Source organism: Bombus huntii, chromosome 5 (genome assembly GCF_024542735.1).
Source record: "Bombus huntii isolate Logan2020A chromosome 5, iyBomHunt1.1, whole genome shotgun sequence".
Classification (NCBI taxonomy): Eukaryota; Metazoa; Arthropoda; class Insecta; order Hymenoptera; family Apidae; genus Bombus; species Bombus huntii.
In genome coordinates, this window is record NC_066242.1 from 3,906,048 (window position 1) to 4,050,226 (window position 144,179).

Consider the following 144,179-nt stretch of genomic DNA (forward strand, 5'->3'; position numbering starts at 1 on the left):
TAACGTTATACCATATAACGTAATACGTTATAACGTTATACCATATAACGTAATACGTTATAACGTTATACCATATAAAGTAATACGTTATAACGTTATACCATATAACGTGATACGTTATAACGTTATACCATATAACGTGATACGTTATAACGTTATACCATATAACGTGATACGTTATAACGTTATACCATATAACGTGATACGTTATAACGTTATACCATATAACGTGATACGTTATAACGTTATAGCATATAACGTAATACGTTATAACGTTATACCATATAAAATAATACGTTATAACGTTATACCATATAACGGCATACCATATAACGTTATACCATATAACGTAATACGATATAACGTTATACCATATAACGTAATACGTTATAACGTTATACCATATAACGTAATACGTTATAACGGCATACCTTATAACGTTATACCATATAACGTAATACGTTATAACGTTATACCAGATAACGTAATACGATATAACGTTATACCATATAACGTAATACGTTATAACGTTATACCATATAACGTTATACGTTATAACGTTATACCATATAACGTAATACGCTATAACGGCATACCATATAACGTTATACCATATAACGTAATACGTTATAACGATATACCATATAAAGTAATACGTTATAACGTTATACCATATAACCTGATACGTTATAACGTTATACCATATAACGTTATACCATATAAAGTAATACGTTATAACGTTATACCATATAACGTAATACGTTATAACGTTATACCATATAACGTAATACGTTATAACGGCATACCTTATAACGTTATACCATATAACGTAATACGTTATGACGTTATACCATATAACGTAATACGATATAACGTTATACCATATAACGTAATACGTTATAACGTTATACCACATAACGTAATACGTTATAACGTTATACCATATAACGTAATACGTTATAACGTTATACCATATAACGTAATATGTTATAACGTTATACCATATAACGTAATACGTTATAACGTTATACCATATAACGTTATACGTTATAACGTTATACCATATAACGTAATACGTTATAACGTTATACCATATAACGTAATACCATATAACGTAATACGTTATATCGTTATACCATATAACGTAATACGTTATAACGTTATAACCTTATACCATATAACGTGATACGTTATAACGTTATACTATATTACGTAATACGTTATAACGATATACCATATAAAGTAATACGTTATAACGTTATACCATATAACGTGATACGTTATAACGTTATACCATATAAAGTAATACGTTATAACGTTATACCATATAACGTGATACGTTATAACGTTATACCATATAACGTGATAGGTTATAACGTTATACCATATAACGTGATACGTTATAACGTTATACCATATAACGTAATACGCTATAACGTTATACCATATAACGTGATACGTTATAACGTTATACCATATAACGTGATACGTTATAACGTTATACCATATAACGTGATACGTTATAACGTTATACCATATAACGTGATACGTTATAACGTTATACTATATTACGTAATACGTTATAACGATATACCATATAAAGTAATACGTTATAACGTTATACCATATAACGTGATACGTTATAACGTTATACCATATAAAGTAATACGTTATAACGTTATACCATATAACGTGATACGTTATAACGTTATACCATATAACGTGATACGTTATAACGTTATACCATATAACGTGATACGTTATAACGTTATACTATATTACGTAATACGTTATAACGATACACCATATAAAGTAATACGTTATAACGTTATACCATATAACGTGATACGTTATAACGTTATACCATATAACGTGATACGTTATAACGTTATACCATATAACGTAATACGTTATAGCGTTATACCATAAAAAGTAATACGTTATAACGGTATACCATATAACGTTATACCATATAACGTCATACGTTATAACGTTATACCATGTAACGTGATACGTTATGGCGTTATACCATATAACGTAATTCGTTATAACGTTATACCATATAACGTAATACGTTATAACGTTATACCATATAACGTAATATGTTATAACGTTATACCATATAACGTAATACGTTATAACGTTATACCATATAACGTAATACGTTATAACGTTATACCATATAACGTAATACGTTATAACGGCATATCATATAACGTTATACCATATAATGTTATACGTTATAACGTTATACCATATAACGTAATACGTTATAACGGCATACCATATAACGTAATACGATATAACGTTATACCATATAACGTAATACTTCATAACGTTATACCATATAACGTAATACGTCATAACGTTATACCATATAACGTGATACGTTATAACGTTATACTATTTTACGTAATACGTTATAACGATATACCATATAAAGTAATACGTTCTAACGTTATACCATATAACGTGATACGTTATAACGTTATACCATATAACGTGATACGTTATAACGTTATACCATATAACGTAATACGTTATAACGTTATACCATATAACGTAATACGTTATAACGTTATACCATATAACGTAATACGTTATAACGGCATACCTTATAACGTTATACCATATAACGTAATACGTTGTGACGTTATACCATATAACGTAATACGATATCACGTTATACCATATAACGTAATACGTTATAACGTTATACCATATAACGTAATATGTTATAACGTTATACCATATAACGTAATACGTTATAACGTTATACTATATTACGTAATACGTTATAACGTTATACCATATAACGTAATACGTCATAACCTAATATCATATAACGTAATACGTTTTAACGTAATACGTTATAACGTTATACCATATAACGTAATACGTCATAACGTTATACCATATAACGTGATACGTTATAACGTTATACTATATTACGTAATACGTTATAACGATACACCATATAAAGTAATACGTTATAACGTTATACCATATAACGTGATACGTTATAACGTTATACCATATAACGTGATACGTTATAACGTTATACCATATAACGTAATACGTTATAGCGTTATACCATAAAAAGTAATACGTTATAACGGTATACCATATAACGTTATACCATATAACGTCATACGTTATAACGTTATACCATGTAACGTGATACGTTATGGCGTTATACCATATAACGTAATACGTTATAACGTTATACCATATAACGTAATACGTTATAACGTTATACCATATAACGTAATATGTTATAACGTTATACCATATAACGTAATACGTTATAACGGCATACCATATAACGTAATACGATATAACGTTATACCATATAACGTAATACTTCATAACGTTATACCATATAACGTAATACGCCATAACGTTATACCATATAACGTGATACGTTATAACGTTATACTATTTTACGTAATACGTTATAACGATATACCATATAAAGTAATACGTTCTAACGTTATACCATATAACGTGATACGTTATAACGTTATACCATATAACGTGATACGTTATAACGTTATACCATATAACGTAATACGTTATAACGTTATACCATATAACGTAATACGTTATAACGTTATACCATATAACGTAATACGTTATAACGGCATACCTTATAACGTTATACCATATAACGTAATACGTTGTGACGTTATACCATATAACGTAATACGATATCACGTTATACCATATAACGTAATACGTTATAACGTTATACCATATAACGTAATATGTTATAACGTTATACCATATAACGTAATACGTTATAACGTTATACTATATTACGTAATACGTTATAACGTTATACCATATAACGTAATACGTCATAACCTAATATCATATAACGTAATACGTTTTAACGTAATACGTTATAACGTTATACCATATAACGTAATACGTCATAACGTTATACCATATAACGTAATATGTTATAACGTTATACCATATAACGTAATACGTTATATCGTTATACCATATAAAGAAATACGTTATAACGTTATACCATATAACGTAATACGTTATAACGGCATACCATATAACGTTATACCATATAACGTAATACGTTATATCGTTATACCATATAACGTGATACGTTATAACGTTATACCATATAACGTGATACGTTATAACGTTATAGCATATAACGTAATACGTTATAACGTTATACCATATAACGTTATACGTTATAACGTTATACCATATAACGTAATACGTTATAACGGCATACCATATAACGTTATACCATATAACGTAATACGTTATATCGTTATACCATATAACGTAATACGTTATAACGTTATACCATATAACGTGATACGTTATAACGTTATACCATATAACGTGATACGTTATAACGTTATACCATATAACGTGATACGTTATAACGTTATACCATATAACGTGATACGTTATAACGTTATACCATATAACGTGATACGTTATAACGTTATACCATATAACGTTATACCATATAAAGTAATACGTTATAACGTTATACCATATAACGTAATACGTTATAACGTTATACCATATAACGTAATACGTTATAACGGCATACCTTATAACGTTATACCATATAACGTAATACGTTATGACGTTATACCATATAACGTAATACGATATAACGTTATACCATATAACGTAATACGTTATAACGTTATACCACATAACGTAATACGTTATAACGTTATACCATATAACGTAATACGTTATAACGTTATACCATATAACGTAATATGTTATAACGTTATACCATATAACGTAATACGTTATAACGTTATACCATATAACGTTATACGTTATAACGTTATACCATATAACGTAATACGTTATAACGTTATACCATATAACGTAATACCATATAACGTAATACGTTATATCGTTATACCATATAACGTAATACGTTATAACGTTATACCATATAACGTAATACGCTATAACGTTATACCATATAACGTGATACGTTATAACGTTATACCATATAACGTGATACGTTATAACGTTATACCATATAACGTGATACGTTATAACGTTATACCATATAACGTGATACGTTATAACGTTATACTATATTACGTAATACGTTATAACGATATACCATATAAAGTAATACGTTATAACGTTATACCATATAACGTGATACGTTATAACGTTATACCATATAAAGTAATACGTTATAACGTTATACCATATAACGTGATACGTTATAACGTTATACCATATAACGTGATAGGTTATAACGTTATACCATATAACGTGATACGTTATAACGTTATACCATATAACGTAATACGTTATAACGTTATACCATATAACGTGATACGTTATAACGTTATACCATATAACGTGATACGTTATAACGTTATACCATATAACGTGATACGTTATAACGTTATACCATATAACGTGATACGTTATAACGTTATACTATATTACGTAATACGTTATAACGATATACCATATAAAGTAATACGTTATAACGTTATACCATATAACGTGATACGTTATAACGTTATACCATATAAAGTAATACGTTATAACGTTATACCATATAACGTGATACGTTATAACGTTATACCATATAACGTGATACGTTATAACGTTATACCATATAACGTGATACGTTATAACGTTATACTATATTACGTAATACGTTATAACGATACACCATATAAAGTAATACGTTATAACGTTATACCATATAACGTGATACGTTAAAACGTTATACCATATAACGTGATACGTTATAACGTTATACCATATAACGTAATACGTTATAGCGTTATACCATAAAAAGTAATACGTTATAACGGTATACCATATAACGTTATACCATATAACGTCATACGTTATAACGTTATACCATGTAACGTGATACGTTATGGCGTTATACCATATAACGTAATACGTTATAACGTTATACCATATAACGTAATACGTTATAACGTTATACCATATAACGTAATATGTTATAACGTTATACCATATAACGTAATACGTTATAACGTTATACCATATAACGTAATACGTTATAACGTTATACCATATAACGTAATACGTTATAACGGCATACCATATAATGTTATACGTTATAACGTTATACCATATAACGTAATACGATATAACGGCATACCATATAACGTAATACGATATAACGTTATACCATATAACGTGATACGTTATAACGTTATACCATATAACGTAATACGTTGTAACGTTATACCATATAACGTAATACGTTATAACGTTATACCATATAACGTAATACGATATAACGTTATACCATATAACGTAATACGTTATAACGTTATACCATATAACGTAATATGTTATAACGTTATACCATATAACGTAATACGTTATAACGTTATACTATATTACGTAATACGTTATAACGTTATACCATATAACGTAATACGTCATAACCTAATATCATATAACGTAATACGTTTTAACGTAATACGTTATAACGTTATACCATATAACGTAATACGTCATAACGTTATACCATATAACGTAATACGTTATAACGTTATACCATATAACGTAATACGTTATAACGTTATACCATATAACGTAATACGCTATAACGTTATACCATATAACGTAATACGTTATAACGGCATACCTTATAACGTTATACCATATAACGGAATACGTTATGACGTTATACCATATAACGTAATACGATATAACGTTATACCATATAACGTAATACGTTATAACGCTATACCATATAACGTAATATGTTATAACGTTATACAATATAACGTAATATGTTATAACGTTATACCATATAACGTAATACGTTATAACGTTATACTATATTACGTAATACGTTATAACGTTATACCATATAACGTAATACGTTATAACGGCATACCATATAACGTTATACCATATAACGTAATACGTTATATCGTTATACCATATAACGTAATACGTTATAACGTTATACCATATAACGTTATACGTTATAACGTTATACCATATAACGTAATACGTTATAACGGCATACCATATAACGTTATACCATATAACGTAATACGTTATATCGTTATACCATATAACGTAATACGTTATAACGTTATACCATACAACGTAATACGTTATAACGTTATACCATATAACGTAATACGTTATAACGTTATACCATATAACGTAATACGTTATAACGTTATACCATATAACGTAATACGTTATAACGTTATACCATATAACGTAATACGTTATAACGTTATACCAGATAACGTAATACGTTATAACGTTATACCATATAACGTAATACGTTATAACGGCATACCTTATAACGTTATACCATATAACGTAATACGTTATGACGTTATACCATATAACGTAATACGATATAACGTTATACCATATAACGTAATACGTTATAACGGCATACCTTATAACGTTATACCATATAACGTAATACGTTATAACGTTATACCATATAACGTAATACGTTATAACGTTATACCATATAAAGTAATACGTTATAACGTTATACCATGTAACGTGATACGTTATGACGTTATACCATATAACGTAATACGTTATAACGTTATACCATATAACGTGATACGTTATAACGTTATACCATATAACGTGATACGTTATAACGTTATGCCATATAACGTGATACGTTATAACGTTATACCATATAACGTGATACGTTATAACGTTATAGCATATAACGTAATACGTTATAACGTTATACCATATAAAGTAATACGTTATAACGTTATACCATATAACGTAATACGTTATAACGGCATACCATATAACGTTATACCATATAACGTAATACCTTATATCGTTATACCATATAACGTAATACGTTATAACGTTATACCATATAACGTAATACGTTATAACGTTATACCATATAACGTAATACGTTATAACGTTATACCATATAAAGTAATACGTTATAACGTTATACCATATAACGTGATACGTTATAACGTTATACCATATAACGTGATACGTTATAACGTTATACCATATAACGTGATACGTTATAACGTTATACCATATAACGTGATACGTTATAACGTTATACCATATAACGTGATACGTTATAACGTTATACCATATAACGTGATACGTTATAACGTTATACCATATAACGTGATACGTTATAACGTTATACCATATAACGTGATACGTTATAACGTTATACCATATAACGTGATACGTTATAACGTTATACTATATTACGTAATACGTTATAACGATATACCATATAAAGTAATACGTTACAACGTTATACCATATAACCTGATACGTTATAACGTTATACCATATAACGTTATACCATATAACGTAATACGTTATAACGTTATACCATATAACGTAATACGTTATAACGTTATACCATATAACGTAATACGTTATAACGGCATACCTTATAACGTTATACCATATAACGTAATACGTTATGACGTTATACCATATAACGTAATACGTTATAACGTTATACCATATAACGTAATACGTCATAACGTTATACCATATAACGTAATATGTTATAACGTTATACCATATAACGTAATACGTTATAACGTTATACCATATGACGTAATACGTTATAACGTTATACCATATAACGTAATACGTTATAACGTTATACCATATAACGTAATACGTTATAACGTTATACCATATAACGTGATACGTTATAACGTTATTCCATATAACGTGATACGTTATAACGTTATACCATATAACGTGATACGTTATAACGTTATACTATATTACGTAATACGTTATAACGATATACCATATAAAGTAATACGTTATAACGTTATACCATATAACGTGATACGTTATAACGTTATACCATATAAAGTAATACGTTATAACGTTATACCATATAACGTGATACGTTATAACGTTATACCATATAACGTGATAGGTTATAACGTTATACCATATAACGTGATACGTTATAACGTTATACCATATAACGTGATACGTTATAACGTTATACCATATAACGTGATACGTTATAACGTTATACCATATAACGTGATACGTTATAACGTTATACCATATAACGTGATACGTTATAACGTTATACCATATAACGTGATACGTTATAACGTTATACTATATTACGTAATACGTTATAACGATATACCATATAAAGTAATACGTTATAACGTTATACCATATAACGTGATACGTTATAACGTTATACCATATAAAGTATTACGTTATAACGTTATACCATATAACGTGATACGTTATAACGTTATACCATATAACGTGATACGTTATAACGTTATACCATATAACGTGATACGTTATAACGTTATACCATATTACGTAATACGTTATAACGATACACCATATAAAGTAATACGTTATAACGTTATACCATATAACGTGATACGTTATAACGTTATACCATATAACGTGATACGTTATAACGTTATACCATATAACGTAATACGTTATAGCGTTATACCATAAAAAGTAATACGTTATAACGGTATACCATATAACGTTATACCATATAACGTCATACGTTATAACGTTATACCATGTAACGTGATACGTTATGGCGTTATACCATATAACGTAATACGATATAACGTTATACCATATAACGTAATACTTCATAACGTTATACCATATAACGTAATACGTCATAACGTTATACCATATAACGTGATACGTTATAACGTTATACTATTTTACGTAATACGTTATAACGATATACCATATAAAGTAATACGTTCTAACGTTATACCATATAACGTGATACGTTATAACGTTATACCATATAACGTGATACGTTATAACGTTATACCATATAACGTAATACGTTATAACGTTATACCATATAACGTAATACGTTATAACGTTATACCATATAACGTAATACGTTATAACGGCATACCTTATAACGTTATACCATATAACGTAATACGTTGTGACGTTATACCATATAACGTAATACGATATAACGTTATACCATATAACGTAATACGTTATAACGTTATACCATATAACGTAATATGTTATAACGTTATACCATATAACGTAATACGTTATAACGTTATACTATATTACGTAATACGTTATAACGTTATACCATATAACGTAATACGTCATAACCTAATATCATATAACGTAATACGTTTTAACGTAATACGTTATAACGTTATACCATATAACGTAATACGTCATAACGTTATACCATATAACGTAATATGTTATAACGTTATACCATATAACGTAATACGTTATAACGTTATACCATATAACGTAATACGTTATAACGGCATACCATATAACGTAATACGTTATAACGGCATACCTTATAACGTTATACCATATAACGTTATACCATATAACGTAATACGTTATATCGTTATACCATATAACGAAATACGTTATAACGTTATACCATATAACGTAATACGTTTTAACGTAATACGTTATAACGTTATACCATATAACGTGATACGTTATAACGTTATACCATATAACGTGATACGTTATAACGTTATACCATATAACGTGATACGTTATAACGTTATACCATATAACGTGATACGTTATAACGTTATACCATATAACGTGATACGTTATAACGTTATACCATATAACGTGATACGTTATAACGTTATACTATATTACGTAATACGTTATAACGATATACCATATAAAGTAATACGTTATAACGTTATACCATATAACGTGATACGCTATAACGTTATACCATATAAAGTAATACGTTATAACGTTATACCATATAACGTGATACGTTATAACGTTATACCATATAACGTGATACGTTATAACGTTATACCATATAACGTGATACGTTATAACGTTATACTATATTACGTAATACGTTATAACGATACACCATATAAAGTAATACGTTATAACGTTATACCATATAACGTGATACGTTATAACGTTATACCATATAACGTGATACGTTATAACGTTATTCCATATAACGTAATACGTTATAGCGTTATACCATAAAAAGTAATACGTTATAACGGTATACCATATAACGTTATACCATATAACGTCATACGTTATAACGTTATACCATGTAACGTGATACGTTATGGCGTTATACCATATAACGTAATAGGTTATAACGTTATACCATATAACGTAATACGTTATAACGTTATACCATATAACGTAATACGTTTTAACGTAATACGTTATAACGTTATACCATATAACGTAATACGTTATAACGTTATACCATATAACGTAATACGTTATAACGTTATACCATATAAAGTAATACGTTATAACGTTATACCATATAACGTAATACGTTATAACGTTATACCATATAACGTAATACGTTATAACGTTATACCATATAACGTAATACGTTATAACGTTATACCATATAACGTAATACGTTATAACGGCATACCTTATAACGTTATACCATATAACGTAATACGTTGTGACGTTATACCATATAACGTAATACGATATAACGTTATACCATATAACGTAATACGTTATAACGTTATACCATATAACGTAATATGTTATAACGTTATACCATATAACGTAATACGTTATAACGTTATACTATATTACGTAATACGTTATAACGTTATACCATATAACGTAATACGTCATAACCTAATATCATATAACGTAATACGTTTTAACGTAATACGTTATAACGTTATACCATATAACGTAATACGTCATAACGTTATACCATATAACGTAATATGTTATAACGTTATACCATATAACGTAATACGTTATAACGTTATACCATATAACGTAATACGTTATAACGTTATACCATATAAAGTAATACGTTATAACGTTATACCATATAACGTGATACGTTATAACGTTATACCATATAACGTGATACGTTATAACGTTATACCATATAACGTGATACGTTATAACGTTATACCATATAACGTGATACGTTATAACGTTATACCATATAACGTGATACGTTATAACATTATAGCATATAACGTAATACGTTATAACGATATACCATATAAAGTAATACGTTCTAACCTTATACCATATAACGTGATACGTTATAACGTTATACCATATAACGTGATACGTTATAACGTTATACCATATAACGTAATACGTTATAACGTTATACCATATAACGTAATACGTTATAACGTTATACCATATAACGTAATACGTTATAACGGCATACCTTATAACGTTATACCATATAACGTAATACGTTGTGACGTTATACCATATAACGTAATACGATATAACGTTATACCATATAACGTAATACGTTATAACGTTATACCATATAACGTAATATGTTATAACGTTATACCATATAACGTAATACGTTATAACGTTATACTATATTACGTAATACGTTATAACGTTATACCATATAACGTAATACGTCATAACCTAATATCATATAACGTAATACGTTTTAACGTAATACGTTATAACGTTATACCATATAACGTAATACGTCATAACGTTATACCATATAACGTAATATGTTATAACGTTATACCATATAACGTAATACGTTATAACGTTATACCATATAACGTAATACGTTATAACGGCATACCATATAACGTAATACGTTATAACGGCATACCTTATAACGTTATACCATATAACGTTATACCATATAACGTAATACGTTATATCGTTATACCATATAACGAAATACGTTATAACGTTATACCATATAACGTAATACGTTTTAACGTAATACGTTATAACGTTATACCATATAACGTGATACGTTATAACGTTATACCATATAACGTGATACGTTATAACGTTATACCATATAACGTGATACGTTATAACGTTATACCATATAACGTGATACGTTATAACGTTATACCATATAACGTAATACGTTATAACGTTATACTATATTACGTAATACGTTATAACGTTATACCATATAACGTAATACGTCATAACCTAATATCATATAACGTAATACGTTTTAACGTAATACGTTATAACGTTATACCATATAACGTAATACGTCATAACGTTATACCATATAACGTAATATGTTATAACGTTATACCATATAACGTAATACGTTATAACGTTATACCATATAACGTAATACGTTATAACGTTATACCATATAAAGTAATACGTTATAACGTTATACCATATAACGTGATACGTTATAACGTTATACCATATAACGTGATACGTTATAACGTTATACCATATAACGTGATACGTTATAACGTTATACCATATAACGTGATACGTTATAACGTTATACCATATAACGTGATACGTTATAACGTTATAGCATATAACGTAATACGTTATAACGTTATACCATATAAAATAATACGTTATAACGTTATACCATATAACGGCATACCTTATAACGTTATACCATATAACGTAATACGATATAACGTTATACCATATAACGTAATACGTTATAACGTTATACCATATAACGTAATACGTTATAACGGCATACCTTATAACGTTATACCATATAACGTAATACGTTATAACGTTATACCAGATAACGTAATACGATATAACGTTATACCATATAACGTAATACGTTATAACGTTATACCATATAACGTTATACGTTATAACGTTATACCATATAACGTAATACGTTATAACGGCATACCATATAACGTTATACCATATAACGTAATACGTTATATCGTTATACCATATAACGTAATACGTTATAACGTTATACCATATAACGTAATACGTTATAACGTTATACCATATAACGTAATACGTTATAACGTTATACCATATAACGTAATACGTTATAACGTTATACCATATAAAGTAATACGCTATAACGTTATACCATATAACGTGATACGTTATAACGTTATACCATATAACGTGATACGTTATAACGTTATACCATATAACGTGATACGTTATAACGTTATACCATATAACGTGATACGTTATAACGTTATACCATATAACGTGATACGTTATAACGTTATACCATATAACGTGATACGTTATAACGTTATACCTTATAACGTGATACGTTATAACGTTATACTATATTACGTAATACGTTATAACGATATACCATATAAAGTAATACGTTATAACGGCATACCTTATAACGTTATACCATATAACGGAATACGTTATGACGTTATACCATATAACGTAATACGATATAACGTTATACCATATAACGTAATACGTTATAACGCTATACCATATAACGTAATATGTTATAACGTTATACAATATAACGTAATATGTTATAACGTTATACCATATAACGTAATACGTTATAACGTTATACTATATTACGTAATACGTTATAACGTTATACCATATAACTTAATACGTTATAACGGCATACCATATAACGTTATACCATATAACGTAATACGTTATATCGTTATACCATATAACGTAATACGTTATAACGTTATACCATATAACGTTATACGTTATAACGTTATACCATATAACGTAATACGTTATAACGGCATACCATATAACGTTATACCATATAACGTAATATGTTATATCGTTATACCATATAACGTAATACGTTATAACGTTATACCATATAACGTGATACGTTATAACGTTATACCATATAACGTGATACGTTATAACGTTATACCATGTAACGTGATACGTTATAACGTTATACCATATAACGTGATACGTTATAACGTTATACCATATAACGTGATACGTTATAACGTTATACCATATAACGTGATACGTTATAACGTTATACCATATAAAGTTATACGTTATAACGTTATACCATATAACGTGATACGTTATAACGTTATACCATATAAAGTAATACGTTATAACGTTATACCATATAACGTGATACGTTATAACGTTATACCATATAACGTGATACGTTATAACGTTATACCATATAACGTGATACGTTATAACGTTATACTATATTACGTAATACGTTATAACGATACACCATATAAAGTAATACGTTATAACGTTATACCATATAACGTGATACGTTATAACGTTATACCATATAACGTGATACGTTATAACGTTATACCATATAACGTAATACGTTATAGCGTTATACCATAAAAAGTAATACGTTATAACGGTATACCATATAACGTTATACCATATAACGTCATACGTTATAACGTTATACCATGTAACGTGATACGTTATGGCGTTATACCATATAACGTAATACGTTATAACGTTATACCATATAACGTAATACGTTATAACGTTATACCATATAACGTAATACGTTTTAACGTAATACGTTATAACGTTATACCATATAACGTAATACGTTATAACGTTATACCATATAACGTAATACGTTATAACGTTATACCATATAAAGTAATACGTTATAACGTTATACCATATAACGTAATACGTTATAACGTTATACCATATAACGTAATACGTTATAACGTTATACCATATAACGTAATACGTTATAACGGCATATCATATAACGTTATACCATATAATGTTATACGTTATAACGTTATACCATATAACGTAATACGTTATAACGGCATACCATATAACGTAATACGATATAACGTTATACCATATAACGTAATACTTCATAACGTTATACCATATAACGTAATACGTCATAACGTTATACCATATAACGTGATACGTTATAACGTTATACTATTTTACGTAATACGTTATAACGATATACCATATAAAGTAATACGTTCTAACGTTATACCATATAACGTGATACGTTATAACGTTATACCATATAACGTGATACGTTATAACGTTATACCATATAACGTAATACGTTATAACGTTATACCATATAACGTAATACGTTATAACGTTATACCATATAACGTAATACGTTATAACGGCATACCTTATAACGTTATACCATATAACGTAATACGTTGTGACGTTATACCATATAACGTAATACGATATAACGTTATACCATATAACGTAATACGTTATAACGTTATACCATATAACGTAATATGTTATAACGTTATACCATATAACGTAATACGTTATAACGTTATACTATATTACGTAATACGTTATAACGTTATACCATATAACGTAATACGTCATAACCTAATATCATATAACGTAATACGTTTTAACGTAATACGTTATAACGTTATACCATATAACGTTATACGTCATAACGTTATACCATATAACGTAATATGTTATAACGTTATACCATATAACGTAATACGTTATAACGTTATACCATATAACGTAATACGTTATAACGTTATACCATATAAAGTAATACGTTATAACGTTATACCATATAACGTGATACGTTATAACGTTATACCATATAACGTGATACGTTATAACGTTATACCATATAACGTGATACGTTATAACGTTATACCATATAACGTGATACGTTATAACGTTATACCATATAACGTGATACGTTATAACGTTATAGCATATAACGTAATACGTTATAACGTTATACCATATAAAATAATACGTTATAACGTTATACCATATAACGGCATACCTTATAACGTTATACCATATAACGTAATACGATATAACGTTATACCATATAACGTAATACGTTATAACGTTATACCATATAACGTAATACGTTATAACGGCATACCTTATAACGTTATACCATATAACGTAATACGTTATAACGTTATACCAGATAACGTAATACGATATAACGTTATACCATATAACGTAATACGTTATAACGTTATACCATATAACGTTATACGTTATAACGTTATACCATATAACGTAATACGTTATAACGGCATACCATATAACGTTATACCATATAACGTAATACGTTATATCGTTATACCATATAACGTAATACGTTATAACGTTATACCATATAACGTAATACGTTATAACGTTATACCATATAACGTAATACGTTATAACGTTATACCATATAACGTAATACGTTATAACGTTATACCATATAACGTGATACGTTATAACGTTATACCATATAACGTGATACGTTATAACGTTATACCATATAACGTGATACGTTATAACGTTATACCATATAACGTGATACGTTATAACGTTATACCATATAACGTGATACGTTATAACGTTATACCATATAACGTGATACGTTATAACGTTATACCATATAACGTGATACGTTATAACGTTATACCATATAACGTGATACGTTATAACGTTATACCATATAACGTGATACGTTATAACGTTATACCATATAACGTGATACGTTATAACGTTATACTATATTACGTAATACGTTATAACGATATACCATATAAAGTAATACGTTATAACGTTATACCATATAACCTGATACGTTATAACGTTATACCATATAACGTTATACCATATAACGTAATACGTTATAACGTTATACCATATAACGTAATACGTTATAACGTTATACCATATAACGTAATACGTTATAACGTTATACCATATAACGTAATACGTTATAACGGCATACCTTATAACGTTATACCATATAACGTAATACGTTATGACGTTATACCATATAACGTAATACGATATAACGTTATACCATATAACGTAATACGTTATAACGTTATACCACATAACGTAATACGTTATAACGTTATACCATATAACGTAATACGTTATAAGGTTATACCATATAACGTAATACGTCATAACCTAATATCATATAACGTAATACGTTATAACGTTATACCATATAACGTGATACGTTATAACGTTATACCATATAACGTGATACGTTATAACGTTATACCATATAACGTGATACGTTATAACGTTATACCATATAACGTGATACGTTATAACGTTATACCATATAACGTGATATGTTATAACGTTATACCATATAACGTGATACGTTATAACGTTATACTATATTACGTAATACGTTATAACGATATACCATATAAAGTAATACGTTATAACGTTATACCATATAACCTGATACGTTATAACGTTATACCATATAACGTTATACCATATAACGTAATACGTTATAACGTTATACCATATAACGTAATACGTTATAACGTTATACCATATAACGTAATACGTTATAACGGCATACCTTATAACGTTATACCATATAACGTAATACGTTATGACGTTATACCATATAACGTAATACGTTATAACGTTATACCATATAACGTAATACGTCATAACGTTATACCATATAACGTAATATGTTATAACGTTATACCATATAACGTAATACGTTATAACGTTATACCATATGACGTAATACGTTATAACGTTATACCATATAACGTAATACGTTATAACGTTATACCATATAACGTAATACGTTATAACGTTATACCATATAACGTAATACGTTATAACGTTATACCATATAACGTAATACGTTTTAACGTAATACGTTATAACGTTATACCATATAACGTAATACGTTATAACGTTATACCATATAACGTAATACCTTATAACGTTATACCATATAATGTAATACGTTATAACGTTATACCATATAACGTAATACGTTATAACGTTATACCATATAACGTAATACGTTATAACGTTATACCATATAACGTGATACGTTATAACGTTATTCCATATAACGTGATACGTTATAACGTTATACCATATAACGTGATACGTTATAACGTTATACTATATTACGTAATACGTTATAACGATATACCATATAAAGTAATACGTTATAACGTTATACCATATAACGTGATACGTTATAACGTTATACCATATAAAGTAATACGTTATAACGTTATACCATATAACGTGATACGTTATAACGTTATACCATATAACGTGATAGGTTATAACGTTATACCATATAACGTGATACGTTATAACGTTATACCATATAACGTGATACGTTATAACGTTATACCATATAACGTGATACGTTATAACGTTATACCATATAACGTGATACGTTATAACGTTATACCATATAACGTGATACGTTATAACGTTATACCATATAACGTGATACGTTATAACGTTATACTATATTACGTAATACGTTATAACGATATACCATATAAAGTAATACGTTATAACGTTATACCATATAACGTGATACGTTATAACGTTATACCATATAAAGTATTACGTTATAACGTTATACCATATAACGTGATACGTTATAACGTTATACCATATAACGTGATACGTTATAACGTTATACCATATAACGTGATACGTTATAACGTTATACCATATTACGTAATACGTTATAACGATACACCATATAAAGTAATACGTTATAACGTTATACCATATAACGTGATACGTTACAACGTTATACCATATAACGTGATACGTTATAACGTTATACCATATAACGTAATACGTTATAGCGTTATACCATAAAAAGTAATACGTTATAACGGTATACCATATAACGTTATACCATATAACGTCATACGTTATAACGTTATACCATGTAACGTGATACGTTATGGCGTTATACCATATAACGTAATACGTTATAACGTTATACCATATAACGTAATACGTTATAACGTTATACCATATAACGTAATACGTTTTAACGTAATACGTTATAACGTTATACCATATAACGTAATACGTTATAACGTTATACCATATAACGTAATACGTTATAACGTTATACCATATAAAGTAATACGTTATAACGTTATACCATATAACGTAATACGTTATAACGTTATACCATATAACGTAATACGTTATAACGTTTTACCATATAACGTAATACGTTATAACGGCATATCATATAACGTTATACCATATAATGTTATACGTTATAACGTTATACCATATAACGTAATACGTTATAACGGCATACCATATAACGTAATACGATATAACGTTATACCATATAACGTAATACTTCATAACGTTATACCATATAACGTAATACGTCATAACGTTATACCATATAACGTGATACGTTATAACGTTATACTATTTTACGTAATACGTTATAACGATATACCATATAAAGTAATACGTTCTAACGTTATACCATATAACGTGATACGTTATAACGTTATACCATATAACGTGATACGTTATAACGTTATACCATATAACGTAATACGTTATAACGTTATACCATATAACGTAATACGTTATAACGTTATACCATATAACGTAATACGTTATAACGGCATACCTTATAACGTTATACCATATAACGTAATACGTTGTGACGTTATACCATATAACGTAATACGATATAACGTTATACCATATAACGTAATACGTTATAACGTTATACCATATAACGTAATATGTCATAACGTTATACCATATAACGTAATACGTTATAACGTTATACTATATTACGTAATACGTTATAACGTTATACCATATAACGTAATACGTCATAACCTAATATCATATAACGTAATACGTTTTAACGTAATACGTTATAACGTTATACCATATAACGTAATACGTCATAACGTTATACCATATAACGTAATACGTTATAACGTTATACCATATAACGTAATACGTTATAACGTTATACCATATAACGTAATACGTTATAACGGCATACCATATAACGTAATACGTTATAACGGCATACCTTATAACGTTATACCATATAACGTTATACCATATAACGTAATACGTTATATCGTTATACCATATAACGAAATACGTTATAACGTTATACCATATAACGTAATACGTTTTAACGTAATACGTTATAACGTTATACCATATAACGTGATACGTTATAACGTTATACCATATAACGTGATACGTTATAACGTTATACCATATAACGTGATACGTTATAACGTTATACCATATAACGTGATACGTTATAACGTTATACCATATAACGTGATACGTTATAACGTTATACCATATAACGTGATACGTTATAACGTTATACTATATTACGTAATACGTTATAACGATATACCATATAAAGTAATACGTTATAACGTTATACCATATAACGTGATACGTTATAACGTTATACCATATAAAGTAATACGTTATAACGTTATACCATATAACGTGATACGTTATAACGTTATACCATATAACGTGATACGTTATAACGTTATACCATATAACGTGATACGTTATAACGTTATACTATATTACGTAATACGTTATAACGATACACCATATAAAGTAATACGTTATAACGTTATACCATATAACGTGATACGTTATAACGTTATACCATATAACGTGATACGTTATAACGTTATACCATATAACGTAATACGTTATAGCGTTATACCATAAAAAGTAATACGTTATAACGGTATACCATATAACGTTATACCATATAACGTCATACGTTATAACGTTATACCATGTAACGTGATACGTTATGGCGTTATACCATATAACGTAATACGTTATAACGTTATACCATATAACGTAATACGTTATAACGTTATACCATATAACGTAATACGTTTTAACGTAATACGTTATAACGTTATACCATATAACGTAATACGTTATAACGTTATACCATATAACGTAATACGTTATAACGTTATACCATATAAAGTAATACGTTATAACGTTATACCATATAACGTAATACGTTATAACGTTATACCATATAACGTAATACGTTATAACGTTATACCATATAACGTAATACGTTATAACGGCATATCATATAACGTTATACCATATAATGTTATACGTTATAACGTTATACCATATAACGTAATACGTTATAACGGCATACCATATAACGTAATACGATATAACGTTATACCATATAACGTAATACTTCATAACGTTATACCATATAACGTAATACGTCATAACGTTATACCATATAACGTGATACGTTATAACGTTATACTATTTTACGTAATACGTTATAACGATATACCATATAAAGTAATACGTTCTAACGTTATACCATATAACGTGATACGTTATAACGTTATACCATATAACGTGATACGTTATAACGTTATACCATATAACGTAATACGTTATAACGTTATACCATATAACGTAATACGTTATAACGTTATACCATATAACGTAATACGTTATAACGGCATACCTTATAACGTTATACCATATAACGTAATACGTTGTGACGTTATACCATATAACGTAATACGATATAACGTTATACCATATAACGTAATACGTTATAACGTTATACCATATAACGTAATATGTTATAACGTTATACCATATAACGTAATACGTTATAACGTTATACTATATTACGTAATACGTTATAACGTTATACCATATAACGTAATACGTCATAACCTAATATCATATAACGTAATACGTTTTAACGTAATACGTTATAACGTTATACCATATAACGTAATACGTCATAACGTTATACCATATAACGTAATATGTTATAACGTTATACCATATAACGTAATACGTTATAACGTTATACCATATAACGTAATACGTTATAACGTTATACCATATAAAGTAATACGTTATAACGTTATACCATATAACGTGATACGTTATAACGTTATACCATATAACGTGATACGTTATAACGTTATACCATATAACGTGATACGTTATAACGTTATACCATATAACGTGATACGTTATAACGTTATACCATATAACGTGATACGTTATAACGTTATACCATATAACGTGATACGTTATAACGTTATACCATATAACGTGATACGTTATAACGTTATACCATATAACGTGATACGTTATAACGTTATACCATATAACGTGATACGTTATAACGTTATACCATATAACGTGATACGTTATAACGTTATACCATATAACGTGATACGTTATAACGTTATACTATATTACGTAATACGTTATAACGATATACCATATAAAGTAATACGTTATAACGTTATACCATATAACCTGATACGTTATAACGTTATACCATATAACGTTATACCATATAACGTAATACGTTATAACGTTATACCATATAACGTAATACGTTATAACGTTATACCATATAACGTAATACGTTATAACGTTATACCATATAACGTAATACGTTATAACGGCATACCTTATAACGTTATACCATATAACGTAATACGTTATGACGTTATACCATATAACGTAATACGATATAACGTTATACCATATAACGTAATACGTTATAACGTTATACCACATAACGTAATACGTTATAACGTTATACCATATAACGTAATACGTTATAAGGTTATACCATATAACGTAATACGTCATAACCTAATATCATATAACGTAATACGTTATAACGTTATACCATATAACGTGATACGTTATAACGTTATACCATATAACGTGATACGTTATAACGTTATACCATATAACGTGATACGTTATAACGTTATACCATATAACGTGATACGTTATAACGTTATACCATATAACGTGATACGTTATAACGTTATACCATATAACGTGATACGTTATAACGTTATACTATATTACGTAATACGTTATAACGATATACCATATAAAGTAATACGTTATAACGTTATACCATATAACCTGATACGTTATAACGTTATACCATATAACGTTATACCATATAACGTAATACGTTATAACGTTATACCATATAACGTAATACGTTATAACGTTATACCATATAACGTAATACGTTATAACGGCATACCTTATAACGTTATACCATATAACGTAATACGTTATGACGTTATACCATATAACGTAATACGTTATAACGTTATACCATATAACGTAATACGTCATAACGTTATACCATATAACGTAATATGTTATAACGTTATACCATATAACGTAATACGTTATAACGTTATACCATATGACGTAATACGTTATAACGTTATACCATATAACGTAATACGTTATAACGTTATACCATATAACGTAATACGTTATAACGTTATACCATATAACGTAATACGTTATAACGTTATACCATATAACGTAATACGTTTTAACGTAATACGTTATAACGTTATACCATATAACGTAATACGTTATAACGTTATACCATATAACGTAATACCTTATAACGTTATACCATATAACGTAATACGTTATAACGTTATACCATATAACGTAATACGTTATAACGTTATACCATATAACGTAATACGTTATAACGTTATACCATATAACGTGATACGTTATAACGTTATTCCATATAACGTGATACGTTATAACGTTATACCATATAACGTGATACGTTATAACGTTATACTATATTACGTAATACGTTATAACGATATACCATATAAAGTAATACGTTATAACGTTATACCATATAACGTGATACGTTATAACGTTATACCATATAAAGTAATACGTTATAACGTTATACCATATAACGTGATACGTTATAACGTTATACCATATAACGTGATAGGTTATAACGTTATACCATATAACGTGATACGTTATAACGTTATACCATATAACGTGATACGTTATAACGTTATACCATATAACGTGATACGTTATAACGTTATACCATATAACGTGATACGTTATAACGTTATACCATATAACGTGATACGTTATAACGTTATACCATATAACGTGATACGTTATAACGTTATACTATATTACGTAATACGTTATAACGATATACCATATAAAGTAATACGTTATAACGTTATACCATATAACGTGATACGTTATAACGTTATACCATATAAAGTATTACGTTATAACGTTATACCATATAACGTGATACGTTATAACGTTATACCATATAACGTGATACGTTATAACGTTATACCATATAACGTGATACGTTATAACGTTATACCATATTACGTAATACGTTATAACGATACACCATATAAAGTAATACGTTATAACGTTATACCATATAACGTGATACGTTACAACGTTATACCATATAACGTGATACGTTATAACGTTATACCATATAACGTAATACGTTATAGCGTTATACCATAAAAAGTAATACGTTATAACGGTATACCATATAACGTTATACCATATAACGTCATACGTTATAACGTTATACCATGTAACGTGATACGTTATGGCGTTATACCATATAACGTAATACGTTATAACGTTATACCATATAACGTAATACGTTATAACGTTATACCATATAACGTAATACGTTTTAACGTAATACGTTATAACGTTATACCATATAACGTAATACGTTATAACGTTATACCATATAACGTAATACGTTATAACGTTATACCATATAAAGTAATACGTTATAACGTTATACCATATAACGTAATACGTTATAACGTTATACCATATAACGTAATACGTTATAACGTTTTACCATATAACGTAATACGTTATAACGGCATATCATATAACGTTATACCATATAATGTTATACGTTATAACGTTATACCATATAACGTAATACGTTATAACGGCATACCATATAACGTAATACGATATAACGTTATACCATATAACGTAATACTTCATAACGTTATACCATATAACGTAATACGTCATAACGTTATACCATATAACGTGATACGTTATAACGTTATACTATTTTACGTAATACGTTATAACGATATACCATATAAAGTAATACGTTCTAACGTTATACCATATAACGTGATACGTTATAACGTTATACCATATAACGTGATACGTTATAACGTTATACCATATAACGTAATACGTTATAACGTTATACCATATAACGTAATACGTTATAACGTTATACCATATAACGTAATACGTTATAACGGCATACCTTATAACGTTATACCATATAACGTAATACGTTGTGACGTTATACCATATAACGTAATACGATATAACGTTATACCATATAACGTAATACGTTATAACGTTATACCATATAACGTAATATGTCATAACGTTATACCATATAACGTAATACGTTATAACGTTATACTATATTACGTAATACGTTATAACGTTATACCATATAACGTAATACGTCATAACCTAATATCATATAACGTAATACGTTTTAACGTAATACGTTATAACGTTATACCATATAACGTAATACGTCATAACGTTATACCATATAACGTAATACGTTATAACGTTATACCATATAACGTAATACGTTATAACGTTATACCATATAACGTAATACGTTATAACGGCATACCATATAACGTAATACGTTATAACGGCATACCTTATAACGTTATACCATATAACGTTATACCATATAACGTAATACGTTATATCGTTATACCATATAACGAAATACGTTATAACGTTATACCATATAACGTAATACGTTTTAACGTAATACGTTATAACGTTATACCATATAACGTGATACGTTATAACGTTATACCATATAACGTGATACGTTATAACGTTATACCATATAACGTGATACGTTATAACGTTATACCATATAACGTGATACGTTATAACGTTATACCATATAACGTGATACGTTATAACGTTATACCATATAACGTGATACGTTATAACGTTATACTATATTACGTAATACGTTATAACGATATACCATATAAAGTAATACGTTATAACGTTATACCATATAACGTGATACGTTATAACGTTATACCATATAAAGTAATACGTTATAACGTTATACCATATAACGTGATACGTTATAACGTTATACCATATAACGTGATACGTTATAACGTTATACCATATAACGTGATACGTTATAACGTTATACTATATTACGTAATACGTTATAACGATACACCATATAAAGTAATACGTTATAACGTTATACCATATAACGTGATACGTTATAACGTTATACCATATAACGTGATACGTTATAACGTTATACCATATAACGTAATACGTTATAGCGTTATACCATAAAAAGTAATACGTTATAACGGTATACCATATAACGTTATACCATATAACGTCATACGTTATAACGTTATACCATGTAACGTGATACGTTATGGCGTTATACCATATAACGTAATACGTTATAACGTTATACCATATAACGTAATACGTTATAACGTTATACCATATAACGTAATACGTTTTAACGTAATACGTTATAACGTTATACCATATAACGTAATACGTTATAACGTTATACCATATAACGTAATACGTTATAACGTTATACCATATAAAGTAATACGTTATAACGTTATACCATATAACGTAATACGTTATAACGTTATACCATATAACGTAATACGTTATAACGTTATACCATATAACGTAATACGTTATAACGGCATATCATATAACGTTATACCATATAATGTTATACGTTATAACGTTATACCATATAACGTAATACGTTATAACGGCATACCATATAACGTAATACGATATAACGTTATACCATATAACGTAATACTTCATAACGTTATACCATATAACGTAATACGTCATAACGTTATACCATATAACGTGATACGTTATAACGTTATACTATTTTACGTAATACGTTATAACGATATACCATATAAAGTAATACGTTCTAACGTTATACCATATAACGTGATACGTTATAACGTTATACCATATAACGTGATACGTTATAACGTTATACCATATAACGTAATACGTTATAACGTTATACCATATAACGTAATACGTTATAACGTTATACCATATAACGTAATACGTTATAACGGCATACCTTATAACGTTATACCATATAACGTAATACGTTGTGACGTTATACCATATAACGTAATACGATATAACGTTATACCATATAACGTAATACGTTATAACGTTATACCATATAACGTAATATGTTATAACGTTATACCATATAACGTAATACGTTATAACGTTATACTATATTACGTAATACGTTATAACGTTATACCATATAACGTAATACGTCATAACCTAATATCATATAACGTAATACGTTTTAACGTAATACGTTATAACGTTATACCATATAACGTAATACGTCATAACGTTATACCATATAACGTAATATGTTATAACGTTATACCATATAACGTAATACGTTATAACGTTATACCATATAACGTAATACGTTATAACGTTATACCATATAAAGTAATACGTTATAACGTTATACCATATAACGTGATACGTTATAACGTTATACCATATAACGTGATACGTTATAACGTTATACCATATAACGTGATACGTTATAACGTTATACCATATAACGTGATACGTTATAACGTTATACCATATAACGTGATACGTTATAACGTTATAGCATATAACGTAATACGTTATAACGTTATACCATATAAAATAATACGTTATAACGTTATACCATATAACGGCATACCTTATAACGTTATACCATATAACGTAATACGATATAACGTTATACCATATAACGTAATACGTTATAACGTTATACCATATAACGTAATACGTTATAACGGCATACCTTATAACGTTATACCATATAACGTAATACGTTATAACGTTATACCAGATAACGTAATACGATATAACGTTATACCATATAACGTAATACGTTATAACGTTATACCATATAACGTTATACGTTATAACGTTATACCATATAACGTAATACGTTATAACGGCATACCATATAACGTTATACCATATAACGTAATACGTTATATCGTTATACCATATAACGTAATACGTTATAACGTTATACCATATAACGTAATACGTTATAACGTTATACCATATAACGTAATACGTTATAACGTTATACCATATAACGTAATACGTTATAACGTTATACCATATAAAGTAATACGTTATAACGTTATACCATATAACGTGATACGTTATAACGTTATACCATATAACGTGATACGTTATAACGTTATACCATATAACGTGATACGTTATAACGTTATACCATATAACGTGATACGTTATAACGTTATACCATATAACGTGATACGTTATAACGTTATACCATATAACGTGATACGTTATAACGTTATACCATATAACGTGATACGTTATAACGTTATACTATATTACGTAATACGTTATAACGATATACCATATAAAGTAATACGTTATAACGGCATACCTTATAACGTTATACCATATAACGGAATACGTTATGACGTTATACCATATAACGTAATACGATATAACGTTATACCATATAACGTAATACGTTATAACGCTATACCATATAACGTAATATGTTATAACGTTATACAATATAACGTAATATGTTATAACGTTATACCATATAACGTAATACGTTATAACGTTATACTATATTACGTAATACGTTATAACGTTATACCATATAACTTAATACGTTATAACGGCATACCATATAACGTTATACCATATAACGTAATACGTTATATCGTTATACCATATAACGTAATACGTTATAACGTTATACCATATAACGTTATACGTTATAACTTTATACCATATAACGTAATACGTTATAACGGCATACCATATAACGTTATACCATATAACGTAATACGTTATATCGTTATACCATATAACGTAATACGTTATAACGTTATACCATATAACGTGATACGTTATAACGTTATACCATATAACGTGATACGTTATAACGTTATACCATGTAACGTGATACGTTATAACGTTATACCATATAACGTGATACGTTATAACGTTATACCATATAACGTGATACGTTATAACGTTATACCATATAACGTGATACGTTATAACGTTATACCATATAAAGTTATACGTTATAACGTTATACCATATAACGTGATACGTTATAACGTTATACCATATAAAGTAATACGTTATAACGTTATACCATATAACGTGATACGTTATAACGTTATACCATATAACGTGATACGTTATAACGTTATACCATATAACGTGATACGTTATAACGTTATACTATATTACGTAATACGTTATAACGATACACCATATAAAGTAATACGTTATAACGTTATACCATATAACGTGATACGTTATAACGTTATACCATATAACGTGATACGTTATAACGTTATACCATATAACGTAATACGTTATAGCGTTATACCATAAAAAGTAATACGTTATAACGGTATACCATATAACGTTATACCATATAACGTCATACGTTATAACGTTATACCATGTAACGTGATACGTTATGGCGTTATACCATATAACGTAATACGTTATAACGTTATACCATATAACGTAATACGTTATAACGTTATACCATATAACGTAATACGTTTTAACGTAATACGTTATAACGTTATACCATATAACGTAATACGTTATAACGTTATACCATATAACGTAATACGTTATAACGTTATACCATATAAAGTAATACGTTATAACGTTATACCATATAACGTAATACGTTATAACGTTATACCATATAACGTAATACGTTATAACGTTATACCATATAACGTAATACGTTATAACGGCATATCATATAACGTTATACCATATAATGTTATACGTTATAACGTTATACCATATAACGTAATACGTTATAACTGCATACCATATAACGTAATACGATATAACGTTATACCATATAACGTAATACTTCATAACGTTATACCATATAACGTAATACGTCATAACGTTATACCATATAACGTGATACGTTATAACGTTATACTATTTTACGTAATACGTTATAACGATATACCATATAAAGTAATACGTTCTAACGTTATACCATATAACGTGATACGTTATAACGTTATACCATATAACGTGATACGTTATAACGTTATACCATATAACGTAATACGTTATAACGTTATACCATATAACGTAATACGTTATAACGTTATACCATATAACGTAATACGTTATAACGGCATACCTTATAACGTTATACCATATAACGTAATACGTTGTGACGTTATACCATATAACGTAATACGATATAACGTTATACCATATAACGTAATACGTTATAACGTTATACCATATAACGTAATATGTTATAACGTTATACCATATAACGTAATACGTTATAACGTTATACTATATTACGTAATACGTTATAACGTTATACCATATAACGTAATACGTCATAACCTAATATCATATAACGTAATACGTTTTAACGTAATACGTTATAACGTTATACCATATAACGTAATACGTCATAACGTTATACCATATAACGTAATATGTTATAACGTTATACCATATAACGTAATACGTTATAACGTTATACCATATAACGTAATACGTTATAACGTTATACCATATAAAGTAATACGTTATAACGTTATACCATATAACGTGATACGTTATAACGTTATACCATATAACGTGATACGTTATAACGTTATACCATATAACGTGATACGTTATAACGTTATACCATATAACGTGATACGTTATAACGTTATACCATATAACGTGATACGTTATAACGTTATAGCATATAACGTAATACGTTATAACGTTATACCATATAAAATAATACGTTATAACGTTATACCATATAACGGCATACCTTATAACGTTATACCATATAACGTAATACGATATAACGTTATACCATATAACGTAATACGTTATAACGTTATACCATATAACGTAATACGTTATAACGGCATACCTTATAACGTTATACCATATAACGTAATACGTTATAACGTTATACCAGATAACGTAATACGATATAACGTTATACCATATAACGTAATACGTTATAACGTTATACCATATAACGTTATACGTTATAACGTTATACCATATAACGTAATACGTTATAACGGCATACCATATAACGTTATACCATATAACGTAATACGTTATATCGTTATACCATATAACGTAATACGTTATAACGTTATACCATATAACGTAATACGTTATAACGTTATACCATATAACGTAATACGTTATAACGTTATACCATATAACGTAATACGTTATAACGTTATACCATATAAAGTGATACGTTATAACGTTATACCATATAACGTGATACGTTATAACGTTATACCATATAACGTGATACGTTATAACGTTATACCATATAACGTGATACGTTATAACGTTATACCATATAACGTGATACGTTATAACGTTATACCATATAACGTGATACGTTATAACGTTATACCATATAACGTGATACGTTATAACGTTATACCATATAACGTGATACGTTATAACGTTATACTATATTACGTAATACGTTATAACGATATACCATATAAAGTAATACGTTATAACGGCATACCTTATAACGTTATACCATATAACGGAATACGTTATGACGTTATACCATATAACGTAATACGATATAACGTTATACCATATAACGTAATACGTTATAACGCTATACCATATAACGTAATATGTTATAACGTTATACAATATAACGTAATATGTTATAACGTTATACCATATAACGTAATACGTTATAACGTTATACTATATTACGTAATACGTTATAACGTTATACCATATAACTTAATACGTTATAACGGCATACCATATAACGTTATACCATATAACGTAATACGTTATATCGTTATACCATATAACGTAATACGTTATAACGTTATACCATATAACGTTATACGTTATAACGTTATACCATATAACGTAATACGTTATAACGGCATACCATATAACGTTATACCATATAACGTAATACGTTATATCGTTATACCATATAACGTAATACGTTATAACGTTATACCATATAACGTGATACGTTATAACGTTATACCATATAACGTGATACGTTATAACGTTATACCATGTAACGTGATACGTTATAACGTTATACCATATAACGTGATACGTTATAACGTTATACCATATAACGTGATACGTTATAACGTTATACCATATAACGTGATACGTTATAACGTTATACCATATAAAGTTATACGTTATAACGTTATACCATATAACGTGATACGTTATAACGATATACCATATAACGTGATACGTTATAACGTTATACCATATAACGTAATACGTTATAACGTTATACCATATAACGTAATACGTCAGAACCTAATATCATATAACGTAATACGTTTTAACGTAATACGTTATAACGTTATACCATATAACGTAATACGTCATAACGTTATACCATATAACGTAATACGTTATAACGTTATACCATATAACGTAATACGTTTTAACGTAATACGTTATAACGTTATACCATATAACGTAATACGTTATAACGTTATACCATATAACGTAATACGTTATAACGTTATACCATATAACGTGATACGTTATAACGTTATACCATATAACGTGATACGTTATAACGTTATACCATATAACGTGATACGTTATAACGTTATACCATATAACGTGATACGTTATAACGTTATACCATATAACGTGATACGTTATAACGTTATACCATATAACGTGATACGTTATAACGTTATAGCATATAACGTAATACGTTATAACGTTATACCATATAAAATAATACGTTATAACGTTATACCATATAACGGCATACCTTATAACGTTATACCATATAAAGTAATACGATATAACGTTATACCATATAACGTAATACGTTATAACGTTATACCATATAACGTAATACGTTATAACGGCATACCTTATAACGTTATACCATATAACGTAATACGTTATAACGTTATACCAGATAACGTAATACGATATAACGTTATACCATATAACGTAATACGTTATAACGTTATACCATATAACGTTATACGTTATAACGTTATACCATATAACGTAATACGTTATAACGGCATACCATATAACGTTATACCATATAACGTAATACGTTATATCGTTATACCATATAACGTAATACGTTATAACGTTATACCATATAACGTAATACGTTATAACGTTATACCATATAACGTAATACGTTATAACGTTATACCATATAACGTAATACGTTATAACGTTATACCATATAAAGTAATACGTTATAACGTTATACCATATAACGTGATACGTTATAACGTTATACCATATAACGTGATACGTTATAACGTTATACCATATAACGTGATACGTTATAACGTTATACCATATAACGTGATACGTTATAACGTTATACCATATAACGTGATACGTTATAACGTTATACCATATAACGTGATACGTTATAACGTTATACCATATAACGTGATACGTTATAACGTTATACTATATTACGTAATACGTTATAACGATATACCATATAAAGTAATACGTTATAACGGCATACCTTATAACGTTATACCATATAACGGAATACGTTATGACGTTATACCATATAACGTAATACGATATAACGTTATACCATATAACGTAATACGTTATAACGCTATACCATATAACGTAATATGTTATAACGTTATACAATATAACGTAATATGTTATAACGTTATACCATATAACGTAATACGTTATAACGTTATACTATATTACGTAATACGTTATAACGTTATACCATATAACTTAATACGTTATAACGGCATACCATATAACGTTATACCATATAACGTAATACGTTATATCGTTATACCATATAACGTAATACGTTATAACGTTATACCATATAACGTTATACGTTATAACGTTATACCATATAACGTAATACGTTATAACGGCATACCATATAACGTTATACCATATAACGTAATACGTTATATCGTTATACCATATAACGTAATACGTTATAACGTTATACCATATAACGTGATACGTTATAACGTTATACCATATAACGTGATACGTTATAACGTTATACCATGTAACGTGATACGTTATAACGTTATACCATATAACGTGATACGTTATAACGTTATACCATATAACGTGATACGTTATAACGTTATACCATATAACGTGATACGTTATAACGTTATACCATATAAAGTTATACGTTATAACGTTATACCATATAACGTGATACGTTATAACGATATACCATATAACGTGATACGTTATAACGTTATACCATATAACGTAATACGTTATAACGTTATACCATATAACGTAATACGTCAGAACCTAATATCATATAACGTAATACGTTTTAACGTAATACGTTATAACGTTATACCATATAACGTAATACGTCATAACGTTATACCATATAACGTAATACGTTATAACGTTATACCATATAACGTAATACGTAATAACGGTATACCATATAACGTTATACCATATAACGTAATACGTTATAACGTTATACCATATAACGTAATACGTTATAACGTTATACCATATAACGTAATACGTTATAACGGCATAACATATAACGTTATACCATATAACGTAATACGTTATATCGTTATACCATATAACGTAATACGTTATAACGTTATACCATATAACGTAATACGTTATAACGTTATACCATATAACGTAATACGTTATAACGTTATACCATATAACGTAATACGTTATAACGTTATACCATATAACGTAATACGTTATAACGTTATACCAGATAACGTAATACGTTATAACGTTATACCATATAACGTAATACGTTATAACGTTATACCATATAACGTAATACGTTATAACGTTATACCATGTAACGTGATACGTTATGACGTTATACCATATAACGTAATACGTTATAACGTTATACCATATAACGTGATACGTTATAACGTTATACCATATAACGTGATACGTTATAACGTTATGCCATATAACGTGATACGTTATAACGTTATACCATATAACGTGATACGTTATAACGTTATAGCATATAACGTAATATGTTATAACGTTATACCATATAACGTTATACGTTATAACGTTATACCATATAACGTAATACGTTATAACGGCATACCATATAACGTTATACCATATAACGTAATACGTTATATCGTTATACCATATAACGTAATACGTTATAACGTTATACCATATAACGTAATACGTTATAACGTTATACCATATAACGTAATACGTTATAACGTTATACCATATAACGTAATACGTTATAACGGCATACCTTATAACGTTATACCATATAACGTAATACGTTATAACGTTATACCATATAACGTAATACGTTATAACGATATACCATATAAAGTAATACGTTATAACGTTATACCATATAACGTGATACGTTATAACGTTATACCATATAACGTGATACGATATAACGTTATACCATATAACGTGATACGTTATAACGTTATACCATATAACGTAATACGTTATAACGATATACCATATAAAGTAATACGTTATAACGTTATACCATATAACGTGATACGTTATAACGTTATACCATATAACGTGTTACGATATAACGTTATACCATATAACGTAATACGTTATAACGTTATACCATATAACGTAATACGTTATAACGTTATACCATATAACGTAATACGTTATAACGGCATACCTTATAACGTTATACCATATAACGTAATACGTTATGACGTTATACCATATAACGTAATACGATATAACGTTATACCATATAACGTAATACGTTATAACGGCATACCTTATAACGTTGTACCATATAACGTAATACGTTATAACGTTATACCATATAACGTAATACGTTATAACGTTATACCATATAAAGTAATACGTTATAACGTTATACCATGTAACGTGATACGTTATGACGTTATACCATATAACGTAATACGTTATAACTTTATACCATATAACGTAATACGTTATAACGTTATACCATATAACGTAATACGTTATAACGTTATACCATATAAAGTAATACGTTATAACGTTGTACCATATAACGTAATACGTTATAACGGCATACCATATAACGTTATACCATATAACGTAATACGTTATATCGTTATACCATATAACGTAATACGTTATAACGTTATACCATATAACGTAATACGTTATAACGTTATACCATATAAAGTGATACGTTATAACGTTATACCATATAACGTGATACGTTATAACGTTATACCATATAACGTGATACGTTATAACGTTATACCATATAACGTGATACGTTATAACGTTATACCATATAACGTGATACGTTATAACGTTATACCATATAACGTGATACGTTATAACGTTATACCATATAACGTGATACGTTATAACGTTATACCATATAACGTGATACGTTATAACGTTATACCATATAACGTGATACGTTATAACGTTATACTATATTACGTAATACGTTATAACGATATACCATATAAAGTAATACGTTATAACGTTATACCATATAACCTGATACGTTATAACGTTATACCATATAACGTTATACCATATAACGTAATACGTTATAACGTTATACCATATAACGTAATACGTTATAACGTTATACCATATAACGTAATACGTTATAACGTTATACCATATAACGTAATACGTTATAACGGCATACCTTATAACGTTATACCATATAACGTAATACGTTATGACGTTATACCATATAACGTAATACGATATAACGTTATACCATATAACGTAATACGTTATAACGTTATACCACATAACGTAATACGTTATAACGTTATACCATATAACGTAATACGTTATAACGTTATACCATATAACGTAATACGTTATAACGTTATACCATATAACGTAATACGTTATAACGTTATACCATATAACGTTATACGTTATAACGTTATACCATATAACGTAATACGTTATAACGTTATACCATATAACGTAATACGTTATAACGTTATACTATATTACGTAATACGTCATAACGTTATACCATATAACGTAATACGTTATATCGTTATACCATATAACGTAATACGTTATAACGTTATACCATATAACGTAATACGTTATAACGTTATACCATATAACGTAATACGTCAGAACCTAATATCATATAACGTAATACGTTATAACGTTATACCATATAACGTAATACGTCATAACGTTATACCATATAACGTAATACGTTATAACGTTATACCATATAACGTAATACGTAATAACGGTATACCATATAACGTTATACCATATAACGTAATACGTTATAACGTTATACCATATAACGCAATACGTTATAACGTTATACCATATAACGTAATACGTTATAACGGCATACCATATAACGTTATACCATATAACGTAATACGCTATATGGTTATACCATATAACGTAATACGTTATAACGTTATACCATATAACGTAATACGTTATAACGTTATACCATATAACGTAATACGTTATAACGTTATACCATATAACGTAATACGTTATAACGTTATACCATATAACGTAATACGTTATAACGTTATACCAGATAACGTAATACGATATAACGTTATACCATATAACGTAATACGTTATAACGTTATACCATATAACGTAATACGTTATAACGGCATACCTTATAACGTTATACCATATAACGTAATACGTTATAACGTTATACCAGATAACGTAATACGATATAACGTTATACCATATAACGTAATACGTTATAACGTTATACCATATAACGTTATACGTTATAACGTTATACCATATAACGTAATACGTTATAACGGCATACCATATAACGTTATACCATATAACGTAATACGTTATATCGTTATACCATATAACGTAATACGTTATAACGTTATACCATATAACGTAATACGTTATAACGTTATACCATATAACGTAATACGTTATAACGTTATACCATATAAAGTGATACGTTATAACGTTATACCATATAAAGTGATACGTTATAACGTTATACCATATAACGTGATACGTTATAACGTTATACCATATAACGTGATACGTTATAACGTTATACCATATAACGTGATACGTTATAACGTTATACCATATAACGTGATACGTTATAACGTTATACCATATAACGTGATACGTTATAACGTTATACCATATAACGTGATACGTTATAACGTTATACTATATTACGTAATACGTTATAACGATATACCATATAAAGTAATACGTTATAACGGCATACCTTATAACGTTATACCATATAACGGAATACGTTATGACGTTATACCATATAACGTAATACGATATAACGTTATACCATATAACGTAATACGTTATAACGCTATACCATATAACGTAATATGTTATAACGTTATACAATATAACGTAATATGTTATAACGTTATACCATATAACGTAATACGTTATAACGTTATACTATATTACGTAATACGTTATAACGTTATACCATATAACTTAATACGTTATAACGGCATACCATATAACGTTATACCATATAACGTAATACGTTATATCGTTATACCATATAACGTAATACGTTATAACGTTATACCATATAACGTTATACGTTATAACGTTATACCATATAACGTAATACGTTATAACGGCATACCATATAACGTTATACCATATAACGTAATACGTTATATCGTTATACCATATAACGTAATACGTTATAACGTTATACCATATAACGTGATACGTTATAACGTTATACCATATAACGTGATACGTTATAACGTTATACCATGTAACGTGATACGTTATAACGTTATACCATATAACGTGATACGTTATAACGTTATACCATATAACGTGATACGTTATAACGTTATACCATATAACGTGATACGTTATAACGTTATACCATATAAAGTTATACGTTATAACGTTATACCATATAACGTGATACGTTATAACGATATACCATATAACGTGATACGTTATAACGTTATACCATATAACGTAATACGTTATAACGTTATACCATATAACGTAATACGTCAGAACCTAATATCATATAACGTAATACGTTTTAACGTAATACGTTATAACGTTATACCATATAACGTAATACGTCATAACGTTATACCATATAACGTAATACGTTATAACGTTATACCATATAACGTAATACGTAATAACGGTATACCATATAACGTTATACCATATAACGTAATACGTTATAACGTTATACCATATAACGTAATACGTTATAACGTTATACCATATAACGTAATACGTTATAACGGCATACCATATAACGTTATACCATATAACGTAATACGTTATATCGTTATACCATATAACGTAATACGTTATAACGTTATACCATATAACGTAATACGTTATAACGTTATACCATATAACGTAATACGTTATAACGTTATACCATATAACGTAATACGTTATAACGTTATACCATATAACGTAATACGATATAACGTTATACCAGATAACGTAATACGTTATAACGTTATACCATATAACGTAATACGTTATAACGTTATACCATATAACGTAATACGTTATAACGGCATACCTTATAACGTTATACCATATAACGTAATACGTTATGACGTTATACCATATAACGTAATACGATATAACGTTATACCATATAACGTAATACGTTATAACGGCATACCTTATAACGTTATACCATATAACGTAATACGTTATAACGTTATACCATATAACGTAATACGTTATAACGTTATACCATATAAAGTAATACGTTATAACGTTATACCATGTAACGTGATACGTTATGACGTTATACCATATAACGTAATACGTTATAACGTTATACCATATAACGTGATACGTTATAACGTTATACCATATAACGTGATACGTTATAACGTTATGCCATATAACGTGATACGTTATAACGTTATACCATATAACGTGATACGTTATAACGTTATAGCATATAACGTAATATGTTATAACGTTATACCATATAACGTTATACGTTATAACGTTATACCATATAACGTAATACGTTATAACGGCATACCATATAACGTTATACCATATAACGTAATACGTTATATCGTTATACCATATAACGTAATACGTTATAACGTTATACCATATAACGTAATACGTTATAACGTTATACCATATAACGTAATACGTTATAACGTTATACCATATAACGTAATACGTTATAACGGCATACCTTATAACGTTATACCATATAACGTAATACGTTATAACGTTATACCATATAACGTAATACGTTATAACGATATACCATATAAAGTAATACGTTATAACGTTATACCATATAACGTGATACGTTATAACGTTATACCATATAACGTGATACGATATAACGTTATACCATATAACGTAATACGTTATAACGTTATACCATATAACGTAATACGTTATAACGTTATACCATATAACGTAATACGTTATAACGGCATACCTTATAACGTTATACCATATAACGTAATACGTTATGACGTTATACCATATAACGTAATACGATATAACGTTATACCATATAACGTAATACGTTATAACGTTATACTATATTACGTAATACGTTATAACGATATACCATATAAAGTAATACGTTATAACGTTATACCATATAACGTGATACGTTATAACGTTATACCATATAACGTGTTACGATATAACGTTATACCATATAACGTAATACGTTATAACGTTATACCATATAACGTAATACGTTATAACGTTATACCATATAACGTAATACGTTATAACGGCATACCTTATAACGTTATACCATATAACGTAATACGTTATGACGTTATACCATATAACGTAATACGATATAACGTTATACCATATAACGTAATACGTTATAACGGCATACCTTATAACGTTGTACCATATAACGTAATACGTTATAACGTTATACCATATAACGTAATACGTTATAACGTTATACCATATAAAGTAATACGTTATAACGTTATACCATGTAACGTGATACGTTATGACGTTATACCATATAACGTAATACGTTATAACTTTATACCATATAACGTAATACGTTATAACGTTATACCATATAACGTAATACGTTATAACGTTATACCATATAAAGTAATACGTTATAACGTTGTACCATATAACGTAATACGTTATAACGGCATACCATATAACGTTATACCATATAACGTAATACGTTATATCGTTATACCATATAACGTAATACGTTATAACGTTATACCATATAACGTAATACGTTATAACGTTATACCATATAACGTAATACGTTATAACGTTATACCATATAACGTAATACGTTATAACGTTATACCATATAACGTGATACGTTATAACGTTATACCATATAACGTGATACGTTATAACGTTATACCATATAACGTGATACGTTATAACGTTATACCATATAACGTGATACGTTATAACGTTATACCATATAACGTGATACGTTATAACGTTATACCATATAACGTGATACGTTATAACGTTATACCATATAACGTGATACGTTATAACGTTATACCATATAACGTGATACGTTATAACGTTATACCATATAACGTGATACGTTATAACGTTATACTATATTACGTAATACGTTATAACGATATACCATATAAAGTAATACGTTATAACGTTATACCATATAACCTGATACGTTATAACGTTATACCATATAACGTTATACCATATAACGTAATACGTTATAACGTTATACCATATAACGTAATACGTTATAACGTTATACCATATAACGTAATACGTTATAACGTTATACCATATAACGTAATACGTTATAACGGCATACCTTATAACGTTATACCATATAACGTAATACGTTATGACGTTATACCATATAACGTAATACGATATAACGTTATACCATATAACGTAATACGTTATAACGTTATACCACATAACGTAATACGTTATAACGTTATACCATATAACGTAATACGTTATAACGTTATACCATATAACGTAATACGTTATAACGTTATACCATATAACGTAATACGTTATAACGTTATACCATATAACGTTATACGTTATAACGTTATACCATATAACGTAATACGTTATAACGTTATACCATATAACGTAATACGTTATAACGTTATACCATATTACGTAATACGTCATAACGTTATACCATATAACGTAATACGTTATATCGTTATACCATATAACGTAATACGTTATAACGTTATACCATATAACGTAATACGTTATAACGTTATACCATATAACGTAATACGTCAGAACCTAATATCATATAACGTAATACGTTATAACGTTATACCATATAACGTAATACGTCATAACGTTATACCATATAACGTAATACGTTATAACGTTATACCATATAACGTAATACGTAATAACGGTATACCATATAACGTTATACCATATAACGTAATACGTTATAACGTTATACCATATAACGCAATACGTTATAACGTTATACCATATAACGTAATACGTTATAACGGCATACCATATAACGTTATACCATATAACGTAATACGTTATATGGTTATACCATATAACGTAATACGTTATAACGTTATACCATATAACGTAATACGTTATAACGTTATACCATATAACGTAATACGTTATAACGTTATACCATATAACGTAATACGTTATAACGTTATACCATATAACGTAATACGTTATAACGTTATACCAGATAACGTAATACGATATAACGTTATACCATATAACGTAATACGTTATAACGTTATACCATATAACGTAATACGTTATAACGGCATACCTTATAACGTTATACCATATAAAGTAATACAATATAACGTTATACCATATAACGTAATACGTTATAACGTTATACCATATAACGTAATACGTTATAACGGCATACCTTATAACGTTATACCATATAACGTAATACGTTATAACGTTATAATAGATAACGTAATACGATATAACGTTATACCATATAACGTAATACGTTATAACGTTATACCATATAACGTTATACGTTATAACGTTATACCATATAACGTAATACGTTATAACGGCATACCATATAACGTTATACCATATAACGTAATACGTTATATCGTTATACCATATAACGTAATACGTTATAACGTTATACCATATAACGTAATACGTTATAACGTTATACCATATAACGTGATACGTTATAACGTTATACCATATAACGTGATACGTTATAACGTTATACCATATAACGTGATACGTTATAACGTTATACCATATAACGTGATACGTTATAACGTTATACCATATAACGTGATACGTTATAACGTTATACCATATAACGTGATACGTTATAACGTTATACCATATAACGTGATACGTTATAACGTTATACCATATAACGTGATACGTTATAACGTTATACTATATTACGTAATACGTTATAACGATATACCATATAAAGTAATACGTTATAACGTTATACCATATAACGTAATACGTTATAACGTTATACCATATAACGTAATACGTTATAACGTTATACCATATAACGTAATACGTTATAACGTTATACCATATAACGTAATACGTTATAACGGCATACCTTATAACGTTATACCATATAACGTAATACGTTATGACGTTATACCATATAACGTAATACGATATAACGTTATACCATATAACGTAATACGTTATAACGTTATACCACATAACGTAATACGTTATAACGTTATACCATATAACGTAATACGTTATAACGTTATACCATATAACGTAATACGTTATAACGTTATACCATATAACGTAATACGTTATAACGTTATACCATATAACGTAATACCATATAACGTAATACGTTATATCGTTATACCATATAACGTAATACGTTATAACGTTATACCATATAACGTAATACGTTATAACGTTATACCATATAACGTAATACGTCAGAACCTAATATCATATAACGTAATACGTTTTAACGTAATACGTTATAACGTTATACCATATAACGTAATACGTCATAACGTTATACCATATAACGTAATACGTTATAACGTTATACCATATAACGTAATACGTAATAACGGTATACCATATAACGTTATACCATATAACGTAATACGTTATAACGTTATACCATATAACGCAATACGTTATAACGTTATACCATATAACGTAATACGTTATAACGGCATACCATATAACGTTATACCATATAACGTAATACGTTATATCGTTATACCATATAACGTAATACGTTATAACGTTATACCATATAACGTAATACGTTATAACGTTATACCATATAACGTAATACGTTATAACGTTATACCATATAACGTAATACGTTATAACGTTATACCATATAACGTAATACGTTATAACGTTATACCAGATAACGTAATACGATATAACGTTATACCATATAACGTAATACGTTATAACGTTATACCATATAACGTAATACGTTATAACGGCATACCTTATAACGTTATACCATATAACGTAATACGATATAACGTTATACCATATAACGTAATACGTTATAACGTTATAACATATAACGTAATACGTCATAACGGCATACCTTATAACGTTATACCATATAACGTAATACGTTATAACGTTATACCAGATAACGTAATACGATATAACGTTATACCATATAACGTAATACGTTATAACGTTATACCATATAACGTTATACGTTATAACGTTATACCATATAACGTAATACGTTATAACGGCATACCATATAACGTAATACGATATAACGTTATACCATATAACGTAATACTTTAAAAGGGCATACCTTATAACGTTATACCATATAACGTAATACGTTATAACGTTATACCATATAACGTAATACGTTATAACGTTATACCATATAAACTGATACGTTATAACGTTGTACCATATAAACTGATACGTTATAACGTTATACCATATAACGTGATACGTTATAACGTTATACCATATAACGTAATACGTTATAACTTTATACCATATAACGTAATACGTTATAACGTTATACCATATAACGTAATACGTCATAACGTTATACCATATAACGTAATACGTTATAACGTTATACCATGTAACGTGATACGTTATGACGTTATACCATATAACGTAATACTTTAAAAGGGCATACCTTATAACGTTATACCATATAACGTAATACGTTATAACGTTATACCATATAACGTAATACGTTATAACTTTATACCATATAAACTGATACGTTATAACGTTATACCATATAAACTGATACGTTATAACGTTATACCATATAACGTGATACGTTATAACGTTATACCATATAACGTAATACGTTATAACGTTATACCATATAACGTAATACGTTATAACGGCATACCATATAACGTAATACGATATAACGTTATACCATATAACGTAATACGTTATAACGTTATACCATATAACGTAATACGTCATAACGTTATACCATATAACGTAATACGTTATAACGTTATACCATGTAACGTGATACGTTATGACGTTATACCATATAACGTAATACTTTAAAAGGGCATACCTTATAACGTTATACCATATAACGTAATACGTTATAACGTTATACCATATAACGTAATACGTTATAACGTTATACCATATAAACTGATACGTTATAACGTTGTACCATATAAACTGATACGTTATAACGTTATACCATATAACGTGATACGTTATAACGTTATACCATATAACGTAATACGTTATAACGTTATACCATATAACGTAATACGTTATAACGGCATACCATATAACGTAATACGATATAACGTTATACCATATAACGTAATACGTCATAACGTTATACCATATAACGTAATACGTCATAACGTTATACCATATAACGTAATACGTTATAACGTTATACCATGTAACGTGATACGTTATGACGTTATACCATATAACGTAATACTTTAAAAGGGCATACCTTATAACGTTATATCATATAACGTAATACGTTATAACGTTATACCATATAACGTAATACGTTATAACGTTATACCATATAAAGTGATACGTTATAACGTTATACCATATAACGTGATACGTTATAACGTTATACCATATAACGAGATACGTTATAACGTTATACCATATAACGTGATACGTTATAACGTTATACCATATAACGTGATACGTTATAACGTTATACTATTTTACGTAATACGTTATAACGATATACCATATAAAGTAATACGTTCTAACGTTATACCATATAACGTGATACGTTATAACGTTATACCATATAACGTGATACGTTATAACGTTATACCATATAACGTAATACGTTATAACGTTATACCATATAACGTAATATGTTATAACGTTATACCATATAACGTTATACGTTATAACGTTATACCATATAACGTAATACGTTATAACGGCATACCATATAACGTTATACCATATAACGTAATACGTTATATCGTTATACCATATAACGTAATACGTTATAACGTTATACCATATAACGTAATACGTTATAACGTTATACCATATAACGTAATACGTTATAACGTCATACCATATAACGTAATACGTTATAACGGCATACCTTATAACGTTATACCATATAACGTGATACGTTATAACGTTATACCATGTAACGTGATACGTTATAACGTTATACCATATAACGTGATACGTTATAACGTTATACCATATAACGTGATACGTTATAACGTTATACCATATAACGTGATACGTTATAACGTTATACCATATAACGTGATACGTTATAACGTTATACCATATAACGTGATACGTTATAACGTTATAGCATATAACGTAATACGTTATAACGTTATACCATATAACGTTATACGTTAAAACGTTATACCATATAACGTAATACGTTATAACGGCATACCATATAACGTTATACCATATAACGTAATACGTTATATCGTTATACCATATAACGTAATACGTTATAACGTTATACCATATAACGTAATACGTTATAACGTTATACCATATAACGTAATACGTTATAACGTTATACCATATAACGTAATACGTTATAACGTTATACCATATAACGTAATACGTTATAACGTTATACCATATAACGTAATACGTTATAACGGCATACCTTATAACGTTATACCATATAACGTAATACGTTATAACGTTATACCATATAACGTGATACGTTATAACGTTATACCATATAACGTGATACGTTATAACGTTATACCATATAACGTGATACGTTATAACGTTATACCATATAACGTGATACGTTATAACGTTATACCATATAACGTGATACGTTATAACGTTATACTATATTACGTAATACGTTATAACGATATACCATATAAAGTAATACGTTATAACGTTATACCATATAACGTGATACGTTATAACGTTATACCATATAAAGTAATACGTTATAACGTTATACCATATAACGTGATACGTTATAACGTTATACCATATAACGTGATAGGTTATAACGTTATACCATATAACGTGATACGTTATAACGTTATACCATATAACGTGATACGTTATAACGTTATACCATATAACGTGATACGTTATAACGTTATACTATATTACGTAATACGTTATAACGATATACCATATAAAGTAATACGTTATAACGTTATACCATATAACCTGATACGTTATAACGTTATACCATATAACGTAATACGTTATAACGTTATACCATATAACGTAATACGTTATAACGTTATACCATATAACGTAATACGTTATAACGGCATACCTTATAACGTTATACCATATAACGTAATACGTTATGACGTTATACCATATAACGTAATACGATATAACGTTATACCATATAACGTAATACGTTATAACGTTATACCACATAACGTAATACGTTATAACGTTATACCATATAACGTAATAAGTTATAACGTTATACCATATAACGTAATACGTTATAACGTTATACCATATAACGTAATACGTTATAACGTTATACCATATAACGTAATACCATATAACGTAATACGTTATATCGTTATACCATATAACGTAATACGTTATAACGTTATACCATATAACGTAATACGTTATAACGTTATACCATATAACGTAATACGTCAGAACCTAATATCATATAACGTAATACGTTTTAACGTAATACGTTATAACGTTATACCATATAACGTAATACGTCATAACGTTATACCATATAACGTAATACGTTATAACGTTATACCATATAACGTAATACGTAATAACGGTATACCATATAACGTTATACCATATAACGTAATACGTTATAACGTTATACCATATAACGCAATACGTTATAACGTTATACCATATAACGTAATACGTTATAACGGCATACCATATAACGTTATACCATATAACGTAATACGTTATATCGTTATACCATATAACGTAATACGTTATAACGTTATACCATATAACGTAATACGTTATAACGTTATACCATATAACGTAATACGTTATAACGTTATACCATATAACGTAATACGTTATAACGTTATACCATATAACGTAATACGTTATAACGTTATACCAGATAACGTAATACGATATAACGTTATACCATATAACGTAATACGTTATAACGTTATACCATATAACGTAATACGTTATAACGGCATACCTTATAACGTTATACCATATAACGTAATACGATATAACGTTATACCATATAACGTAATACGTTATAACGTTATAACATATAACGTAATACGTCATAACGGCATACCTTATAACGTTATACCATATAACGTAATACGTTATAACGTTATACCAGATAACGTAATACGATATAACGTTATACCATATAACGTAATACGTTATAACGTTATACCATATAACGTTATACGTTATAACGTTATACCATATAACGTAATACGTTATAACGGCATACCATATAACGTAATACGATATAACGTTATACCATATAACGTAATACTTTAAAAGGGCATACCTTATAACGTTATACCATATAACGTAATACGTTATAACGTTATACCATATAACGTAATACGTTATAACGTTATACCATATAAACTGATACGTTATAACGTTGTACCATATAAACTGATACGTTATAACGTTATACCATATAACGTGATACGTTATAACGTTATACCATATAACGTAATACGTTATAACGTTATACCATATAACGTAATACGTTATAACGTTATACCATATAACGTAATACGTTATAACGGCATACCATATAACGTAATACGATATAACGTTATACCATATAACGTAATACGTTATAACGTTATACCATATAACGTAATACGTCATAACGTTATACCATATAACGTAATACGTTATAACGTTATACCATGTAACGTGATACGTTATGACGTTATACCATATAACGTAATACTTTAAAAGGGCATACCTTATAACGTTATACCATATAACGTAATACGTTATAACGTTATACCATATAACGTAATACGTTATAACGTTATACCATATAAACTGATACGTTATAACGTTGTACCATATAAACTGATACGTTATAACGTTATACCATATAACGTGATACGTTATAACGTTATACCATATAACGTAATACGTTATAACGTTATACCATATAACGTAATACGTTATAACGGCATACCATATAACGTAATACGATATAACGTTATACCATATAACGTAATACGTCATAACGTTATACCATATAACGTAATACGTCATAACGTTATACCATATAACGTAATACGTTATAACGTTATACCATGTAACGTGATACGTTATGACGTTATACCATATAACGTAATACTTTAAAAGGGCATACCTTATAACGTTATATCATATAACGTAATACGTTATAACGTTATACCATATAACGTAATACGTTATAACGTTATACCATATAAAGTGATACGTTATAACGTTATACCATATAACGTGATACGTTATAACGTTATACCATATAACGTGATACGTTATAACGTTATACCATATAACGTGATACGTTATAACGTTATACCATATAACGTGATACGTTATAACGTTATACTATTTTACGTAATACGTTATAACGATATACCATATAAAGTAATACGTTCTAACGTTATACCATATAACGTGATACGTTATAACGTTATACCATATAACGTGATACGTTATAACGTTATACCATATAACGTAATACGTTATAACGTTATACCATATAACGTAATATGTTATAACGTTATACCATATAACGTTATACGTTATAACGTTATACCATATAACGTAATACGTTATAACGGCATACCATATAACGTTATACCATATAACGTAATACGTTATATCGTTATACCATATAACGTAATACGTTATAACGTTATACCATATAACGTAATACGTTATAACGTTATACCATATAACGTAATACGTTATAACGTCATACCATATAACGTAATACGTTATAACGGCATACCTTATAACGTTATACCATATAACGTGATACGTTATAACGTTATACCATGTAACGTGATACGTTATAACGTTATACCATATAACGTGATACGTTATAACGTTATACCATATAACGTGATACGTTATAACGTTATACCATATAACGTGATACGTTATAACGTTATACCATATAACGTGATACGTTATAACGTTATACCATATAACGTGATACGTTATAACGTTATAGCATATAACGTAATACGTTATAACGTTATACCATATAACGTTATACGTTAAAACGTTATACCATATAACGTAATACGTTATAACGGCATACCATATAACGTTATACCATATAACGTAATACGTTATATCGTTATACCATATAACGTAATACGTTATAACGTTATACCATATAACGTAATACGTTATAACGTTATACCATATAACGTAATACGTTATAACGTTATACCATATAACGTAATACGTTATAACGGCATACCTTATAACGTTATACCATATAACGTAATACGTTATAACGTTATACCATATAACGTGATACGTTATAACGTTATACCATATAACGTGATACGTTATAACGTTATACCATATAACGTGATACGTTATAACGTTATACCATATAACGTGATACGTTATAACGTTATACCATATAACGTGATACGTTATAACGTTATACTATATTACGTAATACGTTATAACGATATACCATATAAAGTAATACGTTATAACGTTATACCATATAACGTGATACGTTATAACGTTATACCATATAAAGTAATACGTTATAACGTTATACCATATAACGTGATACGTTATAACGTTATACCATATAACGTGATAGGTTATAACGTTATACCATATAACGTGATACGTTATAACGTTATACCATATAACGTGATACGTTATAACGTTATACCATATAACGTGATACGTTATAACGTTATACCATATACCGTGATACGTTATAACGTTATACCATATAAAGTAATACGTTATAACGTTATACCATATAACGTGATACGTTATAACGTTATACCATATAACGTGATACGTTATAACGTTATACTATATTACGTAATACGTTATAACGATATACCATATAAAGTAATACGTTATAACGTTATACCATATAACCTGATACGTTATAACGTTATACCATATAACGTTATACCATATAACGTAATACGTTATAACGTTATACCATATAACGTAATACGTTATAACGTTATACCATATAACGTAATACGTTATAACGGCATACCTTATAACGTTATACCATATAACGTAATACGTTATGACGTTATACCATATAACGTAATACCATATAACGTTATACCATATAACGTAATACGTTATATCGTTATACCATATAACGTAATACGTCATAACGTTATACCATATAACGTAATACGTTATAACGTTATACCATATAACGTAATACGTAATAACGGTATACCATATAACGTTATACCATATAACGTAATACGTCATAACGTTATACCATATAACGCAATACGTTATAACGTTATACCATATAACGTAATACGTTATAACGGCATACCATATAACGTTATACCATATAACGTAATACGTTATATCGTTATACCATATAACGTAATACGTTATAACGTTATACCATATAACGTAATACGTTATAACGTTATACCATATAACGTAATACGTTATAACGTTATACCATATAACGTAATACGTTATAACGTTATACCATATAACGTAATACGTTATAACGTTATACCAGATAACGTAATACGATATAACGTTTTACCATATAACGTAATACGTTATAACGTTATACCATATAACGTAATACGTTATAACGGCATAGCTTATAACGTTATACCATATAACGTAATACGATATAACGTTATACCATATAACGTAATACGTTATAACGTTATACCATATAACGTAATACGTTATAACGGCATACCTTATAACGTTATACCATATAACGTAATACGTTATAACGTTATACCAGATAACGTAATACGATATAACGTTATACCATATAACGTAATACGTTATAACGTTATACCATATAACGTTATACGTTATAACGTTATACCATATAACGTAATACGTTATAACGGCATACCATATAACGTTATACCATATAACGTAATACGATATATCGTTATACCATATATCGTAATACGTTATAACGTTATACCATATAACGTAATACGTTATAACGTTATACCATATAACGTAATACGTTATAACGTTATACCATATAACGTAATACGTTATAACGGCATACCTTATAACGTTATACCATATAACGTAATACGATATAACGTTATACCATATAACGTAATACGTTATAACGTTATACCATATAACGTAATACGTTATAACGGCATACCTTATAACGTTATACCATATAACGTAATACGTTATAACGTTATACCAGATAACGTAATACGATATAACGTTATACCATATAACGTAATACGTTATAACGATATACCATATAAAGTAATACGTTCTAACGTTATACCATATAACGTGATACGTTATAACGTTATACCATATAACGTGATACGTTATAACGTTATACCATATAACGTAATACGTTATAACGTTATACCATATAACGTAATACGTTATAACGTTATACCATATAACGTAATACGTTATAACGTTATACCATATAACGTAATACGTTATAACGTTATACCATATAACGTAATTCGTTATAACGGCATACCTTATAACGTTATACCATATAACGTAATACGATATAACGTTATACCATATAACGTAATACGTTATAACGTTATATCATATAACGTAATACGTTTTAACGTAATACGTTATAACGTTATACCATATAACGTAATACGTTATAACGTTATACCATATAACGTAATACGTTATAACGTTATACCATATAACGTAATAGGTTATAACGTTATACCATATAACGTAATACGCTATAACGTTATACCATATAACGTAAAACGTTATAACGGCATACCTTATAACGTTATACCATATAACGGAATACGTTATGACGTTATACCATATAACGTAATATGTTATAACGTTATACAATATAACGTAATATGTTATAACGTTATACCATATAACGTAATACGTTATAACGTTATACTATATTACGTAATACGTTATAACGTTATACCATATAACGTAATACGTTATAACGGCATACCATATAACGTTATACCATATAACGTAATACGTTATATCGTTATACCATATAACGTAATACGTTATAACGTTATACCATATAACGTTATACGTTATAACGTTATACCATATAACGTAATACGTTATAACGGCATACCATATAACGTTATACCATATAACGTAATACGTTATATCGTTATACCATATAACGTAATACGTTATAACGTTATACCATATAACGTAATACGTTATAACGTTATACCATATAACGTAATACGTTATAACGTTATACCATATAACGTAATACGTTATAACGGCATACCATATAACGTTATACCATATAACGTAATACGTTATATCGTTATACCATATAACGTAATACGTTATAACGTTATACCATATAACGTGATACGTTATAACGTTATACCATATAACGTAATACGTTATAACGTTATACCATATAACGTAATACGTTATAACGGCATACCATATAACGTAATACGATATAACGTTATACCATATAACGTAATACGTCATAACGTTATACCATATAACGTAATACGTCATAACGTTATACCATATAACGTAATACGTTATAACGTTATACCATGTAACGTGATACGTTATGACGTTATACCATATAACGTAATACTTTAAAAGGGCATACCTTATAACGTTATATCATATAACGTAATACGTTATAACGTTATACCATATAACGTAATACGTTATAACGTTATACCATATAAAGTGATACGTTATAACGTTATACCATATAACGTGATACGTTATAACGTTATACCATATAACGTGATACGTTATAACGTTATACCATATAACGTGATACGTTATAACGTTATACCATATAACGTGATACGTTATAACGTTATACTATTTTACGTAATACGTTATAACGATATACCATATAAAGTAATACGTTCTAACGTTATACCATATAACGTGATACGTTATAACGTTATACCATATAACGTGATACGTTATAACGTTATACCATATAACGTAATACGTTATAACGTTATACCATATAACGTAATATGTTATAACGTTATACCATATAACGTTATACGTTATAACGTTATACCATATAACGTAATACGTTATAACGGCATACCATATAACGTTATACCATATAACGTAATACGTTATATCGTTATACCATATAACGTAATACGTTATAACGTTATACCATATAACGTAATACGTTATAACGTTATACCATATAACGTAATACGTTATAACGTCATACCATATAACGTAATACGTTATAACGGCATACCTTATAACGTTATACCATATAACGTGATACGTTATAACGTTATACCATGTAACGTGATACGTTATAACGTTATACCATATAACGTGATACGTTATAACGTTATACCATATAACGTGATACGTTATAACGTTATACCATATAACGTGATACGTTATAACGTTATACCATATAACGTGATACGTTATAACGTTATACCATATAACGTGATACGTTATAACGTTATAGCATATAACGTAATACGTTATAACGTTATACCATATAACGTTATACGTTAAAACGTTATACCATATAACGTAATACGTTATAACGGCATACCATATAACGTTATACCATATAACGTAATACGTTATATCGTTATACCATATAACGTAATACGTTATAACGTTATACCATATAACGTAATACGTTATAACGTTATACCATATAACGTAATACGTTATAACGTTATACCATATAACGTAATACGTTATAACGGCATACCTTATAACGTTATACCATATAACGTAATACGTTATAACGTTATACCATATAACGTGATACGTTATAACGTTATACCATATAACGTGATACGTTATAACGTTATACCATATAACGTGATACGTTATAACGTTATACCATATAACGTGATACGTTATAACGTTATACCATATAACGTGATACGTTATAACGTTATACTATATTACGTAATACGTTATAACGATATACCATATAAAGTAATACGTTATAACGTTATACCATATAACGTGATACGTTATAACGTTATACCATATAAAGTAATACGTTATAACGTTATACCATATAACGTGATACGTTATAACGTTATACCATATAACGTGATAGGTTATAACGTTATACCATATAACGTGATACGTTATAACGTTATACCATATAACGTGATACGTTATAACGTTATACCATATAACGTGATACGTTATAACGTTATACCATATAACGTGATACGTTATAACGTTATACCATATACCGTGATACGTTATAACGTTATACCATATAAAGTAATACGTTATAACGTTATACCATATAACGTGATACGTTATAACGTTATACCATATAACGTGATACGTTATAACGTTATACTATATTACGTAATACGTTATAACGATATACCATATAAAGTAATACGTTATAACGTTATACCATATAACCTGATACGTTATAACGTTATACCATATAACGTTATACCATATAACGTAATACGTTATAACGTTATACCATATAACGTAATACGTTATAACGTTATACCATATAACGTAATACGTTATAACGGCATACCTTATAACGTTATACCATATAACGTAATACGTTATGACGTTATACCATATAACGTAATACCATATAACGTTATACCATATAACGTAATACGTTATATCGTTATACCATATAACGTAATACGTCATAACGTTATACCATATAACGTAATACGTTATAACGTTATACCATATAACGTAATACGTAATAACGGTATACCATATAACGTTATACCATATAACGTAATACGTCATAACGTTATACCATATAACGCAATACGTTATAACGTTATACCATATAACGTAATACGTTATAACGGCATACCATATAACGTTATACCATATAACGTAATACGTTATATCGTTATACCATATAACGTAATACGTTATAACGTTATACCATATAACGTAATACGTTATAACGTTATACCATATAACGTAATACGTTATAACGTTATACCATATAACGTAATACGTTATAACGTTATACCATATAACGTAATACGTTATAACGTTATACCAGATAACGTAATACGATATAACGTTTTACCATATAACGTAATACGTTATAACGTTATACCATATAACGTAATACGTTATAACGGCATAGCTTATAACGTTATACCATATAACGTAATACGATATAACGTTATACCATATAACGTAATACGTTATAACGTTATACCATATAACGTAATACGTTATAACGGCATACCTTATAACGTTATACCATATAACGTAATACGTTATAACGTTATACCAGATAACGTAATACGATATAACGTTATACCATATAACGTAATACGTTATAACGTTATACCATATAACGTTATACGTTATAACGTTATACCATATAACGTAATACGTTATAACGGCATACCATATAACGTTATACCATATAACGTAATACGATATATCGTTATACCATATATCGTAATACGTTATAACGTTATACCATATAACGTAATACGTTATAACGTTATACCATATAACGTAATACGTTATAACGTTATACCATATAACGTAATACGTTATAACGGCATACCTTATAACGTTATACCATATAACGTAATACGATATAACGTTATACCATATAACGTAATACGTTATAACGTTATACCATATAACGTAATACGTTATAACGGCATACCTTATAACGTTATACCATATAACGTAATACGTTATAACGTTATACCAGATAACGTAATACGATATAACGTTATACCATATAACGTAATACGTTATAACGATATACCATATAAAGTAATACGTTCTAACGTTATACCATATAACGTGATACGTTATAACGTTATACCATATAACGTGATACGTTATAACGTTATACCATATAACGTAATACGTTATAACGTTATACCATATAACGTAATACGTTATAACGTTATACCATATAACGTAATACGTTATAACGTTATACCATATAACGTAATACGTTATAACGTTATACCATATAACGTAATTCGTTATAACGGCATACCTTATAACGTTATACCATATAACGTAATACGATATAACGTTATACCATATAACGTAATACGTTATAACGTTATATCATATAACGTAATACGTTTTAACGTAATACGTTATAACGTTATACCATATAACGTAATACGTTATAACGTTATACCATATAACGTAATACGTTATAACGTTATACCATATAACGTAATAGGTTATAACGTTATACCATATAACGTAATACGCTATAACGTTATACCATATAACGTAATACGTTATAACGGCATACCTTATAACGTTATACCATATAACGGAATACGTTATGACGTTATACCATATAACGTAATATGTTATAACGTTATACAATATAACGTAATATGTTATAACGTTATACCATATAACGTAATACGTTATAACGTTATACTATATTACGTAATACGTTATAACGTTATACCATATAACGTAATACGTTATAACGGCATACCATATAACGTTATACCATATAACGTAATACGTTATATCGTTATACCATATAACGTAATACGTTATAACGTTATACCATATAACGTTATACGTTATAACGTTATACCATATAACGTAATACGTTATAACGGCATACCATATAACGTTATACCATATAACGTAATACGTTATATCGTTATACCATATAACGTAATACGTTATAACGTTATACCATATAACGTAATACGTTATAACGTTATACCATATAACGTAATACGTTATAACGTTATACCATATAACGTAATACGTTATAACGGCATACCTTATAACGTTATACCATATAACGTAATACGTTATAACGTTATACCATATAAAGTAATACGTTATAACGTTATACCATATAACGTGATACGTTATAACGTTATACCATATAACGTGATACGTTATAACGTTATACCATGTAACGTGATACGTTATAACGTTATACCATGTAACGTGATACGTTATAACGTTATACCATATAACGTGATACGTTATAACGTTATACCATATAACGTGATACGTTATAACGTTATACCATATAACGTGATACGTTATAACGTTATACCATATAACGTGATACGTTATAACGTTATACCATATAACGTGATACGTTATAACGTTATACCATATAACGTTATACGTTATAACGTTATACCATATAACGTAATACGTTATAACGGCATACCATATAACGTTATACCATATAACGTAATACGTTATATCGTTATACCATATAACGTAATACGTTATAACGTTATACCATATAACGTAATACGTTATAACGTTATACCATATAACGTAATACGTTATAACGTTATACCATATAACGTAATACGTTATAACGGCATACCTTATAACGTTATACCATATAACGTAATACGTTATAACGTTATACCATATAACGTAATACGTTATAACGTTATACCATATAACGTGATACGTTATAACGTTATACCATATAACGTGATACGTTATAACGTTATACCATATAACGTGATACGTTATAACGTTATACCATATAACGTGATACGTTATAACGTTATACTATATTACGTAATACGTTATAACGATATACCATATAAAGTAATACGTTATAACGTTATACCATATAACGTGATACGTTATAACGTTATACCATATAAAGTAATACGTTATAACGTTATACCATATAACGTGATACGTTATAACGTTATACCATATAACGTGATAGGTTATAACGTTATACCATATAACGTGATACGTTATAACGTTATACCATATAACGTACGTTATAACGTTATACCATATAACGTGATACGTTATAACGTTATACCATATAACGTGATACGTTATAACGTTATACCATATAACGTGATTCGTTATAACGTTATACCATATAACGTGATACGTTATAACGTTATAGCATATAACGTAATACGTTATAACGTTATACCATATAACGTTATACGTTATGACGTTATACCATATAACGTAATACGTTATAACGGCATACCATATAACGTTATACCATATAACGTAATACGTTATATCGTTATACCATATAACGTAATACGTTATAACGTTATACCATATAACGTAATACGTTATAACGTTATACCATATAACGTAATACGTTATAACGTTATACCATATAACGTAATACGTTATAACGGCATACCTTATAACGTTATACCATATAACGTAATACGTTATAACGTTATACCATATAACGTGATACGTTATAACGTTATACCATATAACGTGATACGTTATAACGTTATACCATATAACGTGATACGTTATAACGTTATACCATATAACGTGATACGTTATAACGTTATACTATATTACGTAATACGTTATAACGTTATACCATATAACGTAATACGTAATAACGGTATACCATATAACGTTATACCATATAACGTAATACGTTATAACGTTATACCATATAACGCAATACGTTATAACGTTATACCATATAACGTAATACGTTATAACGGCATACCATATAACGTTATACCATATAACGTAATACGTTATAACGTTATACCATATAACGTAATACGTAATAACGGTATACCATATAACGTTATACCATATAACGTAATACGTTATAACGTTATACCATATAACGCAATACGTTATAACGTTATACCATATAACGTAATACGTTATAACGGCATACCATATAACGTTATACCATATAACGTAATACGTTATATCGTTATACCATATAACGTAATACGTTATAACGTTATACCATATAACGTAATACGTCATAACGTTATACCATATAACGTAATACGTTATAACGTTATACCATATAACGTAATACGTTATAACGTTATACCATATAACGTAATACGTTATAACGTTATACCAGATAACGTAATACGATATAACGTTATACCATATAACGTAATACGTTATAACGTTATACCATATAACGTAATACGTTATAACGGCATACCTTATAACGTTATACCATATAACGTAATACGATATAACGTTATACCATATAACGTAATACGTTATAACGTTATACCATATAACGTAATACGTTATAACGGCATACCTTATAACGTTATACCATATAACGTAATACGTTATAACGTTATACCAGATAACGTAATACGATATAACGTTATACCATATAACGTAATACGTTATAACGTTATACCATATAACGTTATACGTTATAACGTTATACCATATAACGTAATACGTTATAACGGCATACCATATAACGTTATACCATATAACGTAATACGTTATATCGTTATACCATATAACGTAATACGTTATAACGTTATACCATATAACGTAATACGTTATAACGTTATACCATATAACGTAATACGTTATAACGTTATACCATATAACGTAATACGTTATAACGTTATACCATATAAAGTAATACGTTATAACGTTATACCATATAACGTGATACGTTATAACGTTATACCATATAACGTGATACGTTATAACGTTATACCATATAACGTGATACGTTATAACGTTATACCATATAACGTGATACGTTATAACGTTATACCATATAACGTAATACGTTATAACGTTATACCATATAACGTAATACGTTATAACGGCATACCTTATAACGTTATACCATATAACGTAATACGTTATGACGTTATACCATATAACGTAATACGATATAACGTTATACCATATAACGTGATACGTTATAACGTTATACTATATTACGTAATACGTTATAACGATATACCATATAAAGTAATACGTTATAACGTTATACCATATAACCTGATACGTTATAACGTTATACCATATAACGTTATACCATATAACGTAATACGTTATAACGTTATACCATATAACGTAATACGTTATAACGTTATAACATATAACGTAATACGTTATAACGGCATACCTTATAACGTTATACCATATAACGTAATACGTTATGACGTTATACCATATAACGTAATACGATATAACGTTATACCATATAACGTAATACGTTATAACGTTATACCACATAACGTAATACGTTATAACGTTATACCATATAACGTAATACGTTATAACGTTATACCATATAACGTAATACGTTATAACGTTATACCATATAACGTAATACGTTATAACGTTATACCATATAACGTTATACGTTATAACGTTATACCATATAACGTAATACGTTATAACGTTATACCATATAACGTAATACCATATAACGTAATACGTTATATCGTTATACCATATAACGTAATACGTTTTAACGTAATACGTTATAACGTTATACCATATAACGTAATACGTCATAACGTTATACCATATAACGTAATACGTTATAACGTTATACCATATAACGTAATATGTAATAACGGTATACCATATAACGTTATACCATATAACGTAATACGTTATAACGTTATACCATATAACGCAATACGTTATAACGTTATACCATATAACGTAATACGTTATAACGGCATACCATATAACGTTATACCATATAACGTAATACGTTATATCGTTATACCATATAACGTAATACGTTATAACGTTATACCATATAACGTAATACGTTATAACGTTATACCATATAACGTAATACGTTATAACGTTATACCATATAACGTAATACGTTATAACGTTATACCATATAACGTAATACGTTATAACGTTATACCAGATAACGTAATACGATATAACGTTATACCATATAACGTAATACGTTATAACGTTATACCATATAACGTAATACGTTATAACGGCATACCTTATAACGTTATACCATATAACGTAATACGATATAACGTTATACCATATAACGTAATACGTTATAACGTTATACCATATAACGTAATACGTTATAACGGCATACCTTATAACGTTATACCATATAACGTAATACGTTATAACGTTATACCAGATAACGTAATACGATATAACGTTATACCATATAACGTAATACGTTATAACGTTATACCATATAACGTTATACGTTATAACGTTATACCATATAACGTAATACGTTATAACGTTATACCAGATAACGTAATACGATATAACGTTATACCATATAACGTAATACGTTATAACGTTATACCATATAACGTTATACGTTATAACGTTATACCATATAACGTAATACGTTATAACGGCATACCATATAACGTAATACGATATAACGTTATACCATATAACGTGATACGTTATAACGTTATACTATTTTACGTAATACGTTATAACGATATACCATATAAAGTAATACGTTCTAACGTTATACCATATAACGTGATAGGTTATAACGTTATACCATATAACGTGATACGTTATAACGTTATACCATATAACGTAATACGTTATAACGTTATACCATATAACGTAATACGTTATAACGTTATACCATATAACGTAATACGATATAACGTTATACCATATAACGTAATACGTTATAACGTTATACCATATAACGTAATATGTTATAACGTTATACCATATAACGTAATACGTTATAACGTTATACTATATTACGTAATACGTTATAACGTTATACCATATAACGTAATACGTCATAACCTAATATCATATAACGTAATACGTTTTAACGTAATACGTTATAACGTTATACCATATAACGTAATACGTCATAACGTTATACCATATAACGTAATACGTTATAACGTTATACCATATAACGTAATACGTTATAACGTTATACCATATAACGTAATACGTTATAACGTTATACCATATAAAGTAATACGTTATAACGTTATACCATATAACGTGATACGTTATAACGTTATACCATATAACGTGATACTTTATAACGTTATACCATATAACGTGATACGTTATAACGTTATACCATATAACGTGATACGTTATAACGTTATACCATATAACGTAATACGTTATAACGTTATACCATATAACGTAATACGTTATAACGGCATACCTTATAACGTTATACCATATAACGTAATACGTTATGACGTTATACCATATAACGTAATACGATATAACGTTATACCATATAACGTGATACGTTATAACGTTATACTATATTACGTAATACGTTATAACGATATACCATATAAAGTAATACGTTATAACGTTATACCATATAACCTGATACGTTATAACGTTATACCATATAACGTTATACCATATAACGTAATACGTTATAACGTTATACCATATAACGTAATACGTTATAACGTTATAACATATAACGTAATACGTTATAACGGCATACCTTATAACGTTATACCATATAACGTAATACGTTATGACGTTATACCATATAACGTAATACGATATAACGTTATACCATATAACGTAATACGTTATAACGTTATACCACATAACGTAATACGTTATAACGTTATACCATATAACGTAATACGTTATAACGTTATACCATATAACGTAATACGTTATAACGTTATACCATATAACGTAATACGTTATAACGTTATACCATATAACGTTATACGTTATAACGTTATACCATATAACGTAATACGTTATAACGTTATACCATATAACGTAATACGTTATAACGTTATACTATATTACGTAATACGTTATAACGTTATACCATATAACGTAATACGTCATAACCTAATATCATATAACGTAATACGTTTTAACGTAATACGTTATAACGTTATACCATATAACGTAATACGTCATAACGTTATACCATATAACGTAATACGTTATAACGTTATACCATATAACGTAATACGTTATAACGTTATACCATATAACGTAATACGTTATAACGTTATACCATATAAAGTAATACGTTATAACGTTATACCATATAACGTGATACGTTATAACGTTATACCATATAACGTGATACTTTATAACGTTATACCATATAACGTGATACGTTATAACGTTATACCATATAACGTGATACGTTATAACGTTATACCATATAACGTAATACGTTATAACGTTATACCATATAACGTAATACGTTATAACGGCATACCTTATAACGTTATACCATATAACGTAATACGTTATGACGTTATACCATATAACGTAATACGATATAACGTTATACCATATAACGTGATACGTTATAACGTTATACTATATTACGTAATACGTTATAACGATATACCATATAAAGTAATACGTTATAACGTTATACCATATAACCTGATACGTTATAACGTTATACCATATAACGTTATACCATATAACGTAATACGTTATAACGTTATACCATATAACGTAATACGTTATAACGTTATAACATATAACGTAATACGTTATAACGGCATACCTTATAACGTTATACCATATAACGTAATACGTTATGACGTTATACCATATAACGTAATACGATATAACGTTATACCATATAACGTAATACGTTATAACGTTATACCACATAACGTAATACGTTATAACGTTATACCATATAACGTAATACGTTATAACGTTATACCATATAACGTAATACGTTATAACGTTATACCATATAACGTAATACGTTATAACGTTATACCATATAACGTTATACGTTATAACGTTATACCATATAACGTAATACGTTATAACGTTATACCATATAACGTAATACCATATAATGTAATACGTTATATCGTTATACCATATAACGTAATACGTTTTAACGTAATACGTTATAACGTTATACCATATAACGTAATACGTCATAACGTTATACCATATAACGTAATACGTAATAACGTTATACCATATAACGTAATACGTAATAACGGTATACCATATAACGTTATACCATATAACGTAATACGTTATAACGTTATACCATATAACGCAATACGTTATAACGTTATACCATATAACGTAATACGTTATAACGGCATACCATATAACGTTATACCATATAACGTAATACGTTATATCGTTATACCATATAACGTAATACGTTATAACGTTATACCATATAACGTAATACGTTATAACGTTATACCATATAACGTAATACGTTATAACGGCATACCATATAACGTTATACCATATAACGTAATACGTTATATCGTTATACCATATAACGTAATACGTTATAACGTTATACCATATAACGTAATACGTTATAACGTTATACCATATAACGTAATACGTTATAACGTTATACCATATAACGTAATAAGTTATAACGTTATACCATATAACGTAATACGTTATAACGGCATACCTTATAACGTTATACCATATAACGTAATACGTTATAACGTTATACCATATAACGTAATACGTTATAACGTTATACCATATAACGTGATACGTTATAACGTTATACCATATAACGTGATACGTTATAACGTTATACCATATAACGTGATACGTTATAACGTTATACCATATAACGTGATACGTTATAACGTTATACCATATAACGTGATACGTTATAACGTTATACCATATAACGTGATACGTTATAACGTTATAGCATATAACGTAATACGTTATAACGTTATACCATATAACGTTATACGTTATAACGTTATACCATATAACGTAATACGTTATAACGGCATACCATATAACGTTATACCATATAACGTAATACGTTATATCGTTATACCATATAACGTAATACGTTATAACGTTATACCATATAACGTAATACGTTATAACGTTATACCATATAACGTAATAAGTTATAACGTTATACCATATAACGTAATACGTTATAACGGCATACCTTATAACGTTATACCATATAACGTAATACGTTATAACGTTATACCATATAACGTAATACGTTATAACGTTATACCATATAACGTGATACGTTATAACGTTATACCATATAACGTGATACGTTATAACGTTATACCATATAACGTGATACGTTATAACGTTATACTATATTACGTAATACGTTATAACGTTATACCATATAACGTGATACGTTATAACGTTATACCATATAACGTGATACGTTATAACGTTATACCATATAACGTGATACGTTATAACGTTATACCATATAACGTGATAGGTTATAACGTTATACCATATAACGTGATACGTTATAACGTTATACCATATAACGTAATACGTTATAACGTTATACCATATAACGTGATACGTTATAACGTTATACCATATAACGTAATACGTTATAACGGCATACCTTATAACGTTATACCATATAACGTAATACGTTATAACGTTATACCATATAACGTAATACGTTATAACGTTATACCATATAACGTGATACGTTATAACGTTATACCATATAACGTGATAGGTTATAACGTTATACCATATAACGTGATACGTTATAACGTTATACCATATAACGTAATACGTTATAACGTTATACCATATAACGTGATACGTTATAACGTTATACCATATAACGTGATACGTTATAACGTTATACCATATAACGTGATACGTTATAACGTTATACCATATAACGTGATACGTTCTAACGTTATACTATATTACGTAATACGTTATAACGATATACCATATAAAGTAATACGTTATAACGTTATACCATATACCGTGATACGTTATAACGTTATACCATATAAAGTAATACGTTATAACGTTATACCATATAACGTGATACGTTATATCGTTATACCATATAACGTGATACGTTATAACGTTATACCATATAACGTGATACGTTATAACGTTATACTATATTACGTAATACGTTATAACGATACACCATATAAGGTAATACGTTATAACGTTATACCATATAACGTGATACGTTATAACGTTATACCATATAACGTGATACGTTATAACGTTATACCATATATATAACGTTATAACGTAATACGTTATAGCGTTATACCATAAAAAGTAATACGTTATAACGGTATACCATATAACGTTATACCATATAACGTCATACGTTATAACGTTATACCATGTAACGTGATACGTTATAACGTTATACCATATAACGTGATACGTTATAACGTTATACTATATTACGTAATACGTTATAACGATACACCATATAAAGTAATACGTTATAACGTTATACCATATAACGTGATACGTTATAACGTTATACCATATAACGTGATACGTTATAACGTTATACTATATTACGTAATACGTTATAACGATACACCATATAACGTAATACGTTATAACGTTATACCATATAACGTAATACGTTATAACGGCATACCATATAACGTTATACCATATAATGTTATACGTTATAACGTTATACCATATAACGTAATACGTTATAACGGCATACCATATAACGTAATACGATATAACGTTATACCATATAACGTAATACGATATAACGTTATACCATATAACGTAATACGTTATAACGTTATACCATATAACGTAATATGTTATAACGTTATACCATATAACGTAATACGTTATAACGTTATACCATATAACGTAAATCGTTATAACGTTATACCATATAACGTAATACGTTATAACGTTATACCATATAACGTAATACGTTATAACGTTATACTATATTACGTAATACGTTATAACGTTATACCATATAACGTAATACGTCATAACCTAATATCATATAACGTAATACGTTTTAACGTAATACGTTATAACGTTATACCATATAACGTAATACGTCATAACGTTATACCATATAACGTAATACGTTATAACGTTATACCATATAACGTAATACGTTATAACGTTATACCATATAACGTAATACGCTATAACGTTATACCATATAACGTAATACGTTATAACGGCATACCTTATAACGTTATACCATATAACGGAATACGTTATGACGTTATACCATATAACGTAATACGATATAACGTTATACCATATAACGTAATACGTTATAACGCTATACCATATAACGTAATATGTTATAACGTTATACAATATAACGTAATATGTTATAACGTTATACCATATAACGTAATACGTTATAACGTTATACTATATTACGTAATACGTTATAACGTTATACCATATAACGTAATACGTTATAACGGCATACCATATAACGTTATACCATATAACGTTATACCATATAACGTAATACGTTATATCGTTATACCATATAACGTAATACGTTATAACGTTATACCATATAACGTTATACGTTATAACGTTATACCATATAACGTAATACGTTATAACGGCATACCATATAACGTTATACCATATAACGTAATACGCTATAACGTTATACCATATAACGTAATACGTTATAACGGCATACCTTATAACGTTATACCATATAACGGAATACGTTATGACGTTATACCATATAACGTAATACGATATAACGTTATACCATATAACGTAATACGTTATAACGCTATACCATATAACGTAATATGTTATAACGTTATACAATATAACGTAATATGTTATAACGTTATACCATATAACGTAATACGTTATAACGTTATACTATATTACGTAATACGTTATAACGTTATACCATATAACGTAATACGTTATAACGGCATACCATATAACGTTATACCATATAACGTTATACCATATAACGTAATACGTTATATCGTTATACCATATAACGTAATACGTTATAACGTTATACCATATAACGTTATACGTTATAACGTTATACCATATAACGTAATACGTTATAACGGCATACCATATAACGTTATACCATATAACGTAATACGTTATATCGTTATACCATATAACGTAATACGTTATAACGTTATACCATATAACGTAATACGTTATAACGTTATACCATATAACGTAATACGTTATAACGTTATACCATATAACGTAATACGTTATAACGGCATACCTTATAACGTTATACCATATAACGTAATACGTTATAACGTTATACCATATAAAGTAATACGTTATAACATTATACCATATAACGTGATACGTTATAACGTTATACCATATAACGTGATACGTTATAACGTTATACCACATAACGTGATACGTTATAACGTTATACCATATAACGTGATACGTTATAACGTTATACCATATAACGTGATACGTTATAACGTTATACCATATAACGTGATACGTTATAACGTTATACCATATAACGTGATACGTTATAACGTTATACCATATAAAGTAATACGTTATAACGTTATACCATATAACGTGATACGTTATAACGTTATACCATATAACGTGATACGTTATAACGTTATACCATATAACGTGATACGTTATAACGTTATACCATATAACGTGATACGTTATAACGTTATACCATATAACGTGATACGTTATAACGTTATAGCATATAACGTAATACGTTATAACGTTATACCATATAACGTTATACGTTATAACGTTATACCATATAACGTAATACGTTATAACGGCATACCATATAACGTTATACCATATAACGTAATACGTTATATCGTTATACCATATAACGTAATACGTTATAACGTTATACCATATAACGTAATACGTTATAACGTTATACCATATAACGTAATACGTTATAACGTTATACCATATAACGTAATACGTTATAACGGCATACCTTATAACGTTATACCATATAACGTAATACGTTATAACGTTATAACATATAACGTAATACGTTATAACGTTATACCATATAACGTGATACGTTATAACGTTATACCATATAACGTGACACGTTATAACGTTATACCATATAACGTGATACGTTATAACGTTATACCATATAACGTGATACGTTATAACGTTATAGCATATAACGTAATACGTTATAACGTTATACCATATAACGTTATACGTTATAACGTTATACCATATAACGTAATACGTTATAACAGCATACCATATAACGTTATACCATATAACGTAATACGTTATATCGTTATACCATATAACGTAATACGTTATAACGTTATACCATATAACGTAATACGTTATAACGTTATACCATATAACGTAATACGTTATAACGTTATACCATATAACGTAATACGTTATAACGGCATACCTTATAACGTTATACCATATAACGTAATACGTTATAACGTTATACCATATAACGTAATACGTTATAACGTTATACCATATAACGTGATACGTTATAACGTTATACCATATAACGTGATACGTTATAACGTTATACCATATAACGTAATACGTCATAACCTAATATCATATAACGTAATACGTTTTAACGTAATACGTTATAACGTTATACCATATAACGTAATACGTCATAACGTTATACCATATAACGTAATACGTTATAACGTTATACCATATAACGTAATACGTTATATCGTTATACCATATAACGTAATACGTTATAACGTTATACCATATAACGTAATACGTTATAACGTTATACCATATAACGTAATACGTTATAACGTTATACCATATAACGTAATACGTTATAACGCTATACCATATAACGTAATATGTTATAACGTTATACAATATAACGTAATATGTTATAACGTTATACCATATAACGTAATACGTTATAACGGCATACCATATAACGTTATACCATATAATGTTATACGTTATAACGTTATACCATATAACGTAATACGTTATAACGGCATACCATATAACGTAATACGATATAACGTTATACCATATAACGTAATACGATATAACGTTATACCATATAACGTAATACGTTATAACGTTATACCATATAACGTAATATGTTATAACGTTATACCATATAACGTAATACGTTATAACGTTATACCATATAACGTAATACGTTATAACGTTATACCATATAACGTAATATGTTATAACGTTATACCATATAACGTAATACGTTATAACGTTATACTATATTACGTAATACGTTATAACGTTATACCATATAACGTAATACGTCATAACCTAATATCATATAACGTAATACGTTTTAACGTAATACGTTATAACGTTATACCATATAACGTAATACGTCATAACGTTATACCATATAACGTAATACGTTATAACGTTATACCATATAACGTAATACGTTATAACGTTATACCATATAACGTAATACGCTATAACGTTATACCATATAACGTAATACGTTATAACGGCATACCTTATAACGTTATACCATATAACGGAATACGTTATGACGTTATACCATATAACGTAATACGATATAACGTTATACCATATAACGTAATACGTTATAACGCTATACCATATAACGTAATATGTTATAACGTTATACAATATAACGTAATATGTTATAACGTTATACCATATAACGTAATACGTTATAACGTTATACTATATTACGTAATACGTTATAACGTTATACCATATAACGTAATACGTTATAACGGCATACCATATAACGTTATACCATATAACGTAATACGTTATATCGTTATACCATATAACGTAATACGTTATAACGTTATACCATATAACGTTATACGTTATAACGTTATACCATATAACGTAATACGTTATAACGGCATACCATATAACGTTATACCATATAACGTAATACGCTATAACGTTATACCATATAACGTAATACGTTATAACGGCATACCTTATAACGTTATACCATATAACGGAATACGTTATGACGTTATACCATATAACGTAATACGATATAACGTTATACCATATAACGTAATACGTTATAACGCTATACCATATAACGTAATATGTTATAACGTTATACAATATAACGTAATATGTTATAACGTTATACCATATAACGTAATACGTTATAACGTTATACTATATTACGTAATACGTTATAACGTTATACCATATAACGTAATACGTTATAACGGCATACCATATAACGTTATACCATATAACGTTATACCATATAACGTAATACGTTATATCGTTATACCATATAACGTAATACGTTATAACGTTATACCATATAACGTTATACGTTATAACGTTATACCATATAACGTAATACGTTATAACGGCATACCATATAACGTTATACCATATAACGTAATACGTTATATCGTTATACCATATAACGTAATACGTTATAACGTTATACCATATAACGTAATACGTTATAACGTTATACCATATAACGTAATACGTTATAACGTTATACCATATAACGTAATACGTTATAACGGCATACCTTATAACGTTATACCATATAACGTAATACGTTATAACGTTATACCATATAAAGTAATACGTTATAACATTATACCATATAACGTGATACGTTATAACGTTATACCATATAACGTGACACGTTATAACGTTATACCATATAACGTGATACGTTATAACGTTATACCATATAACGTGATACGTTATAACGTTATACCATATAACGTGATACGTTATAACGTTATACCATATTACGTGATACGTTATAACGTTATACCATATAACGTGATACGTTATAACGTTATACCATATAAAGTAATACGTTATAACGTTATACCATATAACGTGATACGTTATAACGTTATACCATATAACGTGATACGTTATAACGTTATACCATATAACGTGATACGTTATAACGTTATACCATATAACGTGATACGTTATAACGTTATACCATATAACGTGATACGTTATAACGTTATAGCATATAACGTAATACGTTATAACGTTATACCATGTAACGTTATACGTTATAACGTTATACCATATAACGTAATACGTTATAACGGCATACCTTATAACGTTATACCATATAACGTAATACGTTATAACGTTATACCATATAACGTAATACGTTATAACGTTATACCATATAACGTGATACGTTATAACGTTATACCATATAACGTGATACGTTATAACGTTATACCATATAACGTGATACGTTATAACGTTATAGCATATAACGTAATACGTTATAACGTTATACCATAAAACGTTATACGTTATAACGTTATACCATATAACGTAATACGTTACAACGGCATACCATATAACGTTATACCATATAACGTAATACGTTATATCGTTATACCATATAACGTAATACGTTATAACGTTATACCATATAACGTAATACGTTATAACGTTATACCATATAACGTAATACGTTATAACGTTATACCATATAACGTAATACGTTATAACGGCATACCTTATAACGTTATACCATATAACGTAATACGTTATAACGTTATACCATATAACGTAATACGTTATAACGTTATACCATATAACGTGATACGTTATATCGTTATACCATATAACGTAATACGTTATAACGTTATACCATATAACGTAATACGTTATAACGTTATACCATATAACGTAATACGTTATAACGTTATACCATATAACGTAATACGTTATAACGTTATACTATATTACGTAATACGTTATAACGTTATACCATATAACGTAATACGTTATAACGGCATACCATATAACGTTATACCATATAACGTTATACCATATAACGTAATACGTTATATCGTTATACCATATAACGTAATACGTTATAACGTTATACCATATAACGTTATACGTTATAACGTTATACCATATAACGTAATACGTTATAACGGCATACCATATAACGTTATACCATATAACGTAATACGCTATAACGTTATACCATATAACGTAATACGTTATAACGGCATACCTTATAACGTTATACCATATAACGGAATACGTTATGACGTTATACCATATAACGTAATACGATATAACGTTATACCATATAACGTAATACGTTATAACGCTATACCATATAACGTAATATGTTATAACGTTATACAATATAACGTAATATGTTATAACTTTATACCATATAACGTAATACGTTATAACGTTATACTATATTACGTAATACGTTATAACGTTATACCATATAACGTAATACGTTATAACGGCATACCATATAACGTTATACCATATAACGTTATACCATATAACGTAATACGTTATATCGTTATACCATATAACGTAATACGTTATAACGTTATACCATATAACGTTATACGTTATAACGTTATACCATATAACGTAATACGTTATAACGGCATACCATATAACGTTATACCATATAACGTAATACGTTATATCGTTATACCATATAACGTAATACGTTATAACGTTATACCATATAACGTAATACGTTATAACGTTATACCATATAACGTAATACGTTATAACGTTATACCATATAACGTAATACGTTATAACGGCATACCTTATAACGTTATACCATATAACGTAATACGTTATAACGTTATACCATATAAAGTAATACGTTATAACGTTATACCATATAACGTGATACGTTATAACGTTATACCATATAACGTGATACGTTATAACGTTATACCATATAACGTGATACGTTATAACGTTATACCATATAACGTGATGCGTTATAACGTTATACCATATAACGTGATACGTTATAACGTTATACCATATAACGTGATACGTTATAACGTTATACCATATAAAGTAATACGTTATAACGTTATACCATATAACGTGATACGTTATAACGTTATACCATATAACGTGATACGTTATAACGTTATACCATATAACGTGATACGTTATAACGTTATACCATATAACGTGATACGTTATAACGTTATACCATATAACGTGATACGTTATAACGTTATAGCATATAACGTAATACGTTATAACGTTATACCATATAACGTTAGACGTTATAACGTTATACCATATAACGTAATACGTTATAACGGCATACCATATAACGTTATACCATATAACGTAATACGTTATATCGTTATACCATATAACGTAATACGTTATAACGTTATACCATATAACGTAATAAGTTATAACGTTATACCATATAACGTAATACGTTATAACGTTATACCATATAACGTAATACGTTATAACGTTATACCATATAACGTAATACGTTATAACGTTATACCATATAACGTAATACGTTATAACGGCATACCTTATAACGTTATACCATATAACGTAATACGTCATAACGTTATACCATATAACGTAATACGTTATAACGTTATACCATATAACGTGATACGTTATAACGTTATACCATATAACGTGATACGTTATAACGTTATAGCATATAACGTAATACGTTATAACGTTATACCATATAACGTGATACGTTATAACGTTATACCATATAACGTGATACGTTATAACGTTATACCATATAACGTGATACGTTATAACGTTATACCATATAACGTGATACGTTATAACGTTATAGCATATAACGTAATACGTTATAACGTTATACCATATAACGTTATACGTTATAACGTTATACCATATAACGTAATACGTTATAACGGCATACCATATAACGTTATACCATATAACGTAATACGTTATATCGTTATACCATATAACGTAATACGTTATAACGTTATACCATATAACGTAATACGTTATAACGTTATACCATATAACGTAATACGTTATAACGTTATACCATATAACGTAATACGTTATAACGGCATACCTTATAACGTTATACCATATAACGTAATACGTCATAACGTTATACCATATAACGTAATACGTTATAACGTTATACCATATAACGTGATACGTTATAACGTTATACCATATAACGTGATACGTTATAACGTTATACCATATAACGTGATACGTTATAACGTTATACCATATAACGTGATACGTTATAACGTTATACCATATAACGTAATACGTTATAACGGCATACCATATAACGTTATACCATATAACGTAATACGTTATATCGTTATACCATATAACGTAATACGTTATAACGTTATACCATATAACATAATACGTTATAACGTTATACCATATAACGTAATACGTTATAACGTTATACCATATAACGTAATACGCTATAACGGCATACCTTATAACGTTATACCATATAACGTAATACGTTATAACGTTATACCATATAACGTAATACGTTATAACGTTATACCATATAACGTGATACGTTATAACGTTATACCATATAACGTGATACGTTATAACGTTATACCATATAACGTGATACGTTATAACGTTATACCATATAACGTAATACGTCATAACCTAATATCATATAACGTAATACGTTTTAACGTAATACGTTATAACGTTATACCATATAACGTAATACGTCATAACGTTATACCATATAACGTAATACGTTATAACGTTATACCATATAACGTAATACGTTATATCGTTATACCATATAACGTAATACGTTATAACGTTATACCATATAACGTAATACGTTATAACGTTATACCATATAACGTAATACGTTATAACGTTATACCATATAACGTAATACGTTATAACGCTATACCATATAACGTAATATGTTATAACGTTATACAATATAACGTAATATGTTATAACGTTATACCATATAACGTAATACGTTATAACGGCATACCATATAACGTTATACCATATAATGTTATACGTTATAACGTTATACCATATAACGTAATACGTTATAACGGCATACCATATAACGTAATACGATATAACGTTATACCATATAACGTAATACGATATAACGTTATACCATATAACGTAATACGTTATAACGTTATACCATATAACGTAATATGTTATAACGTTATACCATATAACGTAATACGTTATAACGTTATACCATATAACGTAATACGTTATAACGTTATACCATATAACGTAATATGTTATAACGTTATACCATATAACGTAATACGTTATAACGTTATACTATATTACGTAATACGTTATAACGTTATACCATATAACGTAATACGTCATAACCTAATATCATATAACGTAATACGTTTTAACGTAATACGTTATAACGTTATACCATATAACGTAATACGTCATAACGTTATACCATATAACGTAATACGTTATAACGTTATACCATATAACGTAATACGTTATAACGTTATACCATATAACGTAATACGCTATAACGTTATACCATATAACGTAATACGTTATAACGGCATACCTTATAACGTTATACCATATAACGGAATACGTTATGACGTTATACCATATAACGTAATACGATATAACGTTATACCATATAACGTAATACGTTATAACGCTATACCATATAACGTAATATGTTATAACGTTATACAATATAACGTAATATGTTATAACGTTATACCATATAACGTAATACGTTATAACGTTATACTATATTACGTAATACGTTATAACGTTATACCATATAACGTAATACGTTATAACGGCATACCATATAACGTTATACCATATAACGTAATACGTTATATCGTTATACCATATAACGTAATACGTTATAACGTTATACCATATAACGTTATACGTTATAACGTTATACCATATAACGTAATACGTTATAACGGCATACCATATAACGTTATACCATATAACGTAATACGCTATAACGTTATACCATATAACGTAATACGTTATAACGGCATACCTTATAACGTTATACCATATAACGGAATACGTTATGACGTTATACCATATAACGTAATACGATATAACGTTATACCATATAACGTAATACGTTATAACGCTATACCATATAACGTAATATGTTATAACGTTATACAATATAACGTAATATGTTATAACGTTATACCATATAACGTAATACGTTATAACGTTATACTATATTACGTAATACGTTATAACGTTATACCATATAACGTAATACGTTATAACGGCATACCATATAACGTTATACCATATAACGTTATACCATATAACGTAATACGTTATATCGTTATACCATATAACGTAATACGTTATAACGTTATACCATATAACGTTATACGTTATAACGTTATACCATATAACGTAATACGTTATAACGGCATACCATATAACGTTATACCATATAACGTAATACGTTATATCGTTATACCATATAACGTAATACGTTATAACGTTATACCATATAACGTAATACGTTATAACGTTATACCATATAACGTAATACGTTATAACGTTATACCATATAACGTAATACGTTATAACGGCATACCTTATAACGTTATACCATATAACGTAATACGTTATAACGTTATACCATATAAAGTAATACGTTATAACATTATACCATATAACGTGATACGTTATAACGTTATACCATATAACGTGATACGTTATAACGTTATACCATATAACGTGATACGTTATAACGTTATACCATATAACGTGATACGTTATAACGTTATACCATATAACGTGATACGTTATAACGTTATACCATATTACGTGATACGTTATAACGTTATACCATATAACGTGATACGTTATAACGTTATACCATATAAAGTAATACGTTATAACGTTATACCATATAACGTGATACGTTATAACGTTATACCATATAACGTGATACGTTATAACGTTATACCATATAACGTGATACGTTATAACGTTATACCATATAACGTGATACGTTATAACGTTATACCATATAACGTGATACGTTATAACGTTATAGCATATAACGTAATACGTTATAACGTTATACCATGTAACGTTATACGTTATAACGTTATACCATATAACGTAATACGTTATAACGGCATACCTTATAACGTTATACCATATAACGTAATACGTTATAACGTTATACCATATAACGTAATACGTTATAACGTTATACCATATAACGTGATACGTTATAACGTTATACCATATAACGTGATACGTTATAACGTTATACCATATAACGTGATACGTTATAACGTTATAGCATATAACGTAATACGTTATAACGTTATACCATAAAACGTTATACGTTATAACGTTATACCATATAACGTAATACGTTACAACGGCATACCATATAACGTTATACCATATAACGTAATACGTTATATCGTTATACCATATAACGTAATACGTTATAACGTTATACCATATAACGTAATACGTTATAACGTTATACCATATAACGTAATACGTTATAACGTTATACCATATAACGTAATACGTTATAACGGCATACCTTATAACGTTATACCATATAACGTAATACGTTATAACGTTATACCATATAACGTAATACGTTATAACGTTATACCATATAACGTGATACGTTATATCGTTATACCATATAACGTAATACGTTATAACGTTATACCATATAACGTAATACGTTATAACGTTATACCATATAACGTAATACGTTATAACGTTATACCATATAACGTAATACGTTATAACGTTATACTATATTACGTAATACGTTATAACGTTATACCATATAACGTAATACGTTATAACGGCATACCATATAACGTTATACCATATAACGTTATACCATATAACGTAATACGTTATATCGTTATACCATATAACGTAATACGTTATAACGTTATACCATATAACGTTATACGTTATAACGTTATACCATATAACGTAATACGTTATAACGGCATACCATATAACGTTATACCATATAACGTAATACGCTATAACGTTATACCATATAACGTAATACGTTATAACGGCATACCTTATAACGTTATACCATATAACGGAATACGTTATGACGTTATACCATATAACGTAATACGATATAACGTTATACCATATAACGTAATACGTTATAACGCTATACCATATAACGTAATATGTTATAACGTTATACAATATAACGTAATATGTTATAACTTTATACCATATAACGTAATACGTTATAACGTTATACTATATTACGTAATACGTTATAACGTTATACCATATAACGTAATACGTTATAACGGCATACCATATAACGTTATACCATATAACGTTATACCATATAACGTAATACGTTATATCGTTATACCATATAACGTAATACGTTATAACGTTATACCATATAACGTTATACGTTATAACGTTATACCATATAACGTAATACGTTATAACGGCATACCATATAACGTTATACCATATAACGTAATACGTTATATCGTTATACCATATAACGTAATACGTTATAACGTTATACCATATAACGTAATACGTTATAACGTTATACCATATAACGTAATACGTTATAACGTTATACCATATAACGTAATACGTTATAACGGCATACCTTATAACGTTATACCATATAACGTAATACGTTATAACGTTATACCATATAAAGTAATACGTTATAACGTTATACCATATAACGTGATACGTTATAACGTTATACCATATAACGTGATACGTTATAACGTTATACCATATAACGTGATACGTTATAACGTTATACCATATAACGTGATGCGTTATAACGTTATACCATATAACGTGATACGTTATAACGTTATACCATATAACGTGATACGTTATAACGTTATACCATATAAAGTAATACGTTATAACGTTATACCATATAACGTGATACGTTATAACGTTATACCATATAACGTGATACGTTATAACGTTATACCATATAACGTGATACGTTATAACGTTATACCATATAACGTGATACGTTATAACGTTATACCATATAACGTGATACGTTATAACGTTATAGCATATAACGTAATACGTTATAACGTTATACCATATAACGTTAGACGTTATAACGTTATACCATATAACGTAATACGTTATAACGGCATACCATATAACGTTATACCATATAACGTAATACGTTATATCGTTATACCATATAACGTAATACGTTATAACGTTATACCATATAACGTAATAAGTTATAACGTTATACCATATAACGTAATACGTTATAACGTTATACCATATAACGTAATACGTTATAACGTTATACCATATAACGTAATACGTTATAACGTTATACCATATAACGTAATACGTTATAACGGCATACCTTATAACGTTATACCATATAACGTAATACGTCATAACGTTATACCATATAACGTAATACGTTATAACGTTATACCATATAACGTGATACGTTATAACGTTATACCATATAACGTGATACGTTATAACGTTATAGCATATAACGTAATACGTTATAACGTTATACCATATAACGTGATACGTTATAACGTTATACCATATAACGTGATACGTTATAACGTTATACCATATAACGTGATACGTTATAACGTTATACCATATAACGTGATACGTTATAACGTTATAGCATATAACGTAATACGTTATAACGTTATACCATATAACGTTATACGTTATAACGTTATACCATATAACGTAATACGTTATAACGGCATACCATATAACGTTATACCATATAACGTAATACGTTATATCGTTATACCATATAACGTAATACGTTATAACGTTATACCATATAACGTAATACGTTATAACGTTATACCATATAACGTAATACGTTATAACGTTATACCATATAACGTAATACGTTATAACGGCATACCTTATAACGTTATACCATATAACGTAATACGTCATAACGTTATACCATATAACGTAATACGTTATAACGTTATACCATATAACGTGATACGTTATAACGTTATACCATATAACGTGATACGTTATAACGTTATACCATATAACGTGATACGTTATAACGTTATACCATATAACGTGATACGTTATAACGTTATACCATATAACGTAATACGTTATAACGGCATACCATATAACGTTATACCATATAACGTAATACGTTATATCGTTATACCATATAACGTAATACGTTATAACGTTATACCATATAACATAATACGTTATAACGTTATACCATATAACGTAATACGTTATAACGTTATACCATATAACGTAATACGCTATAACGGCATACCTTATAACGTTATACCATATAACGTAATACGTTATAACGTTATACCATATAACGTAATACGTTATAACGTTATACCATATAACGTGATACGTTATAACGTTATACCATATAACGTGATACGTTATAACGTTATACCATATAACGTGATACGTTATAACGTTATACCATATAACGTGATACGTTATAACGTTATACTATATTACGTAATACGTTATAACGATATACCATATAAAGTAATACGTTATAACGTTATACCATATAACGTGATACGTTATAACGTTATACCATATAAAGTAATACGTTATAACGTTATACCATATAACGTGATACGTTATAACGTTATACCATATAACGTGATAGGTTATAACGTTATACCATATAACGTGATACGTTATAACGGTATACCATATAACGTAATACGTTATAACGTTATACCATATAACGTGATACGTTATAACGTTATACCATATAACGTGATACGTTATAACGTTATACCATATAACGTGATACGTTATAACGTTATACCATATAACGTGATACGTTATAACGTTATAGCATATAACGTAATACGTTATAACGTTATACCATATAACGTTATACGTTATAACGTTATACCATATAACGTAATACGTTATAACGGCATACCATATAACGTTATATCGTTATACCATATAACGTAATACGTTATAACGTTATACCATATAACGTAATACGTTATAACGTTATACCATATAACGTAATACGTTATAACGTTATACCATATAACGTAATACGTTATAACGGCATACCTTATAACGTTATACCATATAACGTAATACGTTATAACGTTATACCATATAACGTAATACGTTATAACGGCATACCTTATAACGTTATACCATATAACGTAATACGTTATAACGTTATACCATATAACGTAATACGTTATAACGTTATACCATATAACGTGATACGTTATAACGTTATACCATATAACGTGATACGTTATAACGTTATACCATATAACGTGATACGTTATAACGTTATACCATATAACGTGATAGGTTATAACGTTATACCATATAACGTGATACGGTATAACGTTATACCATATAACGTAATACGTTATAACGTTATACCATATAACGTGATACGTTATAACGTTATACCATATAACGTAATACGTTATAACGGCATACCTTATAACGTTATACCATATAACGTAATACGTTATAACGTTATACCATATAACGTAATACGTTATAACGTTATACCATATAACGTGATACGTTATAACGTTATACCATATAACGTGATAGGTTATAACGTTATACCATATAACGTGATACGTTATAACGTTATACCATATAACGTAATACGTTATAACGTTATACCATATAACGTGATACGTTATAACGTTATACCATATAACGTGATACGTTATAACGTTATACCATATAACGTGATACGTTATAACGTTATACCATATAACGTGATACGTTATAACGTTATACTATATTACGTAATACGTTATAACGATATACCATATAAAGTAATACGTTATAACGTTATACCATATACCGTGATACGTTATAACGTTATACCATATAAAGTAATACGTTATAACGTTATACCATATAACGTGATACGTTATATCGTTATACCATATAACGTGATAGGTTATAACGTTATACCATATAACGTGATACGTTATAACGTTATACTATATTACGTAATACGTTATAACGATACACCATATAAAGTAATACGTTATAACGTTATACCATATAACGTGATACGTTATAACGTTATACCATATAATGTGATACGTTATAACGTTATACCATATAACGTAATACGTTATAACGTTATACTATATTACGTAATACGTTATAACGATACACCATATAAAGTAATACGTTATAACGTTATACCATATAACGTGATACGTTATAACGTTATACCATATAACGTAATACGTTATAGCGTTATACCATAAAAAGTAATACGTTATAACGGTATACCATATAACGTTATACCATATAACGTCATACGTTATAACGTTATACCATGTAACGTGATACGTTATAACGTTATACCATATAACGTGATACGTTATAACGTTATACTATATTACGTAATACGTTATAACGATACACCATATAAAGTAATACGTTATTACGTTATACCATATAACGTGATACGTTATAACGTTATACCATATAACGTGATACGTTATAACGTTATACTATATTACGTAATACGTTATAACGATACACCATATAACGTAATACGTTATAACGTTATACCATATAACGTAATACGTTATAACGGCATACCATATAACGTTATACCATATAATGTTATACGTTATAACGTTATACCATATAACGTAATACGTTATAACGGCATACCATATAACGTAATACGATATAACGTTATACCATATAACGTAATACTTCATAACGTTATACCATATAACGTAATACGTCATAAAATTATACCATATAACGTAATACGTTATAACGTCTTACCATATAACGTAATACGATATAACGTTATACCATATAACGTAATACTTCATAACGTTATACCATATAACGTAATACGTCATAAAATTATACCATATAACGTAATACGTTATAACGTCTTACCATATAACGTGATACGTTATAACGTTATACTATATTACGTAATACGTTATAACGATACACCATATAACGTAATACGTTATAACGTTATACCATATAACGTAATACGTTATAACGTTATAACATATAACGTAATACGTTATAACGTTATACCATATAACGTGATACGTTATAACGTTATACCATATAACGTGATACGTTATAACGTTATACCATATAACGTGATACGTTATAACGTTATACCATATAACGTGATACGTTATAACGTTATAGCATATAACGTAATACGTTATAACGTTATACCATATAACGTTATACGTTATAACGTTATACCATATAACGTAATACGTTATAACAGCATACCATATAACGTTATACCATATAACGTAATACGTTATATCGTTATACCATATAACGTAATACGTTATAACGTTATACCATATAACGTAATACGTTATAACGTTATACCATATAACGTAATACGTTATAACGTTATACCATATAACGTAATACGTTATAACGGCATACCTTATAACGTTATACCATATAACGTAATACGTTATAACGTTATACCATATAACGTAATACGTTATAACGTTATACCATATAACGTGATACGTTATAACGTTATACCATATAACGTGATACGTTATAACGTTATACCATATAACGTAATACGTCATAACCTAATATCATATAACGTAATACGTTTTAACGTAATACGTTATAACGTTATACCATATAACGTAATACGTCATAACGTTATACCATATAACGTAATACGTTATAACGTTATACCATATAACGTAATACGTTATATCGTTATACCATATAACGTAATACGTTATAACGTTATACCATATAACGTAATACGTTATAACGTTATACCATATAACGTAATACGTTATAACGTTATACCATATAACGTAATACGTTATAACGCTATACCATATAACGTAATATGTTATAACGTTATACAATATAACGTAATATGTTATAACGTTATACCATATAACGTAATACGTTATAACGGCATACCATATAACGTTATACCATATAATGTTATACGTTATAACGTTATACCATATAACGTAATACGTTATAACGGCATACCATATAACGTAATACGATATAACGTTATACCATATAACGTAATACGATATAACGTTATACCATATAACGTAATACGTTATAACGTTATACCATATAACGTAATATGTTATAACGTTATACCATATAACGTAATACGTTATAACGTTATACCATATAACGTAATACGTTATAACGTTATACCATATAACGTAATATGTTATAACGTTATACCATATAACGTAATACGTTATAACGTTATACTATATTACGTAATACGTTATAACGTTATACCATATAACGTAATACGTCATAACCTAATATCATATAACGTAATACGTTTTAACGTAATACGTTATAACGTTATACCATATAACGTAATACGTCATAACGTTATACCATATAACGTAATACGTTATAACGTTATACCATATAACGTAATACGTTATAACGTTATACCATATAACGTAATACGCTATAACGTTATACCATATAACGTAATACGTTATAACGGCATACCTTATAACGTTATACCATATAACGGAATACGTTATGACGTTATACCATATAACGTAATACGATATAACGTTATACCATATAACGTAATACGTTATAACGCTATACCATATAACGTAATATGTTATAACGTTATACAATATAACGTAATATGTTATAACGTTATACCATATAACGTAATACGTTATAACGTTATACTATATTACGTAATACGTTATAACGTTATACCATATAACGTAATACGTTATAACGGCATACCATATAACGTTATACCATATAACGTAATACGTTATATCGTTATACCATATAACGTAATACGTTATAACGTTATACCATATAACGTTATACGTTATAACGTTATACCATATAACGTAATACGTTATAACGGCATACCATATAACGTTATACCATATAACGTAATACGCTATAACGTTATACCATATAACGTAATACGTTATAACGGCATACCTTATAACGTTATACCATATAACGGAATACGTTATGACGTTATACCATATAACGTAATACGATATAACGTTATACCATATAACGTAATACGTTATAACGCTATACCATATAACGTAATATGTTATAACGTTATACAATATAACGTAATATGTTATAACGTTATACCATATAACGTAATACGTTATAACGTTATACTATATTACGTAATACGTTATAACGTTATACCATATAACGTAATACGTTATAACGGCATACCATATAACGTTATACCATATAACGTTATACCATATAACGTAATACGTTATATCGTTATACCATATAACGTAATACGTTATAACGTTATACCATATAACGTTATACGTTATAACGTTATACCATATAACGTAATACGTTATAACGGCATACCATATAACGTTATACCATATAACGTAATACGTTATATCGTTATACCATATAACGTAATACGTTATAACGTTATACCATATAACGTAATACGTTATAACGTTATACCATATAACGTAATACGTTATAACGTTATACCATATAACGTAATACGTTATAACGGCATACCTTATAACGTTATACCATATAACGTAATACGTTATAACGTTATACCATATAAAGTAATACGTTATAACATTATACCATATAACGTGATACGTTATAACGTTATACCATATAACGTGATACGTTATAACGTTATACCATATAACGTGATACGTTATAACGTTATACCATATAACGTGATACGTTATAACGTTATACCATATAACGTGATACGTTATAACGTTATACCATATTACGTGATACGTTATAACGTTATACCATATAACGTGATACGTTATAACGTTATACCATATAAAGTAATACGTTATAACGTTATACCATATAACGTGATACGTTATAACGTTATACCATATAACGTGATACGTTATAACGTTATACCATATAACGTGATACGTTATAACGTTATACCATATAACGTGATACGTTATAACGTTATACCATATAACGTGATACGTTATAACGTTATAGCATATAACGTAATACGTTATAACGTTATACCATGTAACGTTATACGTTATAACGTTATACCATATAACGTAATACGTTATAACGGCATACCTTATAACGTTATACCATATAACGTAATACGTTATAACGTTATACCATATAACGTAATACGTTATAACGTTATACCATATAACGTGATACGTTATAACGTTATACCATATAACGTGATACGTTATAACGTTATACCATATAACGTGATACGTTATAACGTTATAGCATATAACGTAATACGTTATAACGTTATACCATAAAACGTTATACGTTATAACGTTATACCATATAACGTAATACGTTACAACGGCATACCATATAACGTTATACCATATAACGTAATACGTTATATCGTTATACCATATAACGTAATACGTTATAACGTTATACCATATAACGTAATACGTTATAACGTTATACCATATAACGTAATACGTTATAACGTTATACCATATAACGTAATACGTTATAACGGCATACCTTATAACGTTATACCATATAACGTAATACGTTATAACGTTATACCATATAACGTAATACGTTATAACGTTATACCATATAACGTGATACGTTATATCGTTATACCATATAACGTAATACGTTATAACGTTATACCATATAACGTAATACGTTATAACGTTATACCATATAACGTAATACGTTATAACGTTATACCATATAACGTAATACGTTATAACGTTATACTATATTACGTAATACGTTATAACGTTATACCATATAACGTAATACGTTATAACGGCATACCATATAACGTTATACCATATAACGTTATACCATATAACGTAATACGTTATATCGTTATACCATATAACGTAATACGTTATAACGTTATACCATATAACGTTATACGTTATAACGTTATACCATATAACGTAATACGTTATAACGGCATACCATATAACGTTATACCATATAACGTAATACGCTATAACGTTATACCATATAACGTAATACGTTATAACGGCATACCTTATAACGTTATACCATATAACGGAATACGTTATGACGTTATACCATATAACGTAATACGATATAACGTTATACCATATAACGTAATACGTTATAACGCTATACCATATAACGTAATATGTTATAACGTTATACAATATAACGTAATATGTTATAACTTTATACCATATAACGTAATACGTTATAACGTTATACTATATTACGTAATACGTTATAACGTTATACCATATAACGTAATACGTTATAACGGCATACCATATAACGTTATACCATATAACGTTATACCATATAACGTAATACGTTATATCGTTATACCATATAACGTAATACGTTATAACGTTATACCATATAACGTTATACGTTATAACGTTATACCATATAACGTAATACGTTATAACGGCATACCATATAACGTTATACCATATAACGTAATACGTTATATCGTTATACCATATAACGTAATACGTTATAACGTTATACCATATAACGTAATACGTTATAACGTTATACCATATAACGTAATACGTTATAACGTTATACCATATAACGTAATACGTTATAACGGCATACCTTATAACGTTATACCATATAACGTAATACGTTATAACGTTATACCATATAAAGTAATACGTTATAACGTTATACCATATAACGTGATACGTTATAACGTTATACCATATAACGTGATACGTTATAACGTTATACCATATAACGTGATACGTTATAACGTTATACCATATAACGTGATGCGTTATAACGTTATACCATATAACGTGATACGTTATAACGTTATACCATATAACGTGATACGTTATAACGTTATACCATATAAAGTAATACGTTATAACGTTATACCATATAACGTGATACGTTATAACGTTATACCATATAACGTGATACGTTATAACGTTATACCATATAACGTGATACGTTATAACGTTATACCATATAACGTGATACGTTATAACGTTATACCATATAACGTGATACGTTATAACGTTATAGCATATAACGTAATACGTTATAACGTTATACCATATAACGTTAGACGTTATAACGTTATACCATATAACGTAATACGTTATAACGGCATACCATATAACGTTATACCATATAACGTAATACGTTATATCGTTATACCATATAACGTAATACGTTATAACGTTATACCATATAACGTAATAAGTTATAACGTTATACCATATAACGTAATACGTTATAACGTTATACCATATAACGTAATACGTTATAACGTTATACCATATAACGTAATACGTTATAACGTTATACCATATAACGTAATACGTTATAACGGCATACCTTATAACGTTATACCATATAACGTAATACGTCATAACGTTATACCATATAACGTAATACGTTATAACGTTATACCATATAACGTGATACGTTATAACGTTATACCATATAACGTGATACGTTATAACGTTATAGCATATAACGTAATACGTTATAACGTTATACCATATAACGTGATACGTTATAACGTTATACCATATAACGTGATACGTTATAACGTTATACCATATAACGTGATACGTTATAACGTTATACCATATAACGTGATACGTTATAACGTTATAGCATATAACGTAATACGTTATAACGTTATACCATATAACGTTATACGTTATAACGTTATACCATATAACGTAATACGTTATAACGGCATACCATATAACGTTATACCATATAACGTAATACGTTATATCGTTATACCATATAACGTAATACGTTATAACGTTATACCATATAACGTAATACGTTATAACGTTATACCATATAACGTAATACGTTATAACGTTATACCATATAACGTAATACGTTATAACGGCATACCTTATAACGTTATACCATATAACGTAATACGTCATAACGTTATACCATATAACGTAATACGTTATAACGTTATACCATATAACGTGATACGTTATAACGTTATACCATATAACGTGATACGTTATAACGTTATACCATATAACGTGATACGTTATAACGTTATACCATATAACGTGATACGTTATAACGTTATACCATATAACGTAATACGTTATAACGGCATACCATATAACGTTATACCATATAACGTAATACGTTATATCGTTATACCATATAACGTAATACGTTATAACGTTATACCATATAACATAATACGTTATAACGTTATACCATATAACGTAATACGTTATAACGTTATACCATATAACGTAATACGCTATAACGGCATACCTTATAACGTTATACCATATAACGTAATACGTTATAACGTTATACCATATAACGTAATACGTTATAACGTTATACCATATAACGTGATACGTTATAACGTTATACCATATAACGTGATACGTTATAACGTTATACCATATAACGTGATACGTTATAACGTTATACCATATAACGTGATACGTTATAACGTTATACTATATTACGTAATACGTTATAACGATATACCATATAAAGTAATACGTTATAACGTTATACCATATAACGTGATACGTTATAACGTTATACCATATAAAGTAATACGTTATAACGTTATACCATATAACGTGATACGTTATAACGTTATACCATATAACGTGATAGGTTATAACGTTATACCATATAACGTGATACGTTATAACGGTATACCATATAACGTAATACGTTATAACGTTATACCATATAACGTGATACGTTATAACGTTATACCATATAACGTGATACGTTATAACGTTATACCATATAACGTGATACGTTATAACGTTATACCATATAACGTGATACGTTATAACGTTATAGCATATAACGTAATACGTTATAACGTTATACCATATAACGTTATACGTTATAACGTTATACCATATAACGTAATACGTTATAACGGCATACCATATAACGTTATATCGTTATACCATATAACGTAATACGTTATAACGTTATACCATATAACGTAATACGTTATAACGTTATACCATATAACGTAATACGTTATAACGTTATACCATATAACGTAATACGTTATAACGGCATACCTTATAACGTTATACCATATAACGTAATACGTTATAACGTTATACCATATAACGTAATACGTTATAACGGCATACCTTATAACGTTATACCATATAACGTAATACGTTATAACGTTATACCATATAACGTAATACGTTATAACGTTATACCATATAACGTGATACGTTATAACGTTATACCATATAACGTGATACGTTATAACGTTATACCATATAACGTGATACGATATAACGTTATACCATATAACGTAATACGTTATAACGCTATACCATAAAACTTAATATGTTATAACGTTATACAATATAACGTAATATGTTATAACGTTATACCATATAACGTAATACGTCATAACGTTATACTATATTACGTAATACGTTATAACGTTATACCATATAACGTAATACGTTATAACGGCATACCATATAACGTTATACCATATAACGTTATACCATATAACGTAATACGTTATATCGTTATACCATATAACGTAATACGTTATAACGTTATACCATATAACGTTATACGTTATAACGTTATACCATATAACGTAATACGTTATAACGGCATACCATATAACGTTATACCATATAACGTAATACGCTATAACGTTATACCATATAACGTAATACGTTATAACGGCATACCTTATAACGTTATACCATATAACGGAATACCTTATGACGTTATACCATATAACGTAATACGATATAACGTTATACCATATAACGTAATACGTTATAACGCTATACCATATAACGTAATATGTTATAACGTTATACAATATAACGTAATATGTTATAACGTTATACCATATAACGTAATACGTTATAACGTTATACTATATTACGTAATACGTTATAACGTTATACCATCTAACGTAATACGTTATAACGGCATACCATATAACGTTATACCATATAACGTTATGCCATATAACGTAATACGTTATATCGTTATACCATATAACGTAATACGTTATAACGTTATACCATATAACGTTATACGTTATAACGTTATACCATATAACGTAATACGTTATAACGGCATACCATATAACGTTATACCATATAACGTAATACGTTATATCGTTATACCATATAACGTAATACGTTATAACGTTATACCATATAACGTAATACGTTATAACGTTATACCATATAACGTAATACGTTATAACGTTATACCATATAACGTAATACGTTATAACGGCATACCTTATAACGTTATACCATATAACGTAATACGTTATAACGTTATACCATATAAAGTAATACGTTATAACGTTATACCATATAACGTGATACGTTATAACGTTATACCATATAACGTGATACGTTATAACGTTATACCATATAACGTAATACGTTATAACGTTATACCATATAACGTGATACGTTATAACGTTATACCATATAACGTGATACGTTATAACGTTATACCATATAACGTGATACGTTATAACGTTATACCATATAACGTGATACGTTATAACGTTATACCATATAAAGTAATACGTTATAACGTTATACCATATAACGTGATACGTTATAACGTTATACCATATAACGTGATACGTTATAACGTTATACCATATAACGTGATACGTTATAACGTTATACCATATAACGTGATACGTTATAGCGTTATACCATATAACGTGATACGTTATAACGTTATAGCATATAACGTAATACGTTATAACGTTATACCATATAACGTTATACGTTATAACGTTATACCATATAACGTAATACGTTATAACGGCATACCATATAACGTAATACGTTATATCGTTATACCATATAACGTAATACGTTATAACGTTATACCATATAACGTAATACGTTATAACGTTATACCATATAACGTAATACGTTATAACGTTATACCATATAACGTAATACGTTATAACGGCATACCTTATAACGTTATACCATATAACGTAATACGTTATAACGTTATACCATATAACGTAATACGTTATAACGTTATACCATATAACGTGATACGTTATAACGTTATACCATATAACGTGATACGTTATAACGTTATACCATATAACGTGATACGTTATAACGTTATACCATATAACGTGATACGTTATAACGTTATAGCATATAACGTAATACGTTATAACGTTATACCATATAACGTTATACGTTATAACGTTATACCATATAACGTAATACGTTATAACGGCATACCATATAACGTTATAACATATAACGTAATACGTTATATCGTTATACCATATAACGTAATACGTTATAACGTTATACCTTATAACGTAATACGTTATAACGTTATACCATATAACGTAATACGTTATAACGTTATACCATATAACGTAATACGTTATAACGGCATACCTTATAACGTTATACCATATGACGTAATACGTTATAACGGCATACCATATAACGTTATACCATATAACGTAATACGTTATATCGTTATACCATATAACGTAATACGTTATAACGTTATACCATATAACGTAATACGTTATAACGTTATACCATATAACGTAATACGTTATAACGTTATACAATATAACGTAATACGTTATAACGTTATACCATATAACGTGATACGTTATAACGTTATACCATATAACGTGATACGTTATAACGTTATACCATATAACGTGATACGTTATAACGTTATACCATATAACGTGATACGTTATAACGTTATACTATATTACGTAATACGTTATAACGATATACCATATAAAGTAGTACGTTATAACGTTATACCATATAACGTGATACGTTATAACGTTATACCATATAAAGTAATATGTTATAACGTTATACCATATAACGTGATACGTTATAACGTTATACCATATAACGTGATAGGTTATAACGTTATACCATATAACGTGATACGTTATAACGGTATACCATATAACGTAATACGTTATAACGTTATACCATATAACGTGATACGTTATAACGTTATACCATATAACGTGATACGTTATAACGTTATACCATATAACGTGATACGTTATAACGTTATACCATATAACGTGATACGTTATAACGTTATAGCATATAACGTAATACGTTATAACGTTATACCATATAACGTTATACGTTATAACGTTATACCATATAACGTAATACGTTATAACGGCATACCATATAACGTTATAACATATAACGTAATACGTTATATCGTTATACCATATAACGTAATACGTTATAACGTTATACCATATAACGTAATACGTTATAACGTTATACCATATAACGTAATACGTTATGACGTTATACCATATAACGTAATACGTTATAACGGCATACCTTATAACGTTATACCATATAACGTAATACGTTATAACGTTATACCATATAACGTAATACGTTATAACGTTATACCATATAACGTTATACGTTATAACGTTATACCATATAACGTAATACGTTATAACGGCATACCATATAACGTTATAACATATAACGTAATACGTTATATCGTTATACCATATAACGTGATACGTTATAACGTTATACCATATAACGTGATACGTTATAACGTTATACTATATTACGTAATACGTTATAACGATATACCATATAAAGTAATACGTTATAACGTTATACCATATACCGTGATACGTTATAACGTTATACCATATAAAGTAATACGTTATAACGTTATACCATATAACGTGATACGTTATATCGTTATACCATATAACGTGATAGGTTATAACGTTATACCATATAACGTGATACGTTATAACGTTATACTATATTACGTAATACGTTATAACGATACACCATATAAAGTAATACGTTATAACGTTATACCATATAACGTGATACGTTATAACGTTATACCATATAACGTGATACGTTATAACGTTATACCATATAACGTAATACGTTATAACGTTATACTATATTACGTAATACGTTATAACGATACACCATATAAAGTAATACGTTATAACGTTATACCATATAACGTGATACGTTATAACGTTATACCATATAACGTAATACGTTATAGCGTTATACCATAAAAAGTAATACGTTATAACGGTATACCATATAACGTTATACCATATAACGTCATACGTTATAACGTTATACCATGTAACGTGATACGTTATAACGTTATACCATATAACGTGATACGTTATAACGTTATACTATATTACGTAATACGTTATAACGATACACCATATAAAGTAATACGTTATAACGTTATACCATATAACGTGATACGTTATAACGTTATACCATATAACGTGATACGTTATAACGTTATACTATATTACGTAATACGTTATAACGATACACCATATAACGTAATACGTTATAACGTTATACCATATAACGTAATACGTTATAACGGCATACCATATAACGTTATACCATATAATGTTATACGTTATAACGTTATACCATATAACGTAATACGTTATAACCGCATACCATATAACGTAATACGATATAACGTTATACCATATAACGTAATACTTCATAACGTTATACCATATAACGTAATACGTCATAAAATTATACCATATAACGTAATACGTTATAACGTCTTACCATATAACGTAATACGTTATAACGGTATACCATATAACGTTATACCATATAACGTAATACGTTATAACATTATACCATGTAACGTGATACGTTATGACGTTATACCATATAACGTAATACGTTATAACGTTATACCATGTAACGTAATACGTTATAACGTTATACCATATAACGTAATATGTTATAACGTTATACCATATAACGTAATACGTTATAACGTTATACCATATAACGTAATACGTTATAACGGCATACCATATAACGTTATACCATATAACGTAATACGTTATATCGTTATACCATATAACGTAATACGTTATAACGTTATACCATATAACGTAATACGTTATAACGTTATACCATATAACGTAATACGTTATAACGTTATACCATATAACGTAATACGTTATAACGTTATACCATATAACGTAATACGTTATAACGGCATACCATATAACGTAATACGTTATAACGTTATACCATATAACGTAATACGTTATAACGTTATACCATATAACGTAATACGTTATAACGTTATACCATATAACGTAATACGTTATAACGTTATACCAGATAACGTAATACGATATAACGTTATACCATATAACGTAATACGTTATAACGTTATACCATATAACGTAATACGTTATAACGGCATACCTTATAACGTTATACCATATAACGTAATACGTTATAACGTTATACCATATAACGTAATATGTTATAACGTTATACCATATGACGTAATACGTTATAACGTTATACTATATTACGTAATACGTTATAACGTTATACCATATAACGTAATACGTCATAACCTAATATCATATAACGTAATACGTTTTAACGTAATACGTTATAACGTTATACCATATAACGTAATACGTCATAACGTTATACCATATAACGTAATACGTTATAACGTTATACCATATAACGTAATGCGTTATAACGTTATACCATATAACGTAATACGTTATAACGGCATACCATATAACGTTATACTATATAACGTAATACGTTATATCGTTATACCATATAACGTAATACGTTATAACGTTATACCATATAACGTAATACGTTATAACGTTATACCATATAACGTAATACGTTATAACGTTACACCATATAACGTGATACGTTATAACGTTATACCATATAACGTGATACGTTATAACGTTATACCATATAACGTGATACGTTATAACGTTATACTATATTTCGTAATACGTTATAACGTTATACCATATAACGTGATACGTTATAACGTTATACCATATAACGTGATACGTTATAACGTTATACCATATAACGTGATACGTTATAACGTTATACCATATAACGTGATAGGTTATAACGTTATACCATATAACGTGATACGTTATAACGTTATACCATATAACGTAATACGTTATAACGTTATACCATATAACGTAATACGTTATAACGGCATACCTTATAACGTTATACCATATAACGTAATACGTTATAACGTTATACCATATAACGTAATACGTTATAACGTTATACCATATAACGTGATACGTTATAACGTTATACCATATAACGTGATACGTTATAACGTTATACCATATAACGTGATACGTTATAACGTTATACTATATTACGTAATACGTTATAACGTTATACCATATAACGTGATACGTTATAACGTTATACCATATAACGTGATACGTTATGACGTTATACCATATAACGTAATACTTTAAAGGGGCATACCTTCTAACGTTATACCATATAACGTAATACGTTATAACGTTATACCATATAACGTAATACGTTATAACGTTATACCATATAAAGTGATACGTTATAACGTTATACCATATAACGTGATACGTTATAACGTTATACCATATAACGTGATACGTTATAACGTTATACCATATAACGTGATACGTTATAACGTTATACCATATAACGTAATACGTTATAGCGTTATACCATGAAAAGTAATACGTTATAACGGTATACCATATAACGTTATACCATATAACGTCATACGTTATAACGTTATAACATGTAACGTGATAAGTTATGGCGTTATACCATATAACGTAATACGTTATAACGTTATACCATATAACGTAATACGCTATAACGTTATACCATATAACGTAATACGTTATAACGGCATACCTTATGACATTATACCATATAACGTAATACGTTATGACGTTATACCATATAACGTAATACGATATAACGTTATACCATGTAACGTGATACGTTATAACGTTATACCATATAACGTGATACGTTATAACGTTATACCATATAACGTGATACGTTATAACGTTATACTATTTTACGTAATACGTTATAACGATATACCATATAAAGTAATACGTTCTAACGTTATACCATATAACGTGATACGTTATAACGTTATACCATATAACGTAATACGTTATAACGGCATACCTTATAACGTTATACCATATAACGTAATACGTTGTGACGTTATACCATATAACGTAATACGATATAACGTTATACCATATAACGTAATACGTTATAACGTTATACCATATAACGCAATATGTTATAACGTTATACCATATAACGTAATACGTTATAACGTTATACTATATTACGTAATACGTTATAACGTTATACCATATAACGTAATACGTCATAACCTAATATCATATAACGTAATACGTTTTAACGTAATACGTTATAACGTTATACCATATAACGTAATACGTCATAACGTTATACCATATAACGTAATACGTTATAACGTTATACCATATAACGTAATACGTTATAACGTTATACCATATAACGTAATACGCTATAACGTTATACCATATAAGGTAATACATTATAACGGCATACCTTATAACGTTATACCATATAACGTAATACGTTATGACGTTATACCATATAACGTAATACGATATAACGTTATACCATATAACGAAATACGTTATAACGCTATACCATATAACGTAATATGTTATAACGTTATACAATATAACGTAATATGTTATAACGTTATACCATGTAACGTAATACGTTATAACGTTATACTATATTACGTAATACGTTATAACGGCATACCATATAACGTTATACCATATAACGTAATACGTTATATCGTTATACCATATAACGTAATACGTTATAACGTTATACCATATAACGTTATACGTTATAACGTTATACCATATAACGTAATACGTTATAACGGCATACCATATAACGTTATACCATATAACGTGGTACGTTATAATGTTATACCATATAACGTAATACGTTATAACGTTATACCATATAACGTGATACGTTATAACGTTATACCATATAACGTGATACGTTATAACGTTATACCATATAACGTGATACGTTATAACGTTATACCATATAACGTGATACGTTATAACGTTATACCATATAACGTGATACGTTATAACGTTATACCATATAACGTGATACGTTATAACGTTATACCATATAACGTGATACGTTATAACGTTATAGCATATAACGTAATACGTTATAACGTTATACCATATAACGTGATACGTTATAACGTTATACCATATAACGTGATACGTTATAACGTTATACCATATAACGTGATACGTTATAACGTTATACTATATTACGTAATACGTTATAACGTTATACCATATAAAGTAATACGTTATAACGTTATACCATATATCGTGATACGTTATAACGTTATACCATATAACGTGATACGTTATAACGTTATACCATATAACGTGATACGTTATAACGTTATACCATATAACGTAATACGTTATAACGTTATACCATATAACGTGATACGTTATAACGTTATACCATATAACGTGATACGTTATAACGTTATACCATATAACGTAATACGTTATAACGTTATACCATATAACGTGATACGTTATAACGTTATACCATATAACGTGATACGTTATAACGTTATACCATATTACGTAATACGTTATAACGTTATACCATATAAAGTAATACGTTATAACGTTATACTATATTACGTAATACGTTATAACGATATACCATATAAAGTAATACGTTATAACGTTATACCATATAACGTGATACGTTATAACGTTATACCATATAAAGTAATACGTTATAACGTTATACCATATAACGTGATACGTTATAACGTTATACCATATAACGTGATACGTTATAACGTTATACCATATAACGTGATACGTTATAACGTTATACCATATAACGTGATACGTTATAACGTTATACTATATTACGTAATACGTTATAACGATACACCATATAAAGTAATACGTTATAACGTTATACCATATAACGTGATACGTTATAACGTTATACCATATAACGTGATACGTTATAACGTTATACCATATAACGTAATACGTTATAGCGTTATACCATAAAAAGTAATACGTTATAACGGTATACCATATAACGTTATACCATATAACGTCATACGTTATAACGTTGTAACATGTAACGTGATAAGTTATGGCGTTATACCATATAACGTAATACGTTATAACGTTATACCATATAACGTAATACGCTATAACGTTATACCATATAACGTAATTCGTTATAACGGCATACCTTATGACGTTATACCATATAACGTAATACGTTATGACGTTATACCATATAACGTAATACGATATAACGTTATACCATGTAACGTAATACGTTATAACGTTATACCATATAACGTAATACGTCATAACGTTATACCATATAACGTAATACGTTATAACGTTATACCATGTAACGTGATACGTTATGACGTTATACCATATAACGTAATACTTTAAAAGGGCATACCTTATAACGTTATACCATATAACGTAATACGTTATAACGTTATACCATATAACGTAATACGTTATAACGTTATACCATATAACGTAATACGTCATAACCTAATATCATATAACGTAATACGTTTTAACGTAATACGTTATAACGTTATACCATATAACGTAATACGTCATAACGTTATACCATATAACGTAATAAGTTATAACGTTATACCATATAACGTAATACGTTATAACGTTATACCATATAACGTTATACGTTATAACGTTATACCGTATAACGTAATACGTTATAACGGCATACCATATAACGTTATACCATATAACGTAATACGATATATCGTTATACCATATAACGAAATCCGTTATAACATTATACCGTATAACGTAATACGTTATAACGTCTTACCATATAACGTAATACGTAATAACGGTATACCATATAACGTTATACCATATAACGCAATACGTTATAACGTTATACCATGTAACGTGATACGTTATAACGTTATACCATATAACGTATTACGTCATAACCTAATATCATATAACGTAATACGTTTTAACGTAATACGTTATAACGTTATAACGTTATACCATATAAAGTAATACGTTATAACGTCTTACCATATAACGTAATACGTTATAACGGTATACCATATGACGTTATACCATATAACGTAATACGTTATAACGTTATACCATATAACGTAATACGTTATAACGTTATACCATATAACGTAATACGTTATAACGGCATACCATATAACGTTATACCATATAACGTAATACGTTATATCGTTATACCATATAACGTAATACGTTATAACGTTATACCATATAACCTGATACGTTATAACGTTATACCATATAACGTGATACGTTATAACGTTATACCATATAACGTAATACGTTTTAACGTTATACCATATACCGTAATACGTTATAACGTTATACCATATAACGTAATACGTTATAACGGCATACCTTATAACGTTATACCATATAACGTAATACGTTATGACGTTATACCATATAACGTAATACGATATAACGTTATACCATATAACGTATTACGTTATAACGTTATACCATATAACGTAATACGTTATAACGGCATACCTTATAACGTTATACCATATAACGTAATACGTTATATCGTTATTCCATAAAACGTAATACGTTATAACGTTATACCATATAACCTGATACGTTATAACGTTATACCATATAACGTGATACGTTATAAGGTTATACCATATAACGTGACACGTTATAACGTTATACCATATAACGTGATACGTTATAACGTTATACTATATTACGTAATACGTTATAACGATATACCATATAAAGTAATACGTTATAACGTTATACCATATAACCTGATACGTTATAACGTTATACCATATAACGTGATACGTTATAACGTTATACCATATAACGTAATACGTTATAACGTTATACCATATACCGTAATACGTTATAACGTTATACCATATAACGTAATACGTTATAACGGCATACCTTATATCGTTATACCATATAACGTAATACGTTATAACGTTATACCATATAACATAATACGTTATAAGGTTATACCATATAAAGTAATACGTTATAACGTTATACCATGTAACGTAATACGTTATAACGTTATACCATATAACGTAATACGTCATAACGTTATACCATATAACGTAATACGTTATAACGTTATACCATGTAACGTGATACGTTATGACGTTATACCATATAACGTAATACTTTAAAAGGGCATACCTTATAACGTTATACCATATAACGTAATACGTTATAACGTTATACCATATAACGTAATACGTTATAACGTTATACCATATAACGTAATACGTCATAACCTAATATCATATAACGTAATACGTTTTAACGTAATACGTTATAACGTTATACCATATAACGTAATACGTCATAACGTTATACCATATAACGTAATAAGTTATAACGTTATACCATATAACGTAATACGTTATAACGTTATACCATATAACGTTATACGTTATAACGTTATACCGTATAACGTAATACGTTATAACGGCATACCATATAACGTTATACCATATAACGTAATACGATATATCGTTATACCATATAACGAAATCCGTTATAACATTATACCGTATAACGTAATACGTTATAACGTCTTACCATATAACGTAATACGTAATAACGGTATACCATATAACGTTATACCATATAACGCAATACGTTATAACGTTATACCATGTAACGTGATACGTTATAACGTTATACCATATAACGTATTACGTCATAACCTAATATCATATAACGTAATACGTTTTAACGTAATACGTTATAACGTTATAACGTTATACCATATAAAGTAATACGTTATAACGTCTTACCATATAACGTAATACGTTATAACGGTATACCATATGACGTTATACCATATAACGTAATACGTTATAACGTTATACCATATAACGTGATACGTTATAACGTTATACCATATAACGTAATACGTTATAGCGTTATACCATAAAAAGTAATACGTTATAACGGTATACCATATAACGTTATACCATATAACGTCATACGTTATAACGTTGTAACATGTAACGTGATAAGTTATGGCGTTATACCATATAACGTAATACGTTATAACGTTATACCATATAACGTAATACGCTATAACGTTATACCATATAACGTAATTCGTTATAACGGCATACCTTATGACGTTATACCATATAACGTAATACGTTATGACGTTATACCATATAACGTAATACGATATAACGTTATACCATGTAACGTAATACGTTATAACGTTATACCATATAACGTAATACGTCATAACGTTATACCATATAACGTAATACGTTATAACGTTATACCATGTAACGTGATACGTTATGACGTTATACCATATAACGTAATACTTTAAAAGGGCATACCTTATAACGTTATACCATATAACGTAATACGTTATAACGTTATACCATATAACGTAATACGTTATAACGTTATACCATATAACGTAATACGTCATAACCTAATATCATATAACGTAATACGTTTTAACGTAATACGTTATAACGTTATACCATATAACGTAATACGTCATAACGTTATACCATATAACGTAATAAGTTATAACGTTATACCATATAACGTAATACGTTATAACGTTATACCATATAACGTTATACGTTATAACGTTATACCGTATAACGTAATACGTTATAACGGCATACCATATAACGTTATACCATATAACGTAATACGATATATCGTTATACCATATAACGAAATCCGTTATAACATTATACCGTATAACGTAATACGTTATAACGTCTTACCATATAACGTAATACGTAATAACGGTATACCATATAACGTTATACCATATAACGCAATACGTTATAACGTTATACCATGTAACGTGATACGTTATAACGTTATACCATATAACGTATTACGTCATAACCTAATATCATATAACGTAATACGTTTTAACGTAATACGTTATAACGTTATAACGTTATACCATATAAAGTAATACGTTATAACGTCTTACCATATAACGTAATACGTTATAACGGTATACCATATGACGTTATACCATATAACGTAATACGTTATAACGTTATACCATATAACGTAATACGTTATAACGTTATACCATATAACGTAATACGTTATAACGGCATACCATATAACGTTATACCATATAACGTAATACGTTATATCGTTATACCATATAACGTAATACGTTATAACGTTATACCATATAACCTGATACGTTATAACGTTATACCATATAACGTGATACGTTATAACGTTATACCATATAACGTAATACGTTTTAACGTTATACCATATACCGTAATACGTTATAACGTTATACCATATAACGTAATACGTTATAACGGCATACCTTATAACGTTATACCATATAACGTAATACGTTATGACGTTATACCATATAACGTAATACGATATAACGTTATACCATATAACGTATTACGTTATAACGTTATACCATATAACGTAATACGTTATAACGGCATACCTTATAACGTTATACCATATAACGTAATACGTTATATCGTTATTCCATAAAACGTAATACGTTATAACGTTATACCATATAACCTGATACGTTATAACGTTATACCATATAACGTGATACGTTATAAGGTTATACCATATAACGTGACACGTTATAACGTTATACCATATAACGTGATACGTTATAACGTTATACTATATTACGTAATACGTTATAACGATATACCATATAAAGTAATACGTTATAACGTTATACCATATAACCTGATACGTTATAACGTTATACCATATAACGTGATACGTTATAACGTTATACCATATAACGTAATACGTTATAACGTTATACCATATACCGTAATACGTTATAACGTTATACCATATAACGTAATACGTTATAACGGCATACCTTATATCGTTATACCATATAACGTAATACGTTATAACGTTATACCATATAACATAATACGTTATAAGGTTATACCATATAAAGTAATACGTTATAACGTTATACCATGTAACGTGATACGTTATGACGTTATACCATATAACGTGATATGTTATAACGTTATACCATATAACGTGATACGTTATAACGTTATACCATATAACGTGATACGTTATAACGTTATACTATATTACGTAATACGTTATAACGATATACCATATAAAGTAATACGTTATAACGTTATACCATATAACGTAATACGTTATGACGTTATACCATATAACGTAATACGATATAACGTTATACCATATAACGTAATACGTTATAACGGCATACCTTATATCGTTATACCATATAACGTAATACGTTATAACGTTATACCATATAACATAATACGTTATAAGGTTATACCATATAAAGTAATACGTTATAACGTCTTACCATATAACGTAATACGTTATAACGGTATACCATATGACGTTATACCATATAACGTAATACGATATAACGTTATACCATATAACGTAATACGTTATGACGTTATACCATATAACGTAATACGATATAACGTTATACCATATAACGTAATACGTTATAACGGCATACCTTATATCGTTATACCATATAACGTAATACGTTATAACGTTATACCATATAACATAATACGTTATAAGGTTATACCATATAAAGTAATACGTTATAACGTTATACCATGTAACGTGATACGTTATGACGTTATACCATATAACGTGATATGTTATAACGTTATACCATATAACGTGATACGTTATAACGTTATACCATATAACGTGATACGTTATAACGTTATACTATATTACGTAATACGTTATAACGATATACCATATAAAGTAATACGTTATAACGTTATACCATATAACGTAATACGTTATAACGGCATACCTTATAACGTTATACCATATAACGTGATACGTTATAACGTTATACCATATAACGTGATACGTTATAACGTTATACCATATAACGTGATACGTTATAACGTTATACCATATAACGTGATACGTTATAACGTTATACTATATTACGTAATACGTTATAACGATATACCATATAAAGTAATACGTTATAACGTTATACCATATAACCTGATACGTTATAACGTTATACCATATAACGTGATACGTTATAACGTTATACCATATAACGTAATACGTTATAACGTTATACCATATACCGTAATACGTTATAACGTTATACCATATAACGTAATACGTTATAACGGCATACCTTATAACGTTATACCATATAACGTAATACGTTATGACGTTATACCATATAACGTAATACGATATAACGTTATACCATATAACGTAATACGTTATAACGTTATACCATATAACGTAATATGTTATAACGTTATACCATATAACGTAATACGTTATAACGTTATACTATATTACGTAATACGTTATAACGTTATACCATATAACGTAATACGATATAGCGTTATACCATATAACGTAATACGTTATAACGTTATACCATATAACGTTATACGTTATAACGTTATACCATATAACGTAATACGTTATAACGTTATACCATATAACGTAATACCATATAACGTAATACGTTATATCGTTATACCATATAACGTAATACGTTATAACGTTATACCATATAACGTAATACGTTATAACGTTATACCATATAACGTAATACGTCATAACCTAATATCATATAACGTAATACGTTTTAACGTAATACGTTATAACGTTATACCATATAACGTAATACGTCATAACGTTATACCATATAACGTAATAAGTTATAACGTTATACCATATAACGTAATACGTTATAACGTTATACCATATAACGTTATACGTTATAACGTTATACCGTATAACGTAATACGTTATAACGGCATACCATATAACGTTATACCATATAACGTAATACGATATATCGTTATACCATATAACGAAATCCGTTATAACATTATACCGTATAACGTAATACGTTATAACGTCTTACCATAAAACGTAATACGTAATAACGGTATACCATATAACGTTATACCATATAACGCAATACGTTATAACGTTATACCATGTAACGTGATACGTTATAACGTTATACCATATAACGTATTACGTCATAACCTAATATCATATAACGTAATACGTTTTAACGTAATACGTTATAACGTTATAACGTTATACCATATAAAGTAATACGTTATAACGTCTTACCATATAACGTAATACGTTATAACGGTATACCATATGACGTTATACCACATAACGTAATACGTTATAACGTTATACCATATAACGTAATACGTTATAACGTTATACCATATAACGTAATACGTTATAACGGCATACCATATAACGTTATACCATATAACGTAATACGTTATATCGTTATACCATATAACGTAATACGTTATAACGTTATACCATATAACGTAATACGTTATAACGTTATACCATATAACGTAATACGTTATAACGTTATACCATATAACGTAATACGTTATAACGTTATACCAGATAACGTAATACGATATAACGTTATACCATATAACGTAATACGTTATAACGTTATACCATATAACGTAATACGTCATAACCTAATATCATATAACGTAATACGTTTTAACGTAATACGTTATAACGTTATACCATATAACGTAATACGTCATAACGTTATACCATATAACGTAATAAGTTATAACGTTATACCATATAACGTAATACGTTATAACGTTATACCATATAACGTTATACGTTATAACGTTATACCGTATAACGTAATACGTTATAACGGCATACCATATAACGTTATACCATATAACGTAATACGATATATCGTTATACCATATAACGAAATCCGTTATAACATTATACCGTATAACGTAATACGTTATAACGTCTTACCATATAACGTAATACGTAATAACGGTATACCATATAACGTTATACCATATAACGCAATACGTTATAACGTTATACCATGTAACGTGATACGTTATAACGTTATACCATATAACGTATTACGTCATAACCTAATATCATATAACGTAATACGTTTTAACGTAATACGTTATAACGTTATAACGTTATACCAAATAAAGTAATACGTTATAACGTCTTACCATATAACGTAATACGTTATAACGGTATACCATATGACGTTATACCACATAACGTAATACGTTATAACGTTATACCATATAACGTAATACGTTATAACGTTATACCATATAACGTAATACGTTATAACGGCATACCATATAACGTTATACCATATAACGTAATACGTTATATCGTTATACCATATAACGTAATACGTTATAACGTTATACCATATAACGTAATACGTTATAACGTTATACCATATAACGTAATACGTTATAACGTTATACCATATAACGTAATACGTTATAACGTTATACCAGATAACGTAATACGATATAACGTTATACCATATAACGTAATACGTTATAACGTTATACCATATAACGTAATACGTTATAACGGCATACCTTATAACGTTATACCATATAACGTAATACGATATAACGTTATACCATATAACGTAATACGTTATAACGTTATACCATATAACGTAATACGTTATAACGGCATACCTTATAACGTTATACCATATAACGTAATACGTTATATCGTTATACCATATAACGTAATATGTTATAACGTTATACCATATAACGTAATACGTTATAACGTTATACTATATTACGTAATACGTTATAACGTTATACCATATAACGTAATACGTTATAACGTCTTACCATATAACGTAATACGATATAACGTTATACCATATAACGTAATACGTCATAACGTTATACCATATAACGTAATACGTCATAACGTTATACCATATAACGTAATACGTTATAACGTCTTACCATATAACGTAATACGTTATAACGGTATACCATATAACGTTATACGTCATAACGTTATACCATATAACGTAATACGTCATAACGTTATACCATATAACGTAATACGTCATAACGTTATACCATATAACGTAATACGTTATAACGTCTTACCATATAACGTAATACGTTATAACGGCATACCATATAACGTAATACGATATAACGTTATACCATATAACGTAATACTTCATAACGTTATACCATATAACGTAATACGTCATAAAATTATACCATATAACGTAATACGTTATAACGTCTTACCATATAACGTAATACGTTATAACGGTATACCATATAACGTTATACCATATAACGTAATACGTTATAACATTATACCATGTAACGTGATACGTTATGACGTTATACCATATAACGTAATACGTTATAATGTTATACCATGTAACGTAATACGTTATAACGTTATACCATATAACGTAATATGTTATAACGTTATACCATATAACGTAATACGTTATAACGTTATACCATATAACGTAATACGTTATAACGGCATACCATATAACGTTATACCATATAACGTAATACGTTATATCGTTATACCATATAACGTAATACGTTATAACGTTATACCATATAACGTAATACGTTATAACGTTATACCATATAACGTAATACGTTATAACGTTATACCATATAACGTAATACGATATAACGTTATACCATATAAAGTAATACGTTATAACGTTATACCATATAACGTAATATGTTATAACGTTATACCATATAACGTAATACGTTATAACGTTATACCATATAACGTAATACGTTATAACGTTATACCAGATAACGTAATACGATATAACGTTATACCATATAACGTAATACGTTATAACGTTATACCATATAACGTAATACGTTATAACGGCATACCTTATAACGTTATACCATATAACGTAATACGATATAACGTTATACCATATAACGTAATACGTTATAACGTTATACCATATAACGTAATACGTTATAACGGCATACCATATAACGTAATACGTTATAACGTTATACCATATAACGTAATACGTTATAACGGCATACCTTATAACGTTATACCATATAACGTAATACGTTATAACGTTATACCATATAACGTAATACGTTATAACGTTATACCATATAACGTGATACGTTATAACGTTATACCATATAACGTGATACGTTATAACGTTATACCATATAACGTGATACGTTATAACGTTATACTATATTACGTAATACGTTATAACGTTATACCATATAACGTGATACGTTATAACGTTATACCATATAACGTGATACGTTATAACGTTATACCATATAACGTGATACGTTATAACGTTATACCATATAACGTGATACGTTATGACGTTATACCATATAACGTAATACTTTAAAAGGGCATACCTTATAACGTTATACCATATAACGTAATACGTTATAACGGCATACCTTATATCGTTATACCATATAACGTAATACGTTATAACGTTATACCATATAACATAATACGTTATAAGGTTATACCATATAAAGTAATACGTTATAACGTTATACCATGTAACGTGATACGCTATGACGTTATACCATATAACGTGATATGTTATAACGTTATACCATATAACGTGATACGTTATAACGTTATACCATATAACGTGATACGTTATAACGTTATACTATATTTCGTAATACGTTATAACGATATACCATATAAAGTAATACGTTATAACGTTATACCATATAACGTAATACGTTATAACGGCATACCTTATAACGTTATACCATATAACGTGATACGTTATAACGTTATACCATATAACGTGATACGTTATAACGTTATACCATATAACGTGATACGTTATAACGTTATACTATATTACGTAATACGTTATAACGATATACCATATAAAGTAATACGTTATAACGTTATACCATATAACCTGATACGTTATAACGTTATACCATATAACGTGATACGTTATAACGTTATACCATATAACGTAATACGTTATAACGTTATACCATATACCGTAATACGTTATAACGTTATACCATATAACGTAATACGTTATAACGGCATACCTTATAACGTTATACCATATAACGTAATACGTTATGACGTTATACCATATAACGTAATACGATATAACGTTATACCATATAACGTAATACGTTATAACGTTATACCATATAACGTAATATGTTATAACGTTATACCATATAACGTAATACGTTATAACGTTATACTATATTACGTAATACGTTATAACGTTATACCATATAACGTAATACGATATAGCGTTATACCATATAACGTAATACGTTATAACGTTATACCATATAACGTTATACGTTATAACGTTATACCATATAACGTAATACGTTATAACGTTATACCATATAACGTAATACCATATAACGTAATACGTTATATCGTTATACCATATAACGTAATACGTTATAACGTTATACCATATAACATAATACGTTATAACGTTATACCATATAACGTAATACGTCATAACCTAATATAATATAACGTAATACGTTTTAACGTAATACGTTATAACGTTATACCATATAACGTAATACGTCATAACGTTATACCATATAACGTAATAAGTTATAACGTTATACCATATAACGTAATACGTTATAACGTTATACCATATAACGTTATACGTTATAACGTTATACCGTATAACGTAATACGTTATAACGGCATACCATATAACGTTATACCATATAACGCAATACGATATATCGTTATACCATATAACGAAATCCGTTATAACATTATACCGTATAACGTAATACGTTATAACGTCTTACCATATAACGTAATACGTAATAACGGTATACCATATAACGTTATACCATATAACGCAATACGTTATAACGTTATACCATGTAACGTGATACGTTATAACGTTATACCATATAACGTATTACGTCATAACCTAATATCATATAACGTAATACGTTTTAACGTAATACGTTATAACGTTATAACGTTATACCATATAAAGTAATACGTTATAACGTCTTACCATATAACGTAATACGTTATAACGGTATACCATATGACGTTATACCATATAACGTAATACGTTATAACGTTATACCATATAACGTAATACGTTATAACGTTATACCATATAACGTAATACGTTATAACGGCATACCATATAATGTTATACCATATAACGTAATACGTTATATCGTTATACCATATAACGTAATACGTTATAACGTTATACCATATAACGTAATACGTTATAACGTTATACCATATAACGTAATACGTTATAACGTTATACCATATAACGTAATACGTTATAACGTTATACCAGATAACGTAATACGATATAACGTTATACCATATAACGTAATACGTTATTACGTTATACCATATAACGTAATACGTTATAACGGCATACCTTATAACGTTATACCATATAACGTAATACGATATAACGTTATACCATATAACGTAATACGTTATAACGTTATACCATATAACGTAATACGTTATAACGGCATACCTTATAACGTTATACCATATAACGTAATACGTTATATCGTTATACCATATAACGTAATATGTTATAACGTTATACCATATAACGTAATACGATATAACGTTATACCATATAACGTAATACGTCATAACGTTATACCATATAACGTAATACGTTATAACGTTATACCATATAACGTAATACGTTATAACGTCTTACCATATAACGTAATACGTTATAACGGTATACCATATAACGTTATACGTCATAACGTTATACCATATAACGTAATACGTCATAACGTTATACCATATAACGTAATACGTCATAACGTTATACCATATAACGTAATACGTTATAACGTCTTACCATATAACGTAATACGTTATAACGGCATACCATATAACGTAATACGATATAACGTTATACCATATAACGTAATACTTCATAACGTTATACCATATAACGTAATACGTCATAAAATTATACCATATAACGTAATACGTTATAACGTCTTACCATATAACGTAATACGTTATAACGGTATACCATATAACGTAATATGTTATAACGTTATACCATATAACGTAATACGTTATAACGTTATACCATATAACGTAATACGTTATAACGGCATACCATATAACGTTATACCATATAACGTAATACGTTATATCGTTATACCATATAACGTAATACGTTATAACGTTATACCATATAACGTAATACGTTATAACGTTATACCATATAACGTAATACGTTATAACGTTATACCAGATAACGTAATACGATATAACGTTATACCATATAACGTAATACGTTATAACGTTATACCATATAACGTAATACGTTATAACGGCATACCTTATAACGTTATACCATATAACGTAATACGATATAACGTTATACCATATAACGTAATACGTTATAACGTTATACCATATAACGTAATACGTTATAACGGCATACCTTATAACGTTATACCATATAACGTAATACGTTATAACGTTATACCATATAACGTAATATGTTATAACGTTATACCATATGACGTAATACGTTATAACGTTATACTATATTACGTAATACGTTATAACGTTATACCATATAACGTAATACGTCATAACCTAATATCATATAACGTAATACGTTTTAACGTAATACGTTATAACGTTATACCATATAACGTAATACGTCATAACGTTATACCATATAACGTAATACGTTATAACGTTATACCATATAACGTAATGCGTTATAACGTTATACCATATAACGTTATACGTTATAACGTTATACCATATAACGTAATACGTTATAACGGCATACCATATAACGTAATACGATATAACGTTATACCATATAACGTAATACGTCATAACGTTATACCATATAACGTAATACGTCATAACGTTATACCATATAACGTAATACGTTATGACGTTATACCATGTAACGTGATACGTTATGACGTTATACCATATAACGTAATACTTTAAAAGGGCATACCTTATAACGTTATACCATATAACGTAATACGTTATAACGTTATACCATATAACGTAATACGTTATAACGTTATACCATATAAAGTGATACGTTATAACGTTATACCATATAACGTGATACGTTATAACGTTATACCATATAACGTGATACGTTATAACGTTATACCATATAACGTAATACGTTATAACGGCATACCATATAACGTTATACGTTATAACGTTATACCATATAACGTAATACGTTATAACGTTATACAATATAACGTAATACGTCATAACCTAATATCATATAACGTAATACGTTTTAACGTAATACGTTATAACGTTTACCATATAACGTAATACGTCATAACGTTATACCATATAACGTAATACGTTATAACGTTATACCATATAACGTAATGCGTTATAACGTTATACCATATAACGTTATACGTTATAACGTTATACCATATAACGTAATACGTTATAACGGCATACCATATAACGTAATACGATATAACGTTATACCATATAACGTAATACGTCATAACGTTATACCATATAACGTAATACGTCATAACGTTATACCATATAACGTAATACGTTATAACGTTATACCATGTAACGTGATACGTTATGACGTTATACCATATAACGTAATACTTTAAAAGGGCATACCTTATAACGTTATACCATATAACGTAATACGTTATAACGTTATACCATATAACGTAATACGTTATAACGTTATACCATATAAAGTGATACGTTATAACGTTATACCATATAACGTGATACGTTATAACGTTATACCATATAACGTGATACGTTATAACGTTATACCATATAACGTGATACGTTATAACGTTATACCATATAACGTGATACGTTATAACGTTATACTATTTTACGTAATACGTTATAACGATATACCATATAAAGTAATACGTTCTAACGTTATACCATATAACGTGATACGTTATAACGTTATACCATATAACGTAATACGTTATAACGGCATACCTTATAACGTTATACCATATAACGTAATACGTTGTGACGTTATACCATATAACGTAATACGATATAACGTTATACCATATAACGTAATACGTTATAACGTTATACCATATAACGTAATATGTTATAACGTTATACCATATAACGTAATACGTTATAACGTTATACTATATTACGTAATACGTTATAACGTTATACCATATAACGTAATACGTCATAACCTAATATCATATAACGTAATACGTTTTAACGTAATACGTTATAACGTTATACCATATAACGTAATACGTCATAACGTTATACCATATAACGTAATACGTTATAACGTTATACCATATAACGTAATACGTTATAACGTTATACCATATAACGTAATAGGCTATAACGTTATACCATAAAACGTAATACGTTATAACGTTATACCATATAACGTAATACGTTATAACGGCATACCTTATAACGTTATACCATATAACGTAATACGTTATAACGTTATACCATATAACGTGATACGTTATAACGTTATACCATATAACGTGATACGTTATAACGTTATACCATATAACGTGATACGTTATAACGTTATACCATATAACGTGATACGTTATAACGTTATACTATTTTACGTAATACGTTATAACGATATACCATATAAAGTAATACGTTCTAACGTTATATCATATAACGTGATACGTTATAACGTTATACCATATAACGTAATACGTTATAACGGCATACCTTATAACGTTATACCATATAACGTAATACATTGTGACGTTATACCATATAACGTAATACGATATAACGTTATACCATATAACGTAATACGTTATAACGTTATACCATATAACGTAATATGTTATAACGTTATACCATATAACGTAATACGTTATAACGTTATACTATATTACGTAATACGTTATAACGTAATACGTTATAACGTTATACTATATTACGTAATACGTTATAACGTTATACCATATAACGTAATACGTCATAACCTATTATCATATAACGTAATACGTTTTAACGTAATACGTTATAACGTTATACCATATAACGTAATACGTCATAACGTTATACCATATAACGTAATACGTTATAACGTTATACCATATAACGTAATACGTTATAACGTTATACCATATAACGTAATACGCTATAACGTTATACCATATAACGTAATACGTTATAACGGCATACCTTATAACGTTATACCATATAACGTAATACGTTATGACGTTATACCATATAACGTAATACGATATAACGTTATACCATATAACGAAATACGTTATAACGCTATACCATATAACGTAATATGTTATAACGTTATACAATATAACGTAATATGTTATAACGTTATACCATGTAACGTAATACGTTATAACGTTATACTATATTACGTAATACGTTATAACGTTATACCATATAACGTAATACGTTATAACGGCATACCATATAACGTTATACCATATAACGTTATACCATATAACGTAATACGTTATATCGTTATACCATATAACGTAATACGTTATAACGTTATACCATATAACGTTATACGTTATAACGTTATACCATATAACGTAATACGTTATAACGGCATACCATATAACGTTATACCATATAACGTAATACGTTATAACGTTATACCATATAACGTAATACGTTATAACGTTATACCAGATAACGTAATACGATATAACGTTATACCATATAACGTAATACGTTATAACGTTATACCATATAACGTAATACGTTATAACGGCATACCTTATAACGTTATACCATATAACGTAATACGATATAACGTTATACCATATAACGTAATACGTTATAACGTTATACCATATAACGTAATACGTTATAACGTCATACCATATAACGTAATACGTTATAACGTTATACCATATAACGTAATACGTTATAACGGCATACCTTATAACGTTATACCATATAACGTAATACGTTATAACGTTATACCATATAACGTAATACGTTATAACGTTATACCATATAACGTGATACGTTATAACGTTATACCATATAACGTGATACGTTATAACGTTATACCATATAACGTGATACGTTATAACGTTATACTATATTACGTAATACGTTATAACGTTATACCATATAACGTGATACGTTATAACGTTATACCATATAACGTGATACGTTATAACGTTATACCATATAACGTGATACGTTATAACGTTATACCATATAACGTGATACGTTATGACGTTATACCATATAACGTTATAGCATATAACGTAATACGTTATAACGTTATACCATATAACGTTATACGTTATAACGTTATACCATATAACGTAATACGTTACAACGGCATACCATATAACGTTATACCATATAACGTAATACGTTATATCGTTATACCATATAACGTAATACGTTATAACGTTATACCATATAACGTGATACGTTATAACGTTATACCATATAACGTAATACGTTATAACGTTATACTATATTACGTAATACGTTATAACGATATACCATATAAAGTAATACGTTATAACGTTATACCATATAACGTGATACGTTATAACGTTATACCATATAAAGTAATACGTTATAACGTTATACCATATAACGTGATACGTTATAACGTTATACCATATAACGTGATAGGTTATAACGTTATACCATATAACGTGATACGTTATAACGTTATACCATATAACGTAATACGTTATAACGTTATACCATATAACGTGATACGTTATAACGTTATACCATATAACGTAATACGTTATAACGTTATACCATATAACGTGATACGTTATAACGTTATACCATATAACGTGATACGTTATAACGTTATACCATATTACGTAATACGTTATAACGTTATACCATATAAAGTAATACGTTATAACGTTACACTATATTACGTAATACGTTATAACGATATACCATATAAAGTAATACGTTATAACGTTATACCGTATAACGTGATACGTTATAACGTTATACCATATAAAGTAATACGTTATAACGTTATACCATATAACGTGATACGTTATAACGTTATACCATATAACGTGATACGTTATAACGTTATACCATATAACGTGATACGTTATAACGTTATACTATATTACGTAATACGTTATAACGATACACCATATAAAGTAATACGTTATAACGTTATACCATATAACGTGATACGTTATAACGTTATACCATATAACGTGATACGTTATAACGTTATACCATATAACGTAATACGTTATAGCGTTATACCATAAAAAGTAATACGTTATAACGGTATACCATATAACGTTATACCATATAACGTCATACGTTATAACGTTATACCATGTAACGTGATAAGTTATGGCGTTATACCATATAACGTAATACGTTATAACGTTATACCATATAACGTAATACGTTATAACGTTATACCATATAACGTGATACGTTATAACGTTATACCATATAACGTGATACGTTATAACGTTATACTATTTTACGTAATACGTTATAACTATATACCATATAAAGTAATACGTTCTAACGTTATATCATATAACGTGATACGTTATAACGTTATACCATATAACGTGATACGTTATAACGTTATACCATATAACGTGATACGTTATAACGTTATACCATATAACGTGATACGTTATAACGTTATACTATTTTACGTAATACGTTATAACTATATACCATATAAAGTAATACGTTCTAACGTTATACCATATAACGTGATACGTTATAACGTTATACCATATAACGTAATACGTTATAACGGCATACCTTATAACGTTATACCATATAACGTAATACGTTGTGACGTTATACCATATAACGTAATACGATATAACGTTATACCATATAACATAATACGTTATAACGTTATACCATATAACGTAATATGTTATAACGTTATACCATATAACGTAATACGTTATAACGTTATACTATATTACGTAATACGTTATAACCTAATACGTTATAACGTTATACTATATTACGTAATACGTTATAACGTTATACCATATAACGTAATACGTCATAACCTAATATCATATAACGTAATACGTTTTAACGTAATACGTTATAACGTTACACCATATAACGTAATACGTCATAACGTTATACCATATAACGTAATACGTTATAACGTTATACCATATAACGTAATACGTTATAACGTTATACCATATAACGTAATACGCTATAACGTTATACCATATAACGTAATACGTTATAACGGCATACCATATAACGTAATACGATATAACGTTATACCATATAACGTAATACGTCATAACGTTATACCATATAACGTAATACGTCATAACGTTATACCATATAACGTAATACGTTATAACGTTATACCATGTAACGTGATACGTTATGACGTTATACCATATAACGTAATACTTTAAAAGGGCATACCTTATAACGTTATACCATATAACGTAATACGTTATAACGTTATACCATATAACGTAATACGTTATAACGTTATACCATATAAAGTGATACGTTATAACGTTATACCATATAACGTGATACGTTATAACGTTATACCATATAACGTGATACGTTATAACGTTATACCATATAACGTGATACGTTATAACGTTATACCATATAACGTGATACGTTATAACGTTATACTATTTTACGTAATACGTTATAACGATATACCATATAAAGTAATACGTTCTAACGTTATACCATATAACGTGATACGTTATAACGTTATACCATATAACGTAATACGTTATAACGGCATACCTTATAACGTTATACCATATAACGTAATACGTTGTGACGTTATACCATATAACGTAATACGATATAACGTTATACCATATAACGTAATACGTTATAACGTTATACCATATAACGTAATATGTTATAACGTTATACCATATAACGTAATACGTTATAACGTTATACTATATTACGTAATACGTTATAACGTTATACCATATAACGTAATACGTCATAACCTAATATCATATAACGTAATACGTTTTAACGTAATACGTTATAACGTTATACCATATAACGTAATACGTCATAACGTTATACCATATAACGTAATACGTTATAACGTTATACCATATAACGTAATACGTTATAACGTTATACCATATAACGTAATAGGCTATAACGTTATACCATAAAACGTAATACGTTATAACGTTATACCATATAACGTAATACGTTATAACGGCATACCTTATAACGTTATACCATATAACGTAATACGTTATAACGTTATACCATATAACGTGATACGTTATAACGTTATACCATATAACGTGATACGTTATAACGTTATACCATATAACGTGATACGTTATAACGTTATACCATATAACGTGATACGTTATAACGTTATACTATTTTACGTAATACGTTATAACGATATACCATATAAAGTAATACGTTCTAACGTTATATCATATAACGTGATACGTTATAACGTTATACCATATAACGTAATACGTTATAACGGCATACCTTATAACGTTATACCATATAACGTAATACATTGTGACGTTATACCATATAACGTAATACGATATAACGTTATACCATATAACGTAATACGTTATAACGTTATACCATATAACGTAATATGTTATAACGTTATACCATATAACGTAATACGTTATAACGTTATACTATATTACGTAATACGTTATAACGTAATACGTTATAACGTTATACTATATTACGTAATACGTTATAACGTTATACCATATAACGTAATACGTCATAACCTATTATCATATAACGTAATACGTTTTAACGTAATACGTTATAACGTTATACCATATAACGTAATACGTCATAACGTTATACCATATAACGTAATACGTTATAACGTTATACCATATAACGTAATACGTTATAACGTTATACCATATAACGTAATACGCTATAACGTTATACCATATAACGTAATACGTTATAACGGCATACCTTATAACGTTATACCATATAACGTAATACGTTATGACGTTATACCATATAACGTAATACGATATAACGTTATACCATATAACGAAATACGTTATAACGCTATACCATATAACGTAATATGTTATAACGTTATACAATATAACGTAATATGTTATAACGTTATACCATGTAACGTAATACGTTATAACGTTATACTATATTACGTAATACGTTATAACGTTATACCATATAACGTAATACGTTATAACGGCATACCATATAACGTTATACCATATAACGTTATACCATATAACGTAATACGTTATATCGTTATACCATATAACGTAATACGTTATAACGTTATACCATATAACGTTATACGTTATAACGTTATACCATATAACGTAATACGTTATAACGGCATACCATATAACGTTATACCATATAACGTAATACGTTATATCGTTATACCATATAACGTAATACGTTATAACGTTATACCATATAACGTAATACGTTATAACGTTATACCATATAACGTAATACGTTATAACGTTATACCATATAACGTAATACGTTATAACGGCATACCTTATAACGTTATACCATATAACGTAATACGTTATAACGTTATACCATATAACGTAATACGTTATAACGTTATACCATATAAAGTAATACGTTATAACGTTATACCATATAACGTGATACGTTATAACGTTATACCATATAACGTGATACGTTATAACGTTATACCATATAACGTGATACGTTATAACGTTATACCATATAACGTGATACGTTATAACGTTATACCATATAACGTGGTACGTTATAACGTTATACCATATAACGTGGTACGTTATAACGTTATACCATATAACGTAATACGTTATAACGTTATACCATATAACGTGATACGTTATAACGTTATACCATATAACGTGATACGTTATAACGTTATACCATATAACGTGATACGTTATAACGTTATACCATATAACGTGATACGTTATAACGTTATACCATATAACGTGATACGTTATAACGTTATACCATATAACGTGATACGTTATAACGTTATAGCATATAACGTAATACGTTATAACGTTATACCATATAACGTTATACGTTATAACGTTATACCATATAACGTAATACGTTACAACGGCATACCATATAACGTTATACCATATAACGTAATACGTTATATCGTTATACCATATAACGTAATACGTTATAACGTTATACCATATAACGTGATACGTTATAACGTTATACCATATAACGTAATACGTTATAACGTTATACTATATTACGTAATACGTTATAACGATATACCATATAAAGTAATACGTTATAACGTTATACCATATAACGTGATACGTTATAACGTTATACCATATAAAGTAATACGTTATAACGTTATACCATATAACGTGATACGTTATAACGTTATACCATATAACGTGATAGGTTATAACGTTATACCATATAACGTGATACGTTATAACGTTATACCATATAACGTGATACGTTATAACGTTATACCATATAACGTGATACGTTATAACGTTATACCATATAACGTAATACGTTATAACGTTATACCATATAACGTGATACGTTATAACGTTATACCATATAACGTGATACGTTATAACGTTATACCATATTACGTAATACGTTATAACGTTATACCATATAAAGTAATACGTTATAACGTTATACTATATTACGTAATACGTTATAACGATATACCATATAAAGTAATACGTTATAACGTTATACCGTATAACGTGATACGTTATAACGTTATACCATATAAAGTAATACGTTATAACGTTATACCATATAACGTGATACGTTATAACGTTATACCATATAACGTGATACGTTATAACGTTATACCATATAACGTGATACGTTATAACGTTATACTATATTACGTAATACGTTATAACGATACACCATATAAAGTAATACGTTATAACGTTATACCATATAACGTGATACGTTATAACGTTATACCATATAACGTGATACGTTATAACGTTATACCATATAACGTAATACGTTATAGCGTTATACCATAAAAAGTAATACGTTATAACGGTATACCATATAACGTTATACCATATAACGTCATACGTTATAACGTTATACCATGTAACGTGATAAGTTATGGCGTTATACCATATAACGTAATACGTTATAACGTTATACCATATAACGTAATACGTTATAACGTTATACCATATAACGTGATACGTTATAACGTTATACCATATAACGTGATACGTTATAACGTTATACTATTTTACGTAATACGTTATAACTATATACCATATAAAGTAATACGTTCTAACGTTATATCATATAACGTGATACGTTATAACGTTATACCATATAACGTGATACGTTATAACGTTATACCATATAACGTGATACGTTATAACGTTATACCATATAACGTGATACGTTATAACGTTATACTATTTTACGTAATACGTTATAACTATATACCATATAAAGTAATACGTTCTAACGTTATACCATATAACGTGATACGTTATAACGTTATACCATATAACGTAATACGTTATAACGGCATACCTTATAACGTTATACCATATAACGTAATACGTTGTGACGTTATACCATATAACGTAATACGATATAACGTTATACCATATAACATAATACGTTATAACGTTATACCATATAACGTAATATGTTATAACGTTATACCATATAACGTAATACGTTATAACGTTATACTATATTACGTAATACGTTATAACCTAATACGTTATAACGTTATACTATATTACGTAATACGTTATAACGTTATACCATATAACGTAATACGTCATAACCTAATATCATATAACGTAATACGTTTTAACGTAATACGTTATAACGTTATACCATATAACGTAATACGTCATAACGTTATACCATATAACGTAATACGTTATAACGTTATACCATATAACGTAATACGTTATAACGTTATACCATATAACGTAATACGCTATAACGTTATACCATATAACGTAATACGTTATAACGGCATACCTTATAACGTTATACCATATAACGTAATACGTTATGACGTTATACCATATAACGTAATACGATATAACGTTATACCATATAACGAAATACGTTATGACGCTATACCATATAACGTAATATGTTATAACGTTATACAATATAACGTAATATGTTATAACGTTATACCATGTAACGTAATACGTTATAACGTTATACTATATTACGTAATACGTTATAACGTTATACCATATAACGTAATACGTTATAACGGCATACCATATAACGTTATACCATATAACGTTATACCATATGACGTAATACGTTATATCGTTATACCATATAACGTAATACGTTATAACGTTATACCATATAACGTTATACGTTATAACGTTATACCATATAACGTAATACGTTATAACGGCATACCATATAACGTTATACCATATAACGTAATACGTTATATCGTTATACCATATAACGTAATACGTTATAACGTTATACCATATAACGTAATACGTTATAACGTTATACCATATAACGTAATACGTTATAACGTTATACCATATAACGTAATACGTTATAACGGCATACCTTATAACGTTATACCATATAACGTAATACGTTATAACGTTATACCATATAACGTAATACGTTATAACGTTATACCATATAAAGTAATACGTTATAACGTTATACCATATAACGTGATACGTTATAACGTTATACCATATAACGTGATACGTTATAACGTTATACCATATAACGTGATACGTTATAACGTTATACCATATAACGTGATACGTTATAACGTTATACCATATAACGTGATACGTTATAACGTTATACCATATAACGTGGTACGTTATAACGTTATACCATATAACGTAATACGTTATAACGTTATACCACATAAAGTAATACGTTATAACGTTATACCATATAACGTAATACGTTATAACGTTATACCATATAACGTAATACGTTATAACGGCATACCTTATAACGTTATACCATATAACGTAATACGTTATAACGTTATACCATATAACGTAATACGTTATAACGTTATACCATATAACGTGATACGTTATAACGTTATACCATATAACGTGATACGTTATAACGTTATACCATATAACGTGATACGTTATAACGTTATACCATATAACGTGGTACGTTATAACGTTATACCATATAACGTAATACGTTATAACGTTATACCACATAAAGTAATACGTTATAACGTTATACCATATAACGTGATACGTTATAACGTTATACTATATTTCGTAATACGTTATAACGATATACCATATAAAGTAATACGTTATAACGTTATACCATATAACGTAATACGTTATAACGGCATACCTTATAACGTTATACCATATAACGTGATACGTTATAACGTTATACCATATAACGTGATACGTTATAACGTTATACCATATAACGTGATACGTTATAACGTTATACCATATAACGTGATACGTTATAACGTTATACTATATTACGTAATACGTTATAACGATATACCATATAAAGTAATACGTTATAACGTTATACCATATAACCTGATACGTTATAACGTTATACCATATAACGTGATACGTTATAACGTTATACCATATAACGTAATACGTTATAACGTTATACCATATACCGTAATACGTTATAACGTTATACCATATAACGTAATACGTTATAACGGCATACCTTATAACGTTATACCATATAACGTAATACGTTATGACGTTATACCATATAACGTAATACGATATAACGTTATACCATATAACGTAATACGTTATAACGTTATACCATATAACGTAATATGTTATAACGTTATACCATATAACGTAATACGTTATAACGTTATACTATATTACGTAATACGTTATAACGTTATACCATATAACGTAATACGATATAGCGTTATACCATATAACGTAATACGTTATAACGTTATACCATATAACGTTATACGTTATAACGTTATACCATATAACGTAATACGTTATAACGTTATACCATATAACGTAATACCATATAACGTAATACGTTATATCGTTATACCATATAACGTAATACGTTATAACGTTATACCATATAACGTAATACGTTATAACGTTATACCATATAACGTAATACGTCATAACCTAATATAATATAACGTAATACGTTTTAACGTAATACGTTATAACGTTATACCATATAACGTAATACGTCATAACGTTATACCATATAACGTAATAAGTTATAACGTTATACCATATAACGTAATACGTTATAACGTTATACCATATAACGTTATACGTTATAACGTTATACCGTATAACGTAATACGTTATAACGGCATACCATATAACGTTATACCATATAACGCAATACGATATATCGTTATACCATATAACGAAATCCGTTATAACATTATACCGTATAACGTAATACGTTATAACGTCTTACCATATAACGTAATACGTAATAACGGTATACCATATAACGTTATACCATATAACGTGATACGTTATAACGTTATACCATATAACGTGATACGTTATAACGTTATACCATATAACGTGATACGTTATAACGTTATACCATATAACGTGATACGTTATAACGTTATACCATATAACGTGGTACGTTATAACGTTATACCATATAACGTAATACGTTATAACGTTATACCACATAAAGTAATACGTTATAACGTTATACCATATAACGTAATACGTTATAACGTTATACCATATAACGTAATACGTTATAACGGCATACCTTATAACGTTATACCATATAACGTAATACGTTATAACGTTATACCATATAACGTAATACGTTATAACGTTATACCATATAACGTGATACGTTATAACGTTATACCATATAACGTGATACGTTATAACGTTATACCATATAACGTGATACGTTATAACGTTATACCATATAACGTGGTACGTTATAACGTTATACCATATAACGTAATACGTTATAACGTTATACCACATAAAGTAATACGTTATAACGTTATACCATATAACGTGATACGTTATAACGTTATACCATATAACGTGATACGTTATAACGTTATACCATATAACGTGATACGTTATAACGTTATACCATATAACGTGATACGTTATAACGTTATACTATATTACGTAATACGTTATAACGATATACCATATAAAGTAATACGTTATAACGTTATACCATATAACCTGATACGTTATAACGTTATACCATATAACGTGATACGTTATAACGTTATACCATATAACGTAATACGTTATAACGTTATACCATATACCGTAATACGTTATAACGTTATACCATATAACGTGATACGTTATAACGTTATACCATATAACGTGATACGTTATAACGTTATACCATATAACGTGATACGTTATAACGTTATACCATATAACGTGATACGTTATAACGTTATACCATATAACGTGGTACGTTATAACGTTATACCATATAACGTAATACGTTATAACGTTATACCACATAAAGTAATACGTTATAACGTTATACCATATAACGTAATACGTTATAACGTTATACCATATAACGTAATACGTTATAACGGCATACCTTATAACGTTATACCATATAACGTAATACGTTATAACGTTATACCATATAACGTAATACGTTATAACGTTATACCATATAACGTGATACGTTATAACGTTATACCATATAACGTGATACGTTATAACGTTATACCATATAACGTGATACGTTATAACGTTATACCATATAACGTGGTACGTTATAACGTTATACCATATAACGTAATACGTTATAACGTTATACCACATAAAGTAATACGTTATAACGTTATACCATATAACGTGATACGTTATAACGTTATACTATATTTCGTAATACGTTATAACGATATACCATATAAAGTAATACGTTATAACGTTATACCATATAACGTAATACGTTATAACGGCATACCTTATAACGTTATACCATATAACGTGATACGTTATAACGTTATACCATATAACGTGATACGTTATAACGTTATACCATATAACGTGATACGTTATAACGTTATACCATATAACGTGATACGTTATAACGTTATACTATATTACGTAATACGTTATAACGATATACCATATAAAGTAATACGTTATAACGTTATACCATATAACCTGATACGTTATAACGTTATACCATATAACGTGATACGTTATAACGTTATACCATATAACGTAATACGTTATAACGTTATACCATATACCGTAATACGTTATAACGTTATACCATATAACGTAATACGTTATAACGGCATACCTTATAACGTTATACCATATAACGTAATACGTTATGACGTTATACCATATAACGTAATACGATATAACGTTATACCATATAACGTAATACGTTATAACGTTATACCATATAACGTAATATGTTATAACGTTATACCATATAACGGAATACGTTATAACGTTATACTATATTACGTAATACGTTATAACGTTATACCATATAACGTAATACGATATAGCGTTATACCATATAACGTAATACGTTATAACGTTATACCATATAACGTTATACGTTATAACGTTATACCATATAACGTAATACGTTATAACGTTATACCATATAACGTAATACCATATAACGTAATACGTTATATCGTTATACCATATAACGTAATACGTTATAACGTTATACCATATAACGTAATACGTTATAACGTTATACCATATAACGTAATACGTCATAACCTAATATAATATAACGTAATACGTTTTAACGTAATACGTTATAACGTTATACCATATAACGTAATACGTCATAACGTTATACCATATAACGTAATAAGTTATAACGTTATACCATATAACGTAATACGTTATAACGTTATACCATATAACGTTATACGTTATAACGTTATACCGTATAACGTAATACGTTATAACGGCATACCATATAACGTTATACCATATAACGCAATACGATATATCGTTATACCATATAACGAAATCCGTTATAACATTATACCGTATAACGTAATACGTTATAACGTCTTACCATATAACGTAATACGTAATAACGGTATACCATATAACGTTATACCATATAACGCAATACGTTATAACGTTATACCATGTAACGTGATACGTTATAACGTTATACCATATAACGTATTACGTCATAACCTAATATCATATAACGTAATACGTTTTAACGTAATACGTTATAACGTTATAACGTTATACCATATAAAGTAATACGTTATAACGTCTTACCATATAACGTAATACGTTATAACGGTATACCATATGACGTTATACCATATAACGCAATACGTTATAACGTTATACCATATAACGTAATACGTTATAACGTTATACCATATAACGTAATACGTTATAACGGCATACCATATAACGTTATACCATATAACGTAATACGTTATATCGTTATACCATATAACGTAATACGTTATAACGTTATACCATATAACGTAATACGTTATAACGTTATACCATATAACGTAATACGTTATAACGTTATACCATATAACGTAATACGTTATAACGTTATACCAGATAACGTAATACGATATAACGTTATACCATATAACGTAATACGTTATAACGTTATACCATATAACGTAATACGTTATAGCGGCATACCTTATAACGTTATACCATATAACGTAATACGATATAACGTTATACCATATAACGTAATACGTTATAACGTTATACCATATAACGTAATACGTTATAACGGCATACCTTATAACGTTATACCATATAACGTAATACGTTATATCGTTATACCATATAACGTAATATGTTATAACGTTATACCGTATAACGTAATACGATATAACGTTATACCATATAACGTAATACGTCATAACGTTATACCATATAACGTAATACGTCATAACGTTATACCATATAACGTAATACGTTATAACGTCTTACCATATAACGTAATACGTTATAACGGTATACCATATAACGTTATACGTCATAACGTTATACCATATAACGTAATACGTCATAACGTTATACCATATAACGTAATACGTCATAACGTTATACCATATAACGTAATACGTTATAACGTCTTACCATATAACGTAATACGTTATAACGGCATACCATATAACGTAATACGATATAACGTTATACCATATAACGTAATACTTCATAACGTTATACCATATGACGTAATACGTCATAAAATTATACCATATAACGTAATACGTTATAACGTCTTACCATATAACGTAATACGTTATAACGGTATACCATATAACGTTATACCATATAACGTAATACGTTATAACATTATACCATGTAACGTGATACGTTATGACGTTATACCATATAACGTAATACGTTATAACGTTATACCATGTAACGTAATACGTTATAACGTTATACCATATAACGTAATATGTTATAACGTTATACCATATAACGTAATACGTTATAACGTTATACCATATAACGTAATACGTTATAACGGCATACCATATAACGTTATACCATATAACGTAATACGTTATATCGTTATACCATATAACGTAATACGTTATAACGTTATACCATATAACGTAATACGTTATAACGTTATACCATATAACGTAATACGTCATAACCTAATATAATATAACGTAATACGTTTTAACGTAATACGTTATAACGTTATACCATATAACGTAATACGTTATAACGTTATACCATATAACGTAATACGTTATAACGTTATACCATATAACGTAATACGCTATAACGTTATACCATATAACGTAATACGTTATAACGGCATACCTTATAACGTTATACCATATAACGTAATACGTTATGACGTTATACCATATAACGTAATACGATATAACGTTATACCATATAACGAAATACGTTATAACGCTATACCATATAACGTAATATGTTATAACGTTATACAATATAACGTAATATGTTATAACGTTATACCATGTAACGTAATACGTTATAACGTTATACTATATTACGTAATACGTTATAACGTTATACCATATAACGTAATACGTTATAACGGCATACCATATAACGTTATACCATATAACGTTATACCATATAACGTAATACGTTATATCGTTATACCATATAACGTAATATGTTATAACGTTATACCATATAACGTTATACGTTATAACGTTATACCATATAACGTAATACGTTATAACGGCATACCATATAACGTTATACCATATAACGTAATACGTTATATCGTTATACCATATAACGTAATACGTTATAACGTTATACCATATAACGTAATACGTTATAACGTTATACCATATAACGTAATACGTTATAACGTTATACCATATAACGTAATACGTTATAACGGCATACCTTATAACGTTATACCATATAACGTAATACGTTATAACGTTATACCATATAACGTAATACGTTATAACGTTATACCATATAACGTGATACGTTATAACGTTATACCATATAACGTGATACGTTATAACGTTATACCATATAACGTGATACGTTATAACGTTATACCATATAACGTGATACGTTATAACGTTATACCATATAACGTGATACGTTATAACGTTATACCATATAACGTGGTACGTTATAACGTTATACCATATAACGTGGTACGTTATAACGTTATACCATATAACGTAATACGTTATAACGTTATACCATATAACGTGATACGTTATAACGTTATACCATATAACGTGATACGTTATAACGTTATACCATATAACGTGATACGTTATAACGTTATACCATATAACGTGATACGTTATAACGTTATACCATATAACGTGATACGTTATAACGTTATACCATATAACGTGATACGTTATAACGTTATAGCATATAACGTAATACGTTATAACGTTATACCATATAACGTTATACGTTATAACGTTATACCATATAACGTAATACGTTACAACGGCATACCATATAACGTTATACCATATAACGTAATACGTTATATCGTTATACCATATAACGTAATACGTTATAACGTTATACCATATAACGTGATACGTTATAACGTTATACCATATAACGTAATACGTTATAACGTTATACTATATTACGTAATACGTTATAACGATATACCATATAAAGTAATACGTTATAACGTTATACCATATAACGTGATACGTTATAACGTTATACCATATAAAGTAATACGTTATAACGTTATACCATATAACGTGATACGTTATAACGTTATACCATATAACGTGATAGGTTATAACGTTATACCATATAACGTGATACGTTATAACGTTATACCATATAACGTAATACGTTATAACGTTATACCATATAACGTGATACGTTATAACGTTATACCATATAACGTAATACGTTATAACGTTATACCATATAACGTGATACGTTATAACGTTATACCATATAACGTGATACGTTATAACGTTATACCATATTACGTAATACGTTATAACGTTATACCATATAAAGTAATACGTTATAACGTTATACTATATTACGTAATACGTTATAACGATATACCATATAAAGTAATACGTTATAACGTTATACCGTATAACGTGATACGTTATAACGTTATACCATATAAAGTAATACGTTATAACGTTATACCATATAACGTGATACGTTATAACGTTATACCATATAACGTGATACGTTATAACGTTATACCATATAACGTGATACGTTATAACGTTATACTATATTACGTAATACGTTATAACGATACACCATATAAAGTAATACGTTATAACGTTATACCATATAACGTGATACGTTATAACGTTATACCATATAACGTGATACGTTATAACGTTATACCATATAACGTAATACGTTATAGCGTTATACCATAAAAAGTAATACGTTATAACGGTATACCATATAACGTTATACCATATAACGTCATACGTTATAACGTTATACCATGTAACGTGATAAGTTATGGCGTTATACCATATAACGTAATACGTTATAACGTTATACCATATAACGTAATACGTTATAACGTTATACCATATAACGTGATACGTTATAACGTTATACCATATAACGTGATACGTTATAACGTTATACTATTTTACGTAATACGTTATAACTATATACCATATAAAGTAATACGTTCTAACGTTATACCATATAACGTGATACGTTATAACGTTATACCATATAACGTGATACGTTATAACGTTATACCATATAACGTGATACGTTATAACGTTATACCATATAACGTGATACGTTATAACGTTATACTATTTTACGTAATAAGTTATAACTATATACCATATAAAGTAATACGTTCTAACGTTATACCATATAACTTGATACGTTATAACGTTATACCATATAACGTAATACGTTATAACGGCATACCTTATAACGTTATACCATATAACGTAATACGCTGTGACGTTATACCATATAACGTAATACGATATAACGTTATACCATATAACATAATACGTTATAACGTTATACCATATAACGTAATATGTTATAACGTCATACCATATAACGTAATACGTTATAACGTTATACTATATTACGTAATACGTTATAACGTAATACGTTATAACGTTATACTATATTACGTAATACGTTATAACGTTATACCATATAACGTAATACGTCATAACCTAATATCATATAACGTAATACGTTTTAACGTAATACGTTATAACGTTATACCATATAACGTAATACGTCATAACGTTATACCATATAACGTAATACGTTATAACGTTATACCATATAACGTAATACGTTATAACGTTATACCATATAACGTAATACGCTATAACGTTATACCATATAACGTAATACGTTATAACGGCATACCTTATAACGTTATACCATATAACGTAATACGTTATGACGTTATACCATATAACGTAATACGATATAACGTTATACCATATAACGAAATACGTTATGACGCTATACCATATAACGTAATATGTTATAACGTTATACAATATAACGTAATATGTTATAACGTTATACCATGTAACGTAATACGTTATAACGTTATACTATATTACGTAATACGTTATAACGTTATACCATATAACGTAATACGTTATAACGGCATACCATATAACGTTATACGTTATAACGTTATACCATATAACGTAATACGTTATAACGGCATACCATATAACGTTATACCATATAACGTAATACGTTATATCGTTATACCATATAACGTAATACGTTATAACGTTATACCATATAACGTAATACGTTATAACGTTATACCATATAACGTAATACGTTATAACGTTATACCATATAACGTAATACGTTATAACGGCATACCTTATAACGTTATACCATATAACGTAATACGTTATAACGTTATACCATATAACGTAATACGTTATAACGTTATACCATATAACGTGATACGTTATAACGTTATACCATATAACGTGATACGTTATAACGTTATGCCATATAACGTGATACGTTATAACGTTATACCATATAACGTGATACGTTATAACGTTATACCATATAACGTGGTACGTTATAACGTTATACCATATAACGTAATACGTTATAACGTTATACCACATAAAGTAATACGTTATAACGTTATACCATATAACGTGATACGTTATAACGTTATACCATATAACGTGATACGTTATAACGTTATACCATATAACGTGATACGTTATAACGTTATACCATATAACGTGATACGTTATAACGTTATACCATATAACGTGGTACGTTATAACGTTATACCATATAACGTAATACGTTATAACGTTATACCACATAAAGTAATACGTTATAACGGCATACCATATAACGTTATACCATATAACGTAATACGTTATATCGTTATACCATATAACGTAATACGTTATAACGTTATACCATATAACGTAATACGTTATAACGTTATACCATATAACGTAATACGTTATAACGTTATAGCATATAACGTAATACGTTATAACGTTATACCATATAACGTTATACGTTATAACGTTATACCATATAACGTAATACGTTATAACGGCATACCATATAACGTTATACCATATAACGTAATACGTTATATCGTTATACCATATAACGTAATACGTTATAACGTTATACCATACAACGTAATACGTTATAACGTTATACCATATAACGTAATACGTTATAACGTTATACCATATAACGTAATACGTTATAACGGCATACCTTATAACGTTATACCATATAACGTAATACTTTATAACGTTATACCATATAACGTAATACGTTATAACGTTATACCATATAACGTGATACGTTATAACGTTATACCATATAACGTGATACGTTATAACGTTATACCATATAACGTGATACGTTATAACGTTATACCATATAACGTGATACGTTATAACGTTATACTATATTACGTAATACGTTATAACGATATACCATATAAAGTAATACGTTATAACGTTATACCATATAACGTGATACGTTATAACGTTATACCATATAAAGTAATACGTTATAACGTTATACCATATAACGTGATACGTTATAACGTTATACCATATAACGTGATAGGTTATAACGTTATACCATATAACGTGATACGTTATAACGTTATACCATATAACGTGATACGTTATAACGTTATACTATATTACGTAATACGTTATAACGATACACCATATAAAGTAATACGTTATAACGTTATACCATATAACGTGATACGTTATAACGTTATACCATATAACGTGATACGTTATAACGTTATACCATATAACGTAATACGTTATAGCGTTATACCATAAAAAGTAATACGTTATAACGGTATACCATATAACGTTATACCATATAACGTCATACGTTATAACGTTATACCATGTAACGTGATAAGTTATGGCGTTATACCATATAACGTAATACGTTATAACGTTATACCATATAACGTAATACGTTATAACGTTATACCATATAACGTGATACGTTATAACGTTATACCATATAACGTGATACGTTATAACGTTATACTATTTTACGTAATACGTTATAACTATATACCATATAAAGTAATACGTTCTAACGTTATACCATATAACGTGATACGTTATAACGTTATACCATATAACGTGATACGTTATAACGTTATACCATATAACGTGATACGTTATAACGTTATACCATATAACGTGATACGTTATAACGTTATACTATTTTACGTAATAAGTTATAACTATATACCATATAAAGTAATACGTTCTAACGTTATACCATATAACTTGATACGTTATAACGTTATACCATATAACGTAATACGTTATAACGGCATACCTTATAACGTTATACCATATAACGTAATACGCTGTGACGTTATACCATATAACGTAATACGATATAACGTTATACCATATAACATAATACGTTATAACGTTATACCATATAACGTAATATGTTATAACGTCATACCATATAACGTAATACGTTATAACGTTATACTATATTACGTAATACGTTATAACGTAATACGTTATAACGTTATACTATATTACGTAATACGTTATAACGTTATACCATATAACGTAATACGTCATAACCTAATATCATATAACGTAATACGTTTTAACGTAATACGTTATAACGTTATACCATATAACGTAATACGTCATAACGTTATACCATATAACGTAATACGTTATAACGTTATACCATATAACGTAATACGTTATAACGTTATACCATATAACGTAATACGCTATAACGTTATACCATATAACGTAATACGTTATAACGGCATACCTTATAACGTTATACCATATAACGTAATACGTTATGACGTTATACCATATAACGTAATACGATATAACGTTATACCATATAACGAAATACGTTATGACGCTATACCATATAACGTAATATGTTATAACGTTATACAATATAACGTAATATGTTATAACGTTATACCATGTAACGTAATACGTTATAACGTTATACTATATTACGTAATACGTTATAACGTTATACCATATAACGTAATACGTTATAACGGCATACCATATAACGTTATACGTTATAACGTTATACCATATAACGTAATACGTTATAACGGCATACCATATAACGTTATACCATATAACGTAATACGTTATATCGTTATACCATATAACGTAATACGTTATAACGTTATACCATATAACGTAATACGTTATAACGTTATACCATATAACGTAATACGTTATAACGTTATACCATATAACGTAATACGTTATAACGGCATACCTTATAACGTTATACCATATAACGTAATACGTTATAACGTTATACCATATAACGTAATACGTTATAACGTTATACCATATAACGTGATACGTTATAACGTTATACCATATAACGTGATACGTTATAACGTTATGCCATATAACGTGATACGTTATAACGTTATACCATATAACGTGATACGTTATAACGTTATACCATATAACGTGGTACGTTATAACGTTATACCATATAACGTAATACGTTATAACGTTATACCACATAAAGTAATACGTTATAACGTTATACCATATAACGTGATACGTTATAACGTTATACCATATAACGTGATACGTTATAACGTTATACCATATAACGTGATACGTTATAACGTTATACCATATAACGTGATACGTTATAACGTTATACCATATAACGTGGTACGTTATAACGTTATACCATATAACGTAATACGTTATAACGTTATACCACATAAAGTAATACGTTATAACGGCATACCATATAACGTTATACCATATAACGTAATACGTTATATCGTTATACCATATAACGTAATACGTTATAACGTTATACCATATAACGTAATACGTTATAACGTTATACCATATAACGTAATACGTTATAACGTTATAGCATATAACGTAATACGTTATAACGTTATACCATATAACGTTATACGTTATAACGTTATACCATATAACGTAATACGTTATAACGGCATACCATATAACGTTATACCATATAACGTAATACGTTATATCGTTATACCATATAACGTAATACGTTATAACGTTATACCATACAACGTAATACGTTATAACGTTATACCATATAACGTAATACGTTATAACGTTATACCATATAACGTAATACGTTATAACGGCATACCTTATAACGTTATACCATATAACGTAATACTTTATAACGTTATACCATATAACGTAATACGTTATAACGTTATACCATATAACGTGATACGTTATAACGTTATACCATATAACGTGATACGTTATAACGTTATACCATATAACGTGATACGTTATAACGTTATACCATATAACGTGATACGTTATAACGTTATACTATATTACGTAATACGTTATAACGATATACCATATAAAGTAATACGTTATAACGTTATACCATATAACGTGATACGTTATAACGTTATACCATATAAAGTAATACGTTATAACGTTATACCATATAACGTGATACGTTATAACGTTATACCATATAACGTGATAGGTTATAACGTTATACCATATAACGTGATACGTTATAACGTTATACCATATAACGTAATACGTTATAACGTTATACCATATAACGTGATACGTTATAACGTTATACCATATAACGTAATACGTTATAACGTTATACCATATAACGTGATACGTTATAACGTTATACCATATAACGTGATACGTTATAACGTTATACCATATTACGTAATACGTTATAACGTTATACCATATAAAGTAATACGTTATAACGTTATACTATATTACGTAATACGTTATAACGATATACCATATAAAGTAATACGTTATAACGTTATACCATATAACGTGATACGTTATAACGTTATACCATATAAAGTAATACGTTATAACGTTATACCATATAACGTGATACGTTATAACGTTATACCATATAACGTGATACGTTATAACGTTATACCATATAACGTGATACGTTATAACGTTATACTATATTACGTAATACGTTATAACGATACACCATATAAAGTAATACGATATAACGTTATACCATATAACGTGATACGTTATAACGTTATACCATATAACGTGATACGTTATAACGTTATACCATATAACGTAATACGTTATAGCGTTATACCATAAAAAGTAATACGTTATAACGGTATACCATATAACGTTATACCATATAACGTCATACGTTATAACGTTATACCATATAACGTAATACGTTCTAACGTTATACCATATAAAGTAATACGTTATAACGTTATACCATATAACGTGATACGTTATAACGTTATACCATATAACGTGATACGTTATAACGTTATACCATATAACGTGATACGTTATAACGTTATACCATATAACGTGATACGTTATAACGTTATACCATATAACGTGATACGTTATAACGTTATACCATATAACGTAATACGTTATAACGGCATACCTTATATCGTTATACCATATAACGTAATACGTTATAACGTTATACCATATAACATAATACGTTATAACGGCATACCTTATAACGTTATACCATATAACGTAATACGTTATGAAGTTATACCATATAACGTAATACGATATAACGTTATACCATATAACGTAATACGTTATAACGGCATACCTTATATCGTTATACCATATAATGTTATACGTTATAACGTTATACCATATAACGTAATACGTTATAACGTTATACCATATAACATAATACGTTATAACGGCATACCTTATAACGTTATACCATATAACGTAATACGTTATGACGTTATACCATATAACGTAATACGATATAACGTTATACCATATAACGTAATACGTTATAACGGCATACCTTATATCGTTATACCATATAACGTAATACGTTATAACGTTATACCATGTAACGTGATACGTTATGACGTTATACCATATAACGTGATATGTTATAACGTTATACCATATAACGTGATACGTTATAACGTTATACCATATAACGTGATACGTTATAACGTTATACTATATTACGTAATACGTTATAACGATATACCATATAAAGTAATACGTCATAACGTTATACCATATAACGTAATACGTTATAACGGCATACCTTATAACGTTATACCATATAACGTGATACGTTATAACGTTATACCATATAACGTGATACGTTATAACGTTATACCATATAACGTAATACGTTATAACGGCATACCTTATAACGTTATACCATATAACGTAATACGTTATAACGTTATACCATATAACGTAATACGTTATAACGTTATACCATATAAAGTAATACGTTATAACGTTATACCATATAACGTGATACGTTATAACGTTATACCATATAACGTGATACGTTATAACGTTATACCATATAACGTGATACGTTATAACGTTATACCACATAACGTGATACGTTATAACGTTATACCATATAACGTGATACGTTATAACGTTATACCATATAACGTGGTACGTTATAACGTTATACCATATAACGTAATACGTTATAACGTTATACCACATAAAGTAATACGTTATAACGTTATACCATATAACGTGATACGTTATAACGTTATACCATATAACGTGATACGTTATAACGTTATACCATATAACGTGATACGTTATAACGTTATACCATATAACGTGATACGTTATAACGTTATACCATATAACGTGGTACGTTATAACGTTATACCATATAACGTAATACGTTATAACGTTATACCACATAAAGTAATACGTTATAACGTTATACCATATAACGTGATACGTTATAACGTTATACCATATAACGTGATACGTTATAACGTTATACCATATAACGTGATACGTTATAACGTTATACCATATAACGTGATACGTTATAACGTTATACCATATAACGTAATACGTTATAACGGCATACCATATAACGTTATACCATATAACGTAATACGTTATATCGTTATACCATATAACGTAATACGTTATAACGTTATACCATATAACGTAATACGTTATAACGTTATACCATATAACGTAATACGTTATAACGTTATAGCATATAACGTAATACGTTATAACGTTATACCATATAACGTTATACGTTATAACGTTATACCATATAACGTAATACGTTATAACGGCATACCATATAACGTTATACCATATAACGTAATACGTTATATCGTTATACCATATAACGTAATACGTTATAACGTTATACCATATAACGTAATACGTTATAACGTTATACCATATAACGTAATACGTTATAACGTTATACCATATAACGTAATACGTTATAACGGCATACCTTATAACGTTATACCATATAACGTAATACGTTATAACGTTATACCATATAACGTAATACGTTATAACGTTATACCATATAACGTGATACGTTATAACGTTATACCATATAACGTGATACGTTATAACGTTATACCATATAACGTGATACGTTATAACGTTATACCATATAACGTGATACGTTATAACGTTATACTATATTACGTAATACGTTATAACGATATACCATATAAAGTAATACGTTATAACGTTATACCATATAACGTGATACGTTATAACGTTATACCATATAAAGTAATACGTTATATCGTTATACCATATAACGTGATACGTTATAACGTTATACCATATAACGTGATACGTTATAACGTTATACCATATTACGTAATACGTTATAACGTTATACCATATAAAATAATACGTTATAACGTTATACTATATTACGTAATACGTTATAACGATATACCATATAACGTAATACGTTATAACGTTATACCATATAACGTGATACGTTATAACGTTATACCATATAAAGTAATACGTTATAACGTTATACCATATAACGTGATACGTTATAACGTTATACCATATAACGTGATACGTTATAACGTTATACCATATAACGTGATACGTTATAACGTTATACTATATTACGTAATACGTTATAACGATACACCATATAAAGTAATACGATATAACGTTATACCATATAACGTGATACGTTATAACGTTATACCATATAACGTAATACGTTATAACGTTATACCATATAACGTAATACGTTATAGCGTTATACCATAAAAAGTAATACGTTATAACGGTATACCATATAACGTTATACCATATAACGTCATACGTTATAACGTTATACCATGTAACGTGATAAGTTATGGCGTTATACCATATAACGTAATACGTTATAACGTTATACCATATAACGTAATACGTTATAACGTTATACCATATAACGTAATATGTTATAACGTTATACCATATAACGTAATACGTTATAACGTTATACCATATAACGTAATACGTTATAACGTTATACCATATAACGTAATACGTTAT